At 41.8% G+C, this 144,179-nt stretch overlaps 2 protein-coding genes across 3 annotated transcripts; both read left to right on the top strand.

The window, feature by feature from the left end:
* Positions 1–17,954: 17,954 nt before the first annotated feature.
* Positions 17,955–21,002, top strand: LOC115171470 (sialoadhesin). The gene is made up of 2 exons (XM_029728305.1): positions 17,955–18,329; positions 18,595–21,002. The coding sequence occupies exons 1-2, from the start codon at positions 18,213–18,215 to the stop codon at positions 20,149–20,151; spliced, it is 1,674 nt and encodes a 557-aa protein (XP_029584165.1). The 5' UTR covers positions 17,955–18,212; the 3' UTR covers positions 20,152–21,002.
* Positions 21,003–34,631: 13,629 nt separating this feature from the next.
* Positions 34,632–93,886, top strand: LOC115171459 (complexin-1). 2 transcript variants are annotated; one of them, XM_029728292.1, is made up of 4 exons: positions 34,632–34,856; positions 36,002–36,118; positions 75,001–75,179; positions 89,979–93,886. In XM_029728292.1, the coding sequence occupies exons 2-4, from the start codon at positions 36,088–36,090 to the stop codon at positions 90,174–90,176; spliced, it is 408 nt and encodes a 135-aa protein (XP_029584152.1). In that variant the 5' UTR covers positions 34,632–34,856; positions 36,002–36,087; the 3' UTR covers positions 90,177–93,886. The 2 variants fall into 2 exon arrangements, with proteins under 2 accessions (XP_029584152.1, XP_029584144.1); XM_029728284.1 differs by lacking the exon at positions 34,632–34,856 and adding an exon at positions 34,870–35,074.
* Positions 93,887–144,179: the final 50,293 nt, after the last annotated feature.

The following is a 144,179-nucleotide window of genomic DNA, read 5'->3' as shown; positions in this document are numbered from 1 at the left end:
TACAGGGACTATGCTTGAAAAATGTAGGTATTACAGACTCAGTCAGGGAGAGATTGAAAACATCAGTCAAGACACTTGCCAGTTGGTCCGCGCATGCTCTGAGAACACGCCCTGGTAATCCGCCTGGCCCTGTGGCCTTCTGAATGTTGATCTATTTAAAGGTCTTGCTCACATTGGCTACGGAAAGCATGATCACACAGTTGTCAGGAACAGCTGGTGCTCTCATGCATGCTTCAGTGTTGCTTGCCTCAAAGCGAGCATAAAAGGCATTTAGCTCGTCTTGGTAGGCTCGCGTCACTGGGTAGCTCACGGCTGTGTTTTCCTTTGTAGTCTGTAATAGTTTGCAAGCACTGCCACATCCGACGAGCGTCAGAGCCAGTGTAGTAGGACATCATCTGACCCCTTCCGTATTGACCGAGTCACTGGTACTTCCTGCTTTAGTTTTTGCTTGTAAGCAGGAATCAGGAGGATAGAATTATGGTCAGATTTGCCAAATGGAGGGCGAGGGAGTGCTTTGTATACGTTGCTGTGTGTGGAGTAAAGGTTGTCTAGAGTTTTTTTTCCCTCTGCTTGCACATGTGACATGCTGGTAGAAATTTGGTAAAAATGTGTTAAATCGGATTTAAGTTACGAAGCAGATTGAAATTAAAGTTTGTACAGTACAGTCTGCTAAATGACTAAAAAGTTAATTCATATTTTTGATAAGCAATTCACCTCTAAAATACATTTTATTTTGTTCTTGGAGTGCACACCCAATTCTGTGGTGTCAAGAGGTTAAGAAGCTTGATCAAATGCCTTCTCCTTTTTGAGAGCTTGGGTTTGATTTATAATCAAATTACACTGACCAAAAACATAAATGCAGCATATAAAGTGTTGGTTCCATGTTTTATGAACTGAAATAAAATATCCCAGAAATGTTCCACACCTGGTCCCCATTTCCCTGATTGTAATTGCATAAATGTGTCCTTTGGTTTCCGTTGGGCTGTCGATTATTGTTACAATGTCCATTGGTCGTGTGAGTACCTGTGCTGTGTTAATTTGGCTTTCGTGCCACATGTATCGCGCAGATGATTATGGGTCTTGTCACGGGTAGAATCATTGTGTGCGTGTATGTTAGGATCTCGCCCTGGTGTATTTATTCGAGGTACTCCTCGCTCTTTTGTTTGGGTTTCAACCTTGTGTTTTGTATACGTGTTTGTTTGGTCTTCGTCATGGCACATTGTAATTTGGGTAAATAAAACCCCCTATTATGCATTCCTGCGCCTGTCTCCCTATCCCTTTATACCAACGTGACAGAATAATCGACCATTGAGGGAGACAGTGGGAATGGCCTGACGACGCTGCGACTGGTCCGTCCGGCGCCGCCGCAACTTCGGCAGCTGCAACTGGGTCGTCTGACGTTGCCACAATGGGTCCGTCTGATGCCACTGCTACTGGTCCATCCGCCGCCGCCGCAACTTTGGCAGCTGCATCGGGTCCTGATCAACCCGCACCGTGTTCCTGTGATCGTCCTCGAGACCGTTGTCATTGTGCTACTAGTGCAGCGTGGGGGATCCCACGTACTGTCACGGATCCCACTGGAACTTTCATTGCGCACACTTGGCCCATATTTCCAATGATTGTAATTGTATATATGTGCCCTTTGCTCACCACGGTGGGGCAGATGATTCCGGGTCTCGTCCCGTGTGTTAATCATTGTGCGCGTGTGTTATTTATTTGAGGTACTCCTCGCTCTTTTGTTTGGGTTTCAACCCTGTGTTTTGTTACGTATTTGTTTGGTCTTAGTCCCCGTGCCTTTACACGGCACGCCGTAATTTGGGCTGAATAAAAAACCCTATTACGCATTCCTGCGCCTGTCTCCCGAATCATATATACCAACGTGACACCTATAGGGAGGAGGTCAGAGACCTGGCAGTGTTGTGTCAGGACAACAACCTCTCCCTCAATGTAAGCAAGACAAAGGAGATGATCGTGGACTACAGAAAAAGGAGGGCCCAACAGGCCCCCATTAACATCGACAGGGCTGTAGTAGAGCGGGTCAAGAGTTTCAAGTTCTTTGGTGTCCACATCATCAACAAACTATCATGGTCCAAACACACCAAGACAGTCATGAAGAGGGCACGACAACACCTTTTCCCCCTCAGGAGACTGAAAAGATTTGGCATGGGTCCCCAGATCCTCAAAAAGTTCTACAGCTGCACCATCGAGAGCATCCTGACTGGTTGCATCACCGCCAGGTATGACAACTACTCGGCATCCAACCGTAAGACACTACAGAGGGTAATGCGTACGGCCCAATACATCACTGGAAGGCCCAAAAAAGGAAGGGCCCAAAAATTGTCAAAGACTCCAATCACCCAAGTCATAGACTGTTCTCTCTGCTACCGCACGGCAAGTGGTACCAGAGCGCCAAGTCTAGGTCGAAAAGAGTCCTTAACAGCTTCTATCCCCAAGCCATAAGACTGATGAACAATTCATCAAATGGCCATCTGGACTATTTACATTAACCCCCCCCCCCCCCACCCCCCTTTGTGTTTACACTGCTGCTACTCACTGTTAATTATCTATGCATAGGACTTTACCCCTACCTACATGTACAAATTACCTCAACTAACCTGTACCCCCGCATATTGACTCGGTACCGGTACCCCCTGTAAATAGCTTCGTTATTGTTATGCAATCTTATTGTGTTACTTTTTATTTAATTTTTTACTTTGGTTTATTTAGAACATATTTTCTTAACTCTATTTCTTGAACTGCATTGTTGGTTAAGGGCTTGTAAGTAAGCATTTCATGGTAAGGTCTACCTACACCTGTTGTATTCAGCGCACGTGACAAATAAAATGTCATTTGATTTGATAATATAGGCTTGTGAGACATACCCTGGGACTCCTATTACCCGCCCATAGTAGCGTACCTCAATGAAATACAGGAATATATTTGAATATGTTTCCCTTCATGGTTTCTCCTCAAGCAGTTGCTTTAAATTGGATTGTGTACTTGTATCTGCCTCTGGCTTTGATTAACACAGTAGCTTGGCCTGGCTCTAGAGAGGTAAACACTGTTAACATTTGACACACGGTACCCACCCACACTCAGAAGCATCAAGCATTTCACATAATTCAATTAGAATTAAGAATTTGATAGAACCTCTTATCGGAAAGTATTCAGACCCCAGACTTTTTCCACATTTTGTTACGTTACAGCATTATTCTAAAATGGATTAAAACATTTTTCCCCCTGCTCAATCTACACACAATATTGATAATGACAAAGTGAAAACAGGTTTTTAGACATTTTTGCAAATGTATTAAAAATAAAAATCGGAAAAACCTTATTAACACAAGTATTCAGACCCTTTGCTATGAGACTCAAAATTGAGTTCAGGTGCATCCTGTTTCCATTTATCATCCTGGAGATGTTTCTACAACTTGATTGGAGTCCACCTGTGGTAAATTCAATTGATTGGACATGATTTGAAAAGGCACACACCTGTCTATATAAGGTCCCACAGCTGACTGTGCATGTCAGAGCAAAAACCAAACCATGAGGTCGAAGGAATTGTCCGTAGAGCTCTGAGACAGGATTGTGTCAAGGCACAGATCTGGGGAAGGGTACCAAAACATTTCTGCAGCATTGAAGGTCCCCAAGAACACAGTGGCCTCCATCATTCTTAAATGTAAGACGTTTGAAACCACCAAGAACTGAGCAATCTGGGGAGAAGGGCCTTGGTCAGGGAGGTGACCAAGAACCTGATGGTCACTCTGACAGAGCTCCAGTGTTCCTCTGTGGAGATGGGAGAACCTTCCAGAAGGACAACCATCTCTGCAACACTCCACCAATCAGCCCTTTATGGTAAAGTGACCAGATGGAAGCCACTCCTCAGTAAAAAGCACATGACAGCCCACTGAGATTCTCTGTTTTGATTAAACCAATATTGAACTCTTTGGCCTGAATGCCAAGTGTCATGTCTGGAGGAAACCTGGCATCATCCCTAGGTGAAGCATGGTGGTGGCAGCAGCATCATGCTGTGGGGATGTTTTCAGCGGCTGGCATTGGTAGACTAGCCAGTATCAAGGGAAAGATGAACGGAGCAAAGTACAGAGAGATCGTTGATGAAAACCTGCTCCAGAGCGCTAAGGACTTTAGACTGGGGCGAAGGTTCACCTTCCAACAGGACAATGACCCTAAGCACACAGCCAAAGACAACACAGGAGTGGATTCGGGACAAGTCGCTGAATGTCCTTGACTTGAATGGCCCAGCCAGAGCCCGGACTTGAACGTGAACCTGATCGAACATCTCTGGAGAGACCTGAAAATAGCTCTGCAGCAATGCTCCCCATCCAACCTGACAGTGCTTCAGAGGATCTGTAGAGAAGAATGGGAGAAACTCCACAAATACAGGTGTGCCAAGCTTGTAGCGTCATACCCAAGAAAACTCTAGGCATAATCGCTGCCAAAGGTGTTTCAACAAAGTACTGAGTAAAGGGTCTGAATACTGATGTAAATGTGATATTTCATTTTACATTTCTTTGCTTTGTCATTATTGGGTATCGTGTGTTGCTCGATGAGGGGAAAAAACAATTTAATCAATTTTAGAATAAGGCTGTAATGTAACAAAATGTGGAAAAAGTGAAGGGGTCTGAATACTTTCCGAATGCACTGTATGAGATCAATTCAATTAATTTACTGTATGCGGTTGGCTTTCGGGATAATGCTTAAAGTCCTGACAGAAAGTCACAAGGAGAGCCATTAAGACGTGGAAGAAAATCAAGGGTGAAACAAAATTCTATGATGATAATCTCTACCTAGGGGTAGCTGATGATATCAAGTTCATTGGTTTGAAGTCGAGGGGATTTTTTTTGGGGGGGGACTCAGCCCTACAGCAGGTGAACTATGTTCAGTTGTTATGATGACCACTGTTCATGAGAGAGAGAAAGAGAGAGAGAGATCAATGCCTAAAGTTATCTTAATTACCCAAGCAAGGTCAAAATCAATACACTATCTTGGCTGTTAGCTGTTTTGGACATGTTTACTCACAACAGTGCAGAGTGTCTCGAACATCCCAAATATAGCAGCCCATACAGAATAAAATGGCATAAAGAATGGACTGGAGAAGGAATTGAAATCCAAGTATTTTAGCATTATGTGCTGTAGCTGCACCTGTAGCTCCTTCCGTATGAGGATCATCTTGTTTTACCCTGTTGTCATTGATTATTGAAAACAAATCTTATTTTAAGATCACTGCTGTTGAGAAATTAAAACCAAAACAAGACAGTCAATCTCCTAGACATGCCAACAGAACATATAGGGTATTTCACTGTGAATAAATCTCACTGGCACACAAAACCACCCCTGGAAACGTAAAACATTCCCACAGAGTCCATTTTTATTTCCCTATTTCTTCAGCTGGAAAACATTGATATCCAACACGTCGGTAACACAGGAGACATGCAAGCCTGACAGCTTTCTTCACCTAACCACCTAACCACCATAGGGAGCTTCATCCTCCCACACATACATTTTAAAAGCCCCCCATCTTCACTAGTAGTCCATATTACAATCCTGATCACACACACACACAAACCGTGTGGAAGCACAGGCTTTACGCACTGCAGAGACAGGAGGAACAGCAGACGCCTCGTACAGTTTTCTCTTATGGCGCCAACTTAAGCAACAGTTCAGCTTTATACTGCACAAATAGGAGAGGCAGAGGAGCGATTTCGTGTTTATTCCCTTTGTTTGGTGAAATGTGTTTCTCCCCCTCATTACTTCAATTGCTAGAGGTTCTTCTGTGCTAAATGCAGTTCAAACTACACTGGGCGTTATCCGTCTACTTTCCCCACCTATTGCACTGTATTCAATTCTAACTGAAGATATTGTAAATTAGATGCATTATGGTATGCTATGGGTCCAAATGGGCCCATGTTAGTCTATATATTGACTCTTAAATGTCGAAGCAATGAGATAAATTGATTCTATCAAAAAGAGGGAATTCACATGTCCACATGTAAAGAATTAAGTAACAGTAAGTACATGTATCTCAATATTTCAGCTTTATGGGAGGAGAGGTATAGGACCGTTAGATGGGGCTACACAATTCCAGTCAATAAGCCATTGTCCCTACATTGTAATTGACCATTCATTCTCCAAGGCACAAGAGCGGTATCACCTTTGGTGTAACTAATAGGAATTTTAAGGTTTCAGAACATTGTGTATCCCAATAAACATTTCTATTATGATTGCATTTTTATCGTGACAATGTTTAGAAAATGTTCCTGTAACCCTACAACGTTAGGCCTTAATCCTATGAGATATGTCCTTACATTATAGAAACATCATCTCCATCTTTATTGATCTCTCTCTGGTCTGTCTCACCCTCCTACTCCTTTTCACACTCCAACATTGCCCATGCCATAAGGACCCCCCCCTTTCGTTTCCCTCCAGACCTACAGCACCAGAGGCTGTTTCTATGACGATGGCTTCCTCACCACGCACCAAGAAGAGTTACTTACCTGCATAGCCATGGGAAGTAGGGGTGCTGAGGGTGCTGTAGCACTGCCTGAAAAATTGTAATAAAAAAATTGTAATAAAAACATTTATTTGTTATTTTTTTTAATATATTTTTTTACAAAGTAGTGCACTGGGCCTTTACTGTATTAGCAGACGATATAGGTGTTTTCAGTGCAGGCATTTTTTGTTGTTGTTTTTTCCCTTCCTGTCGGCACACCAGCCCCACCCCCAAACTGCTTCTTGCGGCTATGCTTACCTGGGTTCAGTTCCCACCTCCCCGTGTGCGCAACACCCCCACCACCAAACCGCTTACTGCGGCTATGCTTACCTGGGTTCAGTTCCCCCCTCCCCGTCTGCGCAGCACCCCCACCACCAAACTGCTTACTGCGGCTATGCTTACCTGGGTTCAGTTCCACTGGAGACCAAATAAATCATGTAGGCAACAGTTTGGAGCGAGTGGCGCATCTGTCTCCCTGGCACTCCATTAAAATACTGATGGGTTTATATTCCTCACCAGGAGCAATCAGCTTTGCCCGGATGACTGCCGAACACACCTCCATTTGGAAGAGCTGGAGTGGCACAGTGTGGGAGAAGACCCGGGAAGTCTCATGTGTCGCATGAAGGGAAAGTGAAAATAAAATATGGTAATATCCAGCTGTGTCATCTCACTAGTCATTGAGATCTCTTACGGCAGAAGAACCCGGAGAGGACCGTGGACATGGAGGCACGATACTCAACCCTGTCAAAAAGATCTGGGATCATCTTTCACAGCAACTAAGGGATGGTAGAAAGAAAACAGGCTCTGCACTCAGGACCAACTTTCAGTCCTACCATATGGCACTATACAGCAGGATTGAATGAATGTTCAAGGGAAAGACTGCATTGTCCACTTGTAAAACAAGTAACAGGGCCATAGATACTGTTGTCGTAATGTTTGCTGTTCATTAAATGTCAATTCTCTATGTGTAATTATTAAACAAATCACAGAATAGTAATTACCTATGAAGTCGGGACACCACAAGAAAATGTTTAAAGAGTTATTATTTCCCGAATTTAACTCTCTTCAGATAATTTCATATCTTATCGATTACAGTCACTTATTAATGTATTATTACCTCATCAGTCATATTCTGAATGTTGCAAACTCTTGGAAATCTGCACGAACCCTAGCATAAATTATAAATCAGCGATATACAAATTGCCTTAATTATTTATTTACTAACTAATGAAATAATCACACAGAAATACATAAACACTCACAGGATGGGTTATACATTGGTTACTTACATGATACAAAGAAAAGTCCCGAACGGACGAAACCGATATGACGGCTTGGTAGACAAAGGAAAGGGTTGGGGTCAGCTCAAGAGTGGGAAACTCAGAGTGGACCCCAGTACATAGTTGACTACACTCATGGAAATGCTAGTACATTGAACATGAACAGCCGCTCATTCGAAAATACATTTCAATTTACATATTTACAAGTGTATGCCTTTGTTGTCTCTCTCTGTGGTCGCCGATCCATCTGCTGGAGAGAGTCGACAGAAAGTCACTGGTTGCGTTCCCTAGAAGTCACAAGGTCTTTCGTGGTTGTAGCTTTCTCAGTGGGCTCTGGATAGTGTCTGTTGTAATGGATACGTCAGACGTATCAATGGTCGCTTGATAAGGAAATGTTCTCCAGAATGGATCTTTCAGAGTACCATTCGGTCGTTCGATCAGTTAACAGACTAAAGTACTTAAACAGCTGCAGACTGAATAATTGGACTTTAGTTTGTAGATTTCTTAACCATTTCAGCATGGGGATGATCCCCATGTTCTCTGGTCTTGTCCTTTGGTATAGTTGTAGTGGGAAACCCCATCCCTGCGTTTTCTTGACTAAGTGTACATTTTCTCACAAGTCCTTTTATTAACTCTGTGGAAAGGGGCGTTCCATGACGTTTGGGTATAATGTCTGTGTTCACTGGGTGTGGCCACTGACTTGTTTCAGACTTCATATGAAAACAATTACCTCATTTAGAAGGCTAACCTCACATTACATCTTCTCACAAATAGTTTCATATTTAATCATATACATTATACAACATTCCGATGCAACACTAAAAACTGAAGAATGTACACTTTCAGAGTTACAGTTATATTGGTCTTTCATGATGTCACAAAATAAAACAACTTTGATATGATTGTTCTTTAATTTAACATTGGTTCCAGCATGGCAAACAGTTATCTCTGATACAATGTCATGTACTTTCTTGCAACAAGAATACATAAAACAATTCAAAAGGGTAGGGGTCCAAATTACTGACAGCTCTGTTTTCAATATCTTTCAATACCTCACCTTGCTAGTATAACGGCACTGAGCCTTTTTTTTAAAAAATGTTTCATGAGTTGGAAAACACTTTGGGACGGATCTTAGACCATTCCTCGACACAGAATCCTTCCAGATCCTTGAAATCCTTCATCTGCGCTTTGGACTGCCCTCTTCAATTCAAACCACAGGTTTTCAATGGGTTTCAAGATGGAAGACTGAGCTGGCCATTGCACAATGTTGATTTTGTGGCCAAATAACCATTTCTTTGTGGATTTTGATGCGTGCTTGGGGTTATTATCTTGCTGGAAGATCCAGTTGTGGAAAAGTTTCAGCCTCCTGGCAGAGGCAACCAGGTTTTTGTCGAAAATGTCCCGGTACTGGGTAAAGTTCAAGATGCTGTTGACCTTAACAAGGGCCCCAGCACCTTAACAAGGGCCCCAGCACTAGAAAGCAAAATAGCCCCATAACATCAAAGATCCTACACCATATTGTACAGTAGGTATGAGGTTATTTTCTCCTCATGGATCTTTATTTTGATGCCAAATGCTCCACTGGTGTGCGTGGCCAGAGAGCTATATTTTCATATCTTTTGACCAAAGCACTGGTTCCAATCCAAGGGCCAATGCCGTGTGTTTACATTTGTTAGATGACATAAAAATAGAGCTCTGTAGCCACACACACCAGTTACCCTCACAAACAGCATGTTGCAACCCACTAAGCTATTCGTTATCATTATGAATAACAAAATGACCTATTGTGTGTCTACCATGGCCTTGACTAGAAGACAGGAGACGGTGTATCACAGAGGGTGTGTACATTTTCTGTGTAATTAGTGAGGCACTGCTTGATCACACAGAAACCTAAATTACCAGATCATATCCAAGGCGAGTCTACCTTAATAGATCATTGACCCGTTTGTGCGTCTGGAGACTGGGACCAGAGAGAAGGCTAAAGATTAAATAAGCAGGGGCCATAGATAAACGAGAGCATTGCATTTGCTTCACAGTCACGTCTCAATGTACTCCCAAGACTACTGTGTTGTTCACAAATACTCTGGAGAGGAGAAGAATATTGGCAAGTTGGACGACCTGGTCTTCGCAAGACTTGGAACTAGGGGAAGCAGAAAATGAAAAAGCTCAGATCGAAGGGATTCACTGCCAGAGCCTAAGCTCTCTGTTGGTGCCCAGGATGGTTAAAGAAATAGGAGCAAAGAAAGAAACATTTCAGCTTGATTTCCTAATTTCGGATTGAGCCACATATGATTTGACTCTTACAGCAGATTGATTCTTGATTCTTACTCTTATAGCAGATTGATCATTGATTCTTATCAGTGCTATTAAATAGTTTTTAGTCAAAGCCATTTCAAACCAGAAGGTGAACTTGAGAATTGAACTTAGGCATACTAACTAAGAACAAAGCAATATAAAAGTATTACATTAATATTTATATTGCTCATGTCATCTAGCTTAATTCCTTGCCTACCTGTCACGTCCTGACCAGTAAAAGGGGTTATTTGTCATTGTAGTTCGGTCAGGGCGTGGCAGGGGGTGTTTGTTTTGTGTGTTTCGGTGTTTTTGGTTTAGGTTCTATGTTTTCTATTTCTATGTTTAAATCTAGTTTTCTATTTCTATGTTGGGGTTTTGGTAGGACCTCCAATTAGAGACAGCTGGTTGTCGTTGCCTCTAATTGGAGGCCATATTTAGTTGGGGTTTGTTTCACTTGTGTTTTGTGGGTGTTTGTTTTCCTGTATAGCCTGTGTTGCCTTACGGAACTGTTTCGTCGGTTTGTTTATTTTGTTTAAGTGTTATCTTTAAATAAATTAAGAAGATGAGCACTATACCCGCTGCGCCTTGGTCCTATCCTTACGACGCCCATGACACTACCACCTCTTCCTCGATAATGACCTTTCCATGAAATCCATTGCTTTACATGTATCTGACTAATAGGCTACATTACTCATAGGCTAGATTAATTCAGCTAATTTCTACATGAAAAGGCCTCCAATGCCAGATATTCCTTGTCTAGCTAGAGATGTAAAGGCCCAGTGCGGTCAAAAACATGATTTCCTGTGTTTTATATACAGTGCATTTGGAAAGTATTCAGACCCTTGAATTTTTCACATTAATTTACGTTGCAGCCTTATTCTAAAATGGATTAAATTGTCCACCCCACCTCATAAATCTACACACAATACCCCATAATAACAAAGCAAAAACAGTTTTTTAGAATTTTTTGCATCTTATAAAAAATGTAAAACTGAAATATCATATTTACATGAGTATTCCGACCCTTTACTCAGTACTTTGTTGAAGCATCTTTGGCAGCAATTACAGCCTTGAGTCTTCTTGGGTATGACGCTACAAGCTTGGCACACCTGTATTTGGGGAGTTTCTCCCATTCTTCTCTGCAGATCCTCTCAAGCTCTGTCAGGTTGGATGGGGAGCATTTCTGCACAGCTATTTTCAAATCTCTCCGGAGAAGTTCGATTGGGATGAAGTCCGGGCTCTTGCTGGACCACTCATGGACATTCAGAGACTCGTCCCAAAGCCACTCCTGCATTGTCTTAGCTGTGTGCTTCGGGTCGTTGTCCTGTTGGAAGGTAAACCTTCGCCCCCTGTCTGACGACCTGAGCGCTCTGGAGCAGGTTTTCATCAACGATCTATCTGTACTTTACTCCATTCCTCCTTCCCTTGATCCTAACTAGTCTCCCAGTCCCTGCAGCTGAAAACATCCTCACAGCATGATGCTGCTACCATCATGCTTTACCGTAGGGATGGTGTCTGGTTTCTTCCAGTGACGTGACGCCTGGCATTCAGGCCAAAGAGTTCAATATTAGTTTCATCAGACCAGAGAATCTTGTTGCAGAGATAGTTGTCCTTCTGGAAGGTTCTCCCATCTCCAGAGATGAACTCTGGAGCTCTGTTAGAATGACCATTGGGTTCTTGGTCATCTCCCTGATTCTCTCTTTCCGCTGATATAAAGTTTGTGTCTATTCCATAACATGGGGCTTGTGAAAGCAACCTTTTTCTACACATGAGAGGAACCGGACAAGAAAATGGTCACGGAATCGGCTGTAAAACCCAAACTGTGGGAGCTACAAACGAAAAAGTCACCACCATCCAAAGACGAGACTCTCACGTACACGACATCATTGGTTGTTTGGCTCTATGACTTCTGCAAGCTTTTCGGCAGTTGTCTGAACTCTGTCACGGGCTACCTCTTTTCAAAGAGGTCTTCTCACAAAACTGACTGTCCAGACCGAACCGTGGAAGCTACACCCTCATATTTCACCAAAAGGGGAGACTCTCGCGAACATGGAGGTGTTGGTTGTTCTGCTCTACAATGCACACAGGCTTCAGGGGAGTCTTCTGATGGTAACCCAGTAACCCAGTAACCCAGTAACCTTATTCCTTATTCCTTATAATACATTTTTGGACTGTCTGTTTTGTCATTTATGAATGTGTTATTCTATGGGCTATAGCAGGTCAATAAAAAATATATATAAAGTCAGCAAAAAAATAAATGTCCCTTTTTCAGGACCCTCTTTCAAAGATAATTTGTAAAAATCCAAATAACTTCACAGATCTTCATTGTAAGGGGTTTAAACACTGTTTCCCATGCTTGTTCAATGAACCATAAACAATTAATGAACATGCACCTGTGGAACGGTTGTTAAGACACTAACAGCTTACAGACGGTAGGCAATAAAGGTCACAGTTATGAAAACTTGGGACACTACTGACACAACTGACTCTGAAAAACAGCAAAAGAAAGATGTCCAGGGTCTCTGCTCATCTGCGTGAACGTGCCTTAGGCATGCTGTAAGGAGGCATGAGGACTGGAGATGTGGCAAGGGCAATAAATTGCAATGTCCATACTGTGAGACGCCTAAGACAGCGCTACAGGGAGACAGGATGGACAGCTGATCGTCCTCGTAGTGGCAGACCACGTGCAACAACACCTGCACAGGATTGGTACATCCAAACATCACACCTGCGGGACAGGTACAGGATGGCAACAACAACTGCCTGAGTTACACCAGGAATGCACAATCCCTCTATCAGTGCTCAGACTTTCCGCAATAGGCTGAGAGAGGCTGGACTGAGGGCTTGTAGGCCTGTTGTAAAGCAGGTCCTAACCAGACATCACCGGCAACAGTGTTGCCTATGGGCACAAACCCACCATCGCTGGACCAGACAGGACTGGCAAAAAGTGCTCTTCACTGACGAGTCGCGGTTTTGTCTCACAAGGGGTGATGGTCGCATTCACGTTTATCGTTGAAGGAATGAGCGTTACACCGAGGCCTGTACTCTGGAGCGGGATCGATTTGGAGGTGGAGGGTCCGTCATGGTCTGGAGCGATGTATCACAGCATCATCGGACTGAGCTTGTTGTCATTGCAGGCAATCTCAATGCTGTGCATTACAGGGAAGACATCCTCCTCCCTCATGTGGTACCCTTCCTGCAGGCTCATCCTGACATGACCCTCCAGCATGACAATGCCACCAGCCATACGGCTCGTTCTGTGCGTGATTTCCTGCAAGACAAGAATGTCAGTGTTCTGCCATGGCCAGCAAAGAGACCGGATCTCAATCCCATTGAGCACGTCTAGAAGCTGTTGGATCGGAGGGTGAGGGCTAGGGCCATTTCCCCCCAGAAATGTCCCGGAACTTGCAGGTGCCTTGGTGGAAGAATGGGGTAACATCTCACAGCAAGAACTGGCAAATCTGGTGCAGTCCATGAGGAGGAGATGCACTGCAGTACTTAATGCAGCTGGTGGCCACACCAGATACTGACTGTTACTTTTGATTTTGACCCCCCCCTCTTTGTTCAGGGACACATTATTCAGTTTCTGTTAGTCACATGTCTGTGGAACTTGTTCAGTTTATGTCTCAGTTGTTGAATCTTATGTTCATACAAATATTTACACGTAAACGCAGTTGACAGTGAGATTTGACAGTGATTTTAGATTCTTCAAAGTAGCCACCCTTGGCCTTGATGACAGCTTTACACACTCTTGGCATTCTCTCAACCAGCTTCACCTGGAATGCTTTTCCAACAGTCTTGAAGGAGTTCCCACAGTCTAAGGCACTGCTTCTCAGTGCTAGAGGCGTCACTACAGACGATGGTTCGATCCCGGGCAGTATCACAACTAGCCGTGATCGGGAGTCCCATAGGGCGGTGCATATTTGGCCCAGTGTCATCCGGGCTAGGGGAGGGTTTGGCCGGGTTAGGCCATCATTGTAAAATAAAAATGTGTTCTTAATTGACTTGCCTAGTTAAATAGAAAAAATATGCTGAGCACTTGTTGGCGGCTTTTCCTTTACTCTGCAGTCCATCTCAATTGCGTTGAGGTTGGGTGATTGTAGAGGCCAGGTCATCTGATGCAGCACTCCATCACTCTCCTTCTTGGTCAAATAGCCCTTACACAGCCTGGAGGTGTGTTGGGTTATTGTCCAGTTGAAAAACAAATCATAGTCCCACTAAGCCCAAACCAGATGGGATGGCGTATCGCTGCAGAATTCTGTGGTAGCCATACTGGTTAAGTGTGCCTTGAATTCTAACTAAATTACAGACAGTGTCACCAGCAAAGCACCCCCACACCATCACAGCTTCTCCTCCATGCTTCACGGTGGGAACCACAAATGCGGAGATCCTCCGTTCACCTACTCTGTGTCTCACAAAGACACGGCGGTTGGAACCAAAAATCTCAAATTTGGACTCATCAGACCAAAGGACGGATTTCCACCGGTCTAATGTCTATTGCTTATGTTTCTTGGCCCAACCAAGTTTATTCTTCTCATTGGTGTCCTTTTGTAGTGGTTTCTTTGTAGCAATTCGACCATGAAGGCCTGATTCACACAGTCATCTCTGAACAGTTGATGTTGAGATGTGTCTGTTACTTGAACTCTGTGAAGCATTTATTTGGGCTGCAATTTCTGAGGCTGGTAACTAATGAACTTTTCTCTTCAGCAGAGGTAACTCTGGGTATTCCTGTCTTGTGGCTGTCCTCATTATATCCAGTTTCATCATAGCGCTTGATGTTTTTTGCGATTGCACTTGAAGAATCTTTCAAAGTTCTTGAAATGTTCCGGATTCACTGACCTTCATGTCTTAAAGTAATGATGGACTGTCGTTTCTCTTTGCTTATTTGAGCTGTTCTTTCCATAATATGGACTTGGTCTTTTACCAAAAAAGGCTATCTTCTGTATACCACCGTTACCTTGTCACAACACAACTGATTGGCTCAAACACATTAAGAAGGAAAGACATTTCACAAATTAACTTTTATCAAGGCACATCTGTTAATTGAAATGCATTCCAGGTGACTACCTCATGAAGCTGGTTGAAAGAATGCCAAGAGTGTGTAGAATGCCAAGAATGCCAAGAGTGTGTAAAGCTGTCATCCAGGTAAAGGGTGGCTCCTTTGAAGAATCTAAAATAAAAAATATATTGGGATTTGTTTAACCCTTTTTTGGTTACTACATGATTCCATATGTGTTATTTCATAGTTTTGATGTCTTCACTATTATTCTACAATGTAGAAAATAGTAAAAATAAAGAAAATCCCTTGAATGAGTAGGTGTGTCCAAACTTTTGACTTATACTGTATTAAAGTCGTCCTAAAATTCAAAATAACTAAATTATACATTATGACCATCTTAAAATAATGATACATGTTAGCTTTAGTAAATATTGTGATCTAAGGGCTTAAACCTACAGGGGTTAACTAACTTATCACCTGGTGATGTCACCAGGCAGGCCAAAACTGCAATTTCAGGCTGTATTTTCAAACAGCTCTTACAATAAAACTGCATTATCATCATTCACAATTTCACAGTATTATTCCAAGCTCATTGTGTCAAAATAATATATATAAAACACATGAGATTCACGTTTTTGACTGCACTGGGCCTTTATATCTGTATCGACTGCCGTGAGAGAGAGTGGACCAAAACGCAGCGGAGTTAGTGTTCGTCATATTTAATTAAGGAAGAACACTATACAAACAAAACAAGAAAAAACCGACAGCCAAACAGTCCTGTCAGGTGAAACACAATGACAGAAACAATTACCCACAAAACCCCAACGGAAAAACATGCACTTATGTGTGACTCCCAATCAACAACAACGAACTTCAGCTGTGCCTGATTGGGAGCCACACACGGCCCAAAACAAAGAAATACAAACACATAGAAACAGAACATAGAACGCCCACCCAATGTAACACCCTGGCCTAACCAAAATAAAGAACAAAAAAACCCTTTCTATGGCCAGGGCGTTACAATATCAATGAGTACTTGCTGCAGATTTGATCATACATAAAACCACAGAAAGATTGCAACAAACATAATAACCCTTGAACGCTACTAAACTCCTGTATTAGATTTCTGATGGCTCAGTCAAGTCATGCATGTTTGACTGTGCTTCCCTAACCTTTTTTGTGCCAGAGGTTCTGATAGGGAATTTCTTATGCTAATTCCAAGGCGTAGGTGTCCCATCTGTTTCCTAATAGCCTACATACACGCAATTTAGAAGAAGAATTTAGCAACAAAGAAGGCGTTATGCACATTTCTCTATTGTCATGCACACAAGGATTCACATTCTCTTCCCACAACCTATTATAATCCATTTACAAAACATATGTGCACATATGGAATGATTAGGCAAAGAAAGAGGCACTGCACAATTCAACATGCAATATTCCACAGAAAGATATACTGGGGTCGTCAGTGGTCTTTTGTGTAGAGCTCCAAGTGCATCGAGACAAGATGGCTAGAGAAGATGGCTAGCAAATTATCTTGGTTATGCTTTAGATGAGCTGATTGAAGAAAAGGATTGAATTACCATCGCCTGATGAAAGAAAGAAAAGCGAACTGAATTCATCAGAATAATCTCTGTTTTAATGTGATGAATCAGCCCCAACTGTTAACCAGTGATGTGATTTAATTTCTCTCTTTCAAAAAAGAAGAAAACTTCATTATCTATTCTAGGAACCTAGCAAGTGCTTAGGGTGGGGAAATTAGTGTGGAGTTGCCCGTGGCAGCGACAGCTTTCACAGCCTTCAAGGGCCACTGAAGAGATGCTGCAACCCTGACTTGACATTGCCCAGCAAGGGATTTATGAGTGCTCACATTATGGAATATCAATGTAGAATACATCGTGGAGTTCCCAGTTCATATACAGTATAAAGGAGGCAAGTCATATTGGCCTATATGTAAAAGCAATAACTCACAAGCGAACTAAGAGCTCACATTTTGAAGCTATCTAGTAAAACTGAGAAATTGTGCAACCCTAGAATTGTATCGTTAGACGTACAGAATTTATTAGCTTGAAGAGAGATGAGTCTACTGTACAATTGGATCTCCATGCTCTAGTATTGTGGTTTTCGCTCAGCCTGGGGAATGGACCGCCCTCAGAGTGTCTGGATCTGTTCAGCAATTCAAATATCCATCTACACAAACAAAACATGGTCACCAGCTTTTGATCTCATACGATATGCATGCGGTGCAATCTGCAAAGAAATAATTGCCTGAGATTGAGCCATTTCAAACCTGTCCTCTGGTCCCTCTATTTCCAGGCTCCATCATTTCCCATGACATGAGCCCTTTAATGGGTTTTCTCATCTCCTTGTCTCAGGTAATATGATGTATATTCATCAGAGTATAAACAGCTACCTCTGGGATAGAAGGCTGATGCAGAGGCGATCTCATACAAACATTGTTTTGTTTGGAGAAATCAAAAGTGCTTCCTTATTACTATTGTGCAGATGCATGGTATTTGGCTTTTTCTCATATTAACATTCAAACACCTGAACCTTTATCACTTGTTTTCCACCATCACTGCTTAATGTTTGAATCACTTTATTTGTCAAGGGTGCTGGATGAGGCTGCCGTCTAAAATTCTGTTAAATCGTTGTACTGGTATAAAATTGGCAGAGCCGTAACTTTTCTGTAGTACAACATTTGTCTTTTGGACGAGCAACCATGTTGGTGGAGCTTTATTGGTCAAAGTGAAGTTGTGTAATCTACTGTATGAATTAATTTGCCCCACATCCCCTTATCACTCACCCTTGTTAGTTTGTTGTTAGTTTAAGCAACCTCTTCCTGATTGTGAAATATATGAAAACCAACACTGAGATGACAGTGTGAAATATTAGATTGTAATTCTCAGGGGATAAAAGGGGGGAAATCATTTACCTAACCAATAGAGATGTTAATGGTGTATCTCACCGTATCATAGAGCTGTAACAGAAGTGATATGAAATGTTTCAGCTACATTTATCTTAGCCAACAGCTTCAGGTATCCCATATAAAGTTGGTCAGATTCTGTTCTTTGCCTTATATAGTCATCACACCACCAACGTGTCTTAAGGGAAGGAAGTTGGTGAGATGTGTTTCAGCAACATGTCCTTCCTCCGTTTACTAAGAAACATCTTCACAGTTATATTTCGTTCAACTGTGCTGCCAGACATTTTGAAGATATCAGTTGACCATCTTTTCCAAAGTGTAAGTATCTTTTGTGATTATTTACGTCACTAATTACATTTCTCTCAATTCACACAGCTTAAATCCCCAAGACTTCTGATCCCAAAAAGCTAGCTTTTCAACTTCTGGAAAAGTTTGTTGACATTGACGTCAAAGTAGTTTTTGGGCTCTAGAGCAGTTTGGGTTATAACAAATATTGAGTAATATGAGGCAAATGTTTCATGCTAAAATCTTAATCAAATACTTGATTCATTATATCTATGATGTTATTGCCTCTACACTACAGGTAACTGCAGAGATCCCCATGACACTGACAGGAAGAATGTTTTTTGGACTGTTTCTCTTCATACCAGGTCTTCTGTCTGTGAACGTGGTGAGTATCACCCGTGCAGAGTTTACTATCTGTGCATTACAGGGAGCAACTGTGAAAGTAAGATGCCTCCATCCACCAAATTCCAAAAGTGAATACCAAAACCTCTACTGGTTTAAAAAGAGCCAGAAGTGGAAATGGAGGGACAAGACTATACCTGAGGACCTCTCTAAAGACCCAGAATATAAAGGTCGTTTGACATTTGGTGGCAGATCTTTTCTTGAAATAAGAGATCTTAGAAAGAGTGATGAGGGTGTCTATTCCTTTAGATTTAAGGCAGAGTCCTCTGGATGGATAAATAGTGCACATGGAATCAAGTTGATTGTCACAAACCTGCAGATAAAGATGGATTTTGTGACAAATGAACTGAGGGTGAAAGTGACCTGTACCACTACCTGTACACCGAGTGATAACCCCACCTACATCTGGTACAAGAACGGTAAAATTACTCCACACACCAACACCTCCAGCTTGTCCCTCAACTCAGCCAATAGTATGGATGCAGGCAGCTACTCCTGTGCTATAAAGGGCTATGAGGATCTCCGTGCTCCTGCAGTGTGTTTCCAAAGAAACTGCTTGGATGTGAGATACACCCCCACGACAATCTGTGGCTTCCCTGGGTCATATGTAGACCTACCTTGCACTTACACATTCCCCAGAGATCTCAATATCACAGAGACACTTTGGGTGAATAATACAGATCTCAAAATGGAGCCTGAAGATCTGACTCGGTACCCGGAGTATGAGGGTCGTGTGGAATATCGTGGGAACGGTAATGACTGCACCCTGAGAATCACAGATTTGAGAAAGAGCGACTCGTCCAAGTACAGGTTCCTGTTTAAAACGCAAGGGACATACTTCAATTCGCCAGCAGTCTCCCTGTCTGTCACAGACTTATATGTGCATGTATATCCTGCCGTCGTGGAAAAAGGAGCCTCTGTGTGGATCTGGTGCAATACCCAGTGCGGTCTTCCGCAAGGCTTTGGGGGCTTCATCTTGTACAAAGACGGACAACCCATACCCAGCCCAAATGATGAAGAAGATTACATAACGCTCCACACAGTCAGCAGTGAGGATGCAGGTAGCTACTCCTGTGCACTGATTGGTCAGGAGGAGTTACTCTCCCTGGAAGCTACACTCACTGTCACTGAAGGACCAGTGTCTGTGTTAATTGTTGTTCTGGGGGTGGTGGTTCTCCTGACTGTCGCAGCTCTTCTGGTCTTTACCTTCAGCACACTGAAAAGGAGAAACATGGGAGGACATGATGTCAGAATGAACGTCCAAACTGTCAATAATGATGGCGCTCATCTAGATGTCAGTAGGAGGGAGAGCTCCCCCGACTTTGAAAATGTTGAACATATCTATGCGGACCCAGATGAGTTTGATGACAAGTACACAGCTCTTCGGCGGGGGCATTGGCACTCCGTGTATGACATCATCCAGAGGAGGGAGTCACCACAGAACCTGGACTAAAGGCTGCCTGTGAGGAGAGCACTGGCAGAATTAAAAAGCCCTTTTGGACTGACCAATGTAGACATTTTCAAATAAATGCAACTTAATGTTTTATATCAAGACATTTCGAAAGCTTTTGGACATCACAGCAACATTGAGGGAATTCTATTTGAGTCAGAAAAAGATACTCATATGACAGGTAAGATATACAAAACCTTGTAGAGAGCCTATCCAACTGACAATCTCTTAGAAAATAAATATTAGCTATACGAACCAAGACTTAGAAATAACTAGTATTGGCACAAGATGGAGGGAGTGTTGGAATATAACTAGTGAAATTACAGTTAACGAAAATAAATGCTTAATCCAATATCAACTAATGTACATAATTTATCACACGAGAGACAAAATTCATAAATTCTACAGCACAACAGCAGAGTCATGTGTTAAGTGTTAAACTAATTAATGCCTTCTGGGAGTTATGGGCAGAATTAGAAAGCTGGCTGTCAAAAGTTTTAAAATGTAAGTTTACTTTTAATCAATCTATCTGCATATTTCAAGACTTAGTAAGATAACTAATGGACTGGACAATATTATTTTCTTCACTTACATCGGAGAAGCTATTACTTAAATACTGGAAGTCAAATGAAACTCCATCGTTAAGAGAAAGGAAGAATCAATGGCTTGCTATTTAAATATGTAAAACAATCTGTCTACAGGTCATATGGGGCAGAGTCTTACAAGTATCGGGGGTGGATACAGGGGTGGATATGGTGGGAACATGTGGGTGTGAGCATGTGTGATGTCATTAATGTTTGTGGAAATGTATGTAAACTTTAAGTTATTTATTGTTTATTGTCAAAAAAGAATAATATATAAATAAATACATATACAGTACCAGTCAAAAGTTTGGACACACCTACTCATTCAAGGCTTTTTCTTTATTTTGACTATTTTATACACTATAGAATAATAGTGAAGACATCAAAACTATGAAATTACAAAAAGAGTGTGCAAAGCTGTCATCAAGGCAAGGTGGCTTCTTTGAAGAATCTCAAACATAAAAAATATTTTGATGTGTTTAACACTTTTTTTGGTTACTACATGATTCCATATGTGTTATTTCATAGTTTTGATGTCTTCACTATTATTCTACAATGTATAAAATAGTAAAAATAAAGAAAAACCATTGAATGAGTAGGTGTGTCCAAACTTTTGACTGGTACTGTATATAAAGAGAGAGCACTGGCACTAAACGAAGGCCAGGACTCACAAGATGGATAGATATGCACAAGGTCATTGGATACATTCTTGAGAAAGGCTGATCTCTCTTTCCTTTTTAGGGAAACATGTATTGAATGGAAATATTGTAATAGCTATTTCTATGGTTATTATTACAAGCTAATGCATACAAGCTAATTAGTGTGCCGTTATTTACAGCATGTAAGCCATTTATAGGCGTGTGTAGGCTACATTAAAGAAACCTAATGTTACTCTTTTATTTAGTCTTTTGTTTATGACTACTGCCAAGACAGGCAATTACCTTGCATAATAACCTGAGCGTTTAGCAAATAGGTCACTGATTACCTGCTGATAGACTTGAAATAATTACAATTTAATCATGCTAAACAAATATTCTGGCCATAGACTGAAACATTCAGAATATTCCATGCAATGTCTTCCATAGTGTATGCATAGTGATGACACTGACATGATGACACTGCCCTCGTTAGTCCTGTCACTGTGATCTACACACTGAGGAAGCACTCAAAAGGATGTCACATAGTCCCACTCCACCGTAGCCCTGCCAGATTCTCTGCACAGTGCACGTCATCCTCAACCTTGTCCTTGCTCTCTCTAGAGTTTGACCGTGAGCGGGCACAAAATGTCACCAAGTTGAAGTGGCCGACAGGCACCCTCTCTGCGGGGCTTCAGGTCGCTTCTCCTCTCATTAGAGAACATAACACAATCTCACCCTTCTCCTCAAATCAAATAAGGAGTAGGTGATGATGTCCTCGGCGACCTGAATGCTCTTAACGAGTTTCAAAGGACACAATTTTTTCTTTCTCTCACAATATCCCTCTTCTATCCCTCTGTTTCTATCCCTCTGTTTCTATCCCACTGTTTATATCCATCTGTTTTTTTCCCTCTGTTTTTACCCCACTGTTTATATCCCTCTGCTTCTATCTCTGTCTTTATATCCAACTGTTTATATCCCACTGTTTATATCCCACTGTTTCTATCTCTCTGTTTCTTTCTCTCTGTTTCTTTCCCTCTGTTTTTATCCCTCTGTTTCTATCCCTGTCTTTATATCCAACTGTTTCTATCCCACTGTTTCTATCCCACTGTTTCTATCATCTGTTTCTATCCCACTGTTTCTATCCCTCTGTTTCTATCCCTCTGTTTCTATCCCTCTGTTTCTATCCCTCTGTTTCTATTCCACTGTTTCTATCCCTCTCTTTCTATCCCAATGTTTATATCCCTCTGTTTCTATCCCTCTGTTTCTATCCCTCTGTTTCTATCCCTCTGTTTCTATCCCAATGTTTCTATCCCTCTGTTTCTATCCCTCTGTTTCTATCCCTCTGTTTCTATCCCTCTGTTTCTATTCCACTGTTTCTATCCCTCTCTTTCTATCCCAATGTTTCTATCCCTCTGTTTCTATCCCTCTGTTTCTATCCCTCTGTTTCTATCCCTCTGTTTCTATCCCAATGTTTCTATCCCTCTGTTTCTATCCCTCTGTTTCTATCCCTCTGTTTCTATCCCAATGTTTCTATCCCTCTGTTTCTATCCCTCTGTTTCTATCCCTCTGTTTCTATCCCTCTGTTTCTATCCCAATGTTTCTATCCCTCTGTTTCTATCCCTCTGTTTCTATCCCTCTTTTTCTATCCCACTGTTTCTATCTCTCTGTTTCTTTCTCTCTGTTTCTTTCCCTCTGTTTCTATTCCACTGTTTCTATCATCTGTTTCTTTCCCTCTGTTTCTACCCCACTGTTTATATCCTTCTGTTTCTATCCCTGTCTTTATATCCAACTGTTTCTATCCCACTGTTTCTATCCCTCTGTTTCTATCCCTCTGTTTCTATCCCACTGTTTCTATTCCACTGTTTCTATCCCTCTCTTTCTATCCCAATGTTTCTATCCCTCTGTTTCTATCCCTGTCTTTATATCCAACTGTTTCTATCCCACTGTTTCTATCTATCTGTTTCTATCCCTCTGTTTCTATCCCTCTGTTTCTATTCCACTGTTTCTATCCCTCTCTTTCTATCCCAATGTTTCTATCCCTCTGTTTCTTTCCCTCTGTTTCTATCCCTCTGTTTCTATCCCACTGTTTCTATCCCACTGTTTCTATCCCACTGTTTCTATCCCACTGTTTCTATCCCTCTGTTTCTATCCCACTGTTTCTATCCCAATGTTTCTATCCCAATGTTTCTATCCCTCTGTTTCTATCCCTCTGTTTCTATCCCTCTGTTTCTATCCCACTGTTTCTATCCCACTGTTTCTATCCCACTGTTTCTATCCCTCTGTTTCTATCCCAATGTTTCTATCAATCTGTTATATCCCTCTGTTATTATCCCTCTGTTTCTATCCCACTGTTTCTATCCCTCTGTTTCTATCCCAATGTTTCTATCAATCTGTTATATCCCTCTGTTTCTATCTATCTGTTTCTAACCATCTGTTTCTATCCCTCTGTTTCTTGCTGTTGTTCTGCTCTCCTAGACCTTCATGAGGAGCCTCATGTCATTCATCTGCTTGACAACAGCCATTTTGTCCATTCCATTTTATGTCATATTACATTTAGTGTGTATGTCATTGTGTACGTAACTATAGATGTAAGACTGCTATATTGATTTTCAACATACTGGTATGATTATGTTGATCAATACAGGCTTTGGTTGTTGTTGCTAGTTTTATTCAGTGTTATTTTCGAGTTCGAAACTGCCAGCCCCTAACTCGCTTGTCTGCTTCAGTTTGTGCTTTCCATGTGGTTCATGCAGGTTGAATGAGCCTACCGCTGAGCGCAAGCCTCACCTGTGGTGCTCCATGAAAATGTGATCAGTCAAACCATTAACATTTTACACCTATCAAGGGATTCTAATTAATGTTCCACTGCAGCGTTGGAGCTGGCCTGCCACAAACCTAATTTACTCCACCATATTTTATTCAACGCGTACCTGCATTGGGAATACACTGCTTTCCTTGCCAGTGGAGGATCATGGCCTTATTCTTCTGAACTCTCCCTCAAGTTTACTATCTTCCTTTATACCCAGCTTTATGCTAAGACTTTATTTTGGTCATATTCTGTGTCTCTAGTCATATAGACTCCTTTCCTTGATTCCTTTTATCATGACTGACCCCTGATCTGTAGAGAACTTAAATTAAAGCAGTATGGCAGAAAGCTATCCATTCCTTTGAAATATGAGCAGTCATCAAGAAAAGGAAGTAGTTTAAGAGTATTGGGACATGGCAGTACATAATGCACAGTAGCAGTCAAAAGTTTGGACACACCTACTCATTCAATGGTTTTTCTTTATTTTAACTATTTTCTATATTTTATAATTGTAGTGAAGACATCAAAACTATGAAATAACACATATGGAATTATGCAGTAACAAAAAAAGTGTTAAACGAATCAAAATATATTTTATATTTGAGATTCTTCAAAGTAGCCACCCTTTGCCTTGATGACAGCTTTGCACACTCTTGTCATTCTCTCAACCAGCTTCACCTTTTCCAACAGTCTTGAAGGAGCTCCCACATATGCTGAACACTTGTTGGTTACTTTTCCTTCACTCTGCGGTCCAACTCAACCCAAACCATCTCAATTGGGTTGAGATCGAGTGATTGTGGAGGCCAGGTCATATGTGTGTCCAACCTTCTGATTAGTACTGTATATTTGACTACATCTTCAGCAGGTAAGTGAGACAGTTGGTCAGACACTAAAGCAACCCTTTATTCCCTCACCTGTGGGTTGTGGCCCATTCAAGTTTTACAATTGGCCTCATGAGTCATCATTAACTATTTGAATAAAAAATAATGAGGCCGCAGCATGAAAACAAAAGCTTGAGCCTCTCTATTCCAGATTGATTACTTTAATTTAACTTGGGGTCTGAAATTAGCTCTGTGAATGGTACATAAACTGCAGAATTGGCCTTGGTAACAACATGCATTTCTACATCTCTAATGTCAATGGTGTTTTATATGTTTGTTATTCATGTTATTTTCATTGCTATGCTGTCATCATTGGCCAATATTTCCAGAAATTGTAGAGCCTCTATATCCTCAGTTTCCATGAAACACATCACAACAACATGTTGTAGCAGCTCTGAATTTGACTGAACTTCTCCAGCTCAGCTGTTGTTGCAGGACATATTAATCCAAGATTGCGATGAGTTTTATTTTTATTTTACCTTTATTTAACTAGGCAAGTCAGTTAAGAACAAATTCTTATTTACAATAACAGCCTAGGAACAGTGGTTTAACTGCCTTATTCAGGGGCAGAACGACAGATTTTTTACCTTGTCAGCTCAGGGATTCAATCTAGCAACCTTTCTGTTACTGGCCCAACGTTCTGACCACTAGGCTACCTGAGGCTGGTTCATACAATCAGCAGATTTGACAAAAAGAGCTTAAAATCCAAAGACTTCTGATGCCATTTCTGATTGCCAAATCATTTTAATAGAGGTGCTCAGTCTAGTCTTAAGTAAGTTACGCTATATCCTCAGCCTACAGTACTAGTCTTTACCTGTCTTTATAATGTCTTGGACTCAACAACCTAAATGGTTGAGTATATCAACTACTTAAATTATCAGGCATCGAGCTGTGTCATTGTTAGCTCATCCTTCCTCTCTCTCAAGAGCACAATGTTAGTTCCTGTGTGAAGAAATGCTATGTGAAGCAATACCTCTAAGATATTTTTCTACAATTCCTTTGAGTTGGTTTATCAATCCAGTGTGTGTACATAACACAAAAGGGTCCATAGTTGCTAAGAATCAGTAACTTAAGTTACTCTATTGTGTATTAACCATGTACTTACTTTGTTTTGGAAACACACTCAGAGGAACGACTTTCAGTGATGAGCAGAAGTGCTCTGTGCTCCACCCTACATTGCAGCTCCACTCTCTCTGTCCATGACTGAACACTAGGGGGAATGCATTGTCTGGCCATGATGCTCTTCTGTATTGACACTAGAATGATTGATGAGTTTTGAGGGCGAAACAATGGAGCCCGTTGAGAAACATTAGACTTAGCAGCACCCTCTTTCTCCTTGAGACAAGGAGGCAATTGCACACTCCACTTACACTTCTAATAAACATCCGACCTTCAGTCCCCCATGCTTTGTTAACACTCCAGAAAGAAGTGGGTTGTTTATCAAAATCCCCCAAAGTTTTCAGTTTACTGCTATTCGGTTTAAAAGAAAACAATTTGGATCGAGGGAACATTGTCTTGTGAATTTGTGCTTGTATCCTAAAACAACGGAAAGGGATGTTGGCCATCTTTAATCAATGATTTATTTGTATCACCTTGGTTATTTATCACCTATGGGCTAGCCTTTCGTATGTGAAAGTGACGCTTCAATTAATGTAGCTGAATTCAGCTAAGGTTTTATTATGCTGTTAATGTTGTTCAAATCGTTGCAATGTATGGTGATACCACAGCACAGAATCCATTAGTTGGCACAAGCCTAGTTGCCAAGGGTATAAAAAGAACCTAGAAATAATGTGTTAAGACAACATACCTCCCTTCATTGTAAGAACATACAGTCATGCAATCACATGTGTGTTTAGCACTGTCCACATGCAGCGAAACTCTATTTGGTGACTTCACACAGTTCATCTTAATGACCTACTTCTCTCAGAGCATTATTTCACATTACTACCCATGCTATTTCCTTTCCCCATCATTAAGACCTCTGGTGCATGACCAAATAAAAAAGGCGATAATGGAGAAAGTCTCTTCAATGTCAGCCTATGCATACAGATTTATAGGATCTTAACTTGACCAGTCTTTGTTTGCTGAGAATTTTTCTGCACCGCAGGAAATGCCGATGAGTTTCATGATTTACAAAAATTAACTGAAAACCCGCACTAACAAACAGATATATTAACAATATTTCACTTTTAATATAGCTAGGGTGGCAAAATTCTGGGAACTTTCAATACATTTTTCAACCCTACATGTAGCCTTATTTTAACCAGTTTAAGCACCTATCAAGCAGCATTATGGACTAAACATTTAAATCCTGAAGCAGTGTCAAGAGTCAATGTGCAGCAGGTGGGACGGAGTCAGGCGCAGGACACCAAGAATGAGTAATAAAGGTCTTTACTCAACAAAACAACAAAATATTCCATGCAGGGAAAATAACTCAGCTCACAAATATACGCGACAGCTTAACAGAACAAACACGCACAAAACCAAGGGGGAAACCAGAGGGTTAAATAGGGAACAATAATAATGAAATGGAAATCAAGTGTGTACAATGAAGACAAAACAAATGGAAAAGAAAACGTGGATCGGTGGCAACTAGAAAACTGGTGACGACGACCGCCGAACGCCGCCCGAACAAGGAGAGGGACCAACTTCGGCGGAAGTCGTGACATGCAGCAGGATTATTTTGCTGCGACAATACGGCTTAAATTAAGATCCTACATCTGCATCTGCGGACGCCACACACAGAGGATCATCAAATCCTATAATGACTCTATGAATGAGGGGGATAAATTGGTTGTGGCAGGGTTTAGGGGAAAGAATAACTGTGGCTAGATGTTTTCCAGTGTGACCCAGAAACAATTAGAGGAGACCCAGGTGAGAGAGGAGTTGTGAATGGGAGCATGAGCTAGGAGATAGGGTTTTGGGAGGCAGGGGGCTGTACTATGCTGTACTATGGTGTGTGTGGGAGCTAACTGATAGTCCACAATTTTCCTATATGACCTTGAACACTGTTTAACCACATAGTCACCTCCGATCTCAATTATAATGGAGTTGACTGTCACAGAATATGCTTTCATGATAGATATAGAATGTTTGACATAGTTTTGGAAGTGATATCGTTTTAATTTACCATTAGTTGCTCACATTCCTGCTCCCCAACATTGGTTATGCTATGATGTCATTATGTATATCATATTCCAGAATTCAGTCAAATTGCCCTCCAATCGAGCAAGGGCTTTGCTGTGATGTCATGTATTACTCCTTGTCAGAATGTTGGACATTTCATAATATGGTTTCCAAGGGAACTCATTTTCTGTGTTAGTAGATCATAGCAAATAATTTCCAATATGGATACTATTCGGATCAAACAGATGTGCAGTCATGAAGAATTTTCTGAGAATGGTGCAAAACAATCGACTAGCTGGAAGTTAAATTACATACGGATTCATGCATGGATCCAGAAGGTACTTCTGAGAATTAACTTCATAAAAAGTTTAATTACTAATGCTCAATTTGTAGGTGTTTTTTTTAGTATGAGTTTGAGGGTTGATAAGATGCTTGATCCATGATTTCATTTTAAAGTCAAGTTATGTTTTTTTTTGTTGAACTGAGGTTTATTTTTTTTATGTAATGGCTGTGCGGAAACATGAGGTAATAGTTGCGGATGAATGGCACGATAATGGGTCTCAGGATCTCGTCACGGTATCCCTGTGCATTTAAATTGCCATCGCTAAAATTAATTTGTGTTCATTGTCCATAGCTTATGCCTGCCCATACCATAACCCCACTGCCAACATGGGGCACAATGTTCACAACATTGACATCAGCAAACCGCTCGTTCACACGACTCCATACAGTACACAGGGTCTGCGGTTGTGAGGCCGGTTAGACATACTACCAAATTCCCTAAAATGTTGTTGGAGGCGGCTTATGGTAGAGAAATTAACATAAATTCTCTGCCAACAGCTCTGGTGGCCATTCCTGCAGGCAGCATACCAATTGCACGCTCCCTCAAAACTTGAGTCATCTGTGGCATTGTGTTGTGTGACAAAACGGCACATTTTAGAGTGGCCTTTTATTGTCCCCAGCACAAGGTGCACCTGTGTAATGATCATGCTATTTAATCAGCTCCTTGATTTGCCACACTTGTCAGGTGGATGGATTATCTTGGCAAAGGAGAAATTCTCACTAACAGTTTACATGTTGCATTTATATTTTTGTTCAGTGTAAATGGGAAAGGCATCACCAATGACTCTAATGCCATTGATTCCAATGAGACTGGTTTGGATTTCTCCCTGACCACAATTGCCTCCATTCTGGAACTTTGAGGGTTGGAGAGAGAGGAGGAAGGCACCAGCCCCTGGAATGGCTCCTCCCAGGGTTCTGAACAAGAGGAAAGGTAGAACCAACACATCGGAGCTCTTAACCTCCAACTCCCAGAAGGAGGCACTAAGCCTACATATACAGTATATACTGACATCTGCACTTAGCTGTCTCATGACGTCAGAGGCATATCAGAAATGATTCAGCAGTGGACTGATCATGGCAGCAAAGGCATGTTGTGACTCACTGTCTGAGTGCTATGTGCGTGCGTGCGTGCGTGTGTGCGTGTGTGCGTGTGTGTGCGTAAGTGTGGGTGTGTGCGTGTGTGCGTGTGTGCGTGTGTGCGTGTGTGTGTGTGTGTGTGTGTGTGTGTGTGTGTGTGTGTGTGTGTGTGTGTGTAAGCACTCCCCAAGAGTGGCTTAGGGAAGTTCCTGGATAATTGGTCATGATCATTTAAGTGTATGGTCATCACTCAGCCCACCTCAAGTCTTCACCATAATACACCCCCAAGTCTCAACTGTAACTAGAAGTAGCTGAAGGCTTAATGACTCCAAATTATTTTATATACTAGCTAGCTACAGACCGGAAGGCAGTGGCATCATAGAAAATGAATGAAAATGCAAGCCACATGCTAACGATACCAAGACAATACCGACATTATTTGGGTGCCATATTATGACCTATTTGCACACTTGCCTTTATTAAATTGAGATCCCCACATCTCCCATGCAATATGCTGCAAGGTATCATTCAATTAAGAGTACAACCTCAATAACGCATATTAATGAACCCAAGTCGATCTCCATTACCAAGCAGCAGCACCAAAGGGACTGACACCTTAGGGATTACTATTCAGTAATTATCCACGTTAAAATATCAGGTTGATATTATATGACTGGATTGACACATTGCAGCTTCATTTATTTTATTTTTCTTATCCACAAAATGATGATGTATTATATTACAATATTATATTCATTTGTATTACTTTCTACTCCTTATGGATCTGAAATGAATGGAAGTGTGAGCAATATGGTTACAACATCACCTGTCAGCCATATTTCTTACCCCTATTCGGTCATTTAAGATCTGCAAGGTGCGCTCAACGAGGAACCCCGGGGATAGAAGCATGATATTAGGGTATGCATTAGGAGGAATCCCCAAATACCAGGATGTAATATGCCTGCTATAATGGCCTCCATTGGTTGGAGATTAGGTCTTTCATGACAGGATGATGGAAAGATATACCTACTTACTAGTTATTTACCCACCACCATCAGCAACTAGCAAGTGAGTGTCCCTATCCTTCCCAGAGGTAAGAGGAGAACGGAGAAGAAAACAGAGGCCTCATTCCAGTAGTACCCTATAGCATCCCTCTGTCCTCCACTAGGTGATCATATGAAACACACAATCTCCAGGGGAAATTTGACATTACATGTACATTTGAGTCATTTAACAGACGCTCTTATCCAGAACATCTTACGTTAGTGCCTTCGTCGTAAGATAGCTAGCTGAGACAACAACAATTCACAATCTTTGCAAGTACATGTCATCCGCAAAGTTAGCCCTAGTAGGGAAATACAAGTGCATAGATTGTTTTTATACAAGTGCCACAGGATTTTTACAAACTCTTTAAGGAGGTAGGGCTTCAGAAGTTTTCGGAGGATCAATAATTCAATTAAATGACGGAACACACGTCATCAAAGTCTGTAGATTACCCACCTTGATTTAGAGGCCAACTCACCATTCTAAGGCAAAGACTAGTTTGGGCAGATCAGTGTGATTTATTCAGCTCGGAGAGGCAGAGCATGCATTACAATGACTGTGTCTCTAGTCTTTTGTAATAAACAGAAAACTGAAGACGCATTATCAGGTCCAAACCATGCAACCCTGTGTAGAAGTTGTATTTTCTTTAGTACTCTGTTAAACCATTTTTATATATGTGGATTGTATAAGGTTTACTGGAAGTGCTCTTTGAACATGAGTGTTTGGTTAAAAATTAGAGGCTTTCTAGAAACTGAAGATGATTAATCAGGTAAAACAAGATGATGATCGCAAATCCGGACTGGTGAATGGAAAGCAAAAATATGGCAACCTACATAAGAAGCAAGAATACCTTGGTATATGGTTTACAACTGGGAATTTCATTACACTGGTCGATATTGCCTACTGGTGCATAAATATGAAGAAAAGTACATGGATGGTGTTCAATTAAATTAAGTTAGAGAAATCATGTAGATCATAAAATTGAGTCAATTAAATCGCAAAGCAATATTGTAATGAGTTTCAAAATCAATTAATCCGAATCAATATCTGTTTGTGGTGAAAGCTCAGTGATTCTCTCAAGGAAGCATTGGAATGTATTCAAGATGGTCTAGGGCTGGCCTCTGAATCGGTTGGACACCTTGGTTGGACCCCTTAAATTATATTCGTCAGCAGCTTCTTCTATAATAAATTGACTTTATTAAAGGTGGCAGGTAGTCTAGCGGTTAAGAGTGTTGGGAGAGTACTTGAAAGGTTGCTTGTTCGAATCCCTGAGCCGACTAGGTGAAACATCTGTAGACGTGCCCTTGAGCAAGGCACTTAACCCTAATTTCTCCTGTAAGTCACTCTGGATAAGAGTGTCTGTTAAATGACTAAAATGTAAGTTTAATAATAACCTGTTCCAAGGTGATTTCAAAGTGTGAACAATACAAAAGCAACTGATGAATCATAAAAATATAATATAATATATATCAAGTTCATTTATGTACATGTTCCTATGTGTTGTGCTTATGGCTATGGATCTATAACCTATTTCAGTCAACACAGAGCAATAATGCTGTTTGAGTTAACTTGGGTTTTATCTCCGCTTTTTAAGTCGTGGGTGTTCGGGAAAAACCTCTGTGGGGAATTGCAGAGTAAGCCTAATTACCTGGTTTTGGCCAGCCTGTTCAATCCCAACCTCATTGTTTTGCTCCTCAAATGAAACGAGATAGAAAGCTGAAAAGGGGAGGATGAAAAATTCTCGACATGCGCCCTAATTTCAGTAAACGTGTCAATCTATTACAGTGGAATACTGGAGGACCCTCTGTTTACATATGAAAATGTGGGAGATTCAGTTAGTTAAACGTTAAAGGAGGCCTCATATTCTGTAAATCCATAGAGGTCCCTAACGATGTTTAGCTTGTGAACTGCAGTACAAACCAGGTATGATATTACAGCTTATTGTGGTAGACTTGCATGGTTAGTAATTCCAACCACACAGCTTTTGACCATGATTGGGTTTGTTTGATCTTTGTAAGCCAAAGTGCTTAAATGGGCGAATGTCATGTAATGCACTGAATTTACATTTACAGTACAGTACAGTATATCCAAGGCGCTCTGATCCTAATAATTACAACAACAATAGTAACAATGATCATGATGGAGCACTAACAAAGCCCATCAATTAGTTTGTTTGTTTTGTACATTACTCAGTGTGTGGGCCCATGTTGTTCTTGTGGGCTCACTAAAAGCAACGGATGATGCCGTGGTGCTTGTTTTGCACTCGGTGGGTGGAGAGAGAAATATCTCCAAATTTCAGGTTTGAATTCCATAGGAATCTGTGACACCCATGTCAATCTGTAATCCTGGCTATTAGAGGGCTTTAGTTTCGATACGTGCATCATCATCACTTGGGTTGCCATGCACACACAAACGGCTGGCTTTGAAACAAGGCTTGGGAGAGTATTGCAGTTCCAGGGCACTTTATAGTAATGGCACAGTGTTGATTTGTCTGCGAACAACCTGCAGGCATGCTACTGTGTTTTCTCCTATAAATGATGTACTTTAAAAGACATACAGATTGTCTACTGTGTGCATATGTGTCTGCTCAAGAAGGATATATATCTATGCCTTTTGCTAATTCAACTGTTTAACTGGGAGAGCTTTACATTAAATTGGGGGTGAGTTAACCCTACCCATCTCTAATCTAATTGGAGGAAAGGTTAAATCAATGTGAATCTAATAAGGCCAAGAAAACATTGCAAGCCTCCAAATGACTGCACATGGAATTCCATTCAATAATCAGTCAAAGGTTAACAGGCAAAGACAATCAGCTGAATCTGCTACTAATTCCTCCATCTTATTGGCTAAAGGTGGCCAATATTCTGCTATTAATTTTACATTGCAGTAAATGACATCATTGTCCTGTTGAAAATATGGACACATACTGATATGATGTTGCTACAGTATATCTGCAAGGCCAATACAATGTTGGAGGACAAAGGGTTTGGGCCTAACAAAGGTTTGAACTAGGCCAAGGACCAATGATGTGCACCAGCATTTTTTGATGGGCCCAATAATTTAATTACATGTAGAATCCCTATTAATTCAATAGGATCTCTGTGGGCCTAGTCTTTGTGGGCCTAGTCATCATTTAACTTTTAAAATATATTACCTTTTAATGTGGCATAAAGACAACCAGTCATGACGTTTTCATCTGATTGTCAAATGATCACTACCCGCGCACGTTCATTCACACGCAAAATATTTCCAACCTCCAAACAGTGGTGAACGGAATACACAAAAAAACAAATCTCATACACCAAAAAAAAAATTGTTCTGATATTTGGCTATTGTAATTAGGTCAGAATGTATGCGTCGACTGTTGTCCCCGCGTGTCTCGGGTGTTGGCCACTCACTCATCTCTGACTTGGTAAAATGTCAGTGTTCTCGTCGAACCACGTCGCATTTTGGAGCGTAGGTTATACCACCGGTTTTCATGTCCATTCGCAATTTTTTTTCATGCCTTTGACATGCGGTAATGATAAATAATGGTATATTACCCTACCGTTTTCTTGACATTTTGTTTTAATTATTGTGATAGGCTCATGTTTAACGTACCCCCAATATTTACTTTGCCAGACCACGTACCAGACCGTACCACCTTAGTTTCACCCCTGTTTAAATGCAATGTGAAACCTTTGCAATCTGATTAAGTCTGTGTCAATGATGTGATAAACCAAAAAAACCGAGGTGCTCAAAAAACAAAAAAACGAGGTGTTCAAGAAACACCTGACAATGGATAAGTAGGCCTAGACATGTTGTCCTTTGCTTTCATAACCAGCCTTGAAGCAAAATGCAATGTGTGTGTGTGTGTGTGTGTGTGTGTGTGTGTGTGTGTGTGTGTGTGTAGCCTAATGGAAGGCTACCCTAGATGGATGTCACCTTAAAAAGGATGCATTCAACCTCATAGATTCACAAAAGCAGTCGCCTGGGACAATATAATGTAGGTCAGACATGGTTAAAAGGCAGCAAGGCAGGTATATCGCTGGTCATAAAAGCCGTCCACTTGGTATTCTTGTTTGTCGGCTATATACCGGTAAACTACTCAAAAAGACACTATTGGACCGAACGTGGTGGGACGCACAAAGACTGGACCGCGTCAATAATTGATCGCTCTCTTTCGGTCAGAACGTGGGACGTTTCAGAAGGGAGCTCTACATGTGATTCAGTGAGTTGCTTCATCAGCAGCAGGCAAGGCAGCTGCAGTTCCCCTCGTAAACACACTCATATAGCCAGTGTGCAAGAAGGAGCAAGGACATACCTTTTTGCCAGGAAACAGGAGATGCTAGGCGTGTGCACTTAATATCATCGTCTGCCATTGCAAAAAAAAACTTCATTTTTGAGAGTCTTATTGTCGTTTTTGATAGATTCCCAATCGCCGGACAGGTAATTATTATGAGCGCTGAAGAAAACCCGGCTGTCGGGTTAACTATGTTGAAGGTTGAGAAAGGAGCTTTCCACCAGCAATGGTGCTGAAACCTGTCTTTGATCGAAAGGAAGTGTTTCTGTATCACCGCAATCATTTCCATGGTGCTTTCACAAATGCAACGCTTTTATTAATCAGTTTTATGTTCAAATTGACTGATCATCTAAATACATACGCTATTTTTGCAATAGGCTACATGCAATCAAAAAGGCATGGTTATTGTTCATGAAACAACATCGTAGGTTATAGGAATTAGGAACATTGATCGTTTCTAGATGGGTTGACAAACATTTGGAATCGTAAAAATATAAATTCTCTTTATTAGAAGTTTTCAATATGAGGAGGATTATTGTGTATTTTGGTCGTCACCCTTCACCTCTGCTACTCCCGGGAAATGTGGAGACCTCTAAGAAATAGTTAAGTGTCGGTGACATATTTTAGACTTTGAGTAGCCTACCAATAAGAACATAAGTTTCGATATAATTCTCAATAACAAACCAGACATAATCAAATGTGATGTTTTAGGCTAAAAATGAACATACTGATAAGTGTGTAGGAGAAGTGTACAGCACCATATTGTTATTTGTGCTCGTGAAAAACGGTGCATGCATGATTGTGCATGCGTCTGCGTTTAGGCTATGAGGTCTGATATATTGACGGTTGGTGTTCTTCCTATGGGCCCTAAAACAGTCAGTCTACCTATGAGCTATTACCTGCTTATTTTTATTGGTGCTAAGAGGCATATTCAGTTACTTACATCAATGGATTCATATGGAAATATGGCTGAATAGTGTTTTAAAAGTTTCTTCAGAGTAAAGGGTTTCGGTCAGGACAAGTTAAACGTTTCAGTGGGAACTCAACACCAACTGTTTTTCTTTTTACTCTAGATCTGCCAATAAAGGACTATTTCTCCTGCTGGACCTGAATGTAAGATCGCGAGGATAAAGAAAGTCAGGAATCAAAAGCCATCATCATGGATTTTGTTATGAAGCAAGCGTTGGGAGGTAAGTTGCTAACCTTATGCTACCCCTGCCTGATGAGATCATGCAGTCTTAGGCTGTTGTCTCTATGGGGAGATACCGGAGCGTCCGAGTGTCTTCCAGTCTCCCAGACTATAGGTCATGACGAGGTCCGTTAAGGCCACTAAAACCACTTTGTTTATATTGGTTAATGGGTTTTTGGAGATACACAACTATCACGTTATTCTGTTACATTTATAGTTATGTATATATTCTGGGAAAGTAAACTTGGAATATTAGCTATGCCAGTTCATCATTGTAGGCTATATTTTTCTTGGTGAAATTTGAACACGCATAATTTATATATTTAGAAGGTTTGGATGTTTATTGATCGATTATGTCGAAAATATCATAGTATTTTGAATAACCACTGTTTTGGTTATGCGCAATTGCGCACTGCATCTCCAACAGTTAGTCAGTCCCTTTGTTGAGAGCTATTAGCAATTTTGCGCATTTCAGTATCTGCACAGATGCATTGCACATGTTTTAAAGCCCGAATCCTTAAAGAGCTATTTACTCTTCCATGAAGTTCATCTGGAGCGTAGGCTTGAACAATTGTCCTTCCAAAAAACGAATACAGTGGAAGCCTACCTGTAGCCTTCCAATGAGCACCATTACAAACATTATTACTGTGCAGTAGTACATCTTGACTTTGTGCTATTACTCCTTATCTTCCAGCTGCAAAAGCCTATCAACACTAATTTAATGTTCAACAATTTTATTAGTGCACATTAAATATGCATGATTTTATTTTCATAATTTCTTGAGGCGAGATGTCCCTATGTGGGATTAGCATATAAAGTAATGCATTTTTTAATGAATGTAACAAATTGATCCTATCATCAATATGCAAATCAATCTAGTGGATGGTGAAGTAAGTGTCTTATATGGAGAGGTGCTAAACCTAGAGATAGACTGTAATAATACAGTAAACCTTTTCAAATCCTTACACAGCCTCCTCCCTCCACACACACACACACACACACACACACACACACACACACACACACACACACACACACACACACATACACACACACACACACACACACACACACACACACACACACACACACACACACACACACACACACACACACACACACACACACCCTTGTCTCTTGCCATAAAAAAACGTGACTTGCCATGCATCCCTGTCATCGATGGCTTTAGACAGCTGTGCGTTCTGAGACCCGATGATGGATACGCTGGAGAAACCAACACTGACTGATTAGGGAGAGCAAGGGCTCAAAGAGGAAGAGATGGGATTCATTTCATTAAACAGCTGCTAGATAAGGCAGTTTGTCAGGGCCTGTGGTCAGCTGTACCCAGCTACATCGATAAAGAAAACGAGTAGAATCCACTGAATTTTGTGCAAAGGGATTTCACACATGAAGAAATTGAGCTTGGTGCCAAGGTCCTAACCTTCAGCAGTTTGGAGACATGTTTTTGTTTATTTCTCTCCTATTGATATGGGAAATGTGTGTGTGGAAGAAGATTGCCTTTTGGTTAATGAAGTTTGGCTTGCTTCCCCATTGTAGACCTTTACACTGGCGGATTTGGACAGTGGCTGTACAGTAACATGTTATACATGACGTCAGAGCTCTGACTCTGCGCTTCACAGCGCTGTATGGGTTTTGACTGACAGTCGCGACAAGAAGTTGCCTCCCTCCCGCTAATTAGGCAACTTTTGAGTTTTTTGTTGATGTTGTCTCAGTGAGGGAAATGCTGTAAATTAAGAGGACACTATGTATTTTGAAAGATAAGAAGTTGAGGAATATAATAAATTGTCACGTTCGTGTGTATAGAGAGTAGCGTTCCACATAATTTATTAGAAAGTGAAACTTAGCAAAATACAAAACAATAAAGACTAAACGAACCGTGATGACAATGCAGTGCTAACAGGCAACTTATCATAAACACAATATCCCATAACCCACAGGTGGAAAACATGCTATTTAAGTATGATCCCTAATTAGAGACAACGGTTACCAGCCGCCTCTAATTGGGAATCATACACAATCACCAACATAGAAATACAAACCTAGAACCCCACATAGAAATAATAAACTAGACTAACCCCCCAGTCACGCCCTGACCTACTCTACCATAGAAAATAAAAGCTTTCTATGGTCAGGACGTGACATAAATACTGCCTTGATGTCATACAAGCAAGCCAAACACATGAGTCCAAATGTGCACTTCACGTTTCCATATCATAAAACACATGTCAAATCAAATCAAATCAAATCAAAGGGTATTTGTCACATGCGCCAATACAACAGGTGTAGACCTTAGAGTGAAATGCTTACTTATTACAAGACCTAACCAACAATGCAGTTTAAAAAAAGAAGAAGAAATAAAAGTAACAAATAATTAAAGAGCAGCAGTAAAATAACAATAGGTAGGCTATATACAGGGGGTACCGGTACAGAGTCAATGTGCTGGGGCACCAGTTAGTCGAGGTAATTGAGGTAATATGTACATGTAGGTCGAGTTATTAAAGTGACTATTCATAGATAATAACAGAGAGTAGCAGCAGTGTAAAAGGGGGGATGCAAATATTCTAGGTAGCCATTTGATTAGATGTGTTGCCATACCAGGCAGTGATGCAACCAGTCAGGATGCTCTCGATGGTGCAGCTGTTGAACCTTTTGAGGATATGAGGACCCATGCCAAATCATTTCTCCTGAGGGGGAATAGATTTTGTCGTGCCCTCTTCATGATTGCCTTGGTGTGCTTGGACCATGTTATTTTGTTGGTGATGTGGACATCAGTTCTTAACCTGCTCCACTACAGCCCCGTCTATGAGAATGGGGGCGTGCTCGGTCCTCCTTTTCCTGTAGTCCACAATAATCTCCTATGTCTTGATCATGTTGAGGGAGAGGTTGTTGTCCTGGCACCCCATGGCCAGGTCTCTGACCTCCTCCCTATAGGCTGTCTCGTCGTTGTCGGTCATCAGGCCTACCACTGTTAAGTCATCGGCAAACTTAATGATGGTGTTGGAGTCGTGCCAGTCATGAGTAAACAGGGAGTACAGGAGGGGACTGAGCACGCAACCCTGAAGGGCCCCTGTATTGAGGATCAACGTGGTGGATGTGTTGTTACCTACCCTTACCACCTGGGGGCGGCCCGTCAGGAAGTCCAGTATCCAGTTGCAGAAGGAGGTGTTTAGTCCCAGGGTCCTTAGCTTATTGATGAGCTTTGAGGGCACTATGGTGTTGAACACTGAGCTGTAGTCAATGAATAGCATTCTCACATAGGTGTTTCTTTTGTCCCGGTGGGAAAGGGCAGTGTGGAGTGCAATAGAGATTGCATCATCTGTGGATCTGTTAGGGCGGTATGCAAATTGGAGTGGGTCTCGGGTTTCTAGGATAATGGTGTTGATGTGAGCCATGACCAGCCTTTCAAAGCACTTCATGGCTACAGATGTGAGTGCTACGGGTCAGTAGTCATTTAGGCAGGTTACCTTACCTTACAACATGTAATTAATGGGATTGGAACCAGGTGTGTAACTGATCAATGGTGGCTAGAAGACCGGTGACGTCGACCGCCGAGCACCACCCGAGCAAGGAGGGGCATCGACTTCGGCAGAAGTCGTGACATCATGACATCTTTCTATGCGTGTCACGTATACTCCCTCTCCCGGCGCTCGAGGTCGTCAGCCTGCTTGTTATTATGCACACCTGTCACCATCGTTACGCTCATCAGCGCCTCATCAGACTCACCTGGACTCAATCACCTGCCTGATTACCTTCCCTATAACTGTCACTCCCTTTGGTTCTGTCCCTAGGGGTTATTCACTCTGTTTGTGTGTTTCATGTCTGTACGCTACTCGTGTTTCTGTGTTGTGCCATATTCATTTATTTATTAAATATGCACTCCCTATATTTGCTTCCTGACTGCTGGCGTACATGTTACAATGCAGATCAAATTATGATCTGTTTCCCTGAATTGCATTGGGAAACACTGTAATATAACATAACTTTGCTAGTCATGTTGGCAATTAAACAGGCTTTCAAATGATGCCCACCTGACTCGGATTGCGATGTATAATGGACCGTTTTTGGATTACGTAAACAACAACAGTAATTGTGTGAGGGCAGGAATGCAGGGTTGTGTTCCAAAAAAAAGCCAGCTACAAGTGTGTTTGCTCTAGTTCCTGAACGGCACAGCTAGGAGAGCTCAAAAAAGCCCCTTATAGTTGAAGACTCATCTTTGAGTCAAAAAAAGTGCATTTATATTACTTAGTAACTGTGCATGCACACTTTGGAGAGGTGTAGTGTATGGCCACTTGGAGACACCAGTTAGACCCCACATTTCCAGGAATTGTCTTATCATGTTACTGAATGTATCCAGATTATTTTCAGATTTCGTTATCAACAAATGCGGCGAAAGTACAATAAATGTCAAATGCACATAAAATCAACACTGTACTGTTTGTATTCAGTCTTGTATCAGGTGAGCTGCTGTGTCCTCACCTTTGGTTGAATCATTTCCCCATGATATCCAAACTGTTCCCTTTCAGTTGCTACTTTTTTTGGCCCTATCCATATACAGTGCCTTCGAAAAGTATTCAGACCTCTTTCCTTTTTCCACTTTTTGTTACGTTACAGGCTTATTCTAAAATGGATTAAATAATATTGAAATATTTCTCCTCATTAATCTACACACAATACCCCATAATGACAAAGCAAAAAACATTTTTTTTAATGTTTGCACATTTATCCCCAAAAATAACTGAAATACCTTATTGACATAAGTATTCAGACCCTTTGCTATGAGACTTGAAATGGAGCTAAGGTGCATCCTGTTTCCATTGATCATCCTTGAGATGTTTTTACAACTTCATTGGAGTCCCACCTGTGGTAAATTCAATTGATTGGACATTATTTGGAAAGGTACACACCTGTCTATATAAGGTCCTTCACTTGAAAGTGCAGCGCAAGAACCAAACCATGAGGTCGAAGGAATTGTCCGTAGAGCTCCAAGACAGGATTGGATTGTGTCGAAGCACAGATCTGGGGAAGGGTACCAAAACATTTCTGCAGCATTGAAGGTCCCCAAGAACACAATGGCCTCCATCATTCTTAAATGGAAAAAGTTTGGAACCACTAAGACTCTTCTTGGAGCTGGCCGCCCGGACAAACTAAGCAATCGGGGGAGAAGGGCCTTGGTCAGGCAGGTGACCAAGAACCTGATGGTCACTCTGACAGAGCTCCAGAGTTCCTCTGTGGCGATGGGAGAACCTTCCAGAAGGACAAACATCTCTGCAGCACTACACCAATCAGGCCTTTATGGTAGAGTGGCCAGATGGAAGCCAATCCACAGTAAAAGGCACATGACAGCCCGCTTGGAGTTTGTCAAAAGGCTCCTAAAGGACTCTCAGACCACGTGAAACAAGATTATCTGGTCTGACGAAACCAAAATGTAACTCTTTTGTCTTTGAACTCTTTGGCCTAAATAAAGAACTCTCCGGGAAGAAGAAAGACGGGGGTGTATTTTTCATGATTAACTACTCATGGTGTGATTGTGAAAACATACAGAAACTCAAGTCCTTTTGTTCACCTGACCTAGAATACCTCACAATCAAATGCCGACCGTATTACTTTCCAAGAGAATTCTCTTCAGTATAGTCACATCCGTGTATATTCCCCCTCAAGACGATACCATGACGGCCCTCAAAGAACTACGCTGGACGACTCGATCTGGAAAAACATTGGACCACTGCACCACTGCTACTCAACTTTTAAAATGCCTACAAGGCCCTCCTCCACCCACCCTTTGGCAAATCTGATCACGACTCCATTTTGCTCCTAACCTTCCTATAGGCAGAAACTCAAAAAGGAAGTACCCGTGCTAAGGTCTAATCAACACTGGTCTGACCAATCGCAATCCATGCTTCAAGATTGTTTTGTTCACACGGACTGGGATATGTTCGGGGTTGCCTCTGAGAATAACATCGACGGATGCACAAATACGGTGACTGAGTTCATCAGGAAGTGTATAGGAGATGTTGTACCGACTGTGACTATTAAAACCAACCCAAACCAGAAACCGTGGATAGATGGCAGCATTTGTCCAAAACTGAAAGCCCAAACCACCGCATTGGCAAGGTGACTGGGAATATGGCCGAATACAAACAGTGTAGTTATTCCCTCAGTAAGGCAATCAAACAGGCAAAAAATCAGTACAGAGACAAAGTGGAGTCGCAATTCAATGGCTCTGACATGAGACTTATGTGGCAGGGTCTACAGACAATCACAGACTACAAAAGGAAAACCAGCCATGTCGCGGACACCGACATCTTTCTTCCGGACAAGCTAAACACCTTCTTCGCCCGCTTTGAGGATAACATAGTGCCACCGACGCGGCACTCTACCAAGGACTGTGGGCTCTCCTTCTCCGTGGTTGATGTAAGTAAGCTATTTAAGCTTGTTAACCCTTCCAAAAATGCCGTCCCAGACAGCATCCCTAGCCGCATCCTCAGAGTATGCACAGACAAGCTGGCTGGAGTGTTTACGGACATATTCAATCTCTCCCTATCCCAGTCTTCTGTCTCCACTTGTTTCAAGATGTCCACCATTGTTCCTGTACCCAAGAAAGCAAAGGTAACTGAACTAAATGACTATCGCCCAGTAGCACTCACTTCTGTCATCAAGAAGTGCTTTGAGAGGCTATTTAAGGATCATATCACCTCTACTTTATCTGACACCCTAGATCCACTTACATTTGCTTACTGCCCCAATAGATCCACAGATGATGCAATCTCCATCGCACTGCACACTGCCCTATCCCAACTGGACAAAAATAATACCTACACTACCATTCAAACGTTTGGGGTCATATCTCTGCCATATCCCTGTCCAGTGTTTGTGTTCTTTTGCCAATCTTAATCTTTTCTTTTTATGGGCCAGTCTGAGATATGGCTTTTTCTTTGCAACGCTGCCTAGGGTTGCAAAGGCCAGCATCCCGGGGTCGCCTGTTCACTGTTGACGTTGAGACTGGTGTTTTGCGGATGCGATTTAATGAAGCTGCCAGTTGAGGACTTGTGAGGCGTCTGTTTCTCAAACTAGACACTCTGATGTACTTGTCCTCTCGTTCAGTTATGCACCAGGGGCTCCCACTCCTCTTTCTATTCTGGTTAGAGCCAGTTTGCGCTGTTCTGTGAAGGGAGTAGTACACAGCATTATACGAGATCTTCAGTTTCTTGGCCATTTCTCGCATGGAATAGCCTTCATTTCTCAATCAGCACGACTGTTTTCAGCTGTGACAACATAATTGCAAAAGGGTTTTCTAATGATCAATTAGCCTTTTAAAATTATAAACTTGGATTAGCTAACACAACGTGTCATCGGAAAACAGGAGTGATGGTTGCTGATAATGGGCCTCTGTACACCTACAGTGAGGGAAAAAAGTATTTGATCCCCTGCTTATTTTGTACGTTTGCCCACTGACAAAGAAATGGTCAGTCTAATTATTTTAATGGTAGGTTTATTTGAACAGTGAGAGACAGAATAACAACAACAAAATCCAGAAGAATGATTTGCATTTTAATGAGGGAAATAAGTATTTGACCCCTCTGCAAAACATGACTTAGTACTTGGTGGCAAAACCCTTGTTGGCTATCACAGAGGTCAGATGTTTCTTGTAGTTGGCCACCAGGTTTGCACACATCTCAGGAGGGATTTTGTCCCACTCCTCTTTGCAGATCTTCTCCAAGTCATTAAGGTTTCGAGGCTGACGTTTGGCAACTCGAACCTTCAGTTCCCTCCACTGATTTTTCTATGGGATTAAGGTCTGGAGACTGGCTAGGCCACTCCAGGACCTTAATGTGCTTCTTCTTGAGCCACTCCTTTGTTGCCTTGGCCGTGTGTTTTGGGTCATTGTCATGCTGGAATACCCATCCATGACCCATTTTCAATGCCCTGGCTGAGGGAAGGAGGTTCTCACCCAAGATTTGACGGTACATGGCCCCGTCCATCGTCCCTTTGATGCGGTGAAGTTATCCTGTCCCCTTAGCAGAAAAACACCCCCAAAGCATAATGTTTCCACCTCCATGTTTGACGGTGGGGATGGTGTTCTTGGGGTCATAGGCAGCATTCCTCCTCCACCAAACACGGCGAGTTGAGTTGATGCCAAAGAGCTCCATTTTGGTCTCATCTGACCACAACACTTTCACCCAGTTGTCCTCTGAATCATTCAGATGTTCATTGGCAAACTTCAGACGGGCATGTATATGTGCTTTCTTGAGCAGGGGGACCTTGCAGGCGCTGCAGGATTTCAGTCCTTCACGGCGTAGTGTGTTACCAATTGTTTTCTTGGTGACTATGGTCCCAGCTGCCTTGAGATCATTGACAAGATCCTTCCGTGTAGTTCTGGGCTGATTCCTCACCTTTCTCATGATCATTGCAACTCCACGAGGTGAGATCTTGCATGGAGCCCCAGGCCGAGGGAGATTGACAGTTCTTTGTGTAATCGCACCAACTGATTGACAGTTCTTTTCGAATAATCGCACCAACTGTTGTCACCTTCTCACCAAGCTGCTTGGCGATGTCCTTGTAGCCCATTCCAGCCTTGTGTAGGTCTGACACTAGAATTGACTAGAATTAGCCTGATTAACTAGAATTGACACTAGAATTGTCATTCATAACAACAGGAAGTTAATCAGGCGAATTATTCTGAACCATCTTCATTACCATAATATCATAAAATCTTGTCATTGACATCCTTGGAGAGCTCTTTGGTCTTGGCCATGGTGGATAGTTTGGAATCTGATTGATTGATTGCTTCTGTGGACAGGTGTCTTTTATACAGGTAACAAACTGAGATTAGGAGCACTCCCTTTAAGAGTGTGCTCCTAATCTCAGCTCGTTACCTGTTTAAAAGACACCTGGGAGCCAGAAATCTTTCTGATTGAGAGGGGGTCAAATACTTATTTCCCTCATTAAAATGCAAATCAATTTATAACATTTTTGACATGCGTTTTTCTGGATTTTTGTTGTTATTCTGTCTCTCACTGTTCAAATAAACCTACCATTAAAATTATAGACTGATAATTTCTTTGTCAGTGGGCAAATGTACAAAATCAGCAGGGTATCAAATACTTTTTTCCCTCACTGTATGTAGATGTTCCATAAAAAATCTGCCATTTCCAGCTACAATAGTTATTTACAACATTAACAATGTCTACACTGTATTTATGATCAATTTGATGTTATTTTAATGGACCAAAAAGAAGGTAATTTCTAAATGACCCCAAACTTTTGAATTTCTTATGTATGTAAGAATGCTGTTCATTAACTATAGCTCAGCATTCAACACCATAGTACCCTCCAAGCTCTTTATTAAGCTCGGGGCCCTGGGTCTGAACCCCACCCTGTGCAACTGGGTCCTGGACTTCCTGACTGGCCGCCCCCAGGTGGTGAAGGTAGGAAACAACACCACTTTGCTGATCCTCAACACAGGGGCCCCACAAGGATGCGTGCTCAGCCCCCTGGTGTACTCCCTGGTCACCCATGACTGCGTGACCATGCATGCCTCCAACTCAATCATCACATTTGCAGATGACACAACAGTTGTAGACCTGATTACCAACAATGACGAGACAGCCTACAATAGGTGGCTTCCCCCCCGGTTATGCAACCCTTCATCTTAGAGGCTGCTGCCCTATATACATAGACTTGACGTTTTGCCTGTTTGATTTCCTTACGGAGGGAAAAACTACAGTGTTTGGATTCGGCCATATTCCCAGTCACCTTGCCATGGTTAAATGCGGTGGTTTGTGCTTTCAGTTTTGCGTGAATTCCGCCATCTATCCACGGTTTCTGGTTAGGGTAGGTTTTAATCGTCACAGTGGGTACAACATCTCCTACACACTTCCTGATGAAGTCAGTCACTGTATTTGTGTATTCGTCTATGTTATTCTCAGAGGCTACTCCGAACATATCCCAGTCTGCGTGATCAAAACAATCTTGAAGCATGGATTCCGATTAGTCGGACCAGTGTTGAATAGTCCTTAGCACAGGTAGTCCTGTTTGAGTTTCTACCTGTAGGAAGGGAGGAGCAAAATGGAGTCGTGATTAGATTTGCCGAAGGGAGGGCGGGGGAGGGCCTTGTAGGCATTTCGACAAGCTGAGTAGCAGTGGTCTAATGTTTTCTCAGAGTGAGTGCTACAGTCAACGTTTTGGTAGAACTTCGGTAGCGTTTTCCCCCTCAAAAAAGATAAATCCCCAGATACAATAAATGCACGCTCAGGATATGTGGTTTCCAGTTTGCAGTGAAGTCCAGTGAAGTTCTTTAAGGGCCGTCGTGGTATCAGCTTGAGGGGGAATATACACAGCTGTGACTATAACCAAAGAAAATGATCTTGGGAGGTAATACGGTCACCATTTGATTGTGAGGTATTCTAGGTCAGGTGAACAAAAGGACTTGAGTTTCTGTATGTTTTCACAATCACACCATGAGTAGTTAATCATGAAACATACAACCCGCCTTTTTTCTTCCAGGAGAGTTCTTTATTCCTGTCTGCGCGATGTACTGAGAACCCAGCTGGCTGTATGGACAAAGACAGTATATCCTGAGAGAGCCATGTTTCAGTGAAACAGAATATGTTACAATCCCTGATGTCTCTCTGGAAAGAGATTCTCGACCTGAGCTCATCTATTATATTATCCAGAGACTGAACATTAGCAAGTAATATACTCGGAAGCGGTGGATGGTGTGTGCGCCTCCTGAGTCGGACTAGAAGTCCACTCAAAATACCTCTTCTCAGCCGGCGGTGTATTAGATCAGCCTCTGGAATCAGTTCAATTGCCCTGGAGGGTATATTCCCGGAAAATGCTGGTGAGTTACCTCCGCTCTGATATCCAAAAGTTATTTCCGGCTGTATGTAATAACACAAAAGGTTTTCCTACTGATTATTTGCCTCCTTTTGAAAATGTCAATGTACACTACATGACCAAGAGTATGTGGACACCTTCTCGTCGAACATCTCATTCCAAAATCATGGGCATTAATATGGAGTTGGTCCCCACTTTGCTGATATAACAGCCTCCACTCTTCTGGGAAGGCTTTCCACTAGTTGTTGGAACATTGCTGCAGGGACTTGCTTCCGTTCAGCCACAAGAGCATTAGAGAGGTCGGACACTGATGTTGGGCGATTAGCCGTGGCTCGCAGTCGGCGTTCCAATTCATGACAAAGGTGTTCGATGTGGGTTGAGGTCAGGGCTCTGTGCAGGCCAGTCTGTGCAGGCCAGTTCTGTATGGACCTCGCTTTGTGCAACGGGCATTGTCATGCTGAAACAGGAAAAGTCCTTCCCCAAACTGTTGCCACAAAGTTAGAAACACAGAATCGTCTAGAATGTCAATGTATGCTGTAGCATTAAGATTTCCCTTCACTGGATCTAACACCATACCCAAAATCGGATGCACGTGTGCGTCCACGTGCGCCATCGTGTGCAAATTGATTTTGTCCCCCCACACGAAACGCGATCACGACACGCAGGTTGAAATATCAAAACAAACTCTGAACCAATGATATTAATTTGGGGACAGGTCGAAAAGCATTAATTTGTCCTATTTAGCTAGCTTGCTATTGCTAGCTAATTTGTTCTGGGATATAAACGTTGAGGTGTTATTTTGCCTGAAATGCACAAGGTCCTCTACTCCGGCAATTAATCCACACATAAAACGGTCAACCGAATCGTTTCTAAACCAATGAGGAGATGGGAGAGGCAGGACTTCTATTTTAGAGCTTGGCAATGCAGACGCTCGTTGGCGCCGCGAGCAGTGTGGGTGCAATGATTGAATAACATGTATGTGTAAATTTATTTTGCAAGGCTCACGCATGCGACACGAGCGGTGTGGTCAGCATGTAAGGGGCCTAGCCCGAACCATGAAAAACAGCCCAGACCATTATTCCCCCTCCACCATACTTTACAGTTGGCACTATCGATTCAGGTAGATAGCGTTCTCCTGGCATCCACCAAACCCAGATTTGTCCATCAGACCCTTAGATGGTCAAGCGTGATTCATCACTCCAAAGAACACGTTTCCACTGCTCCAGAGTCCGATGGCGACGAGCTTTACACCCCTCCAGCCGACGCTTGGCATGATCTTAGGCTTGTGTGCAGCTGCTCGGCCATCGAAACACATTTCATGAAGCTCCCGATGAAAAGTTATTGTGCTGATGTTGCTTTCAGAGGCAGTTTGGAACTCGGTAGTGAGTGTTGCAACCAAGGACAGACGATTTTTACACACTAAAGTTCCATTCTGTGAGCATGTGATGCCTACCACTTTGTGGCTGTTGCTCCTAGACGTTTTCACTTCACAGTAATAGCACTTACAGTTTACCGGGGCAGCTCTAGCAGGGCAGAACTTTGACAAACTGACTTGTTGGAAAGGTGGCATCCTATGACGGTGACACTTTGAAAGTCACTGAGCTCTTCAGTAAGGCCATTCTACTGCCAATGTTTGTCTATGGAGATTGCATGGCGGCGTGCTTGATTTTTATACACCTGTCAGCAACGGGTGTAGCTGAAATAGCTGAATCCACTCATTTGAAAGGGTGTCCACATACTTTTGTATCTATAGTGCAATAACAAGCCACTGTAATGCACTTTTGATCAAATTTAGAACGCTCAGTCGGGCATCAGTCCTAAAACGAATGTTAAAAAATATTGTGACAAAACATGCAACCCATGAATAAGAGATTGGGCGAGGCATAGTCCTTAAACCCCACCACTACAAAGGTATAGTTACAGGAGTAATGGACTGGGTGGAAGAGAAACACAGCAATCTCTAAATGATTGATGTATTGGCATTTGCCCTCATCAATCCTGTGAGGTCTGTCTTTGGCATGTCCCCTTAAGGTCACTATGTGTTTTCCGTGCTCATGTTATAATGATGATAGATTCCTTCCACTGTAGTGGTAGAGAGGTTAGATTGACCAATGACCACTGGAGGTAAAATCCCAAGAGGGGTGCGCTGCGGACTGCTGTCAATCAAAGCTCCTAATCTGGATTCCTGGTGTTAAAATCTGTTGGTTTAGTTAGTGAATATCTGAACCCCGGATTGTGTATCTATGTATAAATAAACACAATTAGGAAGTAATGTACTAAATAGATATGCAGAAACACAATAGCAGTGGCATTATTATAATTGCTGTAACCACAATCATTACCATCATCATTATTACAATAATCCCACATCTCCGAACCCACGCTCAGCAGACCGTGGAGTCAAATAAGATTTTCTTACCCTAACTACAGTACAATAACAAAACCGCTTCCTTAGCTTCCGTGCAGCTAATTATGTTTCCAAATGGCTCTTTTCTTTTAGCGTGGAGTTGGAATCAAAACAGTCTACCTGTGACTCCGGGGAGTCGAGTGTGTGTGTGCCGCATGAGCGCTGCCGCTTATTAATTTAGATACAGCTAATAGTGTATACTATTCAATGAGGGTGTGTTTGTGTGTGTGTGTGTGTGTGTGTGTGTGTGTGTCTGTGTGTGTGTGTGTGTGTGTGTGTGTGTCTGTGTGTGTGTGTGTGTGTGTGTGTGTGTGTGTGTGTGTGTGTGTGTGTGTGTGTGTGTGTGTGTGTGTGTGTGTGTGTGTGTGACCAGGAAGTTAGCGGCAGTATCACAGGGGGGTGACAGAATCAATACAGCATCCATGACGAGGTAGTCAGGAGGGGATCCACATGCACTGCTGTGGGTTCAATGGAGAGATGAAATGGAGAGGTTGGGTTACTGGGAGATAATGGTGACATCCTCCTTTAATAATGAATATTTATTCTCTTCTCTCAATAGGAGGGTTACTGATGTAGCACGTCTACTCTCTATGAGGAGTTATACAGCACCATCAGGAGGAAGTAGCTGCTGAAATGAAAGGGAGATAGCCGCTGAAATGAAAGGGAGATGGCCGCTGAAATGAAAGGGAGACAGCCGCTGAAATGAAAGGGAGACAGCCGCTGAAATGAAAGGGAGATGGCCGCTGAAATGAATGGGAGATAGCTGTGAAATGGAAGGGAGATAGCGTGTGAAATGGATAAATGGTTTAATTTGCTCTGAATTTGTTGTATTTATGGCTCAGAGTCGAACCTTCTCGTACACTCACTCACTCCCCCCCTCTAACACACACACCTGCAGCATATTACAGCATATTGTCTGTTTTACCATGATGATTCCCAAGCCCTCTGTGCAGTCTGTGCAGGCAGGCGGGCTGAGGCGGATGTGTTGGGTTGAAGTTCAGACAGGCTGTGTCCAGCATGGAGAGTTCTTTAGGGGTCGGCAGCTGTACATTCTACTCCCGGCCAGCCCACTTGGCCGGGCCGGCCCTTGTTGGCTGTAGGCAGTAGGGATTACGGCTGTGCTGTAGACCCCTCATGCCATCATGCCTCATGCCATCCTGGGGACCAGAGAAGACACCAGCCACAGCAGACACAAACGAGCATACGAACATGCACACACACACACACACACACACACACGCACGCACACGCACACGCACACGCACACACACACACACAAACTGACAAAGCCATTATTCACAGAAATAAAAAGGGAAAGTTGAACATACACAAACAATTAAAACTAATAGCTAGACACACACACATTACTCTCGCTCATATGCACGTCACAGATGGGCTAACTTTCCTCTGTTGCGTCTGAGCGTGTCGTGTTGGAGTGACTAATTTCTTTGGCCTGGATATTTGAACCTATATTACGGCAATTCAACACAAAAAGCTCACTTCAGTTTAAGTCATAAAGCTGCTTCAGTGAGAAAAGCATACAATGCTTTTTCACACAGTTCCAACAACTTCAGAGCTTGGCATAGATTCCCTTAGAGTATGAACTGATCTCATACAGATGTAGGATCTTAATTTGAGCCAGTATGCTACAGCAGGAAAATAATCCTGCAGCAATATGAAATGTGGATTATTATGTGGATTATGATTAATGGACATTTTTTGAAGGGACTGGTAGATTTTTTATTTGGGCAAATCAAGTCATTGTAAATTGCAATAACTTAAAGTTTAAAACTCAAATACACTACAGTTTTGCATTTCCTTCTGTGCAGGAAAATTCTCAGCAACAAAAGAGTGATCAAATTAAGATCCTACATCTGTACAGTTACTGTACATATTTCTGATTTTGGGAAGCAATTTTCCAGTTATTTTGAAGCCCATGTGTTTTTGTCTCATTTGAATCTGCTTGACCATTCATGAAGTTGAAATGATCATCATCAACAATTGCCTGGCATTGCCCATTAAGGCAACAGAGAGCCAAGTAGTACTTCAGACTATCCAAATATAATCATCATTTTTGGGAATGCTTTGAAGTGGGCTCCCGAGTGGCACAGCAGTCTAAGGCACTGCATTTCAGTGCAAGAGGTGTCACTATAGTACCTGGTTCAAATCCAGGCTGTATCACATCCAACTGTGATTGGGAGTCCAATAGAGCGCCGCACAAGTCGTCAGGGTTTGGCCAGAGTAGGCCATCATTGTAAATAAGAATTTGTTCTTAGATGACTTGCCTAGTAAAATAAAAGCTCAGAATCAGCAAAGGGGAATGACTGTCATTGGTTTAGAGCAGAGCACTGTAGTTGAAAATAACAAAACATTTTTTTTTTATGAATCTTAGAATGATTTATTTATTGGAATCAGTTAATCTTTGTGTTATCTCTGCTGAAATTTGGACAAAAATGTTATTTGTGGTCACGCAGCATTGAAACACTGTTTATCCTCTTGGTGATGTAAATCGTTTGACCTAATTTAGCAAAATTTTCTTCCACTAAAATAGTCACCCAGAATACATGCTGGGCCGTTCTTCTGTTCCCAATATTGAAAGTGAAACATTGAGCAAAACGTGAAAAGTTCAGTCAAGAGACTTAAAATGCTAGTATCGGGGCTGTTGATATAAAGGAACTACTTCTGTCAAAAATAGGCCTGTGACGTTGGCCATTAGATAAGCGCAAATTCTCCGCTTGGGTCTCTCCGATACAGTATGCTACCCTGCACCACCCATAGAGACTACCATGTTACTGGCTGGCAGTATGTTAAGCTCCTTTGGCCAGAGCATCGGTTATCCTCACTGTGCCTCCTTGACCACCTTCCAAAATGGCCACCTCTTTCATATGTCATCTTGGCAGAAAATCCTGGTCTCCCTCTGCCAGGCTTTAGCCAACATCAATATAGTAAAGGTGAGATGTGGTTCCCTTAAGGTTACATGCCATTCTGGTCTTTCCACATATTCACTTTTCCCTTACCTTCCTCCCTGCTCCCTCCCTGAAACTTAGTCAAACATAATGTAGGCTCATCAATTATGTCAACCAAACTGACTTTAAGGTCTAATAAACAGTCTGGTCCTGTTTGGTGTGCTAGGTCATTTATCATGTACACTTCTGGTGTCTGGTGCCGATTCCATGTGTGTCTGTTCATACGTGTGTGTGTGTGTGTGTGTGTGTGTGTGTGTGTGTGTGTGTGTGTGTGTGTGAGAGAGAGAAAGAGAGAGAAAGAGTGTTTGTCTTTGTGTGAGAGAAGGAGGGGCAGGTAAGGAGAGTGGGTCATAACAGCCCGCTCAGTACAGTACCTTTCATTCCATAAAACACAGCTTTTCACCCTCGCCACAGGATGACAAAATGAAAGGTGAAAGGTGAAATTGTGGTGTTACAGTCTAGCATACAGGTTATTATCTCAATGTATTGCTGTAACCAAATAAAATCCCTGAAATCAAGATTTACGATGGAGAGTTGGCCTTGCATTTCCCTAAAATCATTTATTCAGTGGGGAACCCAAGGTTCAGATGAAGGTCAATGAGTCAGCTAATTAATCCACCAATTACCAAAGCCTGTATAATCCAATCCACCAATTGCTCTGCTCTGTTCATTATATTGTGTAACATTCTACACGTAACTCCATATGGTGCCCTGTGTGCATTCTACTTCTAGTCAAGTAGAGCACAAGCAATGTGCCTGGTTGGTCATTTGTGTACAGAGCAGGCCTTTGGCCCCATGACTTTGAAGACTTGGGGAGAGGGACATGTGGACTGGGCTGGGTTCTGCCGGTGGAGGCCAGAGCGGCCAGAGCAATGCCCTGGTCTCTGCTGATGTCGGAGGCTGCGTCATGCACCATCTGTCCAAGGGAGATTCCTCTCTTTCCTTGCTCCTGAAAAGGGTCAATTGGGTTTGGGTCTATTTATTGAAACTTTTTTTTACAAGATAGCATTTTAATTGTGGCTGGAGGAATGCTCAGTTGGCCATCAACTGTAGTGAATGGGAGGGTCAGTTTCAAATGACTTTAGGAGTTAGGTGTATAGGGAGCGGGAATCATTGAGGAAATTGGATTTTGCTATGATTAATCTGGTATGATTAATCTGTCTCATGGTAGAGATCTGAGCAGATCAGGTGCTTTCTCTAGAGTCAAAACTCGCCTGTTTCCATAACTAACTCCACCCGTCACTTGAGAGAGGTGCCGTTGGATTGGGCATGACGGATGCATCGGCAACCTGTTTATGAGGCAGCCAGTTCCTATCATGCATAATAAGCAATTTGGAGGCCCTACTGTGTTTCTTTAACTGAATGTGAGGAAAATATGAAAATGAGCCCTTCTGCATTCTGTGCCTCAGCCTCACTTCATCAAATATGCCCTTCAACAAATCTGCTCTCTGAATTGATACGCTCTCAGAGAGAGGGAGAGAGACTGTTATTTACTCAGTGTTTTTTTAATCAAAATTCCATTCCACCTACAGTGTCTTCCAAAAGTATTCATACCCCTTGATATATTTCATATTTTGTTGTGTTACAGCCTGAATTCAAAATGGATTACATTTTTTTTATACTCACCTGTCTACACACAATACCTCATAATGACAAGGTGAAAATTTGTTTGTAGAAATGTTTGCAAATTTATTGAAAATGAAATACAGAAATACCGTGTATCATTTACATATGTATTCACACCCCTGAGTCAATCATTTGTAGAAGCACCTTTGGCAGCTATTACAGCTGTGAGTCTTTCTGGGTAAGTCTCTAAGAGCTTTCCACACCTGGATTGTGTAACATTACATTCTTTAAACTCTGTCAGATTGGTTGTTGCTCATTGGTAGACAACCATTTTCAGCTCTTGACATAAATATTCAAGTAGATTTAAGTCACTCCGTCACTCAGTAACTTCAGTGTTTTTGCTTACTGTCCTGCTGGAAGGTGAATTCATCTCCCATTGTCGGGGGAAAAGTAGATTGAATCAGGTTTACCTCCAGGATTTTGCCTGTGCTTATCTCCGTTTCTTTTTATTCTGAAAAACTCCCCAGTCCTTAATGATTACAAGCATACCCATAACATGATGCAGCCAACACTATGCTTGAAAGTATGGAGAGTGGTACTCATTCATGTATTGGATTGGATTAGCCCCAAACATAACACTTTGTATTCAGGACAAAAAGGGAATTGCTTTACCCCATTTTTTGCAGTATTACTTTAGTGCCTTGTTGTAAACAGGATGCATGGTTTTAGAATATTTGTATTCTGTACAGGCTTCCTTCTTTTCACTCGGTCAATTAGGTTAGTATTGTGTAGTAACTACAGTGTTGTTGATCGATCCCCAGTTTTCTCCTATCAAAGCCATTAAACTCGGGAACTGTTTTAAAATCACCATTGGCCTCATAATGAAATCCCTGTGCGGTTTCCTTCCTCTCCGGCAACTGAGTTAGGAAGGACTCTTGTATCTGTGAAGTGACTAGGTATATTGATACACCATCCAAAGTGTAATTAATAACTTCACCATGCTCGAAGGGATATTCAATGTCTGCTTTTATTCCACCCATTTACCAATAGATGCCCTTCTTTGTGAGGCATTGGAAAATCTCCCTGGTCATTGTGGTTGAATCTGTGTTTGAAATTCACTGCTCGACTGAGGGACCTCACAGGTAATTGTATGTGTGGGGTACAGAGATGAGGTAGTCATTCAAAAATCATGGTAAACCTTTAAATGTAACTAAATGTAATCGAAAATGTAATCTACTATTTACCATGAGAGGGCCATAAACCATAACTAGTAATGCTGCATACTCAAAGAAAGGTTTAAATCTCACCTTTCTGGTAAAATAGTTATAAATTGCTGAGGTGTAGTCACTTTTGAGAACACAAGCTCAAGTACACAGTACAAATATGATACAAATATGAAAATATGAAATATTTTATATTATGTATTTCCTATTCAACAAAACTGTTTGAATAAAGCTCGAATTGACAAACACTACCGTTCAAAAGTTTGTGGACACTTAGAAATGTCCTTGTTTTTGAAAGAAAAGCTACTTTTTTGTCCATTTAAATGACATCAAATTGTTCGGAAATACAGTGTAGACATTGTTAATGTTGTAAATGACTATTGTAGCTGGAAATGGCAGATTTTTTATAAAATATCTACATAGGCGTACAGAGGCCCATTATCAGCTACCATCACTCCTGTGTTCCAATGGCACATTATGTTAGCTAATCCAAGTTTAGAATTTTAAAATGTTAATTGATCATTATAAAACCCTTTTGCAATTATGTTAGCACAGCTGAAAACTGTGGTGCTGATTAAAAAAGCAATAAAACTGGCCTTCTTTAGACTAGTTGAGTATCTGGAGCATCAGCATTTGTGGGTCGATTACAGGCTCTAAATGGCCAGAAACAAAGTGCTGTCTTCTGAAACTCGTCAGTCTATTCTTGTTCTGAGAAATTAAGGTTATTCCATGCGAGGAATTGCCAAGAAACTGAAGATCTCGAACAACGCTTTGTACTACTCCCTTCACAGAACAGCGCAAACTGGCTCTAACCAGAATAGAAAGAGGAGTGTGAGGCCCCGGTGCACAACTGAGCAAGAGATTGGTTTGTATTTGAGCTCAAATTCTAAAGGTATTGATTACCTTTGAATATTGAGATTGTGATTTTATAGCATTTCAATGCTGGAACTATTCATTGTATAGGATAAGAAGTGACATTTTGGGAATGTTGATTAAAGCATGTTGATACACAACATCCAATTTAGAAATAGGCTTCCTGGTTTACAGCTTCTCTACTTCAGAGACTATATCTCTAGCTTCTTCTGAGATGAATAACAGCACTACATCTTTGTAGGCGAGTAAGAAAAGACTTGCCGTGGGCGAGTGTGGGGACCTCTGCTGACCTGCGGAAGGTTGATGGATTCCCGAAAGCTCTCTGGTTGAAAGCAATGCCAGACATCTAAGAAAAACAGCTTGAGCCATTACTGGAGGCTGGAGAGGTCAAAGTGTGCTTACTACTTTTTCCTCACCTGTGACGCCGATTGGTGCATTTTCAAGGCTCACTTGGTATTTACTGCTGTTGTTGCTTTCGCTTCTGAAAATAGTTCCTCAAATCCCTCTTTAATGCAAGTGAAGGGAAAGGGCTCTTTGAGGTGTTGCCTTTTGGTACGTGTGCTGGCTCGCACGCTTTCACAGCCAAAGAACATTTTATGAAATCTATGTTCTCAGCTTAACGCTCACTGTGCATATAGCTCACGTGGAAAACAAATAGATTGACTATTTGGATGAGTCTGCACCATCAAAAAAGGTGGAGCAGCCATTGGACACAATAGTGTACTAATTAGTTTGTGGATGAGAATTGGTAGGCAAATGCTACACTTGCTTCAATTTAGGGATTGTTAATTTTGTCAGTGGCATGGGATGGAAAGAGGATGGAATTGGCCACTTACATCCTGGCAATGAGTCATGGAAACCCATCCAAAATAAGGTCTGTTTTAGCATGGACTGGAGATTCTCCCCTACAAAACAACAATAGCAAATCAGATCACTTCATCAACTGGATTGACATTGCAGCCCTAACTTGTTGACAGATGTTTTAGGTTGGGGGTGCTGGGGGGGTTAATGTATTTTGATTCATCAGGGGGTGCTGCAGCACCCTTACTTCCCGCGGTTATGGAAGAATCCGGAGAGGATGAAAGAACTGGGAGGTTCACATAAAAGGGAAGGAGAGAACTCGAGTTGAATGAGATAGTTTTTGTATTTGTGGGACATGATAGAGGGGATGGCAGACAGCGGTGCATACAGAACTGCTCTGCTCTGACATAGAGAGAGACAGATGGCTTGATCCATTCTAGATGTGAGGGGAGACCAGCCATTGGCATAAAGGTTATCTCGTAGACTCCGCCACAGGGCAATCCACAACCCGATTGCCTCAGCACTCTCACCTGACAGACAATAATGCTTATTGTTAGCTTGACCTGGCTGAATGTCACGCTCGCACATTGAATCCCTGGTCTGACAAAATTATCCAATCGATATCAGCTTTAGGGCCCAATGCCTTTGAGAATGGAACATCTTTTAGATCGGGAAACAGCGATCATCTGGAGAGGGAATTGACAGGTTGGCTATCAGGAGGCTGCACAGGTCAGACATCAATAGTAGGCTTTGTCCTGGAGGACAACAGCACTGTGCTATCTCTCCAATCCATACCCTTCACAAAGATCCTTGGCCCTAAAGGCCACATGAGCTGGATAAAAGCCGTTTGTTGATGAGGTATTGACGAATTTGGTTTAGGGTTATGGTCTTCTGGATGTGCTGCCGACAGCACCTAAGCACAGCCTGAAAGATGACGAGACAAAGCAGATCAAACTTTATTGGGTACAGTTTATGCCTTTCATACTCTGAACGTGGTCCAGCAACGGCCAGAGGAAACGTATGTACCCTAGGCACAGGAGGCTGCTGAGGGGAGAACGGTTCTTAATAATGGCTGTAACGGAGCAAATGGAATGGCATGGACCACCTGGAAACCATGCGTTTGATGTATTTGATACATTCCTCTCATTCCGCTCCACAATGCAACAGTGAATTAACGGTTGGTAGTACCTAAATGTAGAGCCAAGCCAAATTTCAATATAGATTTGCAATACTCTGACGAATACCATGACTACGTACACTAAGAAGCAGCTGAAATATTTGAAGTGCTACATAGATCACATTTTTTTAGGGATTCTCACTGAAGTCAAGGCAACTACAACAAGTGAAATTCAGGGTGAGCTTGACTCACAAGGTTTCCCTAAGGTTATCCGTTCAACACTAATGCAGACATAACAATGTCATGAATCCAAATGAACAGTGTCTGTTTGAGAAAGATGAAATGAACGATTCATTAACAGTGGAGTTGGCTCAAGGCGAGTGTGTCAAAATATCAAAGTGCAACGACGAGCAGTTTTCAATCTTGACAGCATTGGACATCCCATGAGTAAAACGTTGTGTCATTTGGAACCTTTGTCTTATTCTTCCACTCAGTCCATCATACTGTTGAGGTAACGACTTTCCTTAAACATGCATGTCATGATAAATATATTTAGTGAGTGCTCAAAATGATGAATGATACAATTATAGTCACAACAAGACAAGATTAATCATTCAAAAGCAGCCATGTGCTTCAAAACGAAAGGAAAACAATACAGGACAAAACGTTTCTTAAAATGCTAAATCAACAGGACAATGTACATGATTAAGTAGTATCATTAGATGCAAAGAGTATACACAAGATAAATAAATAATGAATAGAACAATACATATTTTCGAAGAAAACGGGACTAATTTGGAATGCAGCGGAATGCATGCTAATCTTAAAGCTGCTAATTACTTATGGCTTCAATTGGGTTGCAAACAGAGAGTATGTGATGCGAGGAGTGCTGAGTAGTTAGTGTTTATTCAGTGCTGAGGCGAGAAAAACAGCACCTGGAGTGTTATGTGTTGAATAATCTTTTATGGGCAGATTCTGAGTGTAGACATGTATGTACAGTCCTAATAGATAAGCTCCTCCATGAGCTTTCTGGGTACACAGCACCAGCCAGTTGGAGGGGGAGTCTTATCTCTACAGCCTGGGCTCAGATAACCCTTCTGGTGTTCCTCTTGGGGTTTTATCACCAGCGAGCTGAGCATCTAAGCAGCTTTGATACCAGATCAACGCACATCTGACACCTTCCAGTTCACACAGAAAACCTCCAAGGGTCAACACAAACTGCCATTCCCCCAAAAGGATAAAAGGTACATTTTCTGAGCGAGTAACTCCTGTCAGATGCATTAAAGTAATAATTCATAGAATGGGGCAGTGTTGGCTATGAACACTCAGGGCGGCGCGCCTCTCCCGTATCGTGACTCACTGAGTCCCAGACGACGCCGATGCCACCGTAGCCTTTGAGAATGCACAAGGAGGCCATAAAACTCATCCGAATCCCTGAGTGATCGTTGGCACGAGCTTGCACGGTTTTGGAGAGCAGAGGGAATCGGGAGGGAGTTGAACGGTGTGGTGAGCCTCGACGATGAGTACATTGTGACTGCAACACCTGATGCTCACTCCAGCCCTGAGGCCAGTCCTCAGGGGGACTGAGTAATCCCTCTTAATGGTCTACGAGGGGACAAGGAGAGATTCGTAATCTTCTCTAGTATTGTCCCACTTTCTCATGCTGAGGATTTGCTATTTGCTTTTGGAGATCAAATTGAGTGTCCAATACAGAGGACGTTGTGTTTGTTAGCATGACCAGAACAAAGTCAGGTACATCAGGATACAAAACAGGAAACAAAACCGAAGCTGACACACAGTAAGTAGGGTTCCTTTAAAACGAGTTAGTGTTTAGTGTATATGATATCGGGGAGAGGTATCATGCAATCATGTGCAGCCTAGGACTTCAAATGGCTGCCAAAAAGCTTGATCTTGAGTGCTCATTTGAATGGCACCCATCCATTTTTGATGGGTTATCTCTGTCGGTAATATGCTGCATAACCACTAACATTCTTCATCATGGGCCATGTTTTGACTAATTTCCCACGCTCTAATCTAACTCTCGGGTAGAAAATAAACAGTCAGGGAGCTGTAAGATCATGGAGATTGATATGCTCCACCTGGCGTTGGTTGGAAGGCGAAGATCAGTGGCTGAGGATGAGTCAACGTGTTATAGTCAGAGCACTCCGCTCCACTCCTCTCCCTCTCTGCTCTGCTTCCTCTCTCCTTCCTATTGTCTCCAGTCTCCTGCTTCATCTCTCCTGTTTCCTGTCGTCTCTCTCCTCTCTCCTGTCTCTGCCCTCCTCTCTCCTGCTTCCTCTCTCCTGCTTCCTCTCTCCTGTCTCCTCTTTCCTGCTTCCTCTCACCTGTCTTATCTCTCCTGTTTCCCCGCTCCTCTCTCCAACTCCTGCTTCCTCTCTCCTTTATCCTGTCTCCTTGTCCCTGCTTCCTCTCTCCTGTTTCCTGTCCTCTCTCTCCTCTCTTCTGTCTCCTCTCTCCTGCTTCCTCACTCCTCTCTCCTGTCTCCTCTTTCCTGCTTGCTCTTTCCTGTCTTATCTCTCCTGTTTCCCCGCTCCTCTCTTCTGTCTCCCCTCTCCTGCTTCCTCTCTCCTTCCTCCTGTCTCCCGGCTTCCTCTCTCCTGTTTCCTGTCCTCTCTCTCCTCTCTCCTCTCTCCTGTCTCCTGTACCCTGCTTCCTCTCACCGGTTTCCTGTCCTCTCGCTCCTGTCTCCTCTCTCCTGCTTCCTCTCTCCTGTCTTCTCTCCTGTTTCCCTGCTCCTCTCTTCTATCACCTCACTCCTGCTTCCTCTCTTCTTTCTCCTGTCTCGTGCTTCCTGTCTCCTGTTTCCTGTCCTCTCTCTCCTCTCTCCTGTCTCCCCTCTCCTGTTTCCCCGCTCCTCTATTCTGTATCCTCTCTCCTGCTTCCTCTCCTTTCTCCTGTCTTCTATCCCCTGCGTCCTCTCTCCTGTTTCCTCTCCTCTCTCAAGTCTCCGCTCTCCTCTCTCCTGTCTGCTCTCTCCTGCTTCCTCTCTCCTCTGTCCTGTCTCCTATTCCATGCTTCCTCTCTCCTGTCTCCTCTCTCCTGTTACCCATCTCCTCTCTCCTTTCTCCTCTCTCTTGCTTCCTCTCTCCTGTCTTCTTTCTCCTGTCTCCTACATCCTCTCTCCTGTTTCCTGTCTTCTCTCTCCTCTCTCCTGTCCCCGGTCTCCTCTCTCCTGTCTCCTGCTTTCTCTCTCATGTCTCCCCTCTCGCCTGTCTACTCTCTCCTTTCTCCTGTCTCCTGCTTCCTCTATCCTCTCTCCTCTCTCCTGCTTCCTGTCTCTTGTTTCCTGTCTCCTCTCTGCTATCTCTTGTCTCCTTTCTCCTTTCCTCTGTCTTCTCTCTTCTGTCTCCTCTCTCCTGTCTCCTCTCTCCTGTCTCCTCTCTCCTGTCTCTTCTATCCTGCTCCCTCTTTCCTCTCTCCTGTCTCCCCTCCCCTGTCTCCTCTCATTTCTCGCCTGCTTCCTCTCTCCTGTTTCCTCCTCGGCCAATCCTCTTTACCAGCTCCTGCTTGATATTTAGAGCAAAAAGTCCTCTCAGCTACTGAAAACTGTTACAGAAGCCAACGGTGACCTCAATTCTCAGCTCCCTCTCTCCCAGCCTGGCACTTCAAAGAAGAACTCAGCCCTGGTGGTATTCTAACGTCAGCCCTGGTGGTATGCTAACATCAGCCCTGGTGGTATGCTAACATCAGCCCTGGCATAAAAGCTTGTTATAATGACACTGACTTGAGATAATCGCATGACGGTTGGAATTCATAATTTTCAGTATATATATTTTTTATTATATTAGAAGAAGAAAAAACTAGCCTCCGCCAGGAGTTATGAAAACAAATGTGTTTAATAACACTTACAGTACGTGCCATCAAGTCAGGCAATTTTGACTTGCATATTTCAGAAATATTTCACATGACATTAATGTAAAGAGGCTGAAATCTGCAAATGTGACAAAGCTTTCAATAATTCAATGGGCCATCAACACAGAAAGGAGATGTTTTATTATACAGTTTCCCATCATTACAATAGGGTTTGTTGGCGCTGTGGGAGAAATATGGATTTAACCTCCATAACAATTGAATGCTGCTATATGAATGTTCTTGAAAATGCATTTCCTTTTTCAAGTCACTATTTGTCATTTGCATCAGTAAGCATTAGCGGTTAACACAAAGCACACATGAAGACAAAGGAGATTAATTTAGACTTAGTTTTCTCAGTATACCAAAGCAGCTGATATGTTCTATGTGATTGACTGTAAACGCTCAAGAGCCTAAGAAAACAGCACATCAAATGAAGAATGAAGGAAACAAATTGAATCAAATGGTGTGGATTCTAGAGGCATACGCTTGGAATGCATAGATGCAACAACTTTCAGAGATCTGCAGTGACACTCTTAGTGCTCCCACATAGGTGACATGCTGTGAAAGAGATTGGCATGAATTGGATTGTCATATATCACATGCTTAACCGAAACCATAGGAAATCAGCCCATGCATGACAGCGAGGGAAAAGTCATCTCGTATTTGAATGATGGTGTTAGTTATCTAAGAGATCAGATTGCCTGCGTGATCGATGAGTGTTTCTCAGGAATGGCAGAGCGGATGGGGAGATGGGATTATGCGCAGAAGGGAGTTAATGATTCGCTGGACTAATTAACGTCTTCCAAAGCCATGCAAGCACGGGATAAGAAAGGATTGAATCATACCATCTGACATTAGCGTGAAGCCAGGGAGTAAGATGGGAGCTGAAGGCAAAGCCACCAGGAAGAGACTGGGGGAAGGGATTGGAGCCCCAAGGCATACAATTCAATGTGCATGAATAACACTGAAAATACTGTAAATACCAAAGTATTAGAGAGCCCTCCTAATGCAGCAGAAATCTTAGGATAATGCCCAAGGTGATGGCAGCTTTGTAGGTCAGACCTCATTTTAATATCTGTTATATACCAGGAATAATATGCTCATTCATCACAGGCTTTCATCAAAAGCGATTTACAGTAAACATATTCTAAAGGCATATGAGGCTTATGTGGGAATCAAACTCACAGCCCTAGTCATGTTGCAAGCAACACATTCCAACCAACAGAGATATTGAAAAGCACATCTTTACATGTTCTTACAAGTACATGGTCTTTTCATATTGCGTGGGTAATGGGTTTGAGATTCAGATGTTCTAACACTATTTGTTGTCTTGGTCACTGGAGCCAGTAACCACTGAGATGCTTGTGGCCTACATTGGTCTTGCATCTCAACCTTTACACACAGTATCTTCTTGTCAAGTGAAATTTTGACTTGCATATTTCAGAAATATTTCACATGACATTAATGTAAAGAGGCTGAAATCTGCAACTGTGACAAAGCTTTCAATAATTCAATGGGCCATCAACACTTGTAAGAAAGGAGATGTTTTATTATACAGTTTCCCATCATTACGATAGGGTTTGTTGGCACTGTGGGAGAAAATGAGGAGAACAGGAAGGATGGTAATTATTTTAAGGCCAAGCAAAATGCTTTCAGAATATATGAATTTGTCACAAATGGTACCTCTTGAAATATTCCGTACTCCATGAAAACTATAGCAAATGGCTTTATGGGATTTAACCTTCATAACAATCAAATGCTGCTAGATGACTTTTCTTGAAAATGCATTTCCTTTTTCAAGTCACTATTTGTCATTTGCATCAGTAAGTATTAGTGGTTAACACAAAGCTCACGTGAAGACAAAGGAGATAATAACTCCTTTCTGTGCTTGCAAATATTGCCGCACGAAGGCAACGCACGCAAGTTGGTGGCAGAACACGGGGGGGATTCTTATAGAATGCCAGAAAAAAAAGCCTCTGTTTACATGTTGCTTATGAGTGCATTTCACACTACTTGTGGATTATAATTGGATTTTAAGGCTTGTATGAATGTCCTGCTTAATATAATGTTTGTGTCATCAATGCAAATCAACTGCATTATACTTTTTTTTAAAACACGTCAACTTCAACCAGTAAAATGGCTCTTTGGCTAGCTTTTGCTACAGCCTATATCAATGAGCGTTAGCATTCTAGCTAACAACTGTTGCATCCAAAATGGTTATTTTGTTTAAGATCACAACCAAATATAATCTTAGCAACTGTTCAAGCAAGAATCAAAACATAATTGTAAGCGTATGAGAACCCATAAAAGTTATTTTGTTTCGAAGTAATAAAAATGGCGATGGTTTGCTTACTGCAGCCAAAAGTCGCATGCATCAGTGCGTGACGTCAGTGTGTCGTGTACTGGAAAAGGGTCTATACAGAGACTCAAATAAAGACCCATACCTCACTCATATTCTGAATGTTCTTGAAAATGCATTTTCCTTTTTCAACTCAATATTTGTCATTTGCAACAGCAAGAATAAGTATTTAATTTTTAACACCAACACTAACCCAGTCCCCAATAACCAGTCTCTGAAATGATCACCACTGAGAGGACAATTGATGCTAATCTGATGCTCTAGATTCTAGGGGAATTCTTTGATGTTACCTGACACCATTGTAGTTCTAGTTGATTTAGCATGGATTGCAGTGATATGTACCCTACTGTATATCTTGCTCACGTTTCAGCTTCACATGTGACTTCCTTTCAAACAGAGAAGAATGGCATTAACAGAGAGCCAGAACTATCCACTTCAGTAGTTTAGCGATGGCTTTGAAAATACTGAGAGAGGAATGCTACCTCAGAGGATATTGCAATTGTCCTTCGTGTGAATGGGGTAGTGCAGTTGTCAAAGCAAGTAAACGGTTTTACAAAGAGATCTAATGCAGAGCTGTGCTGAACTGGGAGCAACGCCACCATTTCCACTCACGTAGAAAATATCATTACAACAAATGCCAATCTCCAAGGGAGGGCTACAGACCTGAGCTCTTGGTTGCCAAATTCACAATGCAAGCTCAAATAGATACTGTAGATATAACAGGTGAAACTATTCTGAGTAATGAAACATAAAACCTTTATGCTAGTTAATCAAAGTAATGCGATAATTGAGACAATGACGTGTACATGTAGAGTTGTTAATCACATAACAGTTGTGAAATGTGTTTCACAGGTGCTAACTTCACAGGTACTGATTGGGAGGTGTCTATTTACAAGGTGTGAGGTAATAGCATATGTGCAGTTCTGCCTAGGACGGTTATGGGGTTATGGTCCTAGACACAGTAGTGAATCTATATGTCTATGTAGATCTTTAAAAGCCAGACACAGTGGTGAATCTATACGTCTATGCAGATCTTTAAAAGTCAGACACAGTGGTGAATCTATATGTCTATGTAGACCTTTAAAAGCCAGACACAGTGGTGAATATATACGCCTATGTAGATCTTTAAAAGCCAGACACAGTAGTGAATCTATACGTCTATGCAGATCTTTAAAAGCCATTTTCCATCACCCTCTTTTATCTTGCAATTTAGTTCGTATGGATTTGATTACCTGTCATTTTAATTAAAAAGCCTAATTCTCTTTGCCCTACTTTCCAAACTAATCAAGTCATGTTTCAGAGGCAATTATATGGAAGCCTCGAAAAGTATGAGTTGTGCAAAATATTCCCGGAGTGACATCAGCTTAATTCCTTTTAACCACCACACCTGGCAAAACAAGTGAATAGGAACACAACTACGCTTGCACAAGCAATTCATAATTAGGACCTGAATAATTTGTAAGTTGACTGCGTGACCCTGGGAATCATCTAATGCATAAACAGTTTGGCGTGGGCGTCTATAACTAGCTACATCCAGATGAACCCATCTGAATAGGTCTTCTAATTGACAGCTAGATTCCCAATTGGGGACATGCTAATGTAATCAGCTTGATCTAATGACAGTTACACTTATCTTACCTCCTCCATCATAGGGGGGATCAGTCCTCAAAACAATGTTGGTAACGTAAACATATTTGAAACTTTTCTATTAATAATTCTACATAAATTCAGGTTGAGCAAGCTTTCAAAAAGACAGAGGCACGCAGAGGATGCTGATAATGGTGGAGAACAGCTACATATCAAAAGCATAGAAATTAGCTGAGGTGGCAGAGTCTAGGGAATTAAAAGAGAAAAAAGCAGCGGAGCAACAATTGAACCTTGGGGTATGCCATTTCTTCTTTAGTGCAAGGGCTAGGATGAAGTACCTTTAATGCCTTTCACTAGCCCAGGCATGACGAACGCAGTTAAATACTGTGTTCACTTTCTCTGGGTCAGGAGGAGTCCTGGCAGATCCACTCAGACAGCATACAGGTCAAAAGGGGTGACTGACTCTGGAGGGGAGAATGTTCACATCAACTCAACATCCATTTCCACACTATTGTCCTCCTGAAATTCAAGTCTGGTATTGTGTCTGAAATATGCAACAGAAATGACATGCCAACTTGTCATTATGTTGATTTGATTAAAGCATAGATGATAGAAACGTCTTTCTGTATCAAAGTAGTATTGGATTATTTGATACTTGGGGTGCAAGTCAGACAGAAATTGTAATTGAGTTATTTTAATATAAAAGTACACGATTCTTTCTAGAAGGAAAGGCATTCTGCAGACCTCTATTTTAGGTTAATTAGGACTGGTTTCATTCCCTTGTCCTTCATAGATGCTTTTAATGTTTACATATTATCTCATTGCAGCATGACATTTATTAGCAGCAGACTGGCTGATTATATTTAGACCGTGGTACCAAAATGAACGTTGAGGGATTTAAAGATTCCAGCTGTGCCCTTTAACAACCCTGGAGCATTGGACTAAACAGATGTATCTTTAGAATGAATACAAAGGAGAAAACTATGTTAGCACACAGCATTAGATATTAATACATTTTGTTAATGTAGGCTCTAATCTGTACTATACTGCTGTTCTCTGTAGAGGGCTACTTTATGCCCCATTTGAGTTTGGAAATGTTTTGTCTAAAGGGTATAGTGCCCTTCGGCTGCATAGTTCCAGCCTGTCACATTGTGTCTCGTTCAGTTTGGCTGAACCCTCTCATCATCCTGCATCTCCTCAGAACTGAAGGCTCTTGTTAAGCACAAAGCTTGTAAAAGTCACAGAACACAGACTTTTATTCAGCGTTTACTCAGCATGGTGTTTCATTTTATTTCACATCCTGTGAAGTGGGTCCTCTTGACTCCTCAGTTACCTCAGTATCAGTGGGTTGGTGTTTTCCGCCTCGCTGCCGTCCGTGACCGTTTACCCAGTGACACGAGCATTATAACTTATGGAGGTCCGCAATGGTCTTCTGTGATCTCTGGCAGGCAACCAAGTGAACCACCCCGGACTGCCCAAGGTTGCTACAGCACGCTCCACTAAAGACAGTGCTTATCTGAGGAAGCAGAGAAAATCTATTTAAAGGCAGCTAGTGGTACTGCAGGCCTACTCCTCCTATGATTGTGGCGAAAAGAGTATACAACTGTCCAAATGACATCATCATTGTGCGCCATATAGATTCTGTCTACATGCTCCCTTCGACAATACTAGATATATTCCCCTACACACTCCTACCACTGTGGGTGAATTCTACTTGATTGCAAATGTGGCTCTTGGTTGTGGTAAACAATGGACCATGGGTGATCTGCGTCCTCTGCAGATCGATTGGTGTGAGCCTCACAGTGATACATGCGTTCGGTCCTGCTAGCTCATCTCCACGCTGAAAGTCTGTGAGCTGCAGTCCAACGATAATGACGGAGAATGGGTGATAAAACGCAGCAATGTTGAACCTCCTGCCTCCGTTTTCCATCTCCCCACGGGAGATTTACTTAGATATGGTGGCTGTGGCTCCAGCTTACCTCAGCCGCCCTATTCCTCCCCCATCCCCCTTCACCAACACATAAAAACCCCCTGTCTCATTACGGCCTGTCTGCAGGCCAAATCCCTCAGCCCTTGGGGCCCTTTTATATTGTCACCCCCCCCCCCCCCTTCACCCACCACCAATAGATATATAATTCCAGATTATACCTTTGCACGCTGTTATGGTTTTGGGAGCTGCATCACTGGTTGGGAAATGGTGGATGTGTGTGGGGAGGCAAACTATTCTGCTGGGGAGTAGAGATTAAATGGAGAATTGATCTAGCTCTTGAAATCCATGTGAAAAAGCAAACTACCTCCCTGTGGTCAGTGTTTTTTTTATTTATTTAACCAACCAAGCTATTTCTTGGCTGTTTGAACAAACTGCTGTGTACTTTAGGTTGGTGCCTGCTATGTGTCTAGCTATGCAAAGACCGTTGCTTTCACAATATCCTACCACCTGACCATGCTTGAGAGGTAGCTTGAAGGAACAGCACAGTATTGCTGCACCCAAAGTAGGATGTTCTGTGGAAGATCCTTACGTCATAGTGTTTGTTGTCTATCACTATGTAACAATGAACCACATTTTGGAAGTAGCAAGACTCTCTGCAGGATTCCTACTGTTCAAATGATAATAATAATAGATTTCTGCAGTTCTTTTCATTACAGTACATGAAGAATCACAAAACAAATAAAAAATGAAGTTAGTAATTATGAATGAAGTTATTGATAGTTCATGTGGGCTAGATCGAGGGTCATGTGATGGGTGACAGATGGAGGAGAAGGAACACACAGTCCTTGAGCTGGTCCCGCTGCTCCGCGCAAATGCGACCTGTGTCTGGGCACAGCAGGGGCCGCCGTCACCGCCCTCGTAGTCCTTTAAAAAGGACAGCAACCTTCTTACACACACACACACACACACACACACACACACACACACACACACACACACATTTTTTTTTATTTTTATTTAACTAGGCAAGTCAGTTAAGAACAAATTCTTACAATGACGGCCTACTGACATAAAGGAACACACGGACATAAAGGAACACACGGACATAAAGGAACACACGGACATAAAGGAACACACAGACATAAAGGAACACACGGACATAAAGGAACACACGGACATAAAGGAACACACAGACATAAAGGAACACACAGACATAAAGGAACACACAGACATAAAAGAACACAGACATAAAAGAACACAGACATAAAGGAACACAGACATAAAGGAACACAGACATAAAGGAACACACAGACATAAAGGAACACAGACATAAAGGAACACACAGGCATAAAGGAACACACAGGCATAAAGGAACACACAGGCATACACACTTAGTGGTGCATATACAGTGATATCGGAAAGTTTTCAGACCCCTTGAGTTTTTCCACATTTTGTTATGTTACAGCCTTACTCCAAAATGGATTTGAAAAAAAAACAATCCACAGCACTCTACACACAATATCCCATAATGACAAAGCGAAAACAGGTTTCTAGAACATTTTGCTAATTTATTAAACAGAAATGCCTTATTTAGATAGGTATTCAGACCGTTTGCTATGAGACTCGAAAATTGAGCTCAGGCGCATCCTGTTTCCATTGATCATCCCTGAGATGTTTCTACAACTTAGTTGGAGTCCACCTGTGGTAAATTCAATTGATTGGACATGATTTGGAAAGGCACACCTGTCTATATAAAGGTACCATAGTTGAATGTGCATGTCAGAGTAAAAACCAAGCCATGAGGTCGAAGTAATCGTCCTTAGACCTCCGAGACAGCATTGTGTCGAGGCACAGATCTGGGGAAGGGTACCAAAACATTTCTGCAGCATTGAAGGTCCCCAAGAACACAGAGGCCTCCATCATTCTTAAATTGAAGAAGTTTGGAACCACAAAGATACTTCCTAGAGCTGGCCTCCCGGCCAAACTAGCAATCGGGGGAGAAGGGCTTTGGTCAGGGAGGTGACCAAGAACCAGATGGTCACTCTGACAGAGCTCCAGAGTTCCTCTGTGGAGATGGGAAAACTTTCCAGAAAGACAACTATCTCTGCAGCACTCCACCAATCAGGCCTTTAGTGTAGAGTGGCTGCCCGCTTGTATTTTGCCAAAAAGCACCTAAAGACTCTCAGACCATGAGAAACAAGATTCTCTGTTCTGATGAAACCAAGATTGAACTCTTTGGCCTGGATGCCAAGCGTCACATCTGGAGGAAACCTGGCACCATCCCTACGGTGAAGCATGGGGGTGGCAGGATCATGCTGTGGAGATGTTTTTCAGTGGCAGGGACTGGGAGACTAGTCAGGATCTAGGCAAAAGATGAATGGGGTAAAGTACAGACAGATCCTTGATGAAAACCTGCTCCAGAGTGCTCAGGTCCTCAGACATGGGGCGAAGGTTCACCTTCCAACAGGACAACGACCCTAAGCACACAGCCAAGACAACGCAGGAGTGGCTTCGGGACAAGTCTATGAATGTCCTTGAGTTGCCCAGCCAGGGCCCGGACTTGAACCCAATCAAACTTTTCTAGAGAGACCTGAAAATAGCTGTGCAGCGATGCTCCCCATCCAACCTGACAGAGCTTGAGAGGATCTGGAGAGAAGAATGGGAGAAACTCCCCAAATAGAGGTGTGCCAAGCTTGTAGCGTCATACCCAAGAAGACTCGATGCTGTAATCGCTGCCAAAGGTGCTTCAACAAAGTACTGAGTAAAGGGTCTGAATACTTTTGTAAATGTAATATTTCTGTATATTTTATTTTTATAAATGAGCAAAAATGTCTAAAACCTGTTTTTTCTTTGTCATTATGGGGTATTGTGTGTAGATTCATGATGGGAAAATGGTTTAATACATTTTACAATAAGGCTGTAACGTGACAAAATGTGAAAAAAGTCAAGGGGTCAGAATACTTTCTGAATGCACTGTACATGGACAGGAGTGCCATTGGCAGGCACGGAGAATCCCACACAACCCACTCACAAACACATACATAGTCACATACTGACAAGAGTGGTACATTTTGTTCTCTGCCAGTAACACCCACAAGGAGCCACCTCCAAACACCCACACACAACAGGAGGTTGGTGGTACCTTAATTGGGGAGGACGGGCTTGTGGTAATGGCTGGAGCGGAATTGGTTGAATGGTATCAAATACATCAAACATATGGTTTCCATGTGTTTACTCCATTTTCTCCGTTCCGGTCATTATTTTGAGCCGTCCTCCCCTGCCACACACACACACACACACACACACACACACACACACACACACACACACACACACACACACACACACACACACACACACACACACACACACACACACACACACACACACACACCCTGTCAAGTGTGCCATTTCATCCACTCTTCCAATCACTCTCACACTCTCCACCAAGTCCACAGCATGCGTTTACGTAACACGGCACATTTTAGGCGGACACGTGACCTTGCTCATCCACAACTTCAAATTCTCCTGATCCCTTTCAATTTCAACTCTTTGTGCACGATGCATACTCACTCCTTTCACCATTAAAAAGTGTCCCTCTGGACTGAACTGAGCTGAGGAGACCCTTTTAAGCTCTGTTGAGTTGGCGCCCTTTACCTCCTGTTAGCTAGACGCTACACAGACTCCTCTCAGTAGATGCGGCCGAAAGGCCTCAGCAACCAGACCATTTCCGTTAGCACTTAGGCTACACAGCTGGTAGGGAGTGGCACCACTAAGACTAAAGGGATGGTGGCTGTCTCATGCTGTTCCGCTGCAACTTTGTCACAATCAGATGAGCTAATTGGCCTGGGGAGCTGAGATTAAGCGTACGGTGTGATGGGAGAAGAGGAACAGAACAGCGTTGCTAAGAGAAAATTGTATTAATTAAAAGCAGATAACGTTCAGATAACGTCAACAATAATAAAGGCAAGCAAGGCTGAGAATATACAGTATACCTATGAAAGTTGTTTTGTCGCAAGCCAGGGTTTCCATGTAGGTTTTCTGATTTATTAACAGCCAAGGGCCAGGAAATAAATTCTAATTACTACATTGCACACACAGAGATGGTATTATGACCCGTTTATTATGACCCGTTTCATGACAAAATAATGTATTTAGAATTTAATTTGACTGTGTGATAGAGTTCTCTGTCACTATGTAACATGTTGGAAGTAGCAAGACTCTTTGCAGGATTCCTATTTTTCAGATGATGATAATAATAATAATAATAGTAGATTTATATAGTTATTTTCATTGAAGTACATGAAGAATCTCAAAACAAATGTGTGTGCAAGTTGGAAACATCTTCCCAGGCTACTGCCAACCACGGAGAGTGTTCACTCAAACGTCTGTGGTTCCACAAACACTGGAGGGAAATCACTGACACTGGCTCTTACCTTGTAGAGAAGTTCAATAAATTGTTTAGACGGGATATTCTTTATTCTGACCTTGAGTGAAAATATTAGTTAGAGTAAAATAATTGTTCCCCACGATGCCTCAATGTTTTTTTGTCCTTTGTAGAATGATCTTAGTAGAAGTCACTGCAACCAGTCTGCTCTTCAATACAGCTAATCACAGCCTTGCCTTTCATCAGTTCTACAAAAGTAATTGTTTTGTTCAGCTGTGAATTTATTACATTATAAGGGTTTTGTAGAAAGGTCAATAGTTGTATTGTCTCATTCAGATTTAGCTTTGTATTCATCTTGCTTCCAAATGGCTTACATTTAAAGACACAATGTAGCATTATACAATGAATACAGTGGACCATAATTGGAAATGGAAGCATCTAAAGGTTACAATATTATAGGTGGGGGGGATTGTGCAGTTTTAAACAGATCATTTTTCATTACAAATCTATGTGGTCTCCAATACTAAGGAGAGAAACTCCATTTAATTTAATTCACCCCTGCGTGTGTAAAAGCATAGCTTCCGCCCCTCTCCTCGCTGCTACCTGGGCTCGAACCAGGGACCCTCTGCACACATCGACAACAGCCACCCTCGAAGCATCGTTACCCATCGCTCCTTGCAGAGCAAGGGGAACAACTAGTTTAAGGTCTCAGAGCGAGTGACGTCACCAATTGAAACGCTATTAGCGCGCGCCACCGCTAACTAGCTAGCCATTTCACATCAGTTACACTCACCCCCCTTTTGACCTCCTCCTTTTCCGCAGCAACCAGTGATCCGGGTCAACAGCATCAATCTAACAGTATAGCTTCCGTCCCTCTCCTCGCCGCTACCTGGGCTCAAACCAGGGACCCTCTGCACACATTGACAGCAGCCACCCTCGAAGCATCGTTACCCATCGCTCCACAAAAGCCACGGCCCTTGCAGAGCAAGGGGAACAACTACTTTAAGGTCTCAGAGCGAGTGACGTCACCGATTGAAACGCTATTAGCGCGCACCACCGCTAACTAGCTCGCCATTTCACATCGGTTTTACATGTAACGTATCATCAACATTGGTGTTCAATGGCACATTATATGACATCCACTGTAGAATGAAACTGTTAAGACTGATGTGTAAAGCAACGAGGAGACCTCAACTGACCCTTTGTGAGATGTCGACAAAACCTAGTCCTAGTCGTTTGTTTGCTATGCTAACTCGCTAATGAAACACCAATAGACAGTGTGTTTATGAATTAACGTTCTCTTCTCAGGACGAGGTGCTGTAGCTTTGCCTAACTCCTGCTTGCCAGCATCAGAATGCAAAGTGGAGAGTAGCCAGCGACCCCGAAGGTCATGGCGGGCGATCTCATACATTTCGGGTTGAAACCAGATGGCCGTGTGTAATCTTCCTCCTCTGGAGAGCTGGGTGCAGCCTGGCTTGTCAGAACTTTGCACAGATTGGATCAAGACAGCGGGGCTAATGCTGAAAGCGTAAGCCTTTAGGACCGGGAAAGGCTCGTGAAGGATGGGGTGTGGTGGAGCCATCTCCACTGCATCTTCCTCTGTCATCAGGGAGGCCCAGTTCTCATTAAAATACATTTCCAGCGAGTTGGGGCATGAGCGGTGTGGTGTGTGAGGGTGTCTGGGTATCCATGGGCGGCCATGAGAGAAAGAGAGAGAGAGAGCACAGGCATGCATCCAGCTGTTGGAGGAGAGTAGGTGAAGTTTCCGGACTGAATACACAATGTCTCATGCCTCGACACGCTCTGTGTCAGACCTCGATGTGAGGAGAATACACATTGGAGCTGCCCTCTGCAATCTGACTCTCTCTCTAAATGTAGTATTTGGCTTTTACATCTTTTAAAGTTATGTAGACATTCTTTAATCTATTATTCATGAGTGTATTTTGCTGAAGTGTGTGGTCTTGATTTTAGGAAAATACACAAGCATCCTTCTCAGGGACATCAAAAAGGTAGCAAAGTGGATTTGTTTAATTTTACAGTGTAAGTGATCTGATTGTCCTAGTGTGATTTTTTTTGTCATAATGCTCAGAGCCGCTGGCATAGTGTCAGTTTTGCAGGTTAAGAAAACTGCTTAATTATGACGAGGTGAACACTTTCCAAAAAGTTGGGAAGGAAAACATGCTCACGTCCCAGATGTGATCTAAATGACCTGTCACCACTTACAACTACTTCAGCCAAATTTCTGCATTGAATAAACCATTAGATGTTAATCAACTCCCCTCTTCTCCATTTATAATAACTGCCTGCGTTTTTGTCTTCATGTTCTCTTTTCCTTCCCAATAGTCCAAAATTTCGACATACAGTATGTAAATGTCCATCTGCTTGGTCAATGCAGAGTATGTATGAGCAATTGGTCTCTGAGGTAATGCCTATTCACTTGGTTTTTGGCAAGTCTGTCCAGCTTCTTTTCACTTCGGAATAAAAGTGATCCAGTGACGCACTCAAGGGCTACGGTATATTCCGTAATGAAATTCAGATGTCATTGAATAAGACTTATCTTCTCTGTGCTCTTTTTTCTAGCATATCTAACAAGCCTGGCCAGGGGTAGAGATCAATGAGAGGATGTCCTATTATCTGCTTATTATCAGCTATCTTCAAATCCTGCCATAGAACTCCAAGCCATAAAAAAAGCCCTTTGTTCTCAAGTCTTGACCCACGGTCCAGTTGGAACATTTGTGTGTAGCTCAGCCTCTGACAGAGATAGCCATGGCCGAAGAGTCCAACACAAAGCCCATCAAAAGGAAATCATTTAGAGGGTCTTTAATTGGGTTCACGTTCAGAGTTGTTGTTTCCTCTGTTGTTCAATACTGTACTGTGGGTTCCCTCATAACAGACCCATGACTGACATTTCTTCCCTCCTTTCGTTCACCTCTTAAGGAGCTACCAAAGACATGGGGAAAATGCTGGGTGGGGAAGAGGCTGAGAAGGATCCTGATGCGGAGAAAAAGGAGGAGGAGAGACAAGAGGCACTTCGGCAACAGGAGGAGGAGAGGAAGGCAAAATATGCAAAAATGGAATCGGAGAGAGAAAACGTCCGACAGGGCATCAGGGATAAGGTAAAAATGTAATCCTGTTAAATTATGAATCTTATTTAAATATATTCAATCCCATTGCAAGTTTCATACTCACATGTGATTGCCTCCCGAAGCAAAACTCATGCATACATTATCATATGTAATGTCGCTGTGTGTGTGTGTGTGTTTGTTTATGTGTATGTCTGTCTGTCTTTGCATAAACAAACAATGCACTATGCTTGTTAAATTCCTATTTGATTATTATTTCTATGTCATCCAATGTTGAAAATCTGGTAGCTTGGTTCAGTAGCGGTGTCTTTTGAGCCTGGCAAGAAAAGAGTGACTTGATAGAACCTCAGAGAAACATGCTTTAGAGTTGGAGAATTAGCCATGAGCTTGAGTGAGTCCTGAGAGCACTTGCTTTGGAGAGAGACAGAAATGACAGTGCAGCTTCAGCAAGCGTTGGAAACCGAAGACTGTGGAGACTGACTAAATGTCTTCTTAGCAAAGACTAATTTCTCAAGCAAGAATTTATCTAGGACTGTCTGGGAGTGATCTGAGTGGGGAGGGGAAAACTGAAAACTAGCTGTTTGGTTTGGAACTCTTTCTTATTGGTCTATTAAAGTGGAACTGACAGCATTTTAGCAATATGAAATCTTATTCAAATCTGTTCAGGAAGGAAGGAAGAATATGACAAGCAATATGGTCATTTTCATGTATTTCAAAATTCATTGAATGTTAAAATTCTATAGCAATATAGAGTGGGAAAGCGTTAAGACAGCAAATAAAACCATCGGTCTTGTCCAGGAGTCTAAGAGGACCGGTGCGCCATAGCCAATCAGAGCTACAGTAGACCTATATGCAAATAATGCATTTGGTACACTGGCCATTTATTTTTTACCTTTATTTAACTAGGCAAGTCAGTTAAGAACAAATTCTTATTTTCAATGACAGCCTAGGAACAGGGGATTAACTGCCTTGTTCAGGGGCAGAACGACATATTTTTACCTTGCCAGCTCGGGCAAGGTAATGTCCTTTGGGTGGTGGCTGGATGTCCTTTGGGTGGAGGACCATTATTGATTCACACGGGATACTATTGAGCATGAATAACCCAGCAATATTGCAGTTCTTGACCCAAACTGGTGCGTCCAGTACCTACCCAATTCAAAAGCACTTACATCTTTAGTCTTGTTACGAACCGGCTCGTAGCCCATAACAAATAGGGAGAAAACACGGAGATAAATAAATAACCTAAATATATTTATTACACAAAGTAAACTATATACAAGTAACAGTGGTGTGTGAAGTGGATGCATGCATAGATGGTGATAATGAGGGGTGTTGAGAGGTGCCAAAACAAATGAACACAAAGAAGCCCCAAAATGTCACAACAAAAACAACAGTGTGACTGCGTGGAGTCACCTGCGTGGATTCACTCCTTGAGGTATGGGGGGAAAACAAGAGCAGAGAGAAAGAATACGGCAGACAGAGTGGGAGAGCCCCCCCCCCCCCATAAAACCGGTGACCACCAAGGACCCTGGACCACCACACAAACACACTGCCCTGGTTAAACGGCCCCACCCAACCTAGTCCTCCCCAGACCTCAGCAACCTTTGCACACAGGAAGCAACCTTTAAGAAGAAAGAAGAAAACAAGGACAGTGAGGAACAGATGACAGGAGCAATAGGACAACACAAAATAAACAGTGGCTGGTCACATGGATGACATGCATATGTCACAACACTCAGGGAAAGCGCGCATGAGAAAACGCTTGTCCACCTGTATCTGCATAAACCACTACGCAGTCCAAATAAACAGAGCACCCGACCGGAGACGATCCTATTCATAAGGTTCGGAAAAGTGACAGGTGCGTTACGTAGGCCGAAACCCATAACTGAATATGAGTACAGACCGAAGGGTGTAACAAAGGCAGAGGTTTTCTGTGCCCTACACATAAGTGGCACCTGCCAATAGCTCTTTAACAGGTCAAACTTGCTCACAAACTTCGCTAATCCGAACTGATCAACGCAGTCCTCCATCCGAGAAAGAGGAAATTAATCTTCCTTAGTGACACTGTTTGCCTTACGGTAGTCTGTACAAAATCTGTTTGTCCCATCCGGTTTACTGACCAAGATACATGGAGAAGCCCAGCTGGAGAAAAAAGGCTCAGCAATATCCATCTCAGCATCCAGACAACTGCGTTTCTCTGAAGAAACTCTATACAGTGAATTTGGAAAGTATGTAGCCCTCTTGACATGTTCCACATTGTTACGTTACAGCCTTATTCTAAAATGGATTAAATGAAATACAAATCCTCATCTACACACAATACCCCATAATGACAAAGTCAAAACAGGTTTAGAAATGTTTGCTAATTTATTAAAAATAAACAGAAATACCTTATTTACATAAGTATTCAGACCCTTTGCTATGAGACTGGACATTGAGCTCAGGTGCATCCTGTTTCCATTGATCCTTGAGCTGTTTGTACAACTTGATTTTAGTCTACCTGTGGTAAATTCAATTGATTGGACATGATTTGGAAAGGCAGAGTGTCCCACAGTTGACAGAAAAACCAAGGCCATGAGGTCAAAGGAATGGTCCGTAGAGCTCCGAGACAGGATTGTGTTGAAGCACAGATCTGGGGAAGGGTTCAAAAACATTTCTCCAGCATTGAAGGTCCCCAAGAACACAGTGCTCTCCATTCTTAAATGGAAGAAGTTTTGAACCACCAAGACTCTTTCTTGGGGGAGAAGGGCCTTGGTCAGGAAGGTGACCAAGAACCTGACGGTCACTGACAGAGCTCTAGAGTTCCTCTGTGGAGATGGGAGAACCTCCCAGAAGGATAACCATCTCTGCAGCACTCCACCAATCAGGCCTTTATGGTAGAATGGCCAGACTGAAGTCACTCCTTAGTTAAAGGCACATGACAGCCCGCTTGGAGTTTGCCAAAGGGCAGCTAAAGACTCTCAGACCATGAGAAACAAGATTCTCTGATCCGATGAAACCCAAGATTGAACTATTTGGCATGAATGCCAGGCGTCACGTCTGGAGGAAACCCTACGGTGAAGCATTGTGGTAGCAGCATCATGCTGTGGGGATGTTTTCCAGCGGCAGTGACTGGGAGACTAGTCAGGATCGAGACAAAGAGGAACGGAGCAAAGTACAGAGAGATCCTTGATGAAAACCTGCTCCAGAGCTTCCACGACCTCAGACTGGGGCGAAGTTTCATCTTCCAATGAGACAAAACTCCTAAATATTCCTTTCATCCTCGCCTGTGAAGATGACAGCCCCTCTTCAGCCATCCCACCAGCGGTGCACAGGCACTGCCGGAAACCACACACACATAAGACAACAGGGACTGAGGTGGCCTGGGAGACCCCCAGTCATCACAGAGCACTGCCAGAAGTCCGTGCACACCATGTCCAAACACTAGGTAATTTGGAATGAAACCTGTGAAACCTAACCATGGCAACCCCTCGTCCCAATCCTTATGCATCTCTGTACAATAAGCTTTCAAAGACTTAAGCGCGCTCCAGCGCTCCTTGACTCTGCGTGTGATAGGCCCTAACCAAATTGTGTTTAATATGGAGCTGTTGGAGAACCTGACCAAACAGACCATCTGAATATCCTTTTGGATTCCAAACCGCGAGAAACTGAGTCAAAGCTTTTAGCATGAACTTAGTCGTGATAGACCAGAGATGACAGGCAGCAGGAAACCTAGTGGTCTGACACTTCACAGTGAACAGGTAACTACTACCATTCTTAGAGCGAGGCAGAGGGCCAACACAGTGAACAGGTAACTACTACCATTCTTAGAGCGAGGCTGAGGACCAACACAATGAACAGGTAACGACTACCATTCTTAGAGCGAGGCAGAGGACCAACACAGTGAACAGGTAACTACTACCATTCTTAGAGCGAGGCAGAGGGCCAACACAGTGAACAATCAGATACTCAAAAGGCCGGCTGACTATGGGAATAGGAAACAGCGGAACCGGTTTAATAGCTTGATTAGTTTACCCGTTAATTGACAGGTTGATGAATGTAGAAACATCCCTCTTTAACTTAGGCCAAAAGAAATGTCTAAGTATGCGATTGTAGGTTTTCCTCATGCCCAGATGTCCAGGAGCATTGTCCTGGGAAGTTTTCAACACCAACTCACGAAACCTAACTGGTACAACAACCTGACTAATAGCCTCCCCCACAAAACTACTATGAGGCACCCATTCTCTCATCAGGACATCATCCTGGAGAAAATAGCCACGGGCGACATCTCCTAACTGTTTCACGGGCACAATTTGGTCACACAACTCTGTTCAACCCGATTCCCCTAATTAAAACACTATTCCCTGAATCAGTCTCAGCAGAGAAGGGTAACACAGACTAACACAAACAACCCAGAGGCACCTGTGTCCCTCAGGATCTTCACTGGCACTGGGTTGTTACTTCCTAACAGAGACACAAAACCCTCCCTAATGAAATGTAAATAATCTGGGTCAATTGGGACTTTCAAATGCACCTGGGCATGAGACCAAGTGAGAGGAGTGAATGGATGTCGGACAGGCGCTGCTGACGCCGTAGGCTTAGGTTTAACATTAGCACCAGTACTACATTTACCCTTAACCCTGAGAGCAGGACATTTGTTTTTCCAATGACCTAGATGAATGAAGCACTGCCCGTGAACCAGTGTCTCGGTGGGCGAGGCTCAAATCTCTCCGAAAGCCCCCACTCACTCGGAATACGGGGCTCTGCAAAGCCACTATTGTGAGTCAAAACAAACTCGTCCGCCAAAACTGCAGCTTCAGAGACACTCTTTTCGTTCATGTACTTGGCTATTCGATCAGGGATTATGTCCTTAAATTGCACTAGCATAATCAGATTACACAGCCCCTGGAAATTCTTAAGCGCAGAGACGGAACACTTGTGATTAAACTGTAAAGAACTCTCGCGTAAAATCAACATGAGTCTGTTTATCAACACTTTTAAAAGTTCTAAATCCTTGTCGGTATGCCTCAAGGACCAATTAGTAAATCTGTAACAGCGATTTTAACCTTAACATAGCTGACACTGTCGGCTACACCAAAAGCTGAATATGCTTCCTGCACTTTACCAGTCAACACATTGCAAGTGTGATCAAGAATCAGGCCAACTCCTAGCGTCAGCAACGCGCTCAAACGAAAAGAACATCTCAGGTTCTTTGTCATTACATTTTGGCTACAGCAGTAAGTTTCAAACGTGTCCGGGGCACCTCCGAGAGAGGAGCGACCCGTAGGTAAATCAGGGTCACCTTCCCTAAGCAAACTCTCCCAAGCGCTTTCCTCCCCTAACTAACCAATTCCAGCCACTCTTGTCGCAGCTTGATTTTAGCGCGCTCCAATTCCTGTTTAAATTTCAGTTCCTTATCATGCTTAACACGATCAGCACACTCCAATTCCAATTCCTTATCACGCTTAACACAATCAGCACGCTCCAAATCCTGTTTAAATTCCAATTCCTTATCATGCTTAACACGATCATGCTCGAACTGCAGCAGAAGCAGTTCTTTCTGCTGTTCAAAGGAAAGACTACTAGGGCCAACAGACGGAGCGGCCATTGTAGCAAAACTGGGAGACGGTGGGGGGTGGCAAGTCCTCGGCAGAGGCTGCCCCAGTGATAACTACGGGTATACCACTCTCCATCAGATTAGCCTTCAATATCAACCTAATAATTTTTGGAGGCGATTATCACTAATCAAATCAAATTTTATTTCTCACCTGCGCTGAATACAACAACTTATCATGAAATGCTTACTTACAAGCCCTTAACCAACAATGCAGTTCAAGAAATAGAGTTAATAAAATATTTACTAAATAAACTAAAGTAAAGAAAATCTAATCAATCAATAAGGTAACACCATACATTTACATAACAATGAGGCTATATACAGGGGGTTCAATGTAAGTCATCTGGGTGGCCATTTGATTAGTTTAGTTGTTAGAAGCTGTTAAGGAGCCTTTTGGTCCTAGACTTGGCGTTCCGGTACCACTTGCCATGCGGTAGAAGAGAGAACACTATGACTTGGGTGACTGGAGTCGTTGACAATGTTTTGGGCCTTCCTCTGACACTGCCTATTATATAGGTCCTGGATGTCAGGAAGCTTGGCCCCAGTGATGTACTGGGCCGTACGCATTACCCTCTGTAGTGCCTTACGGTCAGATGCCAAGCAGTTGCCATACCAGGCGGTAATGCAACCGGTCAGGATGCTCTCGAAGGTGCAGCTGTAGAACTTTGAGGATCTGGGGACCCATGCCAAATCTTTTCAGTCGCCTGAGGAGGAAAATGTGTTGTCGTGCCCTCTTCACAACTGTCTTGGTGTGTTTGGACCATGATAGTTTGTTGGTGATGTGGACACCAAGGGACTTGAAACTCTCGACCCGCTTCACTTCAGTCCTGTCGATGTTAATGGGGACTTGTACCTCCTTTTCCTATAGTCCCTGATCAGCTCCTTTGTCTAGCTCACATTGAGAGAGGTTGTTGTCCTAGTATCACACTGCTAGGTTTCTGACCTCCTCCCTATAGGCTGTCTCATCGTTGTCAGTGATCAGGCCTACCACTGTTGTGTCGTCAGCAAACTTGATGGTGTTGGAGTCGTGCTTGGCCAGACAGTTGTGGGTGAACAGGGAGTACAGGAGGGAACTAAGCACACACCCCTGAGGGGCCCCAGTGTTGAGGATCAGTGTGGCAGACCTGTTGTTGCTTACCCTTACCACCTGGGGGCGGCCCGTCAGAAAGTCCAGGATCCAGTTGCAGAGGGAGGTGTTTAATCCCAGGGTCCTTAGTTTAGTGATGAGCTTTGTGAGCACTATGGTGTTGAACGCTGAGCTGTAGTCAATGAACAGCATTCTCACATAGGTGTTCCTTTTGTCCGTGTGGGAAAGGGCAGTGTGGAGTGCGATTGAGATTGCGTCATCTGTGGATCTGTTGGGGCAGTATGCAAATTGGAGTGGGTCTAGGATTTCCAGGAGGATGCTGTTGATGTGAGCCATGACCAGCCTTTCAAAGCACTTCATGGCTACAGACATGAGTGCTACTGGGCGGTAATCACTTAGGCAGGATACCTTCGCTTACTTGGGCACAGGGACTATGGTCTGTTTGAAACATGTAGATATTACAGACTCGGCCAGGGAGAGGTTGAAAATGTCAGTGAAGACACTTGACAGTTGGTTCTTGCATGCTTTTAGTACACGTCCTTGTAATCCGTCTGGCCCGCGGCTTTGTGACCTGTTTAAAGGTCTTGCCCACATTGGCTAGAGAGAGCGTGATCACAGTCGTCCGGAACAGCTGGTGCTCTCATGCATGCTTCAGTGTTGCTTGCCTCGAAGCGAGCATAAAATACATTTAGCTCGTCTGGTAGGCTCGCGTCACTGGGCAGTTAGCGGCTGAGTTTCCCTTTGTAGTCCATAATAGTTTTCAAGCCCTGCCACATCCGACGAGCTTCAGAGTCGGTGTAGTATGATTCAATCTTTGGGCTGTATTGCTGCTTTGCCTGTTTGATGGTTCATCTGAGGGCATAGCGGTATTTCTTATAAGCGTCCAGATTAGTGTCCCTCTCCTTGAAAGTGGAAGCTCTAGCCTTTAGCTCGGTGAGGATGTTGCCTGTAATCCATAGCTTCTGGTTAAGAAATGTACTTACGGTCACAGTGGGGACGACGCCGTTGATGCACTTATTGATGAAGCCGAAGACTGAGATGGTATACTTCTCAATGCCATTGGATGAATCCCGGAACATATTCCAGTCTGTGCTACAAAACAGTCCTGTAGCATATCATCCGCGTCATCTGACCACTTCTGTATTGAGCGAGTCACTGGTACTTCCTGCTTTAGTATTTGCTTGTAAGCAGGAATCAGAAGGATAGAATTATGGTCAGATTTGGCAAATGGTGGGCGAGGGAAAGCTTTGTATGCATCTCTGTGTGTAGAGTAAAGGTGGTCGACAGTTTTGTTTTTCTCTGGTTACACATGTGAGATGCTGGTAGAAATTAGGTAAAATGGATTTAAGTTTGCCTGCATTAATTTCCCCAGCCACTAGGAGCCCTGCTTCTGGATTAGCATTTTCTTGTTTGCTTATGGCCTTACACAGCTCATTGAGTGTGGCCTTAGTGCCAGCATCAGTTTGTGGTGGGAAATAGACGGCTACGAATATTATCGATGTGAACTCTTGATAGGTATTGTGGTCTACAGCTTATCATGAGGTATTCTACCTCAGGTGAGCAATACCTCAAGACTTTTTTAATATTAGACATTGCGCACCAGCAGTTATTGACAAATAGACACACATCCCTGCCCCTCGTCTTACCAGATGTATCTGCTCTGTCCTGCCGAAAAACGGAGATGCCAGCCAGCTCTATATTATCCGTGTAGTCATTCAGCCAAGTTTCGGTGAAACAAGATTACAGTTTTTAATATATCGTCTTCCCCTCTGCTGAGCACACCAGACCGGATCACAACAAGAGAAGCGCCAATCACACTGATCACCACAGGAGAGAGATGAGATACATAAGGAGCTTCCCCGAATCCTACAATAGCGCAACTCTAGTCTTCGCGTGGATTCGCGGTGGGTAATTACGCTACCGCTGGCACGGAAAAACCCCCGGGATGCTGCCGGATTCCAGATCCTCCCCGAGCCACGGTTGTGCCCCTGAGATAACTGTTTTGTCCACAGACTCCACACAAAAATAACAAACAAAATAACCATGCCCAACGTATTCCAAAGTGGAACACGTCACTAAGCCTAACGGGGGAAAATAAAAGGCTATAGCTCCGGGTAGAAAATGGCAATACCCTACCCAAATCTCCCAATGAGGTATACAGCAGATTGTACTCACCTACTCGGACCAATGTCCCAACAGCAAGTAGAGCAAAAGTTTTCAGCCTGGGCAGGGGCCTGGAAACTAACCAATGTTCCTCTCTCCAAAGCAGCACACAACCAACTATCCACTGCAGTGGCAAGTTTACCAAACAAACAAGCAAAGGCAACCAGTACTGGGCAACTCAAAAAAGCTTTAACAAAAGATGCAAACAAAGCACCTACACCCGATCCCAGGTGTGTCCCATTTCACTGACGACCCTCCCAACTCCGCCCACCGACATCTTATTAACCTGTCTGGGCCAGTGCGTCCCACCCTAATCAACAGCCAGTGGAATCGCGTCGCGCGAAATGCAAAACCTCATAAATGCTATAACTTCAATTTCTCAAACATATGACTATTTTACACCGTTTTATAGATACACCTCTCCTGAATCGAACCACGTTGTCCGATTTCAAAAAGGCTTTACAGCAAAAGCAAAACATTAGATTATGTTAGGAGAGAACCCAGCCAGAAATAATCACACAGCCATTTTCAAAGCAACTAGATGCATCACAAATACCCAAAACACAGCTAAATGCAGCACTAACCTTTGACAATCTTCATCAGATGAGAATCCTAGGACATCATGTTACACAATACATGCATTTTTTGTTCGATAAAGTTCATATTTATATATAAAAACATCATTTTACATCGGCACGTGACATTCAGAAAATATTTTCCCTCAAATGCTTCCGGTGGATCAGCGCTACATTTTACAAAATTACTATTCGAAAACATTGTTAAAATGTAATATTGTCATTCAAAGACTTATAGATTAACATGTCTTGAATGCCACCACTTTGCCAGATTTAAAAAGAACTTTACTGGGAAATCACACTTTGCAATAAACGATGGTATGCCCAGCAAAATAGGCTAGGCTATACATGTTGGAGCCATCTTGGAACGATCAACCATCAAAAATACTATTGTAAATAAAACCTTACCTTTGATTATCTTTATCAGAAAGCACTTCCAGGAATCCCAGGTCCATAACAAATGTAGTTTTGTTCGAAAAAGTTAATTTATGTCCCAATTGTTAGCGCGCTCCGAAGGCTATTGAAAATGTACCGTGGTGAGTCGGACTTGTCGTCACGAATGTACAAAAAAATATATTTAAGTTCGTTCAAACATGTCAAACGTTGTATAACATAAATCTTTAGGGCCTTTTTCAACCAGAGCTTCAATAATATTCCATGGGGACGTTTGCATTGTCTTTCAAAACGTTTCGAAAGGGGAGGGTAGCCATGGGCGGCCGTGTCATAATGGTAAATAGCCCTCCACCTGTGACCACTTTCCACAGCCTCTCTTTCAGTCAGTTTTGATAGTAGGAGACTGAAACCACTTTGTAAAGACTGGGGACATCTAGTGGAAGCATTAGGAAGTGCTAAATGATTCATAAGCCCCTGTGTGTTTCAATGGCAAATGTTTGAAGTGATATCCACACATCAGATTTCAGTTTCCTGTCAGAATTTGTCTCAGGGTTTTGACTGCCATATGTGTTCTTTTATACTCACAGACACCATTCAAACAGTTTTAGAAACTTTAGGGTGTTTTCTATCCAAATCAAACAATTATATGTATATTCTAGTTACTGGGCAGGAGTAGTAACCAGATTAAATCGGGTATGTTTTTTATCCGGCCGTGCAAATACTGCCCCCTATCCCCAACAGGTTTTAAGGAAAACTAGAGCAGAGAGAAAGAATACAGCAGACAAAGTGGGAGGGTCATCACACCATACACCCTCTTAATGGTGCACATACACAATCTATGTCTCAATTTTCTCAAGGCTTAAAAATCCTTCTTTAACCAGTCTTCTCCCCTTCATCTACACTGATTGAAGTGGATTCAACAAGTGACATCAAAGAGCAGGTGTCCTTAATGTTTTGTAAACTCACGTTTTTTGACTGAACTGGGCCTTTAACCTCTCTAGGGCAGGTGGCACCAAATTGTCCCACCTACGTAACAGCCAGTTGAATCCTGTGGCGCGATTTTCAAATACCTTAGAAATGCTATTACTTCAATTTCTCAAACATATGACTATTTTACAGCTATTTAAAGACAAGACTCTCGTTAATCTAACCACACTGTCCGATTTCAAAAAGGCTTTACAACGAAAGCAAAACATTAGATTATGTCAGCAGAGTACCCAGCCAGAAATAATCAGACACCCATTTTTCAAGCTAGCATATAATGTCACAAAAACCCAGAAGACAGCTAAATGCAGCACTAACCTTTGATGATCTTCATCAGATGACACACCTAGGACATTATGTTATACAATACATGCATGTTTTGTTCAATCAAGTTCATATTTATATCAAAAACCAGCTTTTTACATTAGCATGTGACGTTCAGAACTAGCATACCCCCCGCAAACTTCCGGGGAATTTACTAACAATTTACTAAATTACTCACGATAAACGTTCACAAAAAGCATATCAATTATTTTAAGAATTATAGATACAGAACTCCTCTATGCACTCGATATGTCCGATTTTAAAATAGCTTTTTGGTGAAAGCACATTTTGCAATATTCTAAGTACATAGCCCAGCCATCACGGGCTAGCTATTTAGACACCCAGGAAGTTTAGCCTTCACCAAAATCAGATTTACAAAAACCAAAATGTTATTACCTTTGCTGTTCTTCATCAGAATGCACTCCCAGGACTTCTACTTCAATAACAAATGTTGGTTTGGTCCCAAATAATCCATCGTTATATCCAAACAGCAGCGTTTTGTTCGTGCGTTCACGACACTATCCGAAATGGTAAATAAGGGTCACGAGCATGGCGCATTTCGTGACAAAAAAAATTGAAATATTCCATTACCGTACTTCGAAGCATGTCAACCGCTGTTTAAAATCAATTTTTATGCAATTTATCTCGTAAAAAAGCGATAATATTCCGACCGGGAATATGCGTTTAGCTAAATAGAGGGAAAAAAAGAAAGACGGGGGCGACCAGTGCACGCGCCTAATGCCCATTGTCTACTGATTGGCCACTTGACAAAAGCGATCATGTGTTTCAGCCTGGGGCTGCAATGACGACATTCAGCTTTTTCCCGGGCTCTGAGAGCCTATGGGAGCCGTGGGAAGTGTCACGTTACCGCAGAGATCCTTTTTTTTGGAAAGAGATGTCAAAGAAAGCAAATAAATGGTCAGACAGGCCACTTCCTGTAAAGGAATCTCTCAGGTTTTTGCCTGCCATATGAGTTCTGTTATACTCACAGACACCATTCAAACAGTTTTAGAAACTTTAGGGTGTTTTCTATTCATATCTAATAAGTATATGCATATTCTAGTTACTGGGTAGGAGTAGTAACCAGATTAAATCGGGTACGTTTTTTATCCGGCCGTGTAAATACTGCCCCCTAGCCCTAAGAGGCAACACAATAGGTGTGATCAGTCTTCAAACCAGTCTAAAGGTTTCCTTGCTGTATGTAATCTGTAGATGTTACTGTTAGTAAGCGTGGAGTAATGTGTGGAATCATCACCGACTGTCAATTGCTTTGCAAAGAGAGGGGCTAAAGACACAGCGTCTTATTGGCGGCACTGGCACCTAGCTGATCTCACCAGGATTAAGACTTCATCTCCATGTTTCACTCAAGATGTGACTGAGATGCACAAACATCTCTGTTGATCTTCTCCAACATGCACAACCACACTGTTGGCATCAGCAAAATGCTACGGCTCTTCCAGTAACTTCTAGCAAACTTGCGCCGCCTCTATTGTGCCGTTGTGTAAAGCAGTCAGGAATTGTCTTGGAAAATCGAGTGAGTCAGCTTATTTCATTGTTTAAGCCTCGAAGATGAGAGAGTGCTTTTTCTAGCAGGCCTACCATGAAAGAATCATGAACAATTAGCAAATTCACATTGGATCATGAAATATGACCAGTGTGTTAGAAACATGATGTATTTACCTGATTTGTTTGATATTAATAGTTAACGATTATACACTTAACAGAAAGTAGGACATTTCTGTTCTGTTTAATTCTGTGTTTCTATAAAGAGATGGTTTCCACTCTAGCTTCCTGCAGTTAGTCTGGGCGTATGGTCAAATAAATGGGTTTTGCTAGAGATAGCTTGAGCTGACAATGACTTGGGGATTAAAAACCTAAAGCTGGCATTCCATAGACAAGATGTGGTGTGTGTGACCTGAGATAGAGAGAGCCTGGAAGAGTTTAGAACAATCCCTCATTGTCTCATCTTACTGGCATCTGGGAAACTAAGCCAGGTTGTGGGTAAAACAACATCCCATGCAGATAACCAGGAGATAGACCAAGGTGGCTTATGGGAGGGGTGGAACCAGCCCTGACTAAGCATTTTTAGGTCCTATATATGATCTCTATTTTTTCATTATGAGTTAGGCTGCTCGGCCGGTTGACTAGTCTCATTATTGCAATAATTAATCGATATTGAATAAAGATGATTGTTTGAAGAAATAACAAAGTCTCTCACTTGATTAGAATATTCCAAGATACCAGTCTGATGCATTTTAATGAATGTCTTACACACTTTTGATTTGCGTTATCGTGACAAAATTAGCGTTAGAATTTCTATACGCCTCAGATGGTACTGAGAGCACTCCCTGCCTTGCCCCCTTCTGAGTCCCTGTTCACAAACTATATCCTCTCTGTGGCTAAAGCCACGAGATCCATCCTCCTTTAAGATGTTTACTGGCTGAGAATCACATTCATTTCTGCTTGGGAGAGCAGCAAAGTGTCACAGGAGAGTCCGACTCATTTTCCGCTTCCGTGCCCCAGGATGGTCCATCAGTCAGGTAGGCTGTCGGCCCTCACTGTGGCCCTACTCCCCTCCTCAGCTCTGACAGTAACTCACCAGAAGCTCTCTCAGCCAGAGGTCTAATAGAGGCCCAATCCTCCCTTGCATAGTGGGAAGCTCACCTGGCTAATCTCAGAGAAAGTAGTCCTGTTTTGGTCCTACTGTGCAGTATAATGGGCGCTATTGTTGTACATTGTAGATCATGTTATACTGAAAATCACGGGGTGGCTGGAAGCCTAGTGGTTAAGAGCATTGGGCCAGTAACCGAAAGGTTGCTGGTTCAAGTCCCTGAGCCGACTACGTGAAACGTCTGTCGATGTGCCCTTGTGTATGGCACTTAACCCTAATTGCTCTGATAAGAGCATCTGCTAAATTATTTAAATGCATGGTGATTGATTGGTTTATGTATTGATTAATTGTTATTTATTGTCCTGCAAGAGGAAATTATTTCCACTTTCCTTAATGTGTTTTACACTGCTTGCTCAAAGACAGAAGAAGGTTGAGATATTTTGTAACGATAATGGGTACATACACAACCATTGAGATATGTTTCCAGAGGAACACAAAATTCCCCCCCAAAAATGTATCACTTGAAGTATGAAGTGATCCATTATTTCAACCTGAACTGAATGTGTAGGAAAGACAAGTGAAGTTGTTGAAATGATTTTACACTAAAAGGATTTTCCTGCCAATATTCAGCTTAGTATTAAAATAATGACTTTAATTCAAGAACAAATCCACTTGATTTGAATGGAGAGGGGCACAAGGTCTCTATATTACTATGCAAATTGTTAGTATTCAAGGAGGCAGATTGAGTGCCAGATGGCTCAATGCCAAGTAACTGGCACGATGCATCTTGGTGGGTCATATCGAGACAAGTTCATTGCAAGCTCAAGATCTTGGTTGTGCATTCAAAAAAATTCCAGGTGGGGCTATTGCAAGGAGAAAAGGGAGACTAACCCCCCCCCCTTTAATTAACATAAAATCAACCATAACTACCATCTTGTATTGTTATGTGTATTATATTGTCACATTGAGGTGCACAAAACTCTATTAAGACTGAAGAGTGCCACAAAATTGATAGAAAGTACAAAAGTGCATGTGTGATGTGATGTGAAGTTTATATTTGTTCCCTAAAATGGCCGCCTTTGTTTGTTTTCTGTTTCAGTACGGCATCAAGAAGAAGGAGGAGAAGGAAGCCGAGGCCCAGGCTGCTTTGGATCAGGCAGCAGAAGGGAGTCTCACCCGCCCAAAGAAGGCTGTCCCACCTGGCTGCGGAGACGAGGAGGAGGAGGAGGAAAGTATCATGGACACGGTCATGAAATTCCTTCCCGGTCCACTTATGGATATGTTCAATAAAAAGTAACAGTGTTGGCGATATTAGATTGTTAACCTTCCAACACACATAACCAAGACCACCAACCCTTCTCCTTCACCCATACATCCCTGTTCTAAGAGCCCTGGTTGAATCAACGTGTCATAATATTTGTCCTTAACTTAAATTATCTGTGTTACATTGTCTTATTTGGAAGGAAGACCACTGATTGGTGGTACTATGAACCTATGTAGCATCTGCATAGATCCAAAACATTAACTTAAAGACAAATTTGATGTCAGGTTTTCAAGGTGTCCAGGCCTTAGAATGTGATCTGAGATCAACCATAATCCACCCTTTTTGTTTGTAAATAGCCTCTGGTTTAAAATAAATATATGTGATTACCAGAAAATATATTAAGAGTCTAAGCCATAATTTAAACTTTTGAGAAATTCTCCAAATCATATAAAATTTGATTGAATTTTGCTGTTTATTGCTTCTCCATTGAGACTTCATCCATATACTGTTCTCTGTCCCAAGACATTCATAGGTTTTAATGTAAAAAAAAATGATAATGGTAATAGTAACAACGTGGTGAACCAGAAAGAAAATGGACAACTAATTCAACAATAATTTTTTTTCAAGCATGCAGTTGATATATTTTGTGGAGTACAGTACATGTACAAATTCAATTAAATTTGTTATGATTAAGTGAAATACATTAATATTGAGGCAATAACTCTGGTTTTCAATTTTGTTTCAATGACACCACTACTACTATGTACAGTAGGCTATACATAAACATTCTAACTGTTCTTCCTTGAGATGTCCACGATAAAAATGAAAATGCTCAACAATGAACCAAACAACATTGGCAACATTCCTGATGTACCTGTGCTTAGTACAAACCAATAGAGTTGTATGTCTTGTTGCTAACTTTATCTGCTTCGCTCCTATAAAGTAGGACTTGTGGGAATCAAATCCGGCAATTGGACGTAGATGCTTACTCTTCTTATTTCCATGTCTGTAAATATAGATTTACGAGATGTACTCATCATTTTCTCAAGCACAACTATGTTGTGAACACACTTTATGTGAACAGACAGTGACAGTGGTGCAATATACAGTATTGTTCAAGGTTTTCCTGTTAACTAAATGGAGTGCAGTCCTGAATCAGCAAAAACAGACACTCTTCATTGTTATGTGTTGAGCTTAATACGTTTTGTGTGTCAGTGTACAGACACAGCGTTGTCTGACTAGTAACGGCAAAGCATACGAACTCAGTCTGAAGTGTGATGTGGGGAAAGAGGTGGAGGATTGGCTTAATGTAGGGGGTTTGATCGGACAGCATTTGAACCGGTGAGGGTCCTTGTCTCTCAGTGGGATTTGGTTTGTGGTTCTAACATACCGGTAAATTGTGTTCTAAACTTTGCCGAGAATGCAGGACAAGACAGGTATTAGTAATAACTTAAGAGGCATGTATACACCATAGGAAAGAGTTGTCCTCTGCTGAGTTTGTATATATGTTGTCCATTTTGATTCCAGAGGTCAATATGTACATTACCCCAGAAGTTGCTGTGCTTTAGTTCTACCACAGAATAATTTGTTGAAAGTTATTCAAAGTTTATTCTAACTTTATTGAAAGTTATTTCAGAATTTTCAATCAATTTCTTAATTTAAAATGAGTTAAGCTGGACTGTCTGTTTCAAACATTCCAAATATTTAACACATTCCATAAGGCCACTGGCTTCATAGGATCATGGACATCCATATGGCCACTGGCTTCAAAGGATCATGGACATCAAATGACAAATTTGTCGCTAGTATGTGTAAAGAATGCCTTTGATGTTCTTCTCTTACTGTAAGGATTTTTGCTAGAAAATCATTTTTAAGTGTTGAGGTAGATAAAGATTCAACACATGACCAAGTAAATGTCAATAGCTATCTAGCCTGCCATGTACAGAAAAAAAGTCCAACATGTAATCAAAGGGAAATATTCAATGCATTATAGCAGCTAGCTAACTTATAGATTGCTAGGTAACAGATAGCTTGTTAAGCCTTGATTTGGGAGTGAACAAGCTAGTTAGCTAGCTATCGAGCATTTGTCAATAATGCACAATCTGGGATAATAATATTTGCTTGCAAACCAATAAATGTTGAGTACACTAGACAAGTGCCAAGCAGTTAGGCGATGGTATTTGTGAAACTTCCACTGTTTATATCGGCCCAGTGTTGATGCTAGTTATATTCAAGATTAGCCGTTAGAAACCTGCCAGGTGTGATTCTGGGGCCTTACTAATGTAGTAGCAGTGAAATAGAGAAGAAAAATTAGCATGTCGTAAAACCTAGCTACATAGTACGCTCTCAAACTTTCCTGCCAATTGCCTACAATGTTTAAAGCTAGACATATGAAAGCCACAACATTGAGGTCCTTTATAGAGCACATTTATTGAACTTCCTGTGATGTTTATGTACTTGTGAACTGCCTTCAGCCACTTATTTATCAATGTGCTAAAACTTAGCTGAAATGAATGACCAATACTTGTTGGTATTATACAATTACTGCATACTACTTTTCTATTTATTAGTTGTTGGCACATGCATTCATCGACAGCATTCAATTCATCATTGACATGTTTTATTCTATTAAAAACCAAAGAATAGTCTTGTTAGTGATAGAATGTCTCATACTGTCAATTTCTTTATCTCATGTTTTTTCTTTATTTCAAATTCTCAGGTATTTTAGCTTTTCGTTTGTACGTTTTTAATTCATATTTTGTAGTGATCATGTAATGACCACAACTTAGTTAGAAAATGCAGTATTTTGTTGTTAGGGACCAAGCACACCACATCATTCATTTACGAGGATAATGGGTAGATGGCATGGATCTGGTTTGCCCCTTATAAATATTTTATAGAACCAACCCGACAAGGTTTTCCAGCAACTTACAGTTGTCTGAAATCCTGTCAAAGTTCCAGATTTCCTACTTGGAACACATTGTAGAATACTAAACAGTCATGAAAATGCTCAGAAAGAAAAACAATCACCTTCACCTTTCATCTACAAAATGGCATCTCTGCCTATTTGTCATCATCACCTAATCGCAAACAAATGCCACTTATTGAGGAATGGCTGAAAAACAAGTCACATGTCTTAAGGGTTCTTTGTTTGCTATTCTAGTAGACTCCATGCCAGATTACTGTTGATCCACTCTTTCTCACTCTTCAAGTTAAACCATTCTTTCATTTCACCCCTCAATTAACCATCAATATGATAAAAACTGCCTGACAAAAATCCCACTTAAAACATTCCTATGTTGTGACTTGAATGTAACTGTCTGATGTTTCTATCTTTGCATTGTCTTCGACTGTTTCCTCTGTGTTGAGAAGATGCTTATTCTGGTGCAGTTTTCTGTCTGTATCGTTCCTGTTTACGTCCACTGGTGGTTGTACTTCGAGAAATCTGTCTCTTTAGTATTTTTGTATTGTAAAATCTTCTCACCCTTCTCCCTATCTCTCTCTCTCTCTCTCTCTCTCTCTCTCTCTCTCTCTCTCTATTTGTTGACAATTGTGTGCATGCTTATGGTGTGCAATGTACTGTAGGCAAGGTTGTTAAGATAATTGTTTGTGTCTTCTGTGTTGAAAAGCTCCACCTGACAGCCTCCCTGCATGCCATTTCAGGCTGATCTTTTAGTCTCTGTAACATTCCTGCCAAAATGGAATCACCGCACACTCTGAGAATAAAGTGATTTCATATAATTGTTCATCGTCGTGTGTTTCTGATGGCTCACTGTACATTATAATTCTCATAAATTATTCAAAAGCAGTGCAGTGGTATAAACGTAGTTCTGTTATAGGGAAATGAGAAAAGATTTTGTAGGACTGTAGAGATTACTTCCAGAACCGCAATATGAAATCATACTTAGCTAATTTGAGTAAACGCAACGACATTACATGTGCAGACAACAATGTATCAATTGTAACTGTTTCTGTTGCTGACGTTCATTTTTCATCTCAACATGGTTGTTATGCATCTTCACGTTTTCCAATAAATTTTACATCTATTCAATAAAAGTGAAAGGGCTGTGAACAGAATGTACTGTGTCATTCAAAGGGTGATTGGATCTTGTTTCCAAAAGATTTAACTGGTAATTATGTTGCAGGGTGAGTGGTAAAGGGACATTAAAGTAATGCAAATGGTGCTCCTCTCATAATAAAGTCTGTTTGCCATGAGAGGGGCTCTGATATGGGTATCAGCAACCTTTTACACCAAACAAATCCACTAGAAAGTATGCCCAGCAAGGATTATAGACATACTTTTTTTGTATTATGTTAAATGCCATTGCATAGGACACAAACACAGGATTTAAATTAATCGATTACAATGGTGAGACATTTTCCAGCATTTTCACTGGGAGGGAGGAAATGTACTGTTATGCAAGCAGCCTTTGTTTTGATTTTTAATGAACTTTTAAAGGTTGCAGGCATTAGCTCTCTGTTTGTACAGAGTTCTATTCTCACGAAATCTTGGTTTCAAAGATTTCAAACATGAAATCTTTAAAAAGACAAAATTTCATTTTTAGTTATTAATAACAAGTGTTTGTGAGCATTAATTCAAAAATCATTTACTGACAATTTAACACCTTTTTGAACATATTTTCCAAAACAAGTCCTTAAAAATCTCATTACCGCAATGCTCTGAAAACGTCAAGACTATTAGGAAAGCTAATACATTTTCACATTTAAAAAAAATGTATTATTAACAGTCATCCACAGTTACTTTGATTTTGACTGATTTCTCTCATTACCGCAACACCTTCCGAAATCTACAACCTAATATTTTTCATTGAAACCTGACATATTTTCAAAATGATGTGGCATGACTGAAATAACGTAACGTATAGATTAACATTAAAGGAACACCTGTTGCGGTGATGAGACATAGGTTCGGAAATGAGGTTGATGATTTCGGTAATGATAATAAGTATACTAAGACTGAGGTATGGTTAAAAACATAAAATTGAATGTAGAAAATAAATGAGATATTGGCACAATCATGGATTCAAGTTCAATCAATTTCATTTTGCTGTGCTTCAAAAGTACATAACATACATAGGCTAAAAACAGAGAAAACATAAAAACAACACATACAAAATGTTAGAACAGCACATGTCATCGTCACTACACATACTGGCCTGTACAGTGTCCCATTGGGATGATGTTTCTATGACCCCAAGCTGGTGCAGCTTCTTCATCTTGAAGCCAAAGTTTTCATGCGTTTTGCAAGAACATGTTTCTCTGTCTGTGACTCTTGTGTGTGTGTGTGTGTGTGTGTGTGTGTGTGTGTGTGTGTGTGTGTGTGTGTGTGTGTGTGTGTGTGTGTGTGTGTGTGTGTGCGTGTGCGTGTGAGCGCACACGCGTGTATGTGGTGGATGTGTACGCGCGCGTATAAACTTCTTAACACTGTAGGGTATTGACTTCCTATAGACACCGTATGAGGCATAAGCTTCCTATAGACTATACATATGCTAATTACTCTTGCTGTCACCTCTCCAACCCCTAAACTCTCTCTCTCCTTCCTTCTGTACTCTTCCAGCAGTTCTGGTTTGGTGTAAATTTGTTCTCTGAATTTTGTCTGCCTTCGCTAAAGCTTTCTTTTTGTCGCTTGCTGACTGTCTGCAATTAAACAGTACATAAAGCAAAATATCAACAGCTAGTAAATAATATTTAAATTAATAGTTCATTATATATATTTAAAAATATAATCTGTATGATTAAATTCTCATTACCGAAACAGAAGTTCTCTCTACCGCAACTGGCCTTAAATTGCAGCGGTAAGTGAGAATGGTGTTGCGGAGGATGAGGAACCTTAGCATGTTTTGCTAACAATAGAGAAGACATGATGACTAAGCAATTTTTTACTCGTTGTACATAATTTTACTCTGTTTGAATTACAACGTAACATACACTCAGACAGAGCTGGAGGAGTTGCGGTAATGAGAATTTCAGCAGAAAATGCAATAAAATACAAGAATAATTGAAATGAAATGACTCTGTGCAAGGTAGAGAACACTATTATCTTTATTATGATATTTTGTTATATTACTAAATGACATGTTTTATATTTAAAATCATTCCTGCCATGGTATTTTAATGGTTTCATGAGAATGACCCATATAGAGAACAGCAGGCTTTTGATCACTTAGAAATTCTATTTAGTCATTTATCACCTCGCTCAAAAAAGGTCTCCATTTGAGCAGTTGCCATTCCATCCATATCTTCCAATTTAATGGTCTTTGTGCTTCAACGCTCAACCCTCTTATGGGTTTGGAATTCATTAATACAACATTTTTACAGCGACATAAAAAGATGAACACTGAACTCTCTACTACAAAAAACTATAACTCTGCACTGTTGAGGTTTAGCATTTCAATTATAACATTTACAATCCAATGCTTTCTATGGACATTTCACAAGTTGTTTACCGATCAGATTCGATTGATCAAATGTTTTGATTGTTAAAGCAGAATCCTTAGTTGCTACATTACATTTTGGACTTATAAATGAATGATATATACCCATTGATTCTTAAATGATATAACTTATAAATGGCTCATGAGTTTAGTTCAACTGTCGTACCCCATCAGAACCCAAAATATATGTTTGTTTCACTCCAATGTTTGTAAACAAGCTAAATGTAAACAACCACGGTATACCCGCAAAACGTGGTTAAAACTATAATGTTGATATCATGGCTGGTCAGTCCTTGCATCCATAGCCCTGTGTGTATGAATTTGAGAGTAGTTACATTTCTCCAGGCCCATCCCTCAGCTTTTTACCAAAACAGAGGTTGGTTAACTGCTTAGTCATTGTTTCAACTAAGGATTGTAGCTTTAAAAAGTAGCTGATCATACCAACTACATACTGTTAGTTTAATGGTGGGAAAACAGAACCCTCAGCAGTATCTGCGGCAACAGATGTTTCATGGCTGTATGCTCTGCCAGCTATCATGAGGAGATTTCCCTCATATTGACAAGGTTTCTAACATGTCACACGGCTCCTCATTTGGATCAAAGCTGTAAAAAAACAACAGAGATTCACGGCTGACCTTGACAAAACCAGAAATAAAGTTTAAAAAAATGTTTTCAACTCCTCACAATAATGTATTTAATACCGATTTGAGAACTATCCACACTGTTGAGTCCATAAATAACAATTTCTTTCCTTATCACTATTCAGCAAACTGGTCTGTTTAGCACACAGCAGTCTCCATCCACTCCTTAGCCCTGAGGGTATTGCTGCAGGACACAGGGAAATAAATCAATTCCATTAGCATTCCTACTCAGGGGTGGCCTTTTCATACCCAGCTGCCTCCCCAATCTCCAAACACCACTCAGAACCGTGGGGAGCCGGGTCTCTATTGGTGTCCTGCAGACATGCTTAAGTCAATGTCAATTAACTGTTCTCCACTGGGCACTGCAGAAGCCAGCCCACAGAACAGCTCCCAGGCTTCTGCTCAATAGAAAAGGATTTCACTCCTGATGGTGGCCCTAATCTTTCAGGCTTGCCTGGGAATTCTCCCCACTCCAAAGGCAGGGGTTTACCCACAGACTCAAAAACAAGTTGATAGTGAAGCAAAGTTCGTCATTTGTGGAATAACTACATGTTGGCTACATTCAGTTTAGTGTTCCATGTAACAAGGATATTCCCTACAGTATACTGAATAGTAGACGCTCTATATTCTAGTTTGGTCATTCATCTGTGCAATTATTTGGTTTAAGAAGACCATATTAGATGCTCTTTTTGAGTTAGAGAGGAAAACAAAGGAATGTCAGTCGTCAAATATCAACATCTTTGTTCACTCATCAAAGTATCCAAATTGGCCAACAAGATAGGCATAGTGTGCATGGGCACAGATTCTCCTCTGTTTTGCATATTGATTGCATGTCAATGACAGATCGAGGGGAGCACAATTAATTTCAAACCCATCAGACATCCATTTAACTGTCATCAAACGTCCAGGAGACTCTTTCCCCCCGCAACTCTGAGCCGTGAAGCTATACAGGTATCAGTGTGGCCAGGGAAGGCCCAGATTGACAATACCGACAACTCCGTTGACAGGAGATTGGAGCAGCGGCGGCAGCTCAGATGAAGCTATAATGGGCCCAGTTAATGAGTAAAGTAGCCCAGAGACCTTCGCTGTATGAGGGACAGATGTGGGAGTCCTTCTCCATCCACCAGTGAAAGCTATCTGTCGAATTATAGAGCATTTAATTTCAGAGTGGACCCCTGGAGGACTTTCTCGATTTCATTTTGTTAAAAGGAGCAACAAAGGACTAGGAAAGATTAAAAAGTCCTATTTGAGAGATCTTCTGACCTCAATTAGTAAGTGTGTCCCCTCAGTTTTAGGTGCTGGCATAAGATGACGGCAGCACTATCAGGACTATGTCACCCCTTCTATGAAGTGCCTGGCCTGGTTTAGATTTAGATTTATGCATAAAATAACATCCACCATTACTAGACCATGTACACTAGGTGATATTACACCTTACTCCATTTGGAGATGCGGATTACAAACAGGAAGTGATCTTGCGTACGGTGGATTAGAAACATATTCTTCTATAAATCTTTTTACGGTGCTTTTTCTGTTCTCTGCATTAATATAAATTGTTCTTTCTAAATATCGTATCAGAAGACATACTCTCTGTCACATGCATTTAATACTACATGTATGGATATTCAGCTGATATTGTATAGTGCAGCCTCTTTGGCAATCATCTTAGTATCTAGGTAGTATCTAGGGAGTATCTTAAATGCATAGCCAGTATGCTTCGGTTTGACTTATTTTTTCACATCAATTTATCGCTTACAAATATATGCAAATGCAATGTTATGTTGTAGAAGCATTCCATCTGAAATGTGGGTTCACAACCAAGATTGTGTGTATTTTCTGCGGCGAGTTGTATTACCTTTAAACACAGACCAACTAAATATTGCAGTACATTCTCCCAGAGTAAATGTCTTGTCTTTACTTCTCGGAAAGCGGTGCTCGGGACTAAGCTCTGCTGATTTGCAAAATGTAACTGTCAGCCATCTATGGGAGATTTGATAACTGAGGGTAATGCTCTAAACCTGATATCTGAAATTCTACTCTAAAGCAGGGTGGCAGGTAGCCTAGTGGTTAGAGGGTTGGGCTAGTAATCGAAAGGTTGCGAGATTGAATCCCTGAGCTGACAAGGTAAAAATCTGTCTTTCTGCCCCTGTGACAGCCTGTTCCTGGGCTGTCATTGAAAATAAGAATTTCTTCTTAACTGACTTGCCTAGTTAAATTAAGGTAAGGAATGCAAGTGCAGTCAGCAGTCTAAGCAGCATCCTTGTCCACAAAGAAAAGCCTTTGATATTTCATTGCGCAACTGATTGATGAAACATCTGGGCCACTCAGTCCATGTTCCCTGCAACCCTCCATCCACTCACTCTTCCACTTCCACCCACCCAGGCCTAAACCAAAGCATTTTCATTCAATCAGAATACCAATTACTTATTGTTGGGAACCTAATTGCCTCAGATTCAATACAAGACACATAATTTGTTCTGAAGAAGAGACTGGATTTATGCAAAGTTAAATTGTGCCCTATTCAAAGTAAATGAGTAGCTTTGAAATTGAAATTCGGGCTTTTGTTTCAGAAGTTTCCAATGTAATGTCACATCTATAGTTTCTAGTTACAAGACAGCTATTGCAGAGCACATTGCCTTCAAATTTGTCTACCAATCTCTTCAATGGTCTTTGTTTTTTAAGCGTATAATGAGTATATATTATTTATAGTTTAGCTAATTGTGGACATACTTTTAAGGTGCATACGTTAATACTTATCCTGCCTTATATGGCGACAGGTAGCCTAGTGGTTAGAGCATTGGGTCAGTAACCGAAAGGTTGCTGGTTTGAATACCAGATCGGTCAAGGTGAAAAATCTGCCGATGTGTCCTTGAGAAAGGCACCAAACCCTAATTTGCTCCAGAGGCACTGTACTAAAACAACATATTTCACTACACCTATCTGGTGTGACAATTAATCATGTACTATTATACTTTAACAGAATCAACACATTATTTTAGGAAATAATAAAAAAAATGATGCATAGCATACATGTATTGTTATGTAGATTTGATTACATTCATTAATTCAGTAAGTCAGAGAGAGCTGACATTCAGTGAGTCAGCGAGAGCTTACATTCAGTGAGTCAGCGAGAGCTTACATTCAGTGAGTCAGAGAGAGTTGACATTCAGTGAGTCAGCAAGAGTTTACATTCAGTGAGTCAAAGAGAGCATACATTACCTTGGCAATACATTGGCCTAAACACAAACAATTTTCTCAACAGGCACCACAACAGTACTATTTCTCGCCATCCAAATTGATTACAAAAATTGCAACAAAGCAAGAAGAAGAGCACGGGAATACTGTACCAAATTAGAAAGTGAACTCAAATTAAACAGCTGAGTTGACAAGCTTGGGGTAAAGAGGGCATGAAAAACGGGCATGCTCCACTTGTTAACGAGACACCAAATCAGTGGAAGTGAGCAGCATGACTTGAGGATATAGAGAAAAAGAGACAGGAGAAAAGGAAAAGCTTTACAGTCCCACAACCCCCTGGGACCATCAAAGAGCACACACTAGCCTTTATAATAATTTAACTTAAACCCCAGAGCGTACATAACAAGGAACGGGTAGCTTAATATTCCTTAGTGTATTTTTTTTATGGAATGTCCTCGTTCTGAACTCGAGTCTGCTTCTTCTAAAACTTAATTGTCACTGATTTCATAATTCCATTCTCAAGATGGCACTTCGAATGAGGACACACACAAGTGATTCATAAAATGTGACAGTTTTCTGCATGCAATGAAAGTAAATAAAATACAATCGGTTGAACTTGATATACGGTTTGGTCGATAATGTCTGGAGGTAACCATGCAGTTTTACAGTAGAGCTACAGAACACACTTTTGTAAAAAATGATTCGCTAATCAAATATACTTGGTCCTTATTTGTGTGCTATAAGAGAGAGTTATCTATTGTCCCACAAAACCTCCACTATTCCATGGGCTCTATACCAGAGAAACACCTGACCACAGATCACATTCTGTACTGGGGTTGTCTCAGTTTGCTGTAGTGCCATCTGGCCATGTGTAAATTAAGACATCATACTGAGGAGTTAAACTTGGTTGCCTTCCAAACACTCCAACGTTTCTGCAACTACCTCCCCCCTAACAAGCAACGTTTGAAATCGGATCTACCTTCTTGTTGCTTTGAGTCAGTGACTCTTATTGTGGTGTGAAATGTACCATGTACAATTGTACATGCATTTCCCTTGTACAAGTTTCCTGAATACATGAACGTCTGTCCAACACTCAACAACTTCCAGCTATAGTAGCAGTGTACACATAACACACTGCAACACTACTCCCATAATGTACCCCCTTTCACAGAGGCCAGAGGCTAATGCATAGAGATGGCTCTCATGATCTCTACAGTATACAAACAAATACTATAGGCTTATCCAAACGTTGCTGTTTGTCATTCTACTGTACTAGTCTGGTACTGTGTGACATCAGGGCTAAGTCTGCTTCTGTGTGGCATCAGGGCTAAGTCTGGTACTGTGTGACATCAGGGCTAAGTCTGCTTTTGTGTGGTATCAGGGCTAAGTCTGCTTCTGTGTGACATCAGGGCTAAGTCTGCTTTTGTGTGGCATCAGGGCTAAGTCTGGTACTGTGTGACATCAGGGCTAAGTCTGGTACTGTGTGACATCAGGGCTAAGTCTGCTTTTGTGTGGTATCAGGGCTAAGTCTGCTTCTGTGTGACATCAGGGCTAAGTCTGCTTCTGTGTGGCATCAGGGCTAAGTCTGGTACTGTGTGACATCAGGGCTAAGTCTGCTTTTGTGTGGTATCAGGGCTAAGTCTGCTTCTGTGTGACATCAGGGCTAAGTCTGCTACTGTGTGACATCAGGGCTAAGTCTGCTTCTGTGTGACATCAGGGGTAAGTCTGCTTTTGTGTGACATCAGGGCTAAGTCTGCTTCTGTGTGACATCAGGGCTAAGTCTGCTTCTGTGTGGCATCAGGGCTAAGTCTGGTACTGTGTGACATCAGGGCTAAGTCTGCTTCTGTGTGACATCAGGGCTAAGTCTGCTTTTGTGTGACATCAGGGCTAAGTCTGCTTCTGTGTGACATCAGGGCTAAGTCTGCTTTTGTGTGACATCAGGGCTAAGTCTGCTTCTGTGTGACATCAGGGCTAAGTCTGGTACTGTGTGACATCAGGGCTAAGTCTGCGTCTGTGTGACATCAGGGCTAAGACTGCTTCTGTGTGACATCAGGGCTAAGTCTACTTCTGTGTGACATCAGGGCTAAGTCTGCTTTTGTGTGACATCAGGGCTAAGTCTGCTAATGTGTGACATCAGGGCTAAGTACTACTAGTTTTGATTGTGGCCCCTGGAAAATAAACCGATGAAATAAGCACATTTGATATGTAGCACATTTACCAGTCAAACTACATTTCCTGTTATTTTTAGTGTTAGCACAAAATAATATCATACCCCAATAATAGCTAAGAGGATTCAGTCTTATTTATCTTGGTAATGCGGTGAAAAAATGCCTTATTGAACAGAGAGAACACAAAGCATCCCCTGCAAGTGTCTGTCTCTTTATCTCTGCCGTTTAAATTGATTTTTTTGAAAGTTTAGATGAATCTCGCAGTGCACTCGTCTCGTTTGTACCTTCACACCCGGATTCAACATGCTTTTCTGTAGATTAAATCGCAGTGTGTTGCTTGGGGGGGGGGGGGGGGCAATTCATCATGTCGAAGCCCGCTTTGATTGATTCTTGTTTCACAAACACATCACATCCAACCCATCAAAACACATGGGAGATCTGAGCATTTGCATAGATATATTTCTTCACATACATACTGTTAAATAAAATTGCTGATTCATAATATTATTATGTCATTGTCAAAGGATAACTTTTTACTTAAACGCACAGAGGAACAGAATATCAGACAGTAATTCGTTTACGTCAATTAAAGCTAGAATCCTTAATTTAAACAAGAAATAGCTTCCCCGCCTCTGTTTTGCTAAAAAGCTGAGGGGTGGGGCTGGAGAAATGTAACCACTCTCAAATTCAGAAAGAACTATGGATGCAAGGACTGACCATCAAATGTATCATTTTAACCATGTTATGAGGCTATATAGTGTTTGTTTACATTTACTTTGTTTACAAACATTGGAGTAAAACAAGGTTATATTTTAGTTCTGATGGGGTACTGTTATGCTCGTTGATGGAAGGATCGGACCAATGTGCAGCATGATAGGCGTACATTTTAAATGTATTAAATGAACACCGAAACAAAACAAATACAAACGAAAACGTAACGTTCAGTAGGGCATACAGCACAGTACCAAAAACAAGATCCCACAAACTAAGGTGGGAAAAAAGGCTGCCTAAGTATGATCCCCAATCAGAGACAACGATAGACAGCTGCCTCTGATTGGGAACCATACCCGGCCAACAAAGAAATAGAAAAACTAGAATGCCCACCCAAATCACACCCTGACCTAACCAAATAGAGAAATGAAAAGGCTCTCTAAGGTCAGGGCGTGACAGGTACGACAGTTGAACTAAGCTCATGAGGCATTTATAAGTATATTCTTTAAGAATCAATGGCTAAATATCATTAATTTATAAGTCCATGATGTAGCAACTAAGGATTCTAGCTTTAAATCAACCAGCCATCATTTAACTTGTCTCAACACAGGTACGTATCAAGCTTGATTAGTAAACTAATCTGTGGTTCTGATGCTCTCACAATCCTGAAGGATAACCCATATAAACCCTTATAAATATTCAGCTCATCCATGATTATCTTAATTATAATCAAGTGTTAAACACTTATATGTAATTAACACTGCAGGGTGTGTGAATCACAGTGTATCTTAAGCTACAGTATCTACAGTACTGTTCACGTTAACACTGATGAATGAATCTATTTATCAATTGATTAAATGTGAAATACCATTTTACAGGGTTCTCACTGTCTGAACACAGTGGCAACTATGAACAAGGCTATCAGTTTCAAAATGAAATGCCTTGTTTGTCTGTCTTTAGGCCCCAATTCTCTCAATCACAGACAAACTGAACTGCGCGTTCAATTGGAATGTTTTTTTGAAAATGTGCTTTCAATTTGCAATTACCATAGCAACAGCTTGTAGGTTATCAGTTTTAAAACAGTTAACACATCTGATACAGTGTAAAATAAACATTATTGTGAACAGCAGTTTTCCTGGCTTTGAAATGTAGCCTTAGAATGGGAGGCTATCTGTCTAAACCTGTTTCTGTAAGACTGAGTTCACCTGATGCAGAGCAAACCTGATGCATGCATAGTAAACTAAAAATACTTTTACATGCCACTTGAACACTATTGGTTCCCAGTGCACTCTGTCTTTAAAACCTTACAGTAGAGAGTGAGATCACTAGAGCCATGACGCAGGAAGGAGGACAGCCTATGGTGTTCTAGTCTCCCGGGTGGACACTGGAGAGAGCAGATCTTTAAACATTTATGTGACACACACACACACATGCTCGCTGTAGATCACCTTAAAACAAGGCTGAAGGATAAACGAGCTGTCAGACCAAGCCATCACACTCAATAAATCATACCACAATTTACTATTTATCCCACTTCAAAACAGAAAGCTATCAAGATTTTCTGCAGAAAAGACACCATACCTCTAGCAAAAACTTGGTGGCCTCTACATGTTTTACAGTAGATCTCAATATCCCAATATTCTTGAAACACATCAATATTACACTGTAATAGGCACACCAGGAGAACTTACAAAACAAGGTGTAATGCAAAATGTATAGTGCCTTCCTCTCAGTGTGACTTCACAAAACTGCTGGTGATCACATCTATCATTTTTCAGGCCCTGGGTAAAAAACAAATTCATTTTATTTGAATGAAGCGAGCATAGCTGTCTCAGCCATACTGATTAGTTTCCAAATAAATTATCCCTTTTTGGGGGACACTAATCCGGACTCTTATAAGAAATCCAGCAGCGACCTCCGACGAGCCATCAAACAGGCAAAGCGTCAATACAGGACAAAGATCGACTCCTACTGTGCTGGCTCTGACGCTCGTCGGATGTGGCAGGGCTTGCAAACTATCATAGATTACAAAATTATTATTCAATTATTATCACCCCATGGCACTCACATCTGTAGCCATGAAATGTTTTGCAAGGCTGGTCGTGGCACACATCAACACCATCATCCCAGACACCCTGGACCCACTTCAATTCGCATACTGTCCCAACAGATCCACGGATGACGCAATCTCTATTGCACTTTACACTGCCCTCTCCCACCTGGACAAGAGGAACACCTATGTGAGAATTATGTTCATTGACTACAGCTCAGTGTTCCTGGGACTGAACATCTCCCTCTGCAACTGGATCCTGGACTTCCTGACGGGTCTCCCCCAGATGGTGAGGGTCGTCAACAACACATTAGCAAACCTGACCCTCAACACGGGGGCCCCACAGAGGTGTGTGCTTAGTCCCCTCCTGTACTCCCTGTTCACCCACGACTGTGTGGCCGCGCACGACTCCAACACCATCATTAACTTTGCTGACGACACGGCGGGGGTAGGCCTGATCACCGACAACGATGAGACTGCCTGTAGAGAGGAGGTCAGTGACCTGGCAGTGTGATGTCAGGACAACAACCTCTCCCTCAACGTCAGCAAGACAAAGGAGCTGATCGTGGACTATAGGAAACAGTGAGCCGAGCACGCCCCCATCCACATCGACGGGGCTATAGTGGAGCGGGTCGAGAGCTTCAAGTTCCATGGTCCACACGCACCAACAAAGTCGTGAAGAAGTCACGACAACGACTCTTGCCCCTCTTCCCCCGCACCATTGAGAGAATCTTAACTGGCTGTATCAACTGCTTGGCATCCGACTGCAAGGCGCTACAGAGGCTAGTGCTTACGGCCCAGTACATCACTGGGGCCGAGCTCCCTGCCATCAAGGACCTCTATACCAGGCGGTGTCAGAGGAAGGCCCAAAAAATTATCAGACTCCAGCCACCCAAGTAATAGACTGTCCTCTCTGCTATTGCACGGAAACTGGTACTGATGCACACAGTCTGGAACCAACAGGACCCTAAACAGCTTCTACCCCCAAGCCATAAGACTGCTAAGTAGTTAACCAAATAGCTACATGCACAATCTGCATTGACCATCTTTGCCCTTTTTTGACTCATCACATACGCTGCTGCTACTGTTTATTATCTATCCTGTTGCCTAGTCACTTTACTTCTACCTATATGTACATACTGTATCTACCTCAATTACCTCGTACCCTTGCACATCGACTCGGTGCTGGTACCCTGTGGATATAGCCAAGTTATCATTACTCATTGTGTATTTATTCTTTGTGTTAATATTTTTCGATATTTTTCTCTCTGCATTGTAGCAAAGGGCCCATTAAGAAAGCATTTCACTGTTAGTCTACACTTGTTGCTTACGAAGCATGTGACAAATAACATTTGATTTGATTTGAATCTCTCTGCATCTGCCTCTAGGCTCTGAGCAATCGCCACATTCCAATGCACCATGGTTAGCCGTCATTGCAGACATTACATGATTTGATTACCATAGGAAAAGATCTGCATGATGCGAGAGGTGCTGAACCACTGAAAGTCCAACTGTGAGAAAACCTGTCGACATACTGTACCTCCGACAAGACTCCACAATCTCATTAATTTACCATCTCTGTGCGCCATGGAGATTTGAGATATTCAAGTTTTCTTGTCTGACAGCTGACAATGTTTCTCCCTTCAATGAAGAAAGGAATTTCCTGTGCAGGAGAAACAGTTTTTGTCTGCAGAAAAGTGAGAGGAGAAATGTGTTACTCATGTTTCAGGGCTGAGAAAACATGCTTGGTGATCTGGTAGTTTTTAAACATCATTACCACATTAATCAACATTATTAATATATCACAACATACAATGCATTCGGAAAGTATTCAGACCCCTTGACTTTTTCCACATTTTGTTACATTACAGCCTTATTCTAAAATATATTAAATAAAAAAATTCCCTCGTCAATCTAAACACAAAACCCCAGAAATGACAAAGCAAAAACAGTTTTTTAGATGCACAGTTGGCAGTGGATGTCAGAGTAAAAACCAAGCCATGAGGTCGAAGGAATTGTCAGTAGAGCTCCGAGACAGGATTGTGTCAATGCACAGATCTGGGGAAGGGTACCAAAAAATGGACTCCATCATTCTTAAATGGAAGAAGTTTGGAACCACCAAGAGAAGCGCATTGGTCAGGGAGGTGACCAAGAACCCAATGGTCATTCTGACAGAGCTCCAGAGTTCCTCTGTGGAAATGGGAGAATCTTCCAGAAGGACAATCATCTCTGCAGCACTCCACCAATCAGGCATTTATGATAGAGTGGCCAGACGGAAGCCACTCCTCAATAAAAGATACATGACAGCCCGCTTGGAGTTTGCCAAAAGGCACCTAAAGGACTCTCAGACCATGAGAAACAAGATTCTCTGGTCTGATGAAACCAGTATTGAACACTTTGGCCTGAATGCCAAGCGTCACGTCTGAAGGAAACATGGCATCATCGCTATGGTGAAGCATGGTGGTGGCTGCATCATGCTGGGGGGATGTTTTTCAGCGGCAGGGACTGGGAGTCTAGTCAGGATTGATGGAAAGATGAATGGAGCAAAGTACGGAGAGATCCTTGATGAAAACCTGCTCCAGAGTGCTCAGGACCTCAGACTGGGGTGAAGGTTCACCTTCCCAACAGGACAACAACCCTAAGCACACAGCCAAGACAATGCAAGAGTGGCTTCGTGACAAGTATCTAAATGTCCTTGAGTGGCCCATCCAGAGCCCGGACTTGAGCCCAATCGAACATCTCTGGAGAGACCTGAAAATAGCAGGGCAGCGACGCTCCCATTCAACCTGACAGAGCTTGAGAGGATCTGCGGAGATGAATGGAAGAAACTCCCCAAATACAGGTGTGCCAAGATGTAGCGTCATACCCAAAAATACTTAAGGCTGTAATCGCTGCCAAAGGTGCTTCAACAAAGTACTGAGTAAAGGGTCTGAATACTTAAGTAAATGTGATATTTAAGTTTTTTAAAAACCTGTTTTTGCTTTGTCATTATGGGGTATTGTCTGTAGATTGATGAGGAAAAAAACAAATGTAATCAATTTTAGAATAAAGCTGTAACGTAACAAAATGTGGAAAAAGTCAAGGGGTCTGAATACTTTCCGAATGCACTGTTTAACTTACATTTTTTAGCATTTGTGAGGTGAATTGATGGTGAGAAACAAGCCCTCAGACTCAGAATGATTGTGCATGCTAACACCACACTAACAAGCAGAGACACACAAAAGGGTCACTCAATTCCTTGCCACAAAATTCGACTGCACAGCTCAAACGACTGTTTACTTATCGAACAATCCATTGAACCATGCTGTTGAATATGTCATCTTCAAAGAACAAAATAATAAACAAAACAAAAAACTATAAGTTTTGAATGAATTAATATGGCAAGGAAGGTGCAGTCTAATTCATTGGATAGAATTTTCAGTGCCATGGAATGGTGTTTGGCTTGTAGTCAGACATGTTGGCCTAGTTACACAAGCTTGACGGTTCATCATATCCCAGAGGAAAGAGTGTGAATAAATTATTTACCAGCTAGGCGACTGGAATGGTGCAAGAAGCCGTGCATTCTATGAATCTAAATCCATACATCCCACTGGGCACAGAAGTCAGTTCAACGTCTAGTTTTTTTATATATTTGGTTGAGTTGTCAATGAATGTGAATTCAATGTGAAATTAACAAAACATTCCCAATTTCGTTGTATTTAGATTAAAAGTTGGGTAAAAAAGAGACGAAATTCACTGACGATTATGATTTTTTTCAAATCCAATCAGTTTTTCACATTAATTCAAGGTCATCACATTGAATGTTTTTGTTGAAATGACGTGGAAACAACATTGATTCAAGTAGTTTTTGCCCATTGGGATTTCCCTTCTCTATCCAACCTCCATAGTGTTTACTGACCCTATATCACTTTGAATGTCAATATTTCCTTGGCGCAAGACTGATCTGCAAGTAGGGCACCCAAAAAGATGACTGCTGTATAACTCATTCCTTCCCAGCAGAATACCGCCCACTCCTCTTTGGCAATGATTACATTTCTGCACTCCAAAAAAGGGACACTTCAAAAGCCAATAAGCTCTCATCTTATACACTAGTCAAACAGGTTGTCAGTAAACTCGTTGTTGCTCTGCAAGACTTTTAACAAGTATAACCCTTGTTACTTGTGCATTTTATGTAGTTGGCAAAGAAACTTCTCAAAGTATTTGGAAAAAATAAGATGCTTTGAAATGCTAGTGTGAACTGCTTTAATCAACCAACTGTTTGATTTAAATTTCTTAACAGAAGTTCACCAACCCACACCCTACCAGAGAGCAAAGAGGTCTATTCACAATTAAAAAAGATATGAAGGAATTTATTAAACACATGATAAAAAGCCATGTTACAGTGGCCACTTCTGACAAACACTTACTGTAGTTGAAAAGCATGTTGGTCTCCTGCTGTTGTCCAGGTCTGCATGTCTTTGATGAGGAGGATTATCGGTGAGGCTTGCAAGGCAGTGGAACATGAAGAACAGCAGTACATCAATCTTTCCTGTCTTTTATCCCCTGAAACAACGCCTGGGGGAGGCCACACAGTGTGAGGTTGGTACTAAACAGGTAGTACTCTGAAGTTGAGGGGTAGCCTATGTTTGGCAGTCCTTCATTAACCTCACCTTGACACCAGCCAAACCTTCATACACGTTTGAGTGGTCTGACATTTACACGTGACCTTCACATATGGCTGCCACCCTTTCTGATTGTGTTCTTTGTTGCCCTAGAATGGTTCTCTCTGTAAAGGTAACTAACTAATACATGAAAGGTCAACTGAGAAGTTAATCATTCCCATTTGTAGATGGGAGAAAGGTTAATAAACATAAACTGCAGGAGGAAACCCAAGTGAAAGAAGCCCGTAGGAACTTCCCCTTGCAATATTAATAGGCAACTGGCCAATTAGTTAAATGATGTGATCTTCCTAGAGTTCACAGCTTACTTTCATTGATTAATTTACATGAGGCAGACATACACAGTTGACTGCCCATTGAGTTGCTGGATGCTTTTTAAATTATGTTTTGGAATGTTGGGGGGATAAGGCTGAGGGAGCAGACAAAGTTCTTACATTTGTCCACTGGGTTGAAGGGTCCTGATCCTTTTTGAATCCATCTAGTTTTATTCCAGAAATCCTATTGATTTACCCCACACATCATGTATTTCATCAATTTAATGCATCACAAGCTTTCATGGTGTGCTAGACTATAAGGCTGGTGACAGTCACTGATGTCCTCCTGTTGGATCAATGAATAAGGCCTGAGTCTCTGCCAAGTCTTCCACTGGCACAGCATAGGAGATTCAACATCCACGTCATCTGAGAGATAGTTGTTTAAGGAACACAAAATCTTGTAGGCTGTTGCATGAACATACCAACATTTACAGCTGTCTATTCAATTCATAACAGCTACGGGCCAAATTGTACTTCAAATGTGTACTTTGTTCTTACATAACCCAAACAAATTCCATGCAACAGCACGGTATCAGTCCAAACCCAACACAGGGATCACTAAGGGCCAGTCTGCCAGGTGTTTGTTTCACTGCCAACAAGCTGCACCTGACAGGACAAGCCTACATACAGGTTGAATGCTGAGCCAGTACCCAACAGGAACTTGGTGTTTTTTAAAATTCAATTAGTCTGTCTGCATTTGACAACGAGTGGAGTTGGTCCATGGATCCACCAAAGAGGTCTGGGACAGGGTACACAAGGCCCTCACTGCTGGTGGGGCCTGTGTGCACTGGATGTGTAATTGCGCTTGGCAGGAATGCGGGTTCTGTCAGCCGAAGAGATTCTCATGTAATGTGCCGCCAGCTTCAGGAGACAACAGGAAGAGATGATGGCAACGTAGGTGGTCTTCTCACACTGAGGTATCTTTATACTGTACTTTGTCTTGACGGCTGACTTAGCCTCTGGAATTGCACATCCTGGCAGAAACCTCAACATTTGAGTGATCTGACATTTCTTCTGCTAGAAGAAAGAAAGGAAACAAAACTGATGAGTGCTAATCAGATTAAATGTAAACAGGAAGTAAACCAAAAAGAAGAAATACAAATACAAGAAATGCAAGATATAAACTGAAATGCTGGGACTTGATCTAATTACTGTACAGTATGCAATATTATTTTCCAATTCTGGGCATGTCGGCTTTGTAGTGATTACTGCAGGGCTGTAACGCTAGAACAGGTAGACACTTCTCGCCTCTATCTGACACCTAAACAGGAATGCTACAGCACTGGCCACGGTCCCTGTCATCAAGTAGCCTGCGGACAGGGTGCCTCACCAATAAGGTGCCTGGCGGATAACAAGTGAGGATGTGTGGGGGTGGAGGTGGGGGATGGAGGGAGACGTGGAGTAGCAGAGCTCTGGACATCTAGTCGTTGTCAAGGCAGAGTTTTTGTATTCGTCACAGAAACTAGAAATGTAACCAATGCAGTAAGATGGCGCCGAAGAGGATGGCTGACATTTTACATGCCGTAACCAATTGTGTTATTTTGTTAGTTTTTTGCATTGTTCGTAACGTATTTTTTTACTTATTTTGTACATAATGTTACTGCTACCGTTTCTTATGACCGAAAGTAACTTCTGGACATCAAAACTGGGATTACTTTTTCCTGTAACGAGTCCGACGAGAAAGATATACTGCTCTCCCGGGAACAGGCCCAGATCCCCGTCATTTGGGTGAAGAAAAGCCGGAGGAAAGGTGGACAGAATCCGTAGGCAAGCGAGTAAACTCCAACTGCCATCAATTTGCTACTTGCTAACATGCAATCATTGGAAAATAAAATTGATGACATACGATTACGATTATCCCACCAACGGGACATTGAGAACTGTAATATCTTATGTTTCACCACGTCATGGCTGAACGACGACACGGATAATATAGAGCTGGAGGGATTTTTAATGCACCGGCAGAACAGAGAAGCTACGTCTGGTAAGACGAGGGAGGGGTGGGGGTGTGTGTCTTTATGTCAATAACAGCTGGTGCGCGATGTCTAATATTAAAGAAGTCTCGAGGTATTGCTAGCCTGAGGTAGAATACCTTATGATAAGATGTTCTCATCTATATTATTCGTAGCCATCTATTTACCACCACAGACCGATGCTGGAACTAAGATCGCACCAACTCTATAAGGCCATAAGCAAACAAGAAAATGCTCACCCAGAAGCGGCACTCCTAGTGGCCGGGGACTTTAATGCAGGCAAACTAAAATCAGTTTTAAGAATTTTTTACCAGCATGTCACATGTGCAACCAGACTGTGTGATAATGCTCTCGGTAGCCGATGTGAGCAAGACCCTTAAACAGGTCAACATTCACAAAGCCGCAGGGACGGATGGATTACCAGGACGTGTACTCAAAGCATGTGTGGACCAACTGGTAAGTGTCTTTACTGACATTTTCAACCTCTCCCTGACTGACTCTGTAATACCTACATGTTTCAAGCAGACCACCACAGTCACTGTGCCCAAGGAAGCGAAGGTAACCTGCCTAAATGATTACCGCCCCGTAGCACTCACGTTGGTAGCCATGAAGTGCTTTGAAAGGCTGGTCATGGCTCACATCAACACCATCCTCCCGGATACCCTAGACCCACTCCAATTCGCATACCGCCCAAACAGATCCACAGATTACTTAATCTCAATCACACTGCACAATGCCCTTTCCCAACAGGACAAAAGGAACACCTACACTACCGTTCAAAAGCTTGGGGTCACTTAGAAATGTCTTTTTTTTTTAAAGAAAAGCACATTTGTCCATTAAAATAATATCAAATTGATCAGAAATACAGTGTAGACATTGTTAATGTTGTAAATGACAATTATAGCTGGAAACGGCAGACTTTTTATGGAATATCTGCATAGGCGTACAGAGGCCCATTATCAGCAAACATCACTCCTGTGTTCCAACGTCACGTTGTGTTAGCTAATTCAAGTTTATAATTTTAGAAGGCTAATTGATCATTATAAAACCCTTTTGCAATTACATTAGCACAGCTGTGGGTTTGATTACAGGCTCAAAATGGCCAGAAACAAATACATTTCTTCTGAAACTCGTCAGTCTATTCTTGTTCTGAGAAATGAAGGCTATTCCATGCGAGAAATTGCCAAGAAACTGAAGATCTCGTACAATGCTGTGTACTACTCCCTTCACAGAACAGCGCAAACTGGCTCTAACCAGAATAGAAAGAGGAGTGGGAGGCCCCGGTGCACAACTGAGCAAGAGGACAAGGACATTATAGTGTCTCGTTTGAGAAACAAGCCTGAAGAGTTCCTCTATTCAGTGTCTGTGTTCTTTTGCCCGTCTTAATCTGTTATTTTTATTGGCCAGTCTGAGATATGGCTTTTTCTTTGCAACTTTGCCTAGAAGGCCAGCAGGTAGTGTATGTGAGAATGCTGTTCATTGACTACAGCTCAGCGTTCAACACCATAGTGCCCACGAAGCTCATCACTAAGCTAAGGACCCTTGGACTAAACACCTCACTCTGCAACTGGATCCTGGACTTCCTGACGGGCCGTCTCCAGGTGGTAAGGGTAGGCAACAACACTTCTGCTACGCTGATCCTCAACACTGGGGCCCCTCAGGGGTGTGTGCTTAGTCCCCTCCTGTACTCCCTATTCACCCACGACTGCGTGGCCAAACACAACTCCAACACCATCATTAAGTTGGCTGATGACACAACAGTGGTAGGCCTGATCACAGACAGCCTATAGGGAGGAGGTCAGAGAACTGGCAGAGTGGTGCAGGACAACAACCTCTCCCTCAATGTGAGCAAGACAAAGGAGCTGACCGTAGACTACAGAAAAAGGCGGCCCGGACAGGCCCCTTTAACATCAACGGGGCTGTAGTGGAGCGGGTCGAGAGTTTCAAGATCCTTGGTGTCCACATCGACATCGATCTATCATGGTCCAAACACACCAAGACAGTCATGAAGAGTGCGTAACAAAACCTTTTCCCCCTCAGGACACTGAAATGATTTGGCATGGGTCCCCAGATCCTCAAAAAGTTCTAGAGCTGCACCATCGAGAGCATCTTGACCGGTTGTATCACCGCCTGGTATGGCAACTGCTCGGCATTTGACCATAAGGCTCTACAGAGGGTAGTGTGTACGGCCAAGTATATCACTTGGGCCAAGCTTCCTGCAATCCAGGACCTATATAATATGCGCTGTCAGCCCATAAAATTGTCAGAGACTCCAGTCACCCAAGTCATAGACTGTTTTCTCTGCTACCGCACGGCAAGTGGTACCGGAGCGCCAAGTCTAAGACCAAAAGGCTCCTTAACAGCTTCTACCCCCAAGCCATAAGACTGCTGAACAACTAACCAAATTGACCCCCCCCCCCCCCCCACCTCCATTTGTTTTGTACACTGCTGCTACTAGCTGTTTATTATGCATGCAATGTCACTTAATCCCTACCTACATGTACAAATTACCTCTAACCTGTACCCCCGCACACTGACTCAGTACCGGTACCTCCCTAGCTCTAACAGTGCAGTAAAATCTAACAGTAATATCTAACAATTTCACAACAACAATTTTTTTAATAGCCTCACAAAAGGGTGAAAAGTAGTCCATTTTTATTTTCTTCTCTCTCCTGGGCCAACTTCTTGGGACCTGTCATTGCAGTGTTCCCAGAAAACTTTCACTCAGAAGCAGACATCCAAAATGGATTGATTGAAGAACTCTGCTCCTCAATTTAAATTCAGCTATCATGCGGTGTGACGGATAACAGCAGCACTTAAAGGCCAAGCTCACCTTCTATTCCTCCTCCCCAGTATCTCTCATCGTCTAACATCTGCTAGGCATTAGTCTGCCAAACAGTACTTTTTCTAGCACCACACTGATTCTACATTGACAACAGCCAGACTGTATCAGTTTTATTTAAGATTAGTTGAAATACTAATGCACGCATCATTTTAATGTATGTTCTGTCATAAAATGCCTGATGCACATCCAACAGGCTAGACTGGTAAATAATGATCTTTATAACACCTCAGTGGTTGTTCTTTGGAGATTCAGCATCATGAAGAAAATAGTAGATCCAGTAAGTTTGATGAAATCATACTGTGAATGATAAATATGGATTGTTAGACTTGATACAATGGGTCATGGTGCTGAGTATGATGAAGTAAATGTAATTAGGAATTCACAGCATAGCAAATAACTCAAGCATAGATTGGTAACTTTTTTTCTAATTTGGCACACAGAGACTGCAGGCCATGAGTGACTAGGTCAAAAAGAATGGCACCGATTGGCCTATAGGTGGCACTGTTATAAGCAGTCTCACTTAAGCCCTCATATCCGCTGGCCCGTTCGACCTAAAACCATTGTATGTAGGTGTCTTTCCTCATGTTAAAGAAATTTGCCTCAAGGACCCATAAGGTCTGTCAGGATAGATTTTCCTCCATCTTGGCAATTTGGTAAAACTTTTGAAAAATGTATTCTCATGAACCATAAGTCAAATAACATCAGTACCTGATGTAGACCCATGGTACATTTCTTAACATAGTTTGAGAAGAGCTAAAGGATTGGTTAAGAGATGGCTGAGTTATAGATAAATCAGGAAGTCTGATTTTACGTGTCCATTTTAATCCTTTGTAAATCCACTCCACAATGGCCTATCAACTTGAACCTTTTTAACCTCTCTGGGCTACCTACTCAACAGCCAGTTGAATCCCGTGGCGCGTTATTCAAATACCTTAGAAATGCTATTACTTCAATTTCTCAAACATATGACTATTTTACAGCATTTTAAAGACAAGACTCTCGTTAATCTAACAACACTGTCCGATTTCAAAAAGGCTTTACAACGAAAGCAAAACATTAGATTATGTCAGCAGAGTACCCAGCCAGAAATAATCAGACACCCATTTTTCAAGCTAGCATATAATGTCACATAAACCCAAACCACAGCTAAATGCAGCACTAACCTTTGATGATCTTCATCAGATGACAATCTTAGGACATTATGTTATACAATACATGCATGTCTGTTCAATCAAGTTCATATTTATATCAAAAACCAGCTTTTTACATTAGCAGGTGACTAGCATGTGACTAGCATTCCTACCGAACACTTCCGGTGAATTTACTAAATTACTCACGATAAACGTTCACAAAAAACATAACAATTATTTTAAGAATTATAGATACAGAACTCCTCTATGCACTCGATATGTCCGATTTTAAAATAGCTTTTCGGTGAAAGCACATTTTGCAATATTCTAAGTAGATAGCCCGGCATCACAGGGCTGGCTATTTAGACACCCAGCAAGTTTAGCATTCACCAAAGTCATATTTACTATAAGAAAAATGTTATTACCTTTGCTGTCTTCGTCAGAATGCACTCCCAGGACTTCTACTTCAATAACAAATGTTGGTTTGGTCCCAAATAATCCATTGTTATATCCAAATAGCGGCGTTTTGTTCGTGCGTTCAAGACACTATCCGAAAGGGTAAATAAGGGTTACGAGCACGGCGCATTTCGTGACCAAAAAATTCTAAATATTCCATTACCGTATTTCGAAGCATGTCAACCGCTGTTTAAAATCAATTTTTATGCCATTTTTCTCGTAAAAAAGCGATAATATTCCGACCGGCAAAGCCTGTTTACATTCAACGAGAGAGAAAGTAAAAGCATGGGATCCCCTCGTGCACGAGCCTTAGTCTGATGGACCTCTGATCGGCCACTATCCAAACGCGCTAATGTGTTTCAGCCTGGGGCTGCCTCGATATCATTCAGCTTTTTCCCAGGTTCTGAGAGCCTATGGGAGCCGTAGGAAGTGTCACGTTACAGCAAAGATCCTCAGTCTTCAATAAAAAGAGCCAAGATGAACAAGAACTTGTCAGACAGGCCACTTCCTGTAAGGAATCTTCTCAGGTTTTTGCCTGCCATATGAGTTCTGTATTACTCACAAACACCATTCAAACAGTTTTAGAAACTTTAGGGTGTTTTCTATCCAAAGCCAATAATTATATGCATATTCTAGTTACTGGGCAGGAGTAGTAACCAGATTAAATCGGGTACATTTTTTATCCGGCCGTGCAAATACTGCCCACTATCCCCAACAGGTTAAGGTCATCACAGACATTACTATGATGAACAATGTTAAGTTTGGCATCTGAAAAAAAGGAAACTTTTAAGAATTCACTTTGTTTTACTATGTAACGCTTAAAATAATCATAGAAAATCTTCTTCTCATGGACTAAAAGTCAGATTCACTCAAAATGTGGTCTTTGTACTCATCATAATAGTCCCTAAAGAGTTTGAGAAAATAACGTTGATGCATTCAAAGATGGCCATACTATACCATAGATTAATATTAGCACATACACTATTATGCTAAAATATGCAAAGAAATACTTCTAGTATACTTCTAAGTATACTTTTACTTCTAAGTATACTTCTCATGAACCATAGAACCAAATGACACCATTTGGAATGCAGGCCCATGGTCTATGTCCGAACTTAATATGATAAAATCAAAGGGATCGGTCAAAAGATAGCTGAGTTATTGACAAATCAAAAGTCAGATTTTCTGTGTCCATTGAAACTACTGTAAATCCACTCCACAGTGCCCTATCAACTTGAAACTTGACATTGCTTTTATGGTCATAGCGCATGGTCATAGCGTATGGTCATAGCGCTGATAGCTCTATCACGCTTAACTTCACTTGACTCATCCTTGTGGTATTGAGAAATAAAAATGGTAATGCTTTCACTGATTGCACATAAAAGAAGATAGTTCCTACATGATAGACTGCTTGCTTTGTTATCCAACTGATCTTGTGTCCTTTCTGTCATCCTGTGAACCCCATTCATTGCTGCTCGCAGCTATATTTATTTTATCTTCTGTTTTAGTTTGTATAAGCAATATTTACTGATACACTTTGTGGGTTGTATTATTGAAAAGAGAAAGGATTCTCTACTTCTCTTTTCTATCCCTCTCAAAATTGCTTTGTTTTATTGCATTTTCGGGTAATATGGTAATATAGAATTCATATTCATAATATAAAGTTCAACTCCCTGTTGAAATAATCTTTGTTCAAAATAGTAATGTCGTCAACATTCGGACCTGACTGCATACTGTATTATACCCCCAACTTCCAAAATGAGTTGCAGTTTTGTGTTACCAAAAAACAATGTATTGAAGTACACCTATCCCTGTACTAAAAACACATGGGGATTTCTGGAGAGTAAGTGCTATATATATTTTAGGATTGAGCAATGCTTTAAATAAATAGAGTTGTTGAAATGCCACAATGTATTGATGTTTGAACTAGCACTTACTTTAAATGAATGGCTCGGGACATATAGCACCTCTGGATATTCAACCAGGATGAATAACAAAGGGAGAGTCAAAAGAATACAGAGCTCAATATACTAAATAGAGGTGATATCATACAGCTTTTTAACCTGTGAATGTTGATACTTTCACTCTGACTTCAGAGAACACAATGTTTATATGCAGTCTTGCCCTTGAATCAGTCCAGATAGCAGGTAAAAACATCTGCTCTACAGAGAGAGAGCGAGAGAATGGAACCTGGGAAACTTGGAGAGACTGTACAGGTGTATGAGAACTGAGAGGGAATTCTCCCTGAAGACACCATGCCACCTTTAAAGTCTGGTGATGGTTTGATAGAAGCAGCCAGGGATTCAGTGCTGCTCACTGAGCCCAGACAAGTCCACTGTACTTACCCTTTAAGCTAATGCTAATCATAGCACACTCACTCGTCTGCAAAAAAGGAGACAGCAATGATATGGGACTATAATTGCAGAAAGACAGTTGTGTACTAGAGGCTACTGAGCCATCACCCTGGCCTGTTTTTCAGTGCATTAATGCCTCGCCATCTCAGGGAAGGGACAAAATAATACAATCAACTCGGTTTCACGGATTTCATTTAGCACTAATTGCCTATCCCCTGACAAGAGGTCATGCGGTGTGTTAGCAGCTAGCCAAGGGCACTACGCTACATCTTCATAATGGCTGGATTCCCAGTGGGCTCGGCAGTGTGACCTCACCTCGGAGTGCACACTGCCGCCATTCCACTTCGCTGAGTGCAGCCTACAGCATGTCAAAGAGTGTTATCGCACAACACACTACCCGTCTAGCACTGCTTGCCATCTGCCATTGGGTGTTTAGACACGCATGGTTGTTTGTTGTGTACCTCCGAGCGTTGCCAAACCTGTTACGTGTCTCTATTTTAAGGTATTTACTTTGTTTGTCTGGTTTCCCCCCAAAGAGATATCACCTCTGATCTACTCTACTCTGATCAAGACTGAAGCTGAATGAAAGAATGGGGAGTTGGGAGGAATTCTCAACGCACTTCTTATAACATACTGTGTGACTCACCCCTTTGAGACATCATTTTTTTTATATGCTTCTATTGGGGCCCTCCAGAGCATTTGAAATGATTAAAGTCAGGGGAGGATGAATGAAAACTCTTGTTTGCAGGAACTAACTGCACAGATTAGCGTTGATACAACCGCTTTGGTTCTTAGTGGAACTTTTATTCGTATAATTATTTTTCCCAACTGCTCTTAAGTGCGTTGTGTTCTTCTTCGTCTTTGTCCGTCATGCATTTTCATCCTAGAAACACTCCTTAACATGAAGGAACGTTACAGGTGCTGCTCGGCGGGCAGTGATTGGGGACATTACCCTGTGTAAGGTGACATCTTTCAGATGAGACGTTCTTTTTTGAACATTTTAGTCATTTAGCAGACGGTCTTATCCAGAGCCACTTACAGTTAGTGTATTCATCTTAAGATAGCTAGGTGGGGCAACCACATATCACAGGCATAGAAAGTACATTTTCCCTCAATATCGTAGCTATCAGTAGAGTCAGTAGTCGGGGGGGGGGGTGAAGGTGAGGAGGAAGATTGATTAAAATACTGTTTGATGGCACAATACAATAGTCCAGACGGGAGAGGACAAGTGCCTGGATTAGGACCTGCGCTGCTTCCTGTGTGAGGTAGGGTCGCACTCTATGGATGTTGTAGAGCATGACCTGCAGGAGCGGGTCACTGCTTTGATGTTTGCAGAGAATGACAGGGTGTTGTCCAGGGTCACATATGAAGAGCGGTGAGCCATAGTCAGGAAATTAGCTTATCAAGGTGTCAAGCTCTTTGAGGAACTCTCCAAGGGCACCTGGTGGGCAATAGATGACAATAATGTTAAGCTTGAGTGGAAAAGTGACAGTTACAGCATGGAATTCAAATGAGGAGATGGACAGGTGAGAGAGGGAGAAAAGAGAAAATCTCCACTTAGAAGAAATGAGTAGATCAGTGCCACCACCGCGACAACCAGATGCTCTCAGACTATGAGAGAAAACATAGTCAGATGAAGAAAGAGTGGCTGGATTCGCAGTGTTCTCTGGGGGGGATCCGTGTCTCCGTCAGGGCCAAAAAGTCAAGGGACTGAAGGACAGCATAGGCTACGATGAACTTGGTGTTCTTTGCCACAGATCGGCGGTTCCAAAAACAGCAGGGTACACCTAATTAGAAGGGTTGCAGCCAAGGGGTGAGGAGTGTCTGTAAAGCCTAGAGGGAGTGGTGCTAACAGGTATAGAAAACACACATATAGTTGACAAAGCTACAAAAGAGAAAAATTTTATGATCTGAAAATAAGTAGGTAAGATACTAAAGTGAGAGAGCGGTGTGGAGCCTTCTTCTCCTTCCTTCCTTCCTCAAAAACTCGGCAGAACAACTAGGCAGAACGGTCTTTGTTTCGGCAACGGTTAGTTTTGCGACAAAACCGCCACTGACAAGATCACCGCTTACAGCTGCTACTGAGAAACCAGGGGAGACTGAAGAACTAACTCTAATTGATAATTGCCTAGCAGAGGTGGAGAGCACACTTGCCTGTGCTAATTGCTCGAATAAAGCCACTGATTACCAAAACAAGTCACAAATTGACCTGCCCCTTGATCCTGGTTGATGTGTCAACAACTATCTGCAAATTATGAGCAGTCAGCAGTTTACACACCAAGTAGGCCACAGGGAAGAGGTAGCACTTAAAACCTCCAAGGGCTAGGTGGGACGTCACCGTCCCACTCTATTCAACAGCCAGTGGAAGAGCGTGGCGCGAAATACAAAAACCTCAAAAATGCAATAATTGAAATTTTTCAAACATACGACTATTTTACACCATTTAACCTGTTGGGGCTAGGGGGCAGTATTTGCACGGCCGGATAAAAAACTTACCCGATTTAAACTGGTTACTACTCTTGCCCAGAAACGAGAATATGCATATAATTAGTAGATTTGGATAGAAAACACTCTAAAGTTTCTAAAACTGTTTGAATGGTCTGTGAGTATAACAGAACTCATATGGCAGGCCAAAACCTGAGAAGATTCCATACAGGAAGAGCCCTGTCTGACAATTTCTTGTCCTTCTGTTGCATCTCTATCGAAAATAGAGCATCTCTGCTGTAACGTGACATTTTCTAAGGCTTCCATTGGCTCTCAGAAGGCACCAGAAAGTGGAATGACGTGTCTCCTGTCTCTGGGCTAAGAACAGCAGGAGATTTTGTGAGTGGTCAGGCTGGGAACAGTGACACTGGAGATGTGCGTTCATGAGAATTCTCAATTTTTTTCTTTCAGCCTTTGAATGAATACAACGTCGCCCGGTTGGAATATTATCGCTATTTTATGAGAAAAATAGCATAAAAATTGATTTTAAACAGAGTTTGACATACTTCGAAGTACGGTAATGGAATATTTAGAAATTATTTGTCCCGAAATGTGCTCGCGCGTCACCCTTCGGATAGTTACCTGAACACACAAACAAAACGGCGGTATTTGGATATAACTATGGATTATTTGGAACCAAAACAACATTTGTTGTTGAAGTAGAAGTCCTGGGAGTGCATTCTGACGAAGAACAGCAAAGGTAATCCAATTTTTCTTATAGTAAATGTGGTGGGTGTCAAATTAGCTAGCCGTGATGGCCGGGCTATGTACTCAGAATATTGCAAAATGTGCTTTCGCCGAAAAGCTATTTTAAAATCTGACACCGCGATTGCATAAATGAGTTCTGTATCTATAATTCTTACGTCTCCTGATGTACTGGCCTGTCTCCTGGTAGCGCCTCCATGCTCTGGACACTACGCTGACAGACACAGCAAACCTTCTTGCCACAGCTCGCATTGATGTGCCCTCCTGGATGAGCTGCACTACCTGAGCCACTTGTGTGGGTTGTAGACTCCGTCTCATGCTACCACTAGAGTGAAAGCACCGCCAGCATTCAAAAGTCACCAAAACATCAGCCAGGAAGCATAAGAACTGAGAATTGGTCTGTGGTCCCCACCTGCAGAACCACTCCTTTATTGGGGGTGTCTTGCTAATTGCCTATAATTTCCACCTGTTGTCTATTCCATTTGCACAACAGCATGTGAAATTTATTGTCAATCAGTGTTGCTTCCTAAGTGGACAGTTTGATTTCACAGAAGTGTGATTGACTTGGAGTTACATTGTGTTGTTTAAGTGTTCCCTTTATTTTTTGAGCAGTGGGGGAAACAGTATTTGATCCCCTGCTGATTTTGTATGTTTGCCCACTGACAAAGAAATGATCAGTCTATTATTTTAATGTTAGGTTTATTTGAACAGTGAGAAACAGAATAACAACGAAAATATCGAGAAAAACGCATGTCAAAAATGTTATAAATTGATTTGCATTTTAATGAGGGAAATAAGTATTTGACCCCATCTCAATCAGAAAGATTTCTGGCTCCCAGGTGTCTTTTATACAGGGAACGAGCTGAGATTAGGAGCACACTCCTAAAGGGAGTGCTCCTAATCTCAGTTTGTTACCTGTGTAAAAGACACCTGTCCACAGAAGCAATCAATCAATCAGATTCCAAACTCTCCGCCATGGCCAAGACCAACGAGCTCTCCAAGGATGTCAGGGACAAGATTGTAGACCTATACAAGGCTGGAATGGGCTACAAGACCATCGCCAAGCAGCTTGGTGAGAAGGTGACAACATTTGGTGCGATTATTCGCAAATGGAAGAAACACAAAATAACTGTCAATATCCTTCGGCCTGGGGCTCCATGCAAGATCTCACCTCGTGGAGTTGCAATGATCATGAGAATGGTGAGGAATCAGCCCAGAACTACACGGGAGGATCTTGTCAATGATCTCAAGGCAGCTGGGACCATAGTCACCAAGAAAACAGTTGGTAACACACTACGCCGTGAAGGACTGAAATCCTGCAGCGCCCGCAAGGTCCCCCTGCTCAAGAATACATATACATGCCCGTCTGAAGTTTGCCAATGAACATCTGAATGATTCAGAGGACAACTGGTGAAAGTGTTGTGGTCAGATGAGACCAAAATGGAGCTTTTTGGCATCAACTCAACTCGCCGTGTTTGGAGGAGGAGGAGGAATGCTGCCTATGACCCCAAGAACACCATCTCCACCGTCAAACATGGAGGTGGAAACATTATGCTTTGGGTGTGTTTTTCTGCTAAGGGGACAGGACAACTTCACCGCATCATTTGACGGGGCCATGTACCGTCAAATCTTGGGTGAGAACCTCCTTCCCTCAACCAGGGCATTGAAAATGGGTCGTGGATGGGTATTCCAGCATGACAATGACCCCAAACACATGGCCAAGGCAACAAAGGAGTGGCTCAAGAAGAAGCACATTAAGGTCCTGGAGTGGCCTAGCCAGACCTTAATCCCATAGAAAATCTGTGGAGGGAGCTGAAGGTTCGAGTTGCCAAACGTCAGCCTCGAAACCTTAATGACTTGGAGAAGATCTGCAAAGAGGAGTGGGACAAAATCCCTCCTGAGATGTGTGCAAACCTGGTGGCCAACTACAAGAAACTTCTGACCTCTGTGATTGCCAACAAGGGTTTTGCCACCAAGCACTAAGTCATGTTTCGCAGAGGGGTAAAATACTTATTTCCCCCATTTTAAAATGCAAATCAATTTACAACATTTTCGACATGCGTTTTTCTGGATTTTTGTTGTTGTTATTCTGTCTCTCACTGTTCATATAAACCTACCATTAAAATTATAGACTGATCATTTCTTTGTAAGTGGGCAAACGTACAAAATCAGCAGGGGATCAAATACTTTTCCCCCCCACTGTATATATATATATATTTCACTTCCACTTTGTAAAGCAACAAAATGGGGTGAATAATTATTATACCCACTGTACACAGACCAATTTAGTCCTTCGAGTTAAAAATAGTTGTGGGGAAATGCCATATAACGAAATCTGGTGTATTTGAATAATGTCTTACAGTACTTAACACAATACTGCTTGTTATCATCAAAAATGACCTGGACCAACATGGGTTGAGCGTTCTTGTATAAAGCCCACAATAGTATGCCACAAACACACTGTGGCATCAACAGCAACAACAGTGTGTTTTGACACACTGAAGCCTGGCAGGAAAACGAAGAGGAATCACAGAGCGGATGTGGCATTCTCAGGGAGTCCAGGTGAAGAGACAGCATGACGGATAGGTCGGTTACAGTTATGAATTCACTGAGGAGTCAACAACAATGGCACGAGGGGAAAAAAGGCAGGATGTAGTCGGAGAAGAAGAGCAATGGGACAAATGGAAGTTGATGAGACAAAATGGGCGGGGCCTAAGAATTGTGATGGATGGCGAGGTGTCTTCGCTGTAGGTCATTGCTGTAGGTCATTGCTGTAGCTTACTGAAAAAGTAATCTTGATTGTCAAAAAGGTAAAGATAAAGGATTCACATGAGGGTATACATTACTACTCGGACAATAGGACACTCAAACGAGTATACATGAGTCAAAAGTTGAGTCTTTTTTCTGAAATTACAACCTTGTATTCACCTTGCATCGGTGAATACAACTTCAATTGTGCTGCATTTGTGTGTCCGTTTACAGCGTGCAGCGGAGGGAAAGTGTACAGACACATGACTTAGTCCTTGCTAAGCTTCTAAAAGGTTGCAGTTTGGCTTTGGTTTTTAAAGCTTGACAAGTAATAACCAAAAAAGTAAAACTGCAACAAAACAGAATGCAAAGGAGAAACATGTAGGCCGATTACAGCAACATTTGATCAACTACAAGATATTTTGAGTGCACCATACAGCAATGCAGCATTCAAACTCACCATTGTCCATACAGTGCAAAAATATATAGTTCATTTCTTGTTATTTGGAGTTATTAAATACTTTGTGATTTATCTCTTCTTTTATTTTAATATACTAAAATGCTATATACAGCATCCTATGATCATAAGTGGACATTATAAAGGGCCATATCTTTTCAAATAAAACAATGGCCAGTCTGACGTGTGAATTTGTTGTGTTTCTTCAATATGGCCCGTGCGCTGAGTTTGACACCCCTGCTCTATAGTCGACCATGCTTACCCCTTCAAAGTAGGAGGATATGTATGCAAATAAAACATGACTGGTCATTGTTCAGAATAATCAGATGAAATTGTGATGTCGTGATCTGGGCCAAAAACGTCATCCCACCTTAACAGGCTCTTGCACAAAAAGATAATTATCATAATTTTCAAAATGTCATACTGTGTTAATGTTAATAAAAAAATGGGGAAATCACGTTTTTGACTGTACTGCCCCTTTATGAGTCCTGATTCAAGATAAACTACCACAATTAAGAGCTCAAACTTGATAATGATCTGGAATTATGTGTTTATTTAAACCAATATTTACTTTTCTTAGAAGTGGACTATATGAAGTGTGGGCACAGACTTTCTTTGGAGCTTTTGAATTTGATTGAGCTTGGGTTTTTGACTATCCCCTTGACAGGGGACTAGACTTGAGAGCATTCATGTGCCATAGCTGTCAACTTTCACACCGTGGCTTTTCGCTTTCACTCTCTGAGATGCTAGGCGACCCAATCAAAGCTACTGTCTGTCTGCGAGTTTGCAAAATCACCATCAAGGTCAGGGAACATAACATAAGAAGCATCCAAGAGAACTGGATGATATTGTAGTGACATATTAAAATCACTGACTCCCAGATCAACTCTTAGGCTAGAATCTCTGAATTCCGAATCTCTTGGTGGGTTGAAGAGCTTTGGGAATGATGCAACACAGTGTATAATACCACATCATGCTTGTACACAGGACCGTAACTACAAGGACACCGAGGTTCGGACTTTGGTAATGTTCTCTAATTTGAAAATAATAATAAGAATTACAATAAAATATACATTGAGTATACCAAACATTTGGAACACCTTCCTAATATTGAGTTTATCCTTCCCTTTTGCTCTCAGAACAGCATCAATTCGTCAGACCATGTTGACTCCAATGCTTACCACAGTTTTGTCAAGTTGGCTGAATCTCCATTGGGTGGTGGACCATTCTTGATACACACGGGAAACTGCTGAGCGTGACAAACCCAGCAGCGTTGTAGTTCTTGGCACAAACCGGTGTGCCTGGCACCTACTACCATACCCCATTCAAAGGCACTTAAATATTTTGTCTTGTCCATTTACCCTCTGAATGGCACACATACACAATACATGTCTTAATTGTCTCAAGGCTTAAAAATCCTTCTTAAACCTGTCTCCTCCCTTTCATCTACACTGATTAAAGTGGATTTAAGAAGTGACATTAATAAGGGATCACAGCTTTCACCAAGATTCACCTGGTCAGTCTATGTCATGGAAAGAGCAGGTGTTCTTAATGTTTTGTTTACTCAGTGTATGTTCTACCTCTGTGCTTATAGGCCTAAATGCAGTATTGTTAACTAATAGGCAAACAAAAGAGAGCTTTGGGATAAAATGCTAGCTTGGCTGATTTCCCGGTTGCTTGGAATCTACAGTACCAGTCAAAAGTTTGGACACACCTACTTATTCAAGGGTATATAGTGAATAACAGCGAAGATATCAAAACTATGAAATAACCCATATGGAATCATGTAGTAACCAAAAAAGTGTTAAACAAAACAAAATATATTTCATATTTGAGATTCTTCAAAGTAGCCACCCTTTGCCTTGATGACAGCTTTGCACACTCTTGGCATTCTCACAACCAGCTTCATGAGGTAGTCACCTGGAATGCATTTCAATTAACAGGTGTGCCTTCTTAAAAATTAATTTGTGGAATTTCATTCCTTCTTAATGCGTTTGAGCCAATCAGTTGTGTTGTGACAAGGTAGGGGTGGTACACAGAAGAGAGCCCTATTTGGTAAAAGACCAAGCCCATATTATGGCAAGAACAGCTCAAATAAGCAAAGAGAAACGACAGTCCATCATTACTTTAAAACATGAAGGTCATTCAAAAGTTTCTTCAAGTGCAGTCACAAAAACCAACAAGTGCTATGATGAAACTGTCTCTCATGAGGACTGCCACAGGAAAGGAAGACCCAGAGTTACATCTGCTGCAGAGGATAAGTTCACAAGGGTTAACTCCACCTCAGATTGCAGCCCAAATAAATGCTTCACAGAGTTCAAGTAACAGACACATCTCAACATCAACTGTTCAGAGGAGACTGCGTGAATCAGGCCTTCATGGTCGTAATTGCTGCAAAGAAACCACTACTAAAGGACACCAATAAGAAGAAGAGACTTGCTTGGGCCAAGAAACATAAGCAATGGACATTAGACCTTGATCTGATGAGTCCAAATTTGAGATTTGTGTGGTTCCCACCATGAAGCATGGAGGAGGTGGTGTGATTGTGTGGAGTGACACTGTCTGTGATTTATTTAGAATTCAAGGCACACTTAACCAGCATGGCTACCACAGCATTCTGCAGCGATACGCCATCCTATTTGCTTTGCGCTTAGCGAGACTATCATTTGTTTTTCAACAGGACTATGACCCAACACACCTCCAGGCTGTGTAAGGGCTATTTGACCAAGAAGGAGAGTGATGTAGTGCTGCATCAGATGACCTGGCCTCCACAATCACCGACCTCAACCCAATTGAGATGGTTTGGGATGAGTTGGACCGCAGAGTGAAGGAAAAGCAGCCAACAAGTACTCAGCATATGTGGGAACTCCTACAAGACTGTTTGAAAAGCATTCCAGGTGAAGCTGGTTGAGAGAATGCCAAGAGTGTGCAAAGCTGTCATCAAGGTAAAGGGTGCCTACTTTAGAGAATGTAAAACATAAAATATATTATTATTTGTTTAACACTTTTTTGGTTACTACACGATTCCATATGTGTTATTTCATAGTGTTGATGTCTTCACTATTATTCTACAATGTAGAAAATAGTTAAAATAAAGGAAAGCCCTTGAATGAGTAAGAGTGTCCAAACTTTTGACTGGTACTGTATAAGCAGAGAGTCACTATTTCAACTTGATCTATGGCTCTATTATGTTGTCCTTCCTCATTGCACGGCCCATATTTCTTCATATTGTCTCATTGAGACCCCTTGAGTAATGTGACACCTTGAGACACACACACAACTCTTCCGAACATTAGCTATCGATAATTCACTAAAGTATCTATGAGGGGCAGGAAATGATCTGTTGTGAAAATGGAAGTGTAACCCTCAAGCTTAGCAAATAACGTTATGAAACAAATAGGGAATACTGTATGTCTGTTAATATTCAGCAGTATTCTATTGAGAGCTATTTACACAAAGGTGTCCTCTCATGACTTGGCGCAATCCTCTTCAGAGCCCACTGTTCTGTTGTCTCAGAAAAGCATGACAACCACACCTGAATGGCTTCCTGGAAATATGTGCTTGGATCGTATGCTCACATTCAACCTGCAAAGAATAGTGAATAGAAGTTGAATGGCTTGCATAAGTTTGTTATTCATCAGTGGGATTCATACGAGCACTCAGACCCATTGAAATGTCTTGCATCTGAAAACTGCAAAACATTTACTTATCCCTAATAGAAGTGCTGAACAATGCCAGTCCTCAGTCAAGACCAGACTGGTTGCAAAAGCACTTAGCTAAGCTGGGATTCTTATTATTGTTCCTGCAATAGTAACAAAAGCCAACAACACTGTAGATGTTTTCATACTGTACATAGATGCTGTTTACATTTTACTTCTCACATGAAATAAGTGAAATAGATGGTATTCTCGTCACACGTTTTTTCACCGTTTTTTTCACAATATCAAATCATTTCTGGGTAACAATTCAGTACTTACTGTGTTATTGTTTTCAATTAGAATAGTCAACAAAAAATGTACAAAAATAGCTTCTTAGCAAAGGGCAATTTCTCAAGCATGCATTTTGCTAGGAGTGGTCTGAGTGGGGAGGGGAACTGGAAAGTAGCTGTTATTGGCAGAGAGGTTTGGAATTCTCTTTCTTATTGGTCTATTAACTAATTTACCGCATGGTGATGTCACCATGGAAAGCCAAGGTAGTCTTTTCAAACAGTTCTTACGCTAAAACGGCATTATCATAATTTTCACAATTTCACAGTATTATTCCAACCTCATGGTGTGGAAATATATATAAAACATTTATGGTAAAGCCCTAAGTTCAAAAACAAGGCAAGAAGTTTGCATTCGCTTTATGAGTCACATAGACATGCAACACTTTTATGGAAATATAGTCTTTGTTTTCCTGCAGGACACGAGCCATGACAAAATACAATGAGTGGCATTTCTGCTTTGTCAATGATATTTACTAAGAGCCAGATAAACACTGTGGCATAACCTATCAGACCCCGTTTCAAATAAAAAACAGTTTCAATTGAATTACCACAGAGGGAATTGTGCCATGCTAAAACTCATTTAATTGTGCTCTTTATTTGTTTTCGCTTGCTCACTCTCTTGCCACATTTTCAATGGCTTTGGCAGTTTCACATGGACCGGCTCATGAGAACGACAGGCATGAAATAATGGAAATACCGCAGAACGTTGAAACAGCTGCAGAGCTGCACCTGGGTGTCTCTTGTTATTGGCAATCTTAATTTGAGGTAGAAACCCATGGGTGGAAATACGTCTGGAATACCCTGATCTGGAATATGTCTCCTGTCTCTTTTTGCTAGTACAGTTTGTTTTAACCATACATTTTGACGAATCACTGCCTGCAGTAAGCCTTGGCAGTTGTTTGTTTCAGACAAAGACAGATTATTAAGGTCTTGGTAATAACGGCTTTATAACTCTTAGTTGGTATGTGTGGAAGTCAGAACAACCATGGACGGAGATGTACTGAATCATCAAATGAGAAAGCGGCCATTTTAACTGTTGATATTCAAAGGCAGGAGGATAGGCTAATGGTTAACAGCCCAACTATTTCTCCTCATCAATTTCCTATCCCATGCTACCCGTGGAGATTATAACACATTAAATTGATTTGTTTCTCAGGGCTCTGAAATTGGTTTGAATAACAATGAGGAGAAGACCGTTCAGCAGCACTTGAATTTGACCTTTGTTGATAGATTCATCTTGTCAATACTAAGAGCAGTTTTGAATTCTTCAGGATGGTTGGCCTCAAATTTTCCAAAATGTTTGAAGACTGAGGGAAGGTAAGATTCACAGCATACTGCTCTTATTCACTTTTGGTCAAAGTTTACTCTGTGTGACAAAAATATGTTTATTGGGATGTTCTGGTCTGTAGGAGACTGGAACATGAAAGAGAGCAGGTAATTTGAGGCAACAGCTACACCTGGACTGGAAAGAAACAGTTTCCTCAGGGAAATGTGATGAGTTAATCCTTAGGACTGGTGCTGATAAACATCAATGATTCATACTCGTTATGGGTACTGAAACTCTTCACAAGTGGGATCTACATTTCACTCATTTACCCAACAAAATAGTCTTAAATCATTAGTAAACAGATGTATTAATATAAGATGGATAGTTAAACAAGAAACTAAGATTGTGGTTCAGTATTTTCAGAGATTCTAGGCAACTTATCGATTCAGGGTCAAGGGCATGAGTATTGTGACACAATAGTGCAAGTCACTTAGAATATGTTACTGAACAAGAACAAGCTAGCAACTTACAATTGTGTTATGAAGTGTAATTGGGTTATTTGTATTTATATTTATTATGGATCCCAAGGCAGCAGCTACTCTTCCTGGGGTCCAGCAAAATTAAGGCAGTTATACAATTTTAAAAACATTACAATACACTAATTACAGATTTCACAACACACTAAGTGTGTGCCCTCAGGCCACTACTCCACTCCCAGATATCTAAAACACAAAATCCCTGTGTATATGTGTGTATAGTGTGTATGTTATCATGTGTGTGTGTGTGTGTATGCATGTGTCTGTGCCCATGTTTTCGTTGCTTCACAGTCCCTGCTGTTCCATAAGGTGTATTTTTATCCATTTTTCTTATCTGATTTACAGCTTGCATCAGTTACCTGATGTGGAACAGAATTCCATGTAGTCATGGGCTCTATATAGACCTGTGTGCCTCCCATAGTCTGTTCTGGACTTGCGGAGTGTGAAGAGACCTCTGGTGGCATGTCTTGTGGGGTGTGCATGGGTGTCTGAGCTGTGTGCTAGTCCTTTAAACAGACAGCTCGGTGCTTTCAACATGTCAATACTTCTCACAAATACAAGTAGTGATGAAGTCAATCTCTCCTCCACTTCGAGCCAGGAGAGATTGACATGCATTTTATTAATGTTTGCTCTCTGTGTACATCCTAGGGCCAGCCATGCTGCCCTGTTCTGAGCTAATTGCAATTTTCCTAAGTCCCTCTTTGTGGCACCTGATCACACAACTGAACAGTAGTCCAGGTGCGACAAAACTAGAGCCTGTAGGACCTGCCTTATTGATAGGGATGTTGAGAAGGTAGAGCAGATCATTATTATGGACAGACTTCTCCCCATCTTAGCTACTGTTGTATCAATATGTTTTGACCATAACAGTTTAAAATCCAGGGTTACTCCGAGCAGTTTAGTCACCTCAAATTGCTCAATTTACACATCATTTATTACAAGATTTAGTTGAAGTTTTGGTTTAGTGAATGATTTGTCCCAAATACAATGCTTTTAGTTTTGAAATATTAAGGACTAACTTACTCCGTGCCACCCATTCTGAAACTAACTGCAGCTTTTTGTTAAGTATTGCAGTAATTTCAGTCGCTTTAGTAGCTGACGTGTATAGCGTTGAGTCATCTGCATACATAGACACACCGGCTTTACTCAAAGCCAGTGGCATGTCATTAGTAAAGATTGATAAAAGTAAGAGCCCTAGACAGCTGCCCTGGGGAATTCCTGATTCTAGCTGTATTATGTTGGAGAGGCTTCCATTAAAGAACACCCTCTGTGTTCTATTAGACAGGTAAATCTTTATCCACAATATAGGACTGGATGTAATCCCATAACACATACCTTTTTCCAGCAGCAGACTATAATCGATAATGTCAAAAGCTGCACTGAAGTCTAACAAAACAGCCCCCACAATATTTTGATCATCAATTTTCTCAGCCAATCGTCAGTCATTTGTGTAACTGCTGTGCTTGTTGAATGTCCATCCCTATAAGCGTTCTGAAAGTCTGTTGTCAATTTGTTTACCATAAAATAGCATTGTATCTGGTCAAACACCATTTTTTAAAACTTTACTAAGGGTTGATAACGGGCTGATTGGTCAGCTATTTGAGCCAGTAAAGGGGGCTTTACTATTCTTAGGTAGCGGAATGACTTTTGCTTCTCTCCAGGCCTAAGGGTACACACTTTGTAGTAGGCTTAAATGGAAGATATGGCAAATAGGAGTGGCAATATCATCCTCCATTATGCCTAGTAATTTTCCATCCACATTGTCACAACCCAGTGGCTTGTACAGTATTTGTTGATAGACAACAATAGTTTCACCTCTTCCACACTCACTTTACGGAAATCTTTTCTTTCATAATTTGTTAAGATATAATTGGATGTGTAGTGTCAGCATTTGTTTCTGGCATGTCATACATATGTGGCATGTCATACCTAAATACCTAAAAACATTAAAGTAGTTGGCAATATCAGTCAATTTTGTGATGAATGAGCCATCTGATTCAATGAATGATGGAGCTGAGTTTGCCGTTTTCCCAAAAATGTAATTGAAGGTGCTCCAAGCTTTTTACTATCATTATGTAATTTATCTTTGTTTCATAGTATAGTTTCTTCTTCTTTTTATTCAGTTTAGTTACATGATTTCTCAATTTGCAGTAGGTGCAGTCAGACTTATTTGCCATTCCTTTTTCCTCATCCCTCTCAACCATACCATTTTTCAATTCCTCATCAATCCACGGGGATTTAACAGTTTTTACTGTCATTGTATTAGTGGGTGCCTACTTATTAGTAACTGGGATAAGCAATTTCATAAATGAGTCAAGTGCAACATCTGTCTGCTGCTTATTACATTTACGTTATTACACACCATGGACTAACAAAAATTATTTACATCAACAACATAGGAATCACTACAAAACGTATTGTATGACCTCTTATACACTAACTTTCGCCATTTATAGACAATTTGTCTTACCGTGGACTGATGAACATCAAGGCTTTTAGAGATACTTTTTTAACCCTTTCCAGCTTTATGCAAGTCAACAATTCTGAGATCTCTTCTGTTCGAGGCATTGTTCACATCATGGAATGCTTCTTGTGAATAGAATAGAAAAATCAAGGTAATTCCAAGGGTTCACATACTTTTTCTTGCCACTGTGTCTGATGCTGTCTGGACAGACATAATCAGATACATGGGCTACATATAGTAAGACAGAGGGGCGCTGTTTTGCTCACTAGTTTCAGCAGAGAGGAAGAGGCGAAGAAGAGGGCTCACTCTCATCAAAATCTGTTCTGATTCCTCAATAAACCCAATGCGTTTCATTGGCTAGCTAGCTGACAGTACGCTTTAACTTGAAATGAAAATCACTTTCTGACAAAATTAGAAACGTCTAATATCTGGATGGACGCTTCTCCCTATCTGTCACGGATGCCATGGTTGCCCTTAGTTTGAAGACGTAATCCGGAGACAGGCGTTTTATACAACAGCCTTCTGTGTGTTTTCTTTTCGACTCCCTCTGGATATTTGAAATCAAACGCCAGAATTTTCACCATCTCCTTAGCTATCACATTCTAATTCCACCGGGCATTCCACTGATTTCAAAACTCGGTCCTCCAGAAAGTGAGAGCAACACTTTTGCAATTCTAATATGTGATATCTTTTTTTTAAGCAGCGTTAGAAAGGATCACCTACTCCTACTGACCAGCTCATGTTATAGACAGAAGAGTGCTACATGGCAGACCAATCCGAACTCATCTTTCATTATGTCCAGCCCACCCATTATCTCAGCCAATCATGGCTGGCGGGAAGGTTCCTGTCTTTTTTTGAGGCTAAACTCACTAGGCTAGTAATTTAACAATTGTACTCGTATTTACAGATAGCATACTGTAACGTTCGTCGTGAGGAATGGACCAAGGCGCAGCGGGTTGAGTGCTCATAATGAACTTTTAATGTGAACACTTATTAACAAAGAAAAACAACAAAACGATGAACGACGAAAAAACAGTCTTGAAGGCAACATACAGCAAAACAAGAACAACCTCCCACAAAACCCCCATGAAAACAAACTCCTAATTATAGGACCTTCAATCAGAAGCAACGATTACCAGCTGCTTCCAATTGAAGGTCCAACCCCAATAAACTAAACATAGAACTACAATAGACTAGACAGAACATAGAACTATACTAACATAGAACAATACAAAAAAAATGGAATACATTAACCAAACACCCCTCTACATACACATACAACCCAAACCATATAAAACAAATACCCCCTGCCACATCCTGACCAAACTACAATAACAAAATAACCCCTATACTGGTCAGGACGTGACACATACAAGTTTGTTATTAAGCCACATGAAAGTTTACATGTTACAGAAGGCATTTCTGCCAAAAAAACGCATTTTGATTAAACAAAAGTTTATGTTCAAATGGCTCTCCTGTGAAGTAGTGACCGACGACATATGCCTGGTTTCCACATACAGATCTCTGGTTTCGGTGGGATGCAAAGCTGACATATGTAATTGTTTTAAGATGGTCATACTATGGATCATTTAGCTATTTGATTTGGAATTTTCCACATACAGATCTCTAGTTTCCACATACAGATCTGTGGTTTTGGTGGGATGCGAAGCTGACATATGTAATTGTTTTATGATGGTCATTTAGCTATTTGATTTAGAATTTTAGGACCGTTTTAGGAATCCAAATCCATATAAAAAAATATTTGATAAAATATTGATTTTGGCCTTTACTACTAAAGCCCATAGAAAAGCATTCAATAATTCATTAATAAATGGAAAAAAGGACCGTAAAAAAATGTATAGTAAGTTTTTAAAGTGCATGTCCTAAATCTAGGAGATAGTTTGTAGGTCAAACCGTTCGGACTCTACAGACATTTACATCAGAAGACCGATTTTTGTGATGTTTCATGGTATGAAAAACACAGCTCTAGCTCTGCCACCTTTCACTGCAGATGCGGAAGTGCGACACTAGTTTAAACTGATGAATTTTGATGGGGATTTTTTTGTTATGTAATTTAGATTCGACTCTAGGGGGTTAATGCATGTGCTACTATCATTTGCCATTCTCATTCTCTGAGTGGAAATGTTTGCAGAGTTCACAACAAGCTTTGGTTTATTTCATGACCACAATTTCGGAGTTTTGTAATTTAGTTAATTGTCTTTTGTTTGGAGTGCTCCATGTGAGCAATGAGCATGTGTGTGGTTTCTCTGTCCTGATAATGTTGAGGTAGCGCGAGCGCCTGAGCACGCCAACCTGCTGAGTTAATACGGTGTTGCACTAACGATAGCTAGTCAAGACAGACAGAAAAGGAGGCAGACAGGCGGAGTAGAGAAATGAATGCGATTGAAAGAACCTGAATTTTCATCAGGATATGTTCTACTGTTTTTATGTGTCGGCTTTAGGCCTATGTATTTTACTTAGTTGACGATGAAAGTTATTGCTTATTGCTGGATTGGTCTATAGGCTATCTCTGAGTTCCATGAGCTTATTGACTTGGCCGCCAATGGATCATGGCATTAGTTGAATTTAAGCTTTTCGATTTGTTTTATCATTTTAATTGAGATTTTTATGATTAGCCACGACAATAATTTTGAGAAAGGAAAACCTTTATTATTGAAATGGTGCTCTTCCACGAAAATGCACATACTGTATATATAAAAAGAATCATAACTGGCACGCAGATCAGAAGAAACGGGAGGATAAAATGTAAGCTTCCTCAAACTTGAAACTCATAAGCTGCCTATGGTCTTTATTATAACACCCATTAACAAAATTCATGCACAGGGGGTTCTGTGAAAAAAATGACCCGCCTGTAGAATGCCCGTCCAACTGATTCATTCTGACGCCCTGCTACAGGTGAGTCAACGTCTTTCAATGTTTCTATATAAAGCAGCCAGTGAGTGAGCTCTTTAAGAAACCCATCTAGCCAGGAGGTTGTTAAAAAGCCTGCTGAGACCCTTGGTGCACATGTTTGCCATGTGTGTGTGTGTGCGTGCATGTGTGTGTGTATTCTCTGGATACCCGGGCACTTCATTTCGGCAGGCTGCATGCCATTTCAATCAGACGTGTTAAACCCTACTTTCATCTCCCCACTTTGTGTTGCTACACTTCAATCCGAATAGGCCTCTTTTGTTCTAACTTCAATGTTATACTTGCTCTCTGTGAATGCTGGCTCACTTGTGTGACCTGAGAAAGAATCTCCTGTTCGATATTTTAGGAGGGACTCCTCTGACAGCACGGAGGCAGCATACAAATCATCTTTGGGAAAATGGTGGCAATGAATTCTGACTGTCTCAAAGTTTTCCATGTAAGTTCAAAGGTCTTTTCTATCCAATCAAATATCCCAACATCATAAAGAATGCACATGCTCGTTATTGTGACACCGATGTGCAAGTAAAAATACCCCACTGGGCACACACTGGTTGAATCAACGTTGTTTCCATGTCAGTTCACCGAAATTATGCTGAACCAACGTGGAATAGACGTTGTACCCAGTGGGACTTACCAAACTATTGTCTTATGCTGCATCTTTATATTGCATATTTATACTGCATATTCGTCTGCTATTTGGAGCATTGGTCTGACCACGTTCCCTATATATTTGACACCGTGGTGGATTGGAAGTGAAAGGGCATTTGTTTAGCTTGCAAGATCCTGTCACTGCATGCATAAAGAACATCTCTAATGTGCATGGTTAACTTGACCTTTCCCTGGCTTGACTGATGTGAACAGTGGGTCTGAAATGTGCAGTCCAGCACTACAAACGAGAGCCAGACCAGGATAAAGCGATTCCGTTCTGTCTGTTGCTCAGTCGTCTGGAAAAAAATACGCTAACACAACCGGGAGAGAAAGAGAGGAGCGTCTGAGCATGACAAAGGATTCACAATATTCAGCTCAGCGAGATCTGTTCAATGATATCATCCATTCCAGGGATATAGTGAGAAGGTAATGCTCAACAAAGCAGACAATGGGACATTGTTCATCATTGTATTGTTCAGTCACAGTATGGTATTGAGTGTTACGAACAGGCTCAGAGTTCGCAACAAAAGGGAGACAACGTGGAGACAAGGAGTATCAAAAATATATATTTATTCGATACCATAACTAGCACAACCAAAAACAAGGTGTCTGCATGGAGAGAGTCTCCCAATGACTGTGGAAGAGTTGTCTTTATCCTGGGACACACCCGAGCCCAGGTGTTTCCCATCTAGCTGACGACCCTTCCAACTCCGCCCACTGGCATCCTAATGAGGAACAAGAGCAAAGAGAGAAAATACAGCAGACAGAGCGGGAGGGTCGTCACATGAGTCAATGCAAATCAATACTGTAGTGTCATTGTGTTCTTTTTATGAGAGATTTGGACTTATAGACACATCTTGCTATTTCTATTGCACATCTTGATATTGTTATTCCAATCACTTTTTTACGGATATATTTGAGGTTTTTTTTACAGTAAACTCATACATAATAATGTATCAACAAACATACACCGTTTAATGCACCTTTTACATGCATCAGCTCATTGACAGTCCCTTTGTCGTCTTTGGCTTTGTTGTTGTGGTGTTACAGAGGCCATAACGGAGGCGTGACTGAGCACTAAGCGAGGGTCCAATTAACAGACTAGAACAAATCATCTGACCACAGTCCAATGGATCATTACGCCTCTTAGGCCGTACCCTACAAAGCTGTTGATAGCAAGAGAGCAGGCATAAATCCCGCTTCACCCACGGTATTCCATGGAAGGGGTTAGCGTGTCAGCATTAGAACACCTATTCTGGCACACTCACCTAATACCAGCAGGCTTTTATCCGCCCGCATCAAGCTGAAGTTGTGTGTGGGCGGAGCTGGATCCTGTATAGAAATATGGCCGGAGGGGCTTTGAGGCACTACTGTAGATCACCTCCAGGATCACCTCCAGGAACACCCATCTCTGCAGGATTTCATCTCTTCCTGGAGAACAGGTATTATTAGTCTCACTGTCTACCTTCCAGTTCTAGGCTAATGTTTGGCCACACGTTACATTCATCCCATTACAATCCCATGATACAACCGTTAAGGTTTAGCATGGCGAATGGTGACTGGTGAACGGCAATACCACATTGACATGCTATAGCTGCCCTGCGTCTATTTTCTGCTTCCATTATCGAGCTTCACTTCTATACGAGATGATTCATGGACTAGCATATGAACTAACGCTGCAGCCTGACAGGATGCTGTGTCATGTTTTGATGCACAGTCCCGGGGTTCACAGTGTGCTGTCTAGATCGGCAGCACAAAACCAGGGACATCTATCACCTATCATCATCTATGCTGTAGTCTTGACCCCTGCACCTTGTCCTCTCTGCCAAAAGCTTCACTGACAGCCTGTTATTAGCACAGTTGTACCCTCCTTGTGGTGTGCATGGTAATGAATGACCCTAATTGACATTCACAATGTAATATAAATGTAAGACTGCACATTATGCTTTAGGCGTAGGCATCAGGATATTGTTTTGATTTGGCTGGACTTTATAGGGTCTGTTTACAGAGAATACCAGTGGTGTATCCTTAATACCAGCCAGAAATATATCCTCTTCATTAATGAAACAAAAATACCTTTATGGACAACTGTGTGCACTAATACTCTCTGTTTGCACTAATTGTTCATATTATTTTTTTTATCAATGAATACATTCTGAATGGATCTTGCTTCAAAATAAGAGTTCAATTGGTTGAACTGAATGATTCGTGAAATTGCACCATGTTGCAGGAGCTTAGTACTCAAGGACGGCTCATTTTCTTCCCTTGTTGCCTCTATTGTGCTGTTGAGAGCTTCTATACTCTTCACTGCATTCTGTCTTTGCGAGCAAGGATGCAGTGAAGAACCTTGTCTGATCGCTGGGTCTCCTTCCAACTTGTTTAGTGGGTGTGCGTATCAATTTGCCATACTTTAAACAGTGACTTGTTGAGTGTTGGATCATTTTTTTATTTAATCATCAAACAATGTTTGTCATAATACTGACAATGAGTCATTTTTGTATTTTTAAATAGGATTTAGATGCAATTCATTTGGTTTAAATCTAGACATAGTTTTATCCGGTTTACTCATGTACTGTAATACAATTCTCTTACATTCTAAAGGTTCTCTTACATTCTAATGGTTCTCTATCATTCTAAAGGTTCTCTATCATTCTAATGGTTCTCTATCATTCTAATGGTTCTCTATCATTCTAAAGGTTCTCTATCATTCTAATGAATCACATAATTTGGGCTGATGTCAGAATGAAAACTACTGCACTGTAGTTTACTTTCTCATCTTGTCATGTCCTGACCAGTAAAAGGGGTTATTTGTTATTGTAGTTTGGTCAGGGCGTGGCAGGGGGTGTTTGTTTTGTGTGTTTCGAGGTTTTTGGTCTATGTTCTAGGTTATCTATTTCTATGTGTTTATCTAGCTTTTCTATTTCTATGTTAGTTTTGTCAATGACATCCAATTAGAGGCAGCTGGTTGTTGTTGTCTCTAATTGGAGGCCATATTTAGTTGTGTTTGTTTTCACTTGTGTTTGTGGGTGGTTGTTCCTAGTATAGTCTGTGCACCTTACTGGACTGTTTTCATTGTTTGTTTTGTTTAAGTGTCTCTCTTTAATAAAGTAAAGAAGATGATCAATATACCCGCTGCATTTTGGTCCACTCCTTACGACGCCCGTGACACATCTAGGCATTTGAATTGGGGGTAGGCCTTGTGGAGTGTCCAGCCTTCATGATATTATCCAGCTTTCATATGTGTAGACAATTCCCAAAAATTCTTTGTATTACTCTCCCTACCCTTTCAGAATGGACCAGGCTCAATCTATGAATTACATCATCCTTTTCTCAAACAACATCTCTTATCTGCTGATGCCTGTAGTGAAAATAATCTCGACTGCAAGCGTATTCCTGTTGATGTGGACAGCATCTTATCTGACATGTTATCTGGCATGGGAAGTGATTCATTTCCCTTTCATCTGGGTAGCTTCCATCACATAACCTATCTACTACATGTTACTATAAGCACAACAGGACATTTCCATTTGTTTTTTTCTCCCTCCATTGCTGTATCAGTGCCTCTTAACCATGTCCTCTGTGATTGATCAGCCACTGGGTTGGTATCGATGTGAGAAGATGTACACTATATATACAGAAGTATGTGGACACCCCTACAAATTAGTGGATTCAGCTACTTCAGTCACACCTGTTGCTGACAGGTGTATAAAATTGAGCACACAACCATGCAATCTCCATAGACAAACACTGGCAGTAGAATGGCCTTACTGATGAGCTCAGTGACGTGGCACCGTCATAGGATGCCACCTTTCTAACAAGTCAGTTCGTCAAATTTATGCCCTGTTAGAGCTGCCCCGGTCAATTGTAAGTGCTGTTATTGTGAAGTGGAAAAGTCTAGGAGCAACAGCTCAGTCACGAAGTGGTAGGCCAACACTCACTACTGAGTTTCAAACTGCCTCTGGAAGCAACATCAGCACAAGAACTGTTCATCGGGAGCTTCATGAAGTGGGTTTCCATGGCCGAGCAGCCGTACGCAAGCCTAAGATCACCATGCACAATACCAAGCGTTGGTTGAAGGGTGCAAAGCCCACCGCCATTGGACTCTGGAGCAGTGGAAACGTGTCCTCTGGATTGATGAATCAGGCTTCACCATCTGGCAGTCAGATGGACACATCTGGGTTTGGCAGATACCAGGAGAACGCTACCTGCACCAATGCATAATGCCAACTGTAAAGTTTGATGTATGAGGAATAATGGGCTGGGGCTGTTTTTCATGGTTTGGGCTAGATCCCTTTGTTCTAGTGAAGGAAAATCTTAACGCTGCAGCATACAATGACATTCTAGACCATTCTTTGCACTAATTGTTCATCTGTTTATTTTTTGAATTAATGAATCAATTCTGAATGGTTCTTGCTTCAAAATAAGAATTGGCTGAACTTTTGCACCATGTTGCAGGAGCTTAGTACTCAAGGACGGCTCATTTTCTTCCCTTGTTGCCTCTATTGTGCTGTTGAGATTTGCTATACTCTTCACTGCATTCTGTATTTGCGAGCAAGGATGCAGTGAAGAACCTTGTCTGATCACTGGGTCTCCTTCCAACTTGTTTAGTGGGTGCGTGTATCAATTTGCCATAATTAAATCAGTGACTTGTTGGGTGTTGGATTATTTTGTGATATAATCATCAAACAATGTATTTCATAATAGTGATGTGCTTCCAACTTTGTGGCAAAAGTTTGGGGAAGGCCCTTTTCTGTTTCAGCATGACAATACCCCCGGTAACAAAGCGAGGTCCATATAGAAATGGTTTGTTTGAGATTGGTGTGGAAGAACTTGACTGGCCTGCACAAAGCCCTGACCTCAACCCCATCGAACACCTTTGGGATTAATTGGAACGCAGACTGCGAGCCAAGGCTAATTGCCCAACATCAGTGTCCGACCTCACTAATGCTCTTGTGGCTGAATGGAAGCAAGTCCCCGCAGAAATGTTCCAACATCTAGTGGAAAGCCTTCCCAGAAGAGTGGAGGCTGTTATAGCAGCAAAGTGGGGACCAACACCATATTAATGCCCATGATTTTGGAAGGAGATGTTTGACAAATAGGTGTCCACATACTTTTGGTCGTGTAATGTATCGTTTGCAGTTAGCTAGCTGGCTGTCAGGACAGCTGCATGTTCACTACTTGGCAGGACTGCAGAGAAGATATTACGGCCTTGGAATTTGTGAACATTTGGAAAAAATACACCAGTTGTTTTTTTTAGGCGATGACGGACACTTTAAAGACCTTGCTAGCCAACTTGGTTGATGTATGATGTGTCACGCCCTAATCTGTTCACCTGTCCTTGTGATTGTCTCCACCCCCTCCAGGTGTCGCTCATTTTCCCTAGTGTATTTATCCCTGTGTTTCCTGTCTCTCTGTGCCAGTTCATCTTGTATGTTTCCAAGTCAACTAGCGGTTTTCCCATTCTCCTGCTTTTTGGATTTCTTCTTGTTCTAGATCTCCCGGTTTTTGACCCTTGCCTGTTTCTGGACTTTGTACCTGACTGCCTGACCATTCTGCCTGCCTGCCACTCTGTACCTGCTTGACTCTGATCTGGTTTTGACCTTTTGCCTGTCCACGGCCATTCTCTTGCCTACTCCTTTGGATTAATAAACATTATAAGACTCCAACCATCTGCCTCCTGTGTCTGCATCTGGGTCTCGCCTTGTGTCATGATATGATGCCATTGCTGCATGTGTAAATACCTTTATACATACAGTGGAGGAAAAAAGTATTTGATCCCCTGCTGATTTTATACGTTTGCCCACTGATAAAGAAAGGATCAGTTTATAATTTTAATGGTAGGTTTATTTGAACAGTGAGACAGAATAACAACAAAAATATCCAGAAAAACGCATGTCAAAAATGTTATAAATTGATTTGCATTTTAATGAGGGAAACAAGTATTTGACTCCATCTCAATCAGAAAGATTTCTGGCTCCCAGGTGTCTTTTATACAGGTAACGAGCTGAGATTAGGAGCACACTCTTAAAGGGAGTGCTCCTAACCACAGCTTGTTACCTGTAAAAAAGACACATGCCCACAGAAGCAATCAGTCAATCAGATTCCAAACTCTCCACCATGGCCAAGACCAAAGAGCTCTCCAAGGATGTCAGGGACAAGATTGTAGACCTACACAAGGCTGGAATGGGCTACAAGACCATTGCCAAGCAGCTTGGTGAGAAAGTGACAACATTTGGTGCGATTATTCGCAAATGGAAGAAACACAAAAGAACTGTCAATATCCCTCGGCCTGGGGCTCCATGCAAGATCTCACCTCGTGGGGTTGCAATGATCATGAGAACGGTGAGGAATCAGCCCAGAACTACACGGGAGGATCTTGTCAATGATCTCAAGGCAGCTGGGACCATAGTCACAAAGAAAACAATTGGTAACACATTACGCCGTGAAGGACTGAAATCCTGCAGCGCCCGCAAGGTCCCCCTGCTCAAGAATACATATACATGCCCGTCTGAAGTTTGCCAATGAACATCTGAATGATTCAGAGGACAACTGGTGAAAGTGTTGTGGTTAGATGAGACCAAAATGGAGCTCTTTGGCATCAACTCAACTCGCCGTGTTTGGAGGAGGAGGAGGAATGCTGCCTATGACCCCAAGAACACCATCTCCACCGTCAAACATGGAGGTGGAAACATTATGCTTTGGGTGTGTTTTTCTGCTAAGGGGACAGGACAACTTCACCGCATCATTTGACGGGGCCATGTACTGTCAAATCTTGGGTGAGAATCTCATTCCCTCAGCTAGGGCATTGAAAATGGGTCGTGGATGGGTATTCCAGCATGACAGTCACCCAAACACACG

The sequence above is a fragment of the Salmo trutta genome, chromosome 3 (assembly GCF_901001165.1).
Source record: "Salmo trutta chromosome 3, fSalTru1.1, whole genome shotgun sequence".
NCBI lineage: Eukaryota > Metazoa > Chordata > Actinopteri > Salmoniformes > Salmonidae > Salmo > Salmo trutta.
This window is presented reverse-complemented; position numbering and strand designations above follow the sequence as displayed.

What these genes read in the sequence shown, in the direction of transcription:
- LOC115171470 (XM_029728305.1), top strand. Translation starts at nt 18,213, where the DNA reads ATGTGTTTCAGCAACATGTCCTTCCTCCGTTTACTAAGAAACATCTTC. An exon ending in TTGACCATCTTTTCCAAAGT is followed by an intron (nt 18,330 to 18,594) that starts GTAAGTATCTTT and finishes TCTACACTACAG; the next exon opens with GTAACTGCAGAGATCCCCAT.
- LOC115171459 (XM_029728292.1), top strand. Translation starts at nt 36,088, where the DNA reads ATGGATTTTGTTATGAAGCAAGCGTTGGGAG. An exon ending in TATGAAGCAAGCGTTGGGAG is followed by an intron (nt 36,119 to 75,000) that starts GTAAGTTGCTAA and finishes TCACCTCTTAAG; the next exon opens with GAGCTACCAAAGACATGGGG. An exon ending in GACAGGGCATCAGGGATAAG is followed by an intron (nt 75,180 to 89,978) that starts GTAAAAATGTAA and finishes TTTCTGTTTCAG; the next exon opens with TACGGCATCAAGAAGAAGGA.